At 43.7% G+C, this 143,540-nt stretch overlaps 5 protein-coding genes and 1 pseudogene across 9 annotated transcripts; 4 read left to right on the plus strand and 2 right to left on the minus strand.

Moving 5' to 3' along the window:
* The first annotated feature begins 35,879 nt into the window (after positions 1-35,879).
* LOC134385573 (tripartite motif-containing protein 60-like) lies at positions 35,880-37,708 on the plus strand. Its single transcript, XM_063107251.1, has 2 exons — positions 35,880-35,967; positions 36,289-37,708. Exon 2 carries the CDS (start codon positions 36,293-36,295, stop codon positions 37,706-37,708), a length of 1,416 nt encoding a protein of 471 aa, XP_062963321.1. The 5' UTR covers positions 35,880-35,967; positions 36,289-36,292.
* Positions 37,709-41,384: 3,676 nt separating this feature from the next.
* LOC134385813 (lysM and putative peptidoglycan-binding domain-containing protein 3-like) lies at positions 41,385-42,694 on the plus strand (annotated as a pseudogene).
* Positions 42,695-52,814: 10,120 nt separating this feature from the next.
* LOC134385871 (tripartite motif-containing protein 75-like) lies at positions 52,815-54,221 on the plus strand. Its single transcript, XM_063107544.1, has one exon. The coding sequence runs from the start codon at positions 52,815-52,817 to the stop codon at positions 54,219-54,221; it is 1,407 nt and encodes a 468-aa protein (XP_062963614.1).
* Positions 54,222-69,039: 14,818 nt separating this feature from the next.
* On the plus strand, positions 69,040-119,121 carry LOC134386038 (tripartite motif-containing protein 75-like). Of its 5 annotated transcripts, XM_063107953.1 has the most exons (11): positions 69,040-69,134; positions 72,862-73,050; positions 74,558-74,784; positions 75,654-75,894; positions 80,951-81,063; positions 90,880-91,031; positions 108,947-109,131; positions 112,084-112,208; positions 113,796-114,011; positions 116,585-118,392; positions 118,811-119,121. In XM_063107953.1, the coding sequence occupies exon 10, from the start codon at positions 116,939-116,941 to the stop codon at positions 118,349-118,351; it is 1,413 nt and encodes a 470-aa protein (XP_062964023.1). In that variant the 5' UTR covers positions 69,040-69,134; positions 72,862-73,050; positions 74,558-74,784; positions 75,654-75,894; positions 80,951-81,063; positions 90,880-91,031; positions 108,947-109,131; positions 112,084-112,208; positions 113,796-114,011; positions 116,585-116,938; the 3' UTR covers positions 118,352-118,392; positions 118,811-119,121. The 5 variants fall into 5 exon arrangements, with proteins under 5 accessions (XP_062964023.1, XP_062964022.1, XP_062964024.1 ...); XM_063107952.1 differs by lacking the exon at positions 118,811-119,121 and having other exon boundaries at positions 116,585-118,756; XM_063107954.1 differs by lacking the exons at positions 80,951-81,063; positions 118,811-119,121 and having other exon boundaries at positions 116,585-118,756.
* Positions 98,303-102,839, minus strand: LOC134386346 (liprin-alpha-1-like). The gene is given in 3 exon segments (XM_063108470.1): positions 98,303-98,405; positions 98,407-100,943; positions 101,889-102,839. Coding segments are annotated over 3 exon segments (3,591 nt in total).
* Positions 119,122-137,589: 18,468 nt separating the features above from the next.
* LOC134385814 (tripartite motif-containing protein 75-like) lies at positions 137,590-139,014 on the minus strand. Its single transcript, XM_063107496.1, has one exon. It carries the CDS (start codon positions 139,012-139,014, stop codon positions 137,590-137,592), a length of 1,425 nt encoding a protein of 474 aa, XP_062963566.1.
* Between the last annotated feature and the right edge of the window lie 4,526 nt (positions 139,015-143,540).

Raw genomic sequence — 143,540 nt, forward strand, 5'->3', positions numbered from 1 at the left:
AGGCCCCACCTCTCAATACTGTTGCAATGCTGAATGTTACATTTCAACATGAATTTGGTAGGGACATTCAAAACATAGCACATGGCAAAGTCCATGTAGGAAGAACCTGAGGCCTCCAGCCAACAGCCAGCAAGGAATTGAGACCCACGAACAACCATCTGAGTGAGCTGGGAAGCAACTCCCCTCTCTGTCAAGCGTTCAGACAAAAATGTATCCCCAGCCAACAGCTTGACTGCAACATCATGAGAGATCTTGAGGCAGAACCATCAGTCTAGCTAAGTCACTCCCGATTCCTGATGCACAGAAACTATTTGTTATTTGGAGTGGCTAAATTTTGGGATGATTTGTTATGCAGCAATTGCTAACTAATACATCTCAAGGATTTTCCCTTCCTGCTGTCTCATTCCTATAACCATACTTTCTTACAGCTGTGGAATTTTCCACTGAGGGGATGGTAAGACCACACATTACTTGCTCTTGGCAGAGAATCAATTCTCACCTTCACTTGCCCCGCTACAGGCACAATGTTTTGTGAATAAGTTCCCACCTCTGGGCCTTTGAGCTTCGCTGTTACCTCTGCCTGGAATGCTGTTCTCCCAGACATCCCCATGTTTTGGTCCCTTGTCACCTTCAGAGGTCTCTACTTGAAGGTCTGACCTGATGAGCCTGTTTAAAAGAGAGGCCCTATCATTCTTTATTCCTTGCTTCCCCTTTGTCTTCATAGAAGTTATCACTAAATATGTGTTTCCTAGTTGTGTCCCTACTTGCCTGTGAGCCCCACGAGGGCAGAGGACCCTGTCTGTTTTCTTCCGCACTGTGACTCTACTGGCCTGACCTAGTAGATGCTCAGTAACTGTTTGGGAAATGACTGCTCTGCTGTTCAAGTTTATTACATGGAGAAAATATAGTCACAAGAAATCTTACCAAAATTGTGTGTGTGTGTTTTTCTGGTTTTTTTTTTTTAAAGATGACTGGTAAGGGGATCTCAACCCTTGGCTTGGTGTTGTCATCACCACACTCAGTCACTGAGCTAACCGGCCATCCCTATATAGGATCCGAACCCGTGGCCTTGGTGTTAGGAGCACCGCACTCTCCCGAGTGAGCCACGGGCCGGCTCTTTTCTGGGGTATTTTAAAGCACATCTCAGATGTCCCATCACCCATAAATACTTCAGAATGCATCTATAACTGATAAAAACTTATTGTCAAACATAACTACCATGACTTTATTGCCCCTAACAAAATTAATAGCTCCTTTATATTATCTAATGCCCAGAAATATTCAAATTTCTCTGGTGGTTCAAAAATGCCTTTTTACGATTCCTGATCCCTTATTTGATGTGGCAAACTGCCCCAGCCTGATCTCTCCTATAACACCACTTTCCCTATTACAGATTTTATTTTTTTCTTTCAGTGAACATATCACACAGAACACAGATTTTATGTATTTATTGTAAAGTCTGTCTTCCTTCCCCACTTCTCTCCAAAAAATCGGCAGCTCCTTCCGTGAGGTCAGAGAATTTTGTCTGTTTTCTTCACTCCTGGTACAGAACAGACTCTCAATAAATACTAAAGTGATAAAACATTATACCATTTGACATTTAGTGAGGATTTCTAGTTGCAACATCATCCCTACACTCCTCCTAGGAGGCTGGTGCTATTCTTATCCCTATTTCGTAGATAGGAAACTGAAGATCAGGAAGGTTCAAGTTTGGGCTGTAACCTATTCTTCCTTAAATCCCTTCAAAATCCTCAGGATAACCTCAGATCTCCAAAATTTCAGCCCCTTGGGGGTCAGAACCCTCCACAATTCTTTCCCATCACCATCTTTCTCCTCTCCTCTGCCCTTCCCCCAGCCATGGGACTCTTTCATTTCCTAGAGAAAGCCCATGATATCTCACTTGCAGTCTCGGTGCAGAGTGTTTCTTGCCTGAAAGGCTCCCTGGAAGGCTCCCGTCCCTCCGTCTCTGCCCATGTCATTCCAACTCATGAGGTTTATTTTAGCTGTCACTTTGGGTGTCTCCTTTGCCGCCTGAACAGCCCAACACATATGCCACCATTAGCTTGTTTCTGTCTTGTCCGCCCAAGTGGGGTGCATCCTCTGCAACGCCTCCCACATAGGGTACGTGGGTGGGGGGCTACTGAGGTCCAAACCGGGCTGGGTGGTGGCGGCCTTGAATGCCCCCACATTGAATTGGGACTTTGTCACGTAAGCGCTGGGGATCCAGGGAAATATCCTGAGCAGGGAAAAGGACAGGGCCAGAGATTTCTCCATGAGGATCAGTCGGCTTGTCCCTGCCTGTCCTGTCACCCCTCTGAGAACGCGCGGAAGGTGCACGGCTTCCAGGGAGAAGCTTGCTCGTCGCTCTGGCAACAGAGTCCGGAAATGCCACAGAAACGCGACCCCAAAGTGCAGAACGGTGGCCCCGGGCCAGCGAAGCACGCAACGCTAGAGAGCCTCACGGGACTGACGTCACGTGGGCGACGGCGCGGAGGCGGGACTTCTGGGGGCGAGCTATTTTTTCCGGTTCGTTCCTCGCGGCTTCCCCCCGCCGGGCCAGCTGTGAACATGAAGAAATTCTTCCAGATCGTCAAGGCTGACATGGAGTTCAAGAGAGCGGGGCCCAGTCAGAAGCTCACAGACTCCGTGGGGTGCGTGACGAGCGCAGAGGCCCGAAGGCCTGGGGAGCGGGGACGGGGGGAGGGGCGGCCGAGATTCACGGGTTAGGGGAGAGACCTCGGGGTGCGGGGCAAGAAGGGGCGGAGGGTGGGAGTCGGGGGAGGGGGAGGCCTGGTGGGCGGGGCAGGAAGAGGGTTGGAGGGAGCTGGTAGGGGACGAGGGGGGCTGGGGCTGCAGGGAGTGGGGTTCAGCGGGGAGACCTTAGGGGAAATAAGGGGGTGGTGAGTCCTGAGGGAGGTGGTGAAAGAGAGGCCTGGGAGCGAAGAGAGCGTTTGGGGGAATCTGGGTGACCAGAGATGGGGGCTGAACCTAGAGGAGCAAGTACACATGGACCCTGGCGTGTCCTTGTGAATAGGGGTTCTAAGCCACGTGGGAGGGCGGGATGAGAGACTAGGAGAGTCCGGAAGGCCAGGGAGCCTGAGGCGGTTGTTGGGAGCGTTGTCAGTGAGTTGGGGTGCTGGGAGGGGCTGATGGTCTGGGAGAAATTGGAGGACAGGAAGATGGAGAACGGATCCCCTGTGGGTGTCGAGCAAGTCAGACTGGAGAGCGGGGAGGGTAGCAGCTTCCACCCTGCCCTTGGGGCTGCAGGCACCTGAAAAAGTCTGCCTTGAATGGCAGAGGCAGCTGAAGTTGAGCCTGGCAGTGTCTGTGCTGGGACCTTCTGGACCCAGCACTTAAGGATGCCCAGCTCGGAAACTGAGGGTTGGACTTGACTCACATTTGCTCCTTGGTTCCTCCTGTAACCCCTTAGGATGGGTGCTGTTGTGGTTCCCACCTTTCAGAAGAGAAAGCAGGTTCAGAGCAGCAAAGCCAGCTGTCCCCTAGCTTACACCTCACAACCAGCCAGGGTAGGACTGGAAGCACAGCCTGTGTGACTCCAAAGCCCACACCAAAGCCCTCTACTGGCTGCCTCGGGTGTTGGAGGGCTCCATGGAGACTGGTGTAGTCAAGGAGGACTTGCTGTAGGAGACAGGCCTCAAAGGAGAGCTCTGCCAGAAGGGTGTTCCAAGCACCTCGACCCACGAGGACTCACTGAGTTTTAGCATGGAAGAGACCCTAGAGATTGCCTAAAAATCGAGGCCCAGAGAGATACTGGGACTTGTCCAGGGCACCGTGCCTCCTGACCCCAGCAGAAAGCTCCTTCCTCACCAGGTAGGGAGGACAAATCTAGTAGGAGCCCAGGCTGCCATTACTGTGTATCAGAAGCTGCCATGTGCTTTCCATTCCTGCTGTCGTTTAATTCTGAGGTGGCCCCACAGGGACATTTTACAGACCAGAAAACCGGCTCGGGGCAGGGTTCGGTTACTTGACCAGGGTGTCTCCCATGGCTGACAAGCAGAGGGGACAGTATTGGAGCAGGGCTGTCTGGCTCTAAGGGCCATGCTCTCAGTATTGGCACTTGGTGGCTCGGAGGTAGCCTCTCTCCACAGTCCAGGCTGAGACACTGTCGCCCTCCCCTCCCCCTACAGGTAACTGAGGCCAAAGAGGAAGGCTTAACCCACCTGGCTGTACCTACTCTGAGGAAGGACCAATGGGATGCCTGCATCAGAGAGGCCATTCTCTTGGTGAGTGGTGGCCCTTTGTGTCCCCTCCCCACAACCAAAAGCTTCCAGTGCCGAGTCACCTACAGGAATCCCAAGTGGCACAGATGCCTCATGAAGTCTTGCAGCTGCTTTGATTGTATGTTTTTATTCGCTATAAAGGAGTAAATACTTACATGGGGGACAGAATTCAAAAGGTACAAAAGAGTTGATGATGAAAGGTTTGCCTCCCACTGTCTCCAGGCCACAGCTCCTCCTCTGAGGCCACTGTAAGCAGTTTAGATCCCTTTTCTGGGATCTCCCACCTGTGTACAAACTATTGTTATTGTCTCGCCTCACTTGTTGTGTTTATGTTTTACATAAAAGTTCATGTGCTGCTCACTCTGAACATGGAAACTTCAGGGCAACGTATCAGTACACAAAGAAGTTCTATAGCATTGTTTCTCCTTGTAACTCTTTGGAAATAACTTCCAACTTAAAAAAAATTGCAAGAATGACACGAAGAATACCTAAATACCCTGTACCTGGGGTATGAATTTCTGATGGCTTTTATGACAAATTATTATAAACTTGGTGGAATAAGACAGTCCACATTTATATGCTTACAGTTCTGGAGATGAGAAGTCCAACATGGCCTCACTGAGCTAAAGTCAAAGTGTGGACAGGGCTGGTCCCTCCTGGAACCTCCAGGGGAGTACCCATGTCCTCCTTTCACAGCTTCTAGAGGTGCCCACAGCCCTCAGCTCATGGCTTCTTCCTCCGACTTCAAAGTCAGCAATGCCAGGCCAAATCTTTCTCAAGTTGCTGTCTCTCTGGTTCACTCCCTTCCCTTTTTGAGGACCCTTGTGATCACAGTGGGCCCACCTGGATAATCCAAGGTAATCTCTCTATTTTAAGGTCATCTGATTAGCAGCCTTAATTCCATCTGCCACCTTAATTCCCCCTTGCCATGTTACTTAACATATTCACAGGTTTCAGGGATTAGGACATGAGTATCTTTGGAGGAGGGGCATTAGTCTGCCCGCCATACCTAAATTTACCATGTTAACATTTTTTACTGATTGGCTTTATCAGCTCTCTCTTTTTTTCTGAACCATTTGAAAGTTCTGCAGTCTCTTGAACTGCATAATGCTGTAACTTATTTGAGCAGCCCCTGTTGACGAGCATGTAAGATGTTTCCAACTTTTGCTAGTAAGAGTGGTTATGCAACAACTAAAACATGCCTGCACGTCACTTCATGCTGTAGGCTCAGTTCCAGAAGTGGAGTTGTTGGGACAAAGGACACTGTGTAGTGGTGGTTTGGTTGGTTGTAACCAAATGACCTCCATGGGGTCATCCCAATTCACACTTCCCCCAGCAGGGTGTGGGAAAGCACACTTTCCCCATCCCCTCACTGTCACTGTGGGTGCAGTTGGGATACCTGGGCCAGTGGGTGCAGTTAGGTGGGGGCTGGGCTTGTGCATACAGATGGGGTGGGTCTGGGTTCGTGGGTACACTTTCCGGGGGCCTAGACCCATGGGTCCACTTTCAGAGGTATGGGTCGGTGGGTACAGGTTGGTGGAAGCTGGGCCTGTGGGTGGAGTTGGGTGGGGGCTCGGCTTGTCTGTGCAGTTAGGTGGGGGCTGAGCTTATGGGTACAGATGGGGTGGGGCTGGGTTCGTGGGTACACATTGGGGGGCCTGGACCCATGGGTCCACTTTCGGAGGTATGTGTCCGTGGGTACAGTTTGGTGGGCACTGGGCCTGTGGGTGCGGTTGGGTGGGGGCTGGACCCATGGGTCCACTTTTTGGAGTGCTGGGCCTGTGGGTACAGTTGGCGTGGGCTGGGCTACTGGCTGCACTTCTGTGGGGGCTTGGCCCGTGGGTGCAGCTGGGTGGAGGGCGGGGACCGTGCGTGCACTTGGGTGGGGGTTGGGCATGTTCGTATGCTTTGGGAGGCACTGCCTCCTTGGATGCTGGTGGGTGGGGCAGGACCCATGGGTGAATTTGGGTACAGTCTGGGCCTGTGGGTATACTTTTGGGGGCCTGGGCTCCTGGGTGTACTTTTGGGGGGCTGGGCCTGTGAAGGTATCTTGGGCAGGACTCGGCCCATGTGGGTCCTTGAGTGGGTTTTAGGCACGATGGTGCTTTGGGAGAAGGCTGTGCCAGAGGGTTCTGTGCCCGTGGGTGTAGTTGGGAATGGCTGGCCTGTTGGTGCAGTTGGGTGGGAAATGGGCCCGTGGGTGCACTTTGGTAGGGGTGGGACCATGGGTGCAGTTGGGGGGTTGGGCTCAGGAGTGCAGCTGTGGGGGGCCTGGGCCCGTGTGTGCACTTGGGGGGGCACACAGCATGAGGATGTGGCCCCATGGGTGCCATTGGGTGGTTGCTGGGCCCAGTGGTGCAGTTGGGTGGGGACAGAGCCCATGGGTGTACTCTGAGGAGATTGTGTTCTTGGAAGTACTTTCAGGGAGGCTTGGCCTGCGGCAGTACCTTGGTGGAGACTGGGCCCATGGGTGAAGTTGGAGGTAGGCTGGGCCTGAAGATGCAGTTGGGTAGAGGCTGGTCCTATGGGTGAACTTTGGAGCGGGACTGTTCCCATGGGGGTACTTTGTTGGGGACAGGCTCCATGGGTGCAGTTTGGTGGGGTCTGGGCCCATGTATGCACTTTGGTGGGGGGCTGGGTTAAGACTAGAGATATAAGTTTGGGGGTCATTGGCATATAGGAGGTGTTTAAAGCTATGAGACTAAATGACACCAATGTTGGAGGTAGGATCCAAGCAGGGAACCCGATAGTCATCCTCAACCCACCCAGTCCTCTTGTCAGGTTTTTGACTCCACCACAGGAAAGAATTCAAGGGCAGAGTCCCGGAAGAAAGTGAGAACTAGTTTAATAGAACAGAGAAGAAATACAGGTTCCATAGAGAGAGTGCGGCCTAGCTCCAGAGGCTGAGCAGGGCCCACACCAAAAGTCTAACACAAAAGTAAGTTCAGTATAGACATCAAGTCTAACTCAAAAGTGAGAAATCCATAAGTTCAGTAGAGAGCGGAGGCTGGCTCGAGAGAGTGAGCAGCCACCTGCTGAAAGTAACTTGCATACCAAGTAAAGCAGACACCCCTCAGCCAGGGAAGTGCAGGCTGCCTCCAGGAGAGTAAGTAACAACCCTGCCATCAGCCGGGATACGGCTTCTATAGTTTGTTTACCTAATGAATATTCAGTTAAGGGGTGGCTCCCAGTTATGTAACATTAGTCTTACACATGCTGACTCTTTCTCTTCCTGGAGTGTGTTTGTTGGTCAGAGCCTGTCGCTTGCACCAGGCACATTCAATAATGTCCTGTGCTCTCTACTGAGCATACCCAGCCACTGGATTTGCATAAGCCTGCACCTTGTGGTCTCATTTTCCCCATGGTGGTGCTAAAAATAAGTCTAACTGGCAACAGTAACTTTCCTCCAGGGAAGAACCCAGAGGAGGGGGCCTGAGACCTCCAGGAGTGGCTGGAGAGCCAGAGGCATGTCCTGAAACCCAAACCCAGGGAAACGGAGCACCTCCTGTGTGTCATCATCGAATGGGGACTGTCAATGTAAAAGAGAAGTCCCAGGACAGAAGCCAGGTGAAAGAAGGTAAGTAGGGATGCCTACAGTGGGATGACACCTGAGTTGAATCTTCAAGATTGGGTAGAATTTGATCAGTCAGTGATGAAAGACGACGTGTTAGAAAAAAAAAAAAAAAGAACAAAGGTGTGAGTGCAGTTAGGTGGGGTCTGGGCCTGTGGGTGCAGTTGGGTGGGGGCTGGGCACTTGTGTGCATTTGTATTAGGGCTGGGCCCATTGGTGCACTTTTCTTGGGGCGGGGCCCATTTGTACACTTGGTGGGACCTGGGCCCGGGGGTGCAGTTGGGGTGGGGCTGGGCCCATGCATACACTATGGTGGGGGCTGGACCCATGGCTACAGTTGGTGGGGGCTGGATCTGTGCATGAAGTTGGGTGGGGGCTGGTCCCATGGGTGCAGTTGGGTGGTGCTAGACACTTCGGTGCAGTTGGTGGCCCTGGGCCAGTGGGTACAGTTTGGTGGGGCTAGGCCTGTGGGTACAGTTGGGTGGGGGCTGGGCACTTGTATGCATTTGTATTGGGGCTGGGCATGTTGGTGCACCTTTCTGGGGGCAGAGCCCTTGGGTACAGTTGGTGGGCCAGTGGTTACAGTTAGGTGGGGGCTGGGCCTGTGGGTGCAGTTGGGTGGGGGCTGGGCTGGTGATAGTGCTTTGATTGGGGCTGGGCCCATGGTAGAGCTTTGGGTGGGCGGGGCCCGTGTGTGTGCTTTGAGGGAGGCTGAACTTGTGGTACAGTTAGGCGGGAGCTGGATCCATGGGTGCCGTTGGATGGGGGCTGGGCCCTTGGGTGTAATTGGTGGGGCTTGGGCCCATGAGGGCAGTTAGATGTGGGATGGGCCTAAGGGTGTACTATGGTGGAGGTCGGCTGGTGGGTACAGTTGGTGGGCGCTGGGCCTGTGGGTGCAGTTGGGTGGTGGCTGTGCTGGTGGATGCATTTGTATTGGGCCTGGGTCAGTTGATGCACCTTTCTGGGGGGAGGGCCCTTGGGTGTAGTTCAGGGGATTTTGCCCCTTTACACACTTGGTGAGGCCTGGGCTGGTGGGTGCACTTTGGTGGTTCTGGGCCCATGGTTTATCTTAGGTGTGGCCTAGGCCCATGGGTACAGTCAGGAGCAAGCAGGGCACTCTTTGGGGTGCTGGGCCAGTGGGTGCAGTTGGTGGGGGCTAGGCCCGTGGCTGCACTTCTGTGGGGGCTTGGCCTGTGGGTGCAGTTGGGTGGGCGCTGGCCCATGGTTGCAGTTGGTGGGGGGCTGGGCGCTTGGGTGTACTTTGGGGGGGTGTAGTGGATTGAATTCTGTCCCCCTAAAATTCACTGAAGCTTAATTGTGTCCCCCAGGCTTTGTGTATTAAAAACTCATCCTCCACTGTGACTGTTAAGAGTGGGAAATCCTATTATGGTAATTGAAAGGTGGAGCTTTAAAGAAATGATTAAATTGCAGGACCATGCCATAGTGAATGGATTAAAAATAGTGGACAGAGGCTTGGTTCTGAGGACATTAAAAGAAGAGAGTCTGTCTTCTCTCTCTGTTCTCTCTGCTTCCACTGTCTTGCAGTGTGATACCCCTGGGTCACTGTTGCCACCACCAGATGGACTTTGGACTTCCCAGCCTCAGAAACTAAGCAATAAATTTCATTTTCTTTGTGTATCACCCAGTTCGGTGTACTTTGGTATAAGCAACAAAAATGGACTGATTCCGGGAGGTTGCGTCCTTGGGGGTACTTTGAGGGAGGCTGGGCCCGTGTGGGCAGTTAGGTGTGGGATGGGCCCATGGATACACTTTGGTGGGGGTGGGCCTGTGGAGGGCTGTTGGGTCGGGACTGGGCTGATGTGTGCACTCGGGGGCGGGCTGGGCCCATGGGTGTGCTTTGGTGAGAACTGGACCTATTGGTGCATTTGGTGGGGGCTGGACTGGTATGTGCAGGTGGGTGGGGGATGGGCCCATGGGTGCTGTTGGGTGGTGCTGGACCCTTGGTGCAGTTGGTGGCCCTGGGTCCGTGGGTGCAGTTAGGTGGGGGCTGAGCTTCTGAGTGCAGTTAGGGTGGGGCTGGGTTGGTAGATGCACATTTGGGGGGCCTGGACCCATAGGTGCACTTTGGGGGGTATGGGTCCATGGGTGCAGCTTGGTGGGGGCTGGGCCCATGGGTACACTTTTCTGGGGGCTGGGCCCATGGGTGCTCTTGGGGGCAGCTGGGCCAGTGGTAGTGCTTTGGGGCGGCCAGGGCCCATGTGTGTGTTTTGAGGGAGACTGGGCCCACGGGTGCACCTTTGTGGGGGCTGGCCAGGTGGGTGCAGTTGAGTGGGGGCTGGGCCCTTGGGTTCACTTTTATGGGGGCTGGGCCTATTGGTACAGTTGGGGGCACTGGGCCCATGGGTGCAGCTGGGGGGTTGGGCTCAATGCTACAGGTAGGGGGGACAGGCCTGTGGGTGTAGCTGGGTGGCACCTGGGCTCATGGATGCACTTTCAGGGGACCTGGCCCTGTGGGTACAGTTGGGTGGGGGCTGGGCCTGTGCATGCACTTGGGTGAGAGTTGGGCACGTGGGTGTGCTTTGGAGGGGGCTGCGTTGGACTATTGTGAATAATGCTGCTATGACCATTTGTATTCAAGGTTTTTTGTGGATGCATAGTTTTATTTCTCCTGGCATATACCTAGAAGTGGAATTTCTGGATCATTTGATGACTCTGTACTGAATCATTTGAGGAACATTCAGGCTGCTTCCAAAGTGGCTGCACCATTGTAGTTTCCCCAGCCGTGTGTGAGGGTTTAAATTTCTCCGTATTCTTACAACACTGTTTTTATGCATCTTTGTGATTATGTCCATGCATCTGTGTATATAGTAAGTTGAACATGAGTTCACACTGAGGCCTCTGACTCTAATCCAGTACCACGGGCTTTGGTTGAACACATTTTAAGTGATCCATAAACATTAAGTGAATCTGGTAGTAGCCCTCACTCAGAGATAAATGGGAGCATGAAAACACAAGAATCCCCACTTCTGAGGTATGGGGAGAGGATATAGGATTTTCCACAGGAAGGAATGAGGGTCCAAGCCTATCTTATTTCCATCTTCGGGGTCCACGTGACCCCTGCTGTCATCTAGGTTACAGAGATGATGTTTGATTTCCCTGTATTTTCACTTTTCACCTAGTTTTCTGCCATCATGATACCAATGGAGACAGACTCAAATGACACTTCCCCACAGAAAGGGGAAAAAAAGCCCCCTCGCTCCAGGGCCAGTTCTCGTAAGAGTAGGAAGATAATTTTGCCCTGGCGATTAAACCTTTGTCTTCTGGGGCATCCCACTCTCTGGTCTCTGGGCCCACTTTCTACCCCTTACCACGCCCTCCCAACCCTCCAAGAACTGGCACCTTATGCCAGAAGGGGTGTCCTTGCTCGGAAACCTCTGGGTGCCCTGGCTGGCTCGTTAGAGCCACGGAGCTCCCCTTTCCTGAGCGGGGGGTGCCCACAGAGACTGCCTTGGCTGCAGGATCTTGAGAGGCCTGGTCTTTGCTCCTGCAGGGAAAGGCCATTCTGTTCCTCCCCCTCACAGCCCAGCCCCCAGGAGATACTGTCTTCCTGGTCTCTGGTCTGAAGGTAGCCCAGACTTTTGTGTCACGGCCTGAGGACTGCCTTCTCCTTTGGGGCAGATGGCAGTGACCAGCCAACAGCCACCATGGCCTGTTCTAGGGGACTTTGTGGTGAGGATGGGAGTGGCTCCCCTCCAGCCTGCCCTCCTCTACACAGGGACAGAGGAGCTGACCGTCTGTGCTTCAGATCTCGCTCACTGTTCAAGTCGAGGACACAGAAGACACATCCGAGGCACACACAGGGCTCGTAGATTCTGGAACTGCTGGACTGAAGGGACAGGCCCCTCGGCTTGAGAGGTGCCCAGAGGATGAGTCACTAGGGCTCAGGGGCAGGCGGTGGTGCGGTGGAGAGAGGGTCATGGCTCTTCTTCCTGCTCAGACTTTCACCAGCGGGTGCTTCAGGCTGGCTTCATCCTGGTACCTGAGGCCGAGGCAGGTATGTCAAGGCAACAGGCTCTTATTGTGCACCCACTGTATACCTGGCACTCTGCTGGCCACTGGGGAAGACAGTAAGGAAAGGGGAGACACAGCTCCTGCCCCAAAGAGCTCCTGGTCTTAGGGGAAGGTAAGATGTGCGGGAAACCATGACAGAAGCACCCTGCATCTGATGTTACTGAGCCTTCGTGGCCACTCCCAGGTCTGTGTGACCCTGGGGAGTTCATTCTCCTCCTCCACTTCCTTGTCCATGAAATGAGAAAAGTATTTGCAAGAACACCATGAGGCGTAAGGTGGCTATGTCCTCACCGTCCTCAGCTGGGTGTGTGATGCTGGTGGCCATTCGGCGACGGGCAGCAGCCATTGTTATTTGAGAGGAAGCCATGTCCCAGGCCCCCACCCTGCGGCACTCATCCCCACGCTCTTCCACGAGGGGTGTGTGCGTGCCCAGGGGTGTGGTGTTGCCCAGGTCAGACACAAGCACGACCCTGTACCCTTCTGCTCTGGCCCCAAATTCCAGCAGGCTAGGCGAGTTAGGTTACAGCAGTGTGGTAGACAGAAATACTGCCCCAAAATAAGTCCACGCCCTAATTCCCAGCACCTGTGACATGTTATCTTGTGTGGCAAAAGGGTTTTTGCAAAGTGACTAAGGTGAAGAGTTCTGTGGATGGGGAAGTGCCCTGGATCATGCAGGTGGCCCCATGCGAAGTCAGAGGGGCATTGGCGGGAGGGGCCCAGTGCCAAGGAGTGTGGCAGCCTCAGAGGACGTGGATTCTCCCATGACACCCATTTGGGACGGCTGGCCTTCTGAAGGGTTAGATGCTGCAAGTGCATGTTTGAGTTCATGGTGATCTGCTGCAGCAGCAGTGGGAGAGGAGTGCAAGTGTCTTATGGAAAATTACCCTGTCCTGGCCTGATTTCCCTCTTCTTGGCCTGGACTGGACTTTGTACAAGGCAATTGAGAGCCTGCTGGAAACGGATGTGTTTTCCTTTGGGGTCCGAGTTACAGACATGTGACCCTGCGGTGACAGATGCTGAGGCTGCTGTGCACCTCCCTCCTCTGCGCCTGTGGCAGCCTGTTCCGCAGCAGGAGGAGTGGGCATGAGGGTTTGGTATTTGAAAGGTCCTTCCTGCCCTAGATTATTAAATACCAAGCTAACCAGTGCAAAGCACTCTCTTATGGAGCTTTCACAGAAGTTTTGAAGGAATCTACCCCTGTGCCAGGATGTTTGTAGCACAGGCTGGTGCCGAATCCTCTCCAGGGGTGGGAGGCATGGAGAGCCCTCCCCTTGCGTGGTGTGAGGAGCACAGGGTGGCCCCAAGGGGTGCAGGAGGCTGTCCCTGGTTGTGTGTCCCTGGCCCTGGGGTGATCAGGGCAAAGGGTAGTGGGCCAGAGAGTGAGAGCCTGTAGAGGAAGTGGGGATGGGCTCTGACCTGATGGTTTGCTTGCGAAAGGCAAGACGCTGGGCATTTCTAGGAATTGGCCAGCCCTGGGAGGGGCCATCCCTCCAGGGTCATAAAGACCCCAGATGTGAAAGCATCAGAAATACAGAAGGTGAAAGACTTGGCTAATACAGAGGCCTTCCTGAGAGCACCACACATCTTTCCTTCTCTCTTCTCCAGTCTTGTCTATTTCCTTCACTGGACACAAGCTCTGGGGAAGGGGCTGTGTCCGTCCTCACCAGTGCAAAGTAGATGCCCAATAAATAGTGAATTGATGAAATTCATGGGTGAAATTACGTTTGCTTTGGCAAACTCTTGTGATTTTACAGTCGCTTTTACCAAAGCCCTAGTTGTGTGTATGATTCTTTTTAAAGCTGATGTGCTGGTCCAGTTGCTGACAGTTCTGCAGTGGCCTGGTGGCCTGGTTTCTTTTCCCACTCTCGTCCCACCCTGCATGCTGTCCGACCTCCCACACATCCCAAACATCCTCACCTGCGACTCCAACAGTACACTGCTGCCTAGACAGAAAGCAGGCGAGGAGGTGGGCTGGTGCACCTGTAGCCCACACCCTCTTTCTTACCAACTCCTTCTTTTTATTGGCTTTGAAAGTGGAGCAGAGTGGGAAGGCTGCACTGCTACAGAAAGGCTGTATCAATGTGTCCTCTCCAGTCAAACTTTCTCTACAACAGGTCTCTGCTGGAAAATAACACGTGCTGATTCCTGTAGAGTTAACCACTGACCACAGATTTCTGCAAATCGTCCTCAGGTGCGGTTGGCATTTCCCCAAGCATGGATGGATACCTGTGGCTGTGGAGCACTTCCCGCACCAGAAGACAACACAGACTCGGGGTCGGTGGGCTGCCGCCCCCAGCTGCAGAGGAGGAAAAGAGACAAGTGAAAACGTGAAGTAAAGGGTGGGTGCCGTGGGGGCAGGACCTCCCCCGCCCCTCCCAGCACTGGATATTACTTTCTTTCCCAACCATTAGAAATGTGGTGGGTGGAAAAATTTCCTTTGTGTTTCTTTCTTTGCAAGTGAAGTTGACTTTCTCTTTATGGGGTGTGTGTGGAGTACACTCATTGCCACATTTCTCTCGTGTGACCTGCCTGTTTGCATCCTTCGTCCATCTTTCTCATCGGCTGGCATGGACTCTTTGCACCCTGACTTCTGTGCTGGGCTACGCATCCTGCGTGCCCTTTCCATGCTGTGTCTTGCAAGGTGGTGTATCTCTGAAAGTTTTGTGGGTATTTGCACACTGTTGGGTGCAGGTGCACGTTTCTATACTTGGAGTCTATTCTTGAATTAACGCTGGCAAGAAAAGATCTTGTTACCAAGGGGTGACGAGTCTGTCTCCCTTGGCATCTTCACTGGATGGGTTGGGAGTACCTGAGCTTTACCATCTCTCCCTTGCAGGTAGGTGAGCAGAGAGGAGCATTGGGCAGTTGAAAGCCCTGGATGACAGGGACGTGGTGATGAGGGCTTAGACTGGCTTGTACTGAGATCTCGGCAAGTGGTGGACGGTCTCTGGGCCTCCCCTAAAAAGCGAGGGGATAATGTCCAGGGGGTGACACTGGCAATATCCAGAAGGCACCTGGGGGGACAAGCAGGCTGGAGCAGAGGTGAAGGGACTTGTTGTCTTCCTGCGCTGTACTTCTCTGCCCACTTCAGCTTTTACCCTGCATGCATTTGTGGATTCCCCTTTATGTTATTATGAAAAATTTCAAGCACACAGAAATGCTGCGTGGCTCGGACATGAGCATCCTACACACACGCCTGCAGTCGACCTCTAACTCCTGGCCACGCGCTACCTGTCCACCTGCCTCCCCTCCCCCCACCCCTGAAGTTGAGAGGTACTTCAAGTTGCAGGTGCTTTCATAAAATGTGTCTGTAACTAGTGTTTCCCTCTGTTCTTAAAGAGAAGTGTTTACCTGAAGTGAGCCTCAAGGTCATGCCGAACTTCAGAGATGACAAATGGACATGCTTTTAGAAAAAAAATATCAGGCCCCCACTGAGGAATGTATTTTCCTTAATTTCTTTGATATAAGCAATTATTTTTGTCAAATGAGAAAATAGAGGTAAGAAGAAATATGGTGAAAATCACTCAGAGATCCAATTTCACTGTGTTTAGGTCTAGATCTTTTTCCCAGTGCAAATAGATACAGGTAATTAAACAGTATCGTGCATCTGTAACTGTATCAAAGAGAGGTGATGATATTGTGACTATTTCCACATTACTAGAGACCTACCACTCTATACCGCAACCTGTTGAGGTGAGGGCTGTTAACGTCCCCACGTTGTACATGAGGAGACCAAGGCTGAGAAGGTTAAGAAGCTTCTCCAATGTTACACAGCAAGGATGTGGCAGCTCTGGGACTTGAATTCATGTCTGGCTTAATACAGAGCATGTACACTTAACTATTACATTTATTTCCAACAAAAAAGAAATCAGCATTCCTATGCTTGCATTAAGAAATAGATAAATGGTTCTGGATTATGAAAATAGCTTTCAGCCATAAAATTAGTATTTGGAGGTTTTTGGCCACATGAAGAGATGGAGGTAGGTTAGAGATTTGGTTGCCGGTTCAGAGAGCAGCCCAGCCAGTGCAAGGAAAGCCAGGAGGACATCGTCGTGGGACGCAGAGACGCAGTGGCCTCGGGAGGGACCAGCCAAGGGCCTGGCCACCTCCCCGTGCATGCTGCCCTTCTCTTGGGACACCTGCTTTGCTCCTCCCTCAGGCAGATGGTTTTCACTGTCCCTCTGGCCCACCTTGGAAAACTGATACCCTTCTGCTCCAGATTTACACTTTCAGGCCCAGCCGTAGGTAAAGGCTCAGTTTGCACTCTGTTCTAATGGGTAATTCTAGGACTGAGAAAATCTGGCTGGAGTCAGTTTCTGTCCCTGGTCCAGTAAGCAATGTCTGGGAATGGGACCCCTAGTATTAACATGGTCAGTGAGACTTTACTCTCATAGATAGGAGGGCAAGAGGAAAGAAACTGTCCAAAGAAGAGGGTCACTGGCTTATGGGTGCGCAGGCACCCTAACAGATAACCCTCAGAAGAATCGGTGGGACAGAAAGACCAGCTCTCCCAAAGCCAAAGACTCCACATCCCACCCAACCCACCCCCTGCTGAAGACCTCCCACCCACAGTAGGATGGTGAGACCCATGAAGTCTCTCGCAGAGGCACAGACACTAAAACAAGATGGGCTTCCGAATGCTCAGGAAACACCAGTGTGTGTCATGAGATGAGAGTTTTAAAGTGCTGGAGTTGGGGCCTGTATTGGTTTGCTGGGGCTGTTGTAACAAAGCACCACAGCCTGGGGGCTTAGACTACAGAAGCTTCCTATCTCAGAGCTCTGGAGGCTGGACGTCTGAGATCCAGGCATGGCAGGGCTGGTTCTTCCTGAAGCCTCCTTGGCTTGCAGACAGTGTCTGTGTTTCCCTTGGTGATCTGCCTGTGTGCATGTCTGCCTCCAAGTTTCCCCTTTTTATGAGGATACAGGATATATTGGAAGAGGACCCCCATGCAACCTCATTTTAACTCAGTTACCTCTTCAAAGGCCCTGTCTCCAAATATGGTACCATTCTGAGGTCCTGGGTGTTGGGGCTCCGGCAGGTGAGCTTTGAGGGGATGCAGTTCAGCCCAAGGCAGTACCCTCCAAGTCTCCCTCTTAACTAAGTGGCAGCGTGAGGGCCAGCCAGCATGACAGGAGAGTAGCGTGCCCCTTAGCATCACCTGAGCGAGCCGAGGATCTGTTCTTTCATGTGCGTGTCAAGGACCCAAGGCCCACATGGTCTCTGTTCTGGAAGGCACAGAATAGATGTTCCGCAACTATTTGTTCAATCAATGAATAAAAATGGCAGGGGCATCTCAGAGGCTCCAGGTGATCAGGACAGGAGCCAGGTCAGAGTCAGGGCTTCTCGAAAGAACAGGCCCCAGCCCCACTTGGAAGGTCCCTTTCTCCTCTTGGAGGAGTGAGAAGACAGGCTAAGTACATGCTCTCCCAAGGCTCTGTGGGTATTCTCATGTGTGTGCATGTTCATGTGTGGGGGTGTGCATGTGTATGTGGGTGTGCACATGCATGCAGCTGTGTGTGTGTGTGTGCTTGTGTGTCCACGTGCATGTGTTTATGCACATGCATGTGCTTGTGGGTATGCCTGTGTATGCACGTGTGCACATGCGTGTGGGTGTACAAGTGTGTGCGTGTGCATGCCTGTGTGTGTGTGATCCTTTTGCTCTGAGTCTGTTGTGAGATTTCAGTACACTTGTTGCTCTGCTCAGAATGGCAGGTGCTTGTGAATGAGAGCCTCCAGTTTGGAAACTGTCTCAGGCATGGATTTTAAGACCCTGGCTTAGAAGTCAAAGCCAAGGCTGCCCTCTGCTCACCCCAAACTCAGCCTCTTTAATGTGGAGAGAGTCACTGGGAGGGGAGGAAGCACCAAGAGTAACAATGTTTCAGGACATTATTTTACTCATTAAGATCAGCAGGTGTAATGACTCTTGTCTCATAGGGCCTTCAGGGATAAAAAAGCCAACAGAGCCAGAATTCAGCAACCTTGGTGCGATTTAGTCTCTTATCTTCTTTAATGAGAAATGACAGGTGTCACCTTTATTGAAGCCACTTTTCCTTTCCGCTCCATGTATTTCCTGACCTGAGTACCCCTAGGAGTGATACTAATTTTGATCATGTCTCTGGAGGGCCCAAAATGATATTATAATGAGAGAAATGGGTGGAAATGTAAACACGTGATTCACCATGTGAGAACGGCTGCTCTGCTCAGCTGCTGTCCTCAATGATGTGCGCGCAGATCGCTTTCCACAGTTGGGGAGATAGAAATACTTTGTGCCTTCACGTAACACAAAAATAGTACAGCCACTCTGTCTAGTCTGGCCCCCCAATAACAAAATTTTGAGCATTTCCCATAAACCTGGACTCCCTAGCTGAAACAACCTCGCCTGTGATGTCTGAGAAGTCACACAGCATTGTGGGTGATAATTAAGCAAGGAGTTGGTGGTTTTCGACCATGAAGAGGAAGGTGCAAATATGGTAATCTTGTGGGGGGTTTAAAAATATTAAATACTGGGTTTTTGTGGGTATTTTGGGGGGGGTATTGGATAAGCTAGTCTTACTTAAATCTACTCCCTTGCCCCATTTTGCAAATCAATTTCTTTTCCTTTCGGAATACTTCTCATCTCTTAATGTTCCCTTGACAGATCCAACAAATGTTAAGTGCTGAATATTTGTGTCCCCCCAAATTTATATGCTGAAGCCTAAATCCCCAAGGTGATATTGTTAGGAGGTATGGCTTTGGAAGGTGATTAGGTCATGAGGGTGTAGTCCTCGTGAACAGGATTAGTGTCCTTACAGGAAACAAGAGCTTGCCTAGGAGTGAGGACACAGGAAGAGGGGCCTCACCAGACACTGCATCTTCCATGGCTTGATCTTGGACTTCCTGCCTCCAGAACTGTCAGAATTAAATACCTGTTTATAAGCCTCCTAGGCTAAGGTGCTTTGTTACAGTAGCCCGAACAGACTAAGACACCTGCCATTCCCATTTCTCCAGAGAGCTCTTTAAGTAAATCCTCCTCAGCCCCAAGACTAAATTCCAAGACAGAGTTATTTTAAATGAAGTGTGTAATATGTGCCTACTCTGGGCAGTACAACAGGAGGTCGCGTTTGTGTCTAGCTACAGTGCCTCTCGTGCAAGCTGCAATGTGGTTCTGCAGGGTCCATGACAGCTTCTTATAGAACTGCTGTGTGCTTTCACTCACAGTGTGCAAGTCCTGCAGGAGGCTGCGATGCTTTCTTTCTCTGTTTACTTATTTATACACTGTCTCATTCCAGAAAAGACCTAGGATAGTTCAAGCAAGATGATAAATGATAAAATAAAAACAAGTGAAGAAATTGGGATGCAGAGGTTTAGGAGGCTACATCTAGGAGTGAGATTAGTACAGAGGCAAGTGCAAAGGGAGCCTTGAGTCTGGTTCTGGGATTACTAAGGTTTATGCTAAGAGGAGATGCAAGCAGGTGTAGTATTATGCTAATCATGTCTTTTTATTCTGATGCTTGGTACACTGAGCCTGAAGAACTGCCTGTCCTAGGGCTAGCCAATCCCTACAGATAGGTAAGGACTAGGCTTTGAGCACAACCTGCCTGTGCAAACCAACCAGTCCAGAGCCGACCTGCCCCCACCATGGGCTCTCACACTCTGGGCCACCGCCCCCTGCGCCAATCACCCAGGTCCAGTATGGGCAACCAGGGGCAGCCCCGTAAACTATTCCAAGTAGACGAGCCTAAGCCTGCTTGCCCTGCCTCCCTCTTCCTTCTGGAGGAAACCACGCTAAAGGCTCTGCTCACCTTCCTCCCACATCTGCCTCCTGTGTGACCCTGGGGCTGTCCTGTGTGCCCTGCACAGTGACTCGGCCTCCTGTATTTAGGGATCTGTGAGTACAGACTTCCGTCATGATGGTCATTTCTGTGTCTGCATGTCTCACCCTACCTGATTAAAAACAAATGCCAAGTACAATGATTCATGGTGTCCAGTGAGAAAACCAGGCACAATTATTTGTAAAAGGGAGGCCAGACATCATGATCTCCCGTGAATCCTCTTAGAGGGGACACTATAACAGAGAAAGTCCTCAAAGCCAAATCCATAATGCAGCCCCTGAGAGTGAGTCAGGATGCTTTCAGCAGCAAGGAACAGGACACTGAGTAGAAGAGGTTTCAACACCAAAGTTCCAGGGTGGTGCTTCCATGGAACGTGCAGCTCCGGGGAGCCTGGCTTCTTCTGGAGTCTGCTGGTTTTCTCTTTTCTTCTGCTTCACCCCTGAGCATTTTCTGAGACTTAGTAGATCTGTTTAATCTTACTGTTGTAGGAAAATATTTTGAAATATTTATTATTTTTATTGTTCTTGGCTTTTCTTTCTACCATTAGAGGCCAAATTCAGAGACAGAAAACAAAGTCAAATCCTCTGTCTTGATCCTAAAATAGTCTCAGGAACACCACAGGAGAGATGATGTCTTGAAAACCAAGGACTTCAGTGGCCAGGGTTTGGTTTGGGGGAAGGAGGAATAAGGTATTTGACCATCAAAAAGCTAAGAAACGAGGACTAGGTGTGTGAAGTTTACCTGCAGGCAGCGGGTTGGAAGAACACTTAGCCCATTTGTTTTCATCATAGGCCGAGGGGAGGGAAGCCCTTTGTGGGCTGTGGGAAGAAGTGTTTCCCAAATTTGGGAAGGTGTAGCAGGGAAATTGATGCTGTGTCTCTCACAGAAGGGGAACCCTGTGTCCTGGTATGTGTGGGCTGATAGTGCTGGTGATGACCCTGCAGAAGTTGCCCTGTGTGAGTCCTCAGAAACCCAGGATTCTTCTGCCTTGCTGTGTGTGGTCTCGAGTCACACACTTGCCTCCTGGCCCAGTGTGGTTGCTCAGGCCCAGCCATCACATTTGAATCCCAGCCAGCAGGAGGGAGGACGTGCCCAGCTGTCTTTTATGGAATGCTCCTGGAAGCTGCCCGTGACACCACCATTTCCATCTTGCTGGTCAGAATTTGGTCAGATAGTGATATGTTACTTCAAGGGTGACTCGTTGTAGTGGATTGAATTATGTCCCCCTAAAACTCACTGAAGCTTGAATTGTATCCCTCATGTTTTATGTATTAGAAACTAAGCTCCCACTGTGACTGTAACAGGGTGGGAAATCCTATTATGGTAATTGAAACGTGGAGCCTTGAAGAGGTGGTTGGATCGTAGGACCATGCAGTGGTGAATGGATTAAAAATGGTGAAGGGCATGGTTCTGGGGGCTTTAAAAGAAGAGGAGCATCTGTCTGCCTTTCTCTGCTCTCTCTGCTTTCACCATCTTGCAATGTGAGACCTCTGGGTTGCTGTCACCATCACCAGATGGACTTTGACTTTGCAGCCTCAGAAACTGTAAGCAATAAATTTCATTTTTTAAAAATAAATCACCCAGTTTCAGGTATTTTGTTATAAGCAACATAAATGGGCTAATACACTCAGAAAAATAATTTTTACTCAGGTAGCCAGGTGCTCAGTGAAGAGTGGGGTTCTATAAAGACTGAACTAAGGGAGACTGGTTTTGCGATAACTAGCATCTCTAGTGAGCACAGTCCTTTACATATGATTTGTGTTTGTTGATTTAACTTCAAAGGTGCTCCCCGAGCATCTACTATGACCCAGGCACTGGCCAGCTGGGCACTGGAGCGGCCCCCTGGAGTTCTCCACTGCCGTGCCACCATCCCTCTGCTGAGGCAGCTGCTTCTGCGTCTCCTCTGATCTGGTTTGGGTTTGCAGAGACATTTCTTTAAAAAAAAGTTCTGCACTGGCCCTATTGCCTGACACAGAACACGGACAGTGAATGACTACATTCCACCGGCCTGCTACTTGGATCCTCAACGGGCAGTCGCTCCAGCCTGCAGTCACCCCAGGCCTGGGCATCGGTGGTCGACGCTGATGCTCTCAGACCCAGAATCGCAGAGTCTTGAAGCTGTGATGGTCTAAGGGGCACCTAGCCTGGCCCCTCATTTCACATTCCCTGGGAGGTACCAGGCAACCCCGCCAGCCCCTCTGCCTCCCGCCACCAGCCTCAGGGCCAGCATTAGAGCAGAGGCCAGCAGCTCCAGCCACATGGCACCGGGTAGTGCCTGGGGAGGCATTACCTGATGCCTGATCCTGTCCCCTAGTCCCCGGTGACCAGTCCCAATTCTGCAGACACAGCCCTGGGGGAGTGGTGCCTCAAGTGAGCCTGAAATGAGCAGGAGGCTTATAGGGAAGGAAGCTGAGCCAAGATAGAATGTTTTTCCCACTCAGGGATCTGTGAGCAGCTTAGTGTGGCTGGAGCCCAGGAGAAGTCTAGGCTAGAGGCAGCAAAGGGTAGAAAGGCCATGGAAGCCAGAGCAGAAGAGGCTCTCTCCGCCCTGCCAAGCCATTTGGCTTTTCCTCCATAGGAGCCCCTATGGTCTAGAAGGAGCATCAGTACAATGACTGCCTAGAAAGAAAGACCAGCCATGAATTGGGCCTGTGCCAGAACTAATGGAGAGAGATTTGGAAACACAGTGCCATCGTGGATCGGCTCTCCCTCTTCCTTCCCCTCACCCCATCTGAAGAGAGGTACTGGTGTCCTGGAGAGGTTTACTCAGGGAAAACCAGGGTCTGTCCGACCATGCTAGGCTCAAGGTGGAGGCGTTGGGACTGAGGGGCCCAGCCACCACATTCATTTTAAAACAATTGACAGGGAAAATATTTGCCACAACTTGACATATAGTCAATACATTACTATCTAAAGAAAGCAGGAAATTGACCTTAAAAAAAAGACCCAAATAGAAAAGAGGGCAAAGGACATGTACAAACAAATAATAAATAGTATATAGAAGCACAAGAAACACAAAATAAGAAATACACAAATCAGTGCACATGAAAAATGTTTAACACTATCAGTGATCAAGGTAAGAGTCACTTAAGCAATGAGAGGTGGCCCTTTCCACATATCGAATTGGCAGATACTTTAGAACCAAACACACAGCTCTGAGAAGCACTGAGAAAACTGTGGTGAGGCGGGCCCTGCCCCACACTGCTGGCACATGGAAATTGGAAACTTCTAGAAAGCCACTTGGGAAATTAAAACAAAAAACCATAAAATGTTCTTGTTCTGTGATTCTATTTTCAGGGATCTCTCTTACAGGATTAATAAGTGAGGCAGTGAAGATGTGTGTGCAATGCACAGTGTTATCTGTGCTTTTCCTAAACAGGAGGCAGTGAGTTCCCTCTTACCTGCCCCATCTGTGAGGTCACCAGCACATGGCATAAGGTGATCTCCTATGTGTTGTTCAGAGGATGCACTCAGAGGATTTGAAATGAGATGGGAAAACAACCACAATACTATAGGTTCAGTACAGACATCGAGTCTAACACAAAAGCAAGAAAAACATACTTAAAATTCAGTACAAAGTGCAGGCTGGCTCAAGAGATTGAGCAGCCGCTTGCTGAAAGTAAGTTTGATACAAAGTACAGTACACACCCCTCAGTCAGCAGAGTGCATGTTGCCTCCAGGAGAGTGAGCAACCACCCCCTTCAGCTGGGATTCGGCTTTTATAGTTTCTCTATCTAATGAATATTCAGTTAAAGGGATGGCTCCCAGTTATGTAACATTTAATCTTACACGTGCTCATTCAGTCTCTTCCTGGAGCGTGTTCATTGGTCAGATCCTATCATATGCACCAGGCACATTAGAGAATGTTCTGTGCTCTCTACTGAGCATGCCCAGCCACTGGATTTGCTGAAGCCAGTCCCCTTGTGGTCTCATTTTCCCCTTGTTGGTGCTGAAAATAGGTCTGACTGGCAACAGTAACTTTCTTCCAGGGGATAGCCCAGAGGAGGGTGACTGAGACCTCAGGGAGTGGCTGGAAACCAAGAGGCATGTCCTGAAATCCAGGTGGCCTCTCTGCTCTGCTGGGTGCCTCAAATTCTGTGACAACCACCATGAAGGGTCACACAGGAGCTGCATGGGCACCAAGCAAGAGCCCTGCCCACTTCCCCAAAGGGAGACCCCTCCCTGGGGTGGGCGGGGCCAGCAATCACAGCTTTCATTGTGACTTCACCCTTCCCTGTGTCCTGGCCATGCCCCCATTAGTTTCATCTTTCCCATCCACCAATGGGCTATGAGCATTGCGGCCATGCCCACTGCAGTGTTGCCTAGCACCACCCACTCCCACCAGCTCTAGCTCAGTTGCACATCTGCACTGTTAGCTGAAGGAAGCAATTCCCCAGTGCTTGGATGGTGATGAAGCGGCCCGCCTTTCCTTTTCCCTGAGCCAAGATGTCAGAGGAGACCTGACAGAGGAAATTGACTGTGGCCAAGAGAAAGGTATAGCATGTTGGGTCGCAGGCCCCAGACCCAGCCCAAGGCCCCTCTGATGGTGGGACAGGGGCAGGACTCGGTGTCACTTCTGAGGCACATGGGGCTTGCCCCTCTGTGCCTATTGACTCCCCTCACCAGTCTTTTCAGCCATCCCTGCCCCCTCAGCAGCCCAGCCCCTGCCCTTGCCTGCTGTCCTCTGTCATTACTACTTGTAGCCCAGCCTTTGAACAGATGACCCCTAAGTATTTTCACCCTCTTTCCAGTTCTCTAGTCATGGCACAAATTTCTATTTGGAAGGGCACTCAGAACTAGCGGAACCAGGGCTGAGAGTTTTCTGGCTTCTTACTCCCTTCACTTAGACATTTACCTGCTGAAAAGCCTACATTTCACCAGTAAGCTCAATATGTTGACAATATCTCTGGGTGACAATTGGGAGAATGAGTTTGGTTTGGTTTTCTCCCAGATTTCTACTCTCTAGAGACACTTTACATTTTATTTCTGAGTCTGTATCTCACATTAGAATTCCCTAGGATTCTGGGACCAGAGCGCCTTTCAGTCAGTGCTCTCTGGAGGGAGATGTGCTTATCTTCTGTGGAACAAATCCTGGGCAACTGAACTTCACAGCTTGAATCTTGCCCAGATCACCTCAATCTGGGGGTGCCACAGGACTCATGGGGGCATCTTTCTGAAGCATCAGATTTGCTTGATTCTTTTGAGAGAGAAAAAAATCTATTAATGAACTTAAGGGTGACATTCACCTAGATTTGTAAGATCATAATACACTTCTCTCTGAAATGATGCTTCGGTTGTCCTCTTTTTGTTAGGTCCCCAGATCCCTAGGGGTGTGCCCTCATGACTTCTGCCATTAGTATACATTGACATAAACATTAAAGAAGTACTGGTGTGCAGCTCTCATAGCTCTTTAAGAGAGGACCCCAATGTCTGATTTGTATTTTGCCCCCTGGCAGCTGCTGATTCATGACAAAGCCCCAGAAGACTGAAGTTAAAATTCCATTATTGCCTTTTTTTAGTCATGTTATCATTCCATTTCTTCAACCATTTAGTGATCACTACAACACCTTGTAGGGTTGTTGGTGGGATTAAATCAGATGGTATAAGTAAAAGTATTTTGTAAAATGGTAAAGTAGGATGCAAGTATAAGGACTTATAGGTCTCCTGAATATTACTGCTTTTCTTTTTCACAGTTGAGAGATTACCAATGTAGAAACAGCCCTGGTGGTCCTCCAGGAGCAAAGAACAAAATGAAAACTGGCAGTGATCCTCATTCAACCACATCTGGGGGGGGCCAGTTGCCTAAGGAGGTGAGTCTCAGCTGGTCAGACTCCCGGGAATGGGGCTCAAGAGACAGTAGAGGGTAATGGTAAGCATCATGGAAGAAGTGTCAGGGACTGGGTAAGAAGACTGGGTTTGAATCCTGCCTCTCTGCTAGGAATATGATTTAGGACTCTTTACTGAGTCTTCTCTCTTGAAGCTACACACAAAAGACGGACCATGAGCTTGGCTCTCTCACTGGATCCAGCTTCAGGAAGCACAGGATGATGTTGATAACACCAAGTTCCAGGGCTCAATCCCTGTACTGGCCACCACCAAAAAAAAAGTACAGGACAAGTGCTGCTCAGGAGTGGAGGGACAATAGGGGAGAGAGACGTTGAGAAGTGGGCACAAAGGGGCTACAGGAGGAGGGCCTGGTCCAGGTGAGGCAAGAAAGACACTTTTGCCAGCTGATGGGGAAGAAAGGACACCAGAGGGTTTAGCCATTGGGGGGACAGAGCGTCCCCACATGCGCTCTAATTTCTTCTAGCCCACATCATACATCAGGGGGGAGGCCTTTGTGGCATTAGTAGGGAGTCCTTTGTGACATCAGTGGGGAGGCCTTTGTGACATTAGTTTACATGAAGGAGCTGGAGGTAAGTGCCCCTGCAGGCCAGTCTCTTGACCACCTCCCATGGTGGGGGCTGGGTGCCCTGCTGCCAGCTAAGACAGCCCCCACCCCACCCCTAATGATTGCTCTCTCTACCTCTCCCCCTAGACCTCCTCCAACTCCTCCTGTCTGCACACTCCTCAGAGCCCGTACCTAGATCTGGCAGTAGCCCGGTGCTCCAGTTAGGTTGAAAACAAACGTCAAAGGAACATGATCCAGGAATTAGTAAGAGTCCAGTGGGGCCCCCTGATTCCATGCTGCCAATCCTGGGCTCCAATTTCCCCTTGGGACTCTGAAGAAAAGGGCTGGGGGCCCCTGATGACAAAGGAGAATGGGGTGCTGGGGTCCTAGGTCTCAGTGGGAGGGACCCCAAACCACACAGCATGGCTTTCTGTTGCTGCCCTGTCTGCCTATTCTCTCTTCTCCAGACACCCCTGCTTGAGTCCTCACCACACATGCCCTGGGCTGTCACCCTGCTGGAAACACTAGGCTGACTGTTGTCAGAAGCCCTGTGTACCCACCCTGACTTAGTTCCTGCTTTGCTTTGTCTTTGGTTTTGGACAGGCCACCTCTCCTGCCTGGGCTTGAGTGTCCTGAGATAGAATTTGTGGGTGTTGAAGGTCCCTTTCGGCTCTAAGAATGAAAGATTTCTAGGCACACTTGAAACATCAGGGAGACAGGGATCTTGCCTGTCCTTTCCATTCCTGGATCCCTGCTATTAAGAACAGTCCCAGTCCCATAGTGTGTGGTTCGTGGTGAATACATGCACCTTTGTGAATCATAAGCTGGGAGAAGAGTAGTCTTTCCTTTCTCAGCCTTCATTTCTAGAGGTTTCTGTGGCTGTCTTTTAAAGAGAATCCAGATTCAGATGTTCAGCTCTGTAGCTGTGAGTGAAAACCAACAAAGACCCAAATTCTCTTTCCTTGGGAGTTTGAGGAGAGTTTGTCAATTTCCATCCCCATAGGGTATGTGAGCTTTTCCTTGAAAATCCATTCCTGTCCGCTGCCCACCACTCTGATCTGGGGAATGGAGCTGAGGGGGACAACCTCGCTCACTTTCCTGTGATTCTCCACACAGAATAAACAGCACCAGGAAACTCTGGATGAACTGGAAAGAGGAACATGATTTCTTTGTTCACTCATTCTGTGTCTGGAGGGTTTGGGGAAAGACTCAGGTGGAGAGGCCACAGGCTTGTCTTGCCCACTCCCAACCTGGAGAAGGCTAACCCCTGCACCCCACCCGCAGCCCCACAAGATCCCTGAGAATCTGGTCTCACTGGTGGGCCTGTCCTGGACCATTGGTGGCATTCCTGGGGCCTGTCCCTTGCTGTTGCATCTCTGCCTCCCCAGTAAGAGATGTTTCTTTCCTCTTCCTATAGCAGGAGAGTAAGTGTCAGCAGGTGAACTCCTCACAGGAACAACTGCAGGAGAGTGGACTGTATGGCTTCCCTCATGTCCCCTAGAGAACCTTCCTTTCCCTCTCAGCACCCATTTGGCTTTTCTCCCAAAGGCTCAGGTTCAGATCACTGATGTCTTAAGAGCCCAGGCCGGCGCTCACCGTGTGGTCTGGCAGAAAGCAGGTGTGAATCTGGGCACTCTTCCTCCCTCAACCTAGTGGCTTGGCAGGCCTTCGAGGGAGTCCTTTGGGCTCCATCTTGACCTCTGTCATTCTAGGGGAGTGTGAACATCTGGCGAGCTGCCTGTGCTCAGGGGAGTGCAGATGAAAGAGCTGCAGTGGAGTCTGACCACTGTCTCTGCACAACAGAAGGAGGCGGAGAGGGTGAGCCCAGCCACCTGCCCTCATGCTTGCACCTCCACCCCTGGGGGAAAAATGGCCTGAGAATTAGATAGACCTGGATGTTCACATCTGATCTGTAAGTGTTGTTAGCACTTAACCTCTAATACTTTGTATTTCATCTACAAAATGCAGATAATAATAGTAACTCCCTCCTATGGTGATTGTGAGGATTCAATAGATTGTTAGCATGGTGCCTGGTGACGTGCTCAGTACAGAGTCAAACAATGGTGATGACAGTCATAACAATGGCAACATGACCTGATATCCCTGGGCCCCTGTCACCAGCTGTAAATCAGATCTCTTTCCCTGCCTCTTCCACCTTTACTGAGTTCTTAGTAAAACTAACTGAGTACATGGGATTGGAAATGCCTTGAAAAAGATGTCAAGTGTGATTCAGGGGGAGGAAATGTTACTGCTGAATAGTTGCTGTAGGTGTCAGTGTTAGCATGCCCTGACTCCATCTTCTCCCTGCTGAATCCTGACTTCACCTTTCTGTATTTGCAGTCCTACCGTGACTTGAAGTAAGAGTGAGATGCTCTCCACCTGCACTTGGAAGACAACAGGTAGGAGGGGGACGGTGGAGGGCAGGTCTGGGGAGCTTCCACACAGGTGATGACCTGGTGGGAGGTGGGAGGATACAGGTGAGCACGACAAGGTGAACACACAGGTTTCAACATGTGCAGAGCCAAGCTCTGGCCCCAGCTGTGCCAGTGTCTCGCTGTGTGGCCTCAGGCAATTCATGTCCACTCTCTGGACTGTCACTTGTGACTCTTGGTTCCTGGGATCCCCTTCCCATGCCATGGTCCTCTGGTTATGTGGCAAAATCAGTGCATTGGTCACCAAAGTGGTCTTTTCTGTTCTTCATTCTTTCTATTCTCCACCACCTCTGGCCACAGGAACAATGATGAGGACCACAAGTGTCGCCAGTCCCAACTGAAGAGGAAGTGTCAGGTACCTGTGATAGAGAAAGCAGCCTTGAAGCTCCAGATGAAGAAGCTTGAGACATCCAGGTTCCTGCCACAACAAGTAAGCGGCTGCAGCACAGGGTTTTGGTTTTATGGGGGCGGGGGTAGAGAGGGAGGTGGCAGCCTGTCCTGTGGCCGCTTCCTCCATGGCCCATGCCCCTGTGCTCTGGGCAGGTGCACGCTTTGAGGGAGGAACAGGACCTGCATCAGGTCCAGGAGCCAGAAACCTGCTTGGCCGATGTAAGCAGGCAGAAAGGTAAGCTGGGGCTGGTGTGGCCTAGGAACAGGTGGGGGGAAGAGAAAGGTGTGCACCAGCAGATGGCAAGTCTGCTCATCTGAGCCTGAGTGTCCCCATCTGCAGAGAGGTGTGGGGTGCCTATTGTCAGCCACCCACAGTTGCCTTGAGCACAAGAATGAGAAGAACTCTATTTGAAAATGGTTTGAATGATTGACCATCATCTGGGCATGAGGAATGACTAGACATTAAGCCATTATCTGGGGTGAGGCTGAATTAGGAGCTGTGGGTCAAGAAGAGGGTTTTGTGCAACTCCAGAAAACAGAATCCCTTATCATCTGATTCCTTTCTCAGCTGAGCCTCCACCCACAGAGCCTCCAGCAGGGCCCAGTGAGGAAGAACAGCAGCTGCAGGTGGAGGCTGAGCAGTGGCAGAAGCAGCTGGAGAGCCTGGTGGGTCAGCTCTTGGCTCAGGTAGAGGACAATGAGGGTCTGAGCCACCTGAACTGGGAGCAGGAGGAGTGGCTGCTGGAGCTATGGTGGGCTGCTGGGCTCTGAGGCAAGCAGCACAGGCAGCTGCCAGAGGGCACACAGCACCACCATGCCACCACCAGCTGTGTGCTGTCCTAGGCCCGTGAGCTCCAGGAGCAGCTAGCTAAGCTCTAGACTGGCTTCATCAGGCTGGTGCACCACCTGACCTGCCAGCCTGCCCTCCACACTCGACCCCTGGGCCTTTGTTTCCCCACCTGTAAACTGGGGTGGTGGAGACCTCATATAAAATGGTACCTGGGGAGGTACCTTGTGAGCCAGTGCCCTGTGCCCCCTTCCCTGTGCCATGGGTGTCCAGCTGCATCAGGTGGCCACTGATTGCTTCTCTCCATCCAGACCAGTTGGAACATGGAGGTCACCAGTGTGCTGCAGTCAGGGCAGCATGTGAAGACAGAGCTGGCTGAGAAGTTGTGCCAGAAAAGAAAAGAACCAAAAGAAAAAAGGGAAAAAAAGAAGAATTAAACACCGAGAAGGAGAAAACACCCAAAAGTAGAAAAAACCCCAAAGAACAAAACACCCATAAAAGGAAGAAGACACCCAGAAGAAGAAGGAGACACCCAAAGGAAAAAGAAAACAGCCTAAAAAAGAAAACCCCAAGCAGAAGAAAACACACCAAATAAGAAAACACCCCAAAGAGGAAACCACCCAAAAGAGGAAAACACCTCAAAAATGAAGAAAACACCCCAAAGTAGAAAACACCCACAAGAAGAAGAAAACACCCAAAACAGAAAAACCCCAACAAAAAGAAGAGAACCACAACATAAAGAAGAAACCCCCACAAAAGAAGACAACCCCTACAGAAAGAATGCCAAGAGAAGGAAGAAAGATCCCCCCAATACAAGAAAACACCAACAAAAAGAACAACCCCCCCCTCAAAGAAAACCCTAACAAAAAGAAAACCTCCATAAAAAAAGAAAAAAAGAAAAAAAAATAGAACATAAGCCCAATTAAAAGAAAACTCCAGGGCTGGCCCATGACTCACTTGGGAGAGTGTGGTGCTGATAACACCAAGGCCATGGGTTTAGGTCCCTATATAGGAATGACCGGTTACCTCACTCGGGAGAGCATGATGCTGACAACACCAAGTCAAGGGTTAAGATCCCCTTACTGGTCATCTTTTAAAAAAAGAAAAAACTCCAACAGAAAGAACAAACCCCCCCATGAAAAGAAGAAAAGCCCCCCCAAAAGAAAATTATACCAACATGAAAGCAATAAAAATCCTCAAAAAGCCCCAAAAGAAGAAAACCTCCACAAAACAAAACCCCAACAAAAAGAAGAAAACCAAGAGTGCCAAAAAAAGGAGAAAACAAAAAAAAAAAGAGGACAGAAAAATACAAATCAAAAAATGCAAAAAAAAAAAAAACCCCAGAAAAAATACAACAAAGAAAAAAAGAAAAAACAAAACGAAACAAAAAACAAGCAAACAAACAAAAACCAGAGAGAAAAGCAAACAAGAAAAAAGAAAAAAAAATCATAAAAGAGAAACCTAAATAAATAAATAAATAAAACAAGAAAAAACAAACAAAAAAAGGGCTGGCCTGTGGCTCACTTGGGAGAACGTGGTGCTGACAACACCAGGTCAAGGGTTAAGATCCCCTTACTGGTCATCTTTAAAGAAAAAGCAACAACAAAAAAAGAAAGTAGCAGGGTGCTGTTACCAGTAGTCCAGTCTCAGGGGCCCATAGAGGAAGACCAGTACAATTGGTCCCTTGGGCAGGCTAGGCCAGGGGGCCCTAGGGTCATTTCAGGCCAGGGGTGCCCTTAGTGCCAGGGCCTTAGAGGCAGTCAGTCCAGGCCAGGGGGGCCCTTAGCATGAACGCAGGACAAGGGGGCCATGGACAGACCAGTCAAGGGCACTTAGGGGTCCCCTTAGTGGAAGGGTAGTCCCTATGGCAGTGGTCTGCTAGGGGCAGGCCAGGCCAGTGGATCCTTAGGCATGACAGGCCAGGCTGGCTCTTAGCAGTAGGAGGCCCTTGGCAGCCTAGGAGGCAGGGCTGCCCTTATTGGCAGGCAAGGGCACAGGGGCCCTAGGGGCAGGACAGCCATGGGAGCACTTAGTGAAAGGCAAGCCCAGGCAGGACAGAGGTGGCCCATAGTGTCAGGACAGGCAAGCAGGGCCCTGGCGACAGGCCAGGACAGGCCAGGGGGGTCCTTGGCTGTGGACCAGGCTGTGCCAGGTGGGCCCATAGTGCCAGGCCAGGCCAGTCCTGCAGGATCCTAAGGATAGGTCAGGTCAGGCCAGGGTGGCTGTGAAGCATTGGGTCTCTGGTGCATGCCTAGCCAGGCCCACCCTTAGTGGCAGTGGGGCCATTAAAAGAAGGCCTGGCCAGGGAAGCCCTTAGTGGCAGGCCAGGAAACGCCAGAGGTGCCTTTAGTGGCAGGACAGGTGAGGCCAGGGGCTCTCTTAGAGGAAGGCCAGGCCAAGGGGGCCCTAGGGGACTCTTTCTTTCTTTCTCTCTCCCTCTTTTTCTTTCTTCCTTCCTCCCTCCCTCCCTCCTCCCTTCACTAACCTTCCCTAACCTTCCCTTAACTTTCCCTAAGCTTCTCTTAACCTTCCCTTAACCTTCCCTCCCCTTCCCTCCCCTCCTCTTTCCTTTCTTCTTTCCTTCTTTATTTAGGGGCTCTTTCTTTCTCTGCTTCCTTCCTTTCTTTGCTTCCTTCCTTCCTTTCCTTCCTTCCTTCCTTGTTTCTTTTTCTTTCCTTCCTTTTTCTTTCTTTCCTTGCTTCATTCTTTTTCTGTCCTTCTTTCCTTACATTCTTCTTTTTCTTTCCTTCCTTCCTTCTTTCTATCTTTCTCTCTTTCTTGAGAGTGCAGGGGGACATCAGGCCAGGGGACCCCTTACTGGAAGTCCAGGCCAGGCCAGAACAGGGGGCTACTTAGAGGCAGGTCAGTCCAGGCCAGGGGGGCCTAGGGGGGCTCTTTTCTTTCTTCCTTCCCTCCTTCCTTCCTTTGTTCCCTGCCTTCCTTCCTTCCCTTCCTGCCATCCCTTCCTCCCTTCCTTCCTGTCTTTCCTCCCTTCCATTTCTGCCTTTTCTTCCCTTCCCATCTTACCTTCCTGCCTCTCCTTCCCTTCCTCCTTCCTTTCCTCCCTTCCTTCCATTCCTGCCTTTTCTTTCCTTCCTTCTTTCTTTTTTTCTTTGGGGGCTCTTTCTTTCCTTCATTCCTTCCTTCCATCCTTCTTTCTTTTTTTCTTTGGGGGCTCTTCTTTCCTTCCTTCTTTCTTTGGGGTCTTTCTCTCTCTCTCTCTCTCTCTCTCTCTCTCTCTCTCTCCTTCCTTTCCTTCTTTCTATGTTTCCTTCTTTCTTCTAGCCTACCTATGTCCCTTCTGGCCTGCCCTGCCACTAACAGGCAGGAGGCCCTGGACTGACCTCCCCTTGGGCCCCCAAGAAAGAAAGAAAGACCCCCCATGGCACCCCCAGCCTGGCCTGCCTCTAAGAGACCCCTGGGTTTACCTGGTCTGTCCTGCCACTAACAGTGCCCCTTGAATTTCCTGGCCTGCCACTAATGGTCCCTGGCCAGGCCTGCTAAGGGGCCCACTGCCACTATGGATGAGCCTGACCAGGAGTACAGAAGAGACCCATTGGTTGGACCTGCCTCAGGTCTGCCATGGCCTGCCTCTAAGAGACACCCAGGGCAGGGCAGGCCAGTCCAGGGGGTCTCTTACAGGCAGACAAGGCCAGGGTGGCCATAGCACTAAGCAGGCCAAGGGGGCCATGAGCCTGGCCATTCAAAGAGGGTCCTTAGTGGCAGGGAAATCCAGGCCAGATGATCCCTTAGAGGCAGGCCAAGGAGGCTCTTAGCACCAACACAGGCCAAGGGGGCCCAGGGACAGGCCAGTCAAGGGGGGCACTTAGTGGCAGGTGGCCTTATGGCTGTAGTCTGCTAGGTGTAGGCTAATAAAGGGGTCATCTTTTAAAAAATAAAAAAATAAAAAAAGTTTCAAACGTCATGTCACTTCTCTCTTAAAAAGACAAGGCTGTATCTCTTAAGACCTTGGACATTGTACTTTTTTGTTATAAATATTGCACACACTTTTCACTAATACACTATAATTATATGATACAAGTCCATGTTTAAATATTCCCAGTTGTATCCACAGCATCCTTGATAACTATTTTGTTTTTATAATCCAGAGGAATTCAGATATCCCACATTGCATATGGTTTTCTGTTCTCTTTAATCTTTTTTTTTTTTTCTTTAAAGATGACCGGTAAGGGGATCTTAACCCTTGATTTGGTGTTGTCAGCACCACGCTCACCCAATGAGCCAACCGGCCATCCCTATATGGAATCCGAACCCACGGCCTTGGTGTTATCAGCACCGCACTCTCCTGAGTGAGCCACGGGCCGGCCCTCTCTTTAATCTCTTAATTTTGAACAGTCTCCCCACCTAAATTTTGTCTTTTACACACATTTATTCTATTTGTATTCTTTTATTGAGATTTTATTCATTTTGTATTCATTTATTTGTTATTTACTTTTAAAGTCCTTCTTGATTTTTCTACTACCTCCCAATGAATAGAGTAGACTGAGTACCTGCTTCTAGTCTGTCTCATTCACGAATGAAAGCCAGAAGAGAAACAAACCAAGACACAAATGAAGAAGACAAGTTTAGATTATGATTGAGTTCTGTGAAAGAAAGCAGAGGGATATGATAGTGAGATGGTGGATGTGAGTGGGAGGCTGTCACACTGGTGAGTAGAGACAGTTTCCTCAGGACTTGTGAGTTGACCTGAAGGAAAAGACAGACAGGGGTGTTTGAAGATTCTGGGAGAGGGTTCTCACATCCACAGCAGAATTATCTTGGCTTATTCAACACAAACAAGTTAATTGTAGCTGCAGTGTAGCAAAGAAGAAGAGTCTAACTCAGTGACAAGAAGGTACCTGTTTATACAGGGCTACAGACCTTGGTGGGGTGTTTGGGTTTTCGTTTTTGCAGTCAGACCATGGAGGGTAGTAAGGACTGGAATGAAAGGGCATTCCAAAGTTGTGTATTCAAAAGAAGTTTTGACTGCTGGCTGAATGCAGAATGGATGTAAGGGAGCAAGAGTAGAAGCAAGCTGATCGGTTAGGAGGAGGACAAAATAATCCAGCTGAGAGCTCATGGTGCCTCGGTCCAGGTTAGGCTTCCATACTGGGTCCATGTACTGTACAAAGTGGTCATATACCCTTCTAATTCATGGTAAAATCAATGAATAGTAGACACAAAGGGTATACATGATTTGTTGAGTATCCCAGGGCTTTATGCAATGAACTATACCACTTCCTGTTGAGTTAAACCTTAGGATTTACTGTCATGAAGGTGATTCTTTTGGCTTTGTATTATGAAGTAATTATAGATTCATAGGCATTTTGAAGGATACAGAGAGATCTCATGTACCCTTTATCTAGTTTCTCATGTTATTTAAGAATACAATATCAAGACAAAGAAATTGGCATTGATAGAATGAGTGTGTATAGTTCAGTGTCATTTATCCTGTGTAGATTCACATCACCACCACCACAATCAAATTTCAGAACTATTCCTTTACAGGCTGGCCGGTTAGCTCAGTTGGTTAGAATGCAGCCTTATAACACCAAGGTCACAGGTTCAGATCCCTGTACTGGCCAGCCACCAAAAAAAAAAGAACTATTCCATCACCACAGAGATCTCCCTTGTGCTGTACCTTTATAGCCACATCCATGTCACTCTCATCATCCCTGAACCCTAGGAACCACATATCCTTTTATTTTTTATAGCACTTCAGAGCAGGTTGCAAAGAACATGAACCTTTCACCAGTAAATACTTCAGCATGTATTTCCTAAGAATAAGGACATTTTTATTTATTTATTTATTTTTAAAGATGACCGGTAAGGGGATCTTAACCCTTAATTTGGTTTTGTCAGCTCCACACTCTCCCAAGTGAGCTAACCGGCCATCCCTATATAGGGATCCGAACCCGTGGCCTTGGTGTTATCAGCACCACACTCTCCCAAGTGAGCCACGGGCCGGCCCTAGAATAAGGACATTTTTAATGTAGCTATGGTACAATTATGAAATTCAGGAAGTTTAACTCTGATGTACCTGGGTTCATTACTATTTCAAAACACTAGCACATAAATTTTTCACATTATCCCATATCATCCATTTTATTGCAACTTTTTTTCCCAGTCTGGAGTCTAAGCTAGGATAAATAATTACTCTTTTTTCTATAGTCTCCTTTAATGTAGAACAAATTTATTTTTATTCTTTGCCAGCGTTCTTCATAGATGACAATGCTTTCTTCCCTTTGCAGTTCATCATTTTTTCCCATCATTGATTAAAGTAGGATTCACTAGATCTCCACATTGTAAAGGTATTTCTTTTTTCTCTCTGTAATTAAAATATAATTCCTAGGGTGATATTTGAGACTGTGAGTATTTTTTCCCCCATAAAGTATCACCCAACAGTGTTAACAATTATTAATGATTATTGCCTGAATCATTGTCCTCCAAGCTATGGAGCAGTGGACTAAACAAGACTTCAGTCGCTTCCATCAGCTTGCCTGGCCAGTGAAACCTAAAGCTAGTCAGTCTGGAAGGGCTGGGAGGGATATCCACTTCTAACTGGGTCTTGAGCTCTAGGGAGGCAGGCCTTGCCGAAGGGAGCTTACCTTATCCACCACCTTTGTTCACAGCACAATGGAGTTTGCGACAGCCCTGGCAGACCTCCAAGAGGAGTCTAGCTGCCCCATCTGTCTGGACTACTTGAAAGACCCAGTGACCATCAACTGTGGGCACAACTTCTGTCACTCCTGCCTCAGTATATCCTGGAAGGATCTAGATGATACTTTCCCCTGTCCTGTCTGCCATTTTTGCTGTCCACACAGGAATTTCAGGAGAAACCCCCAGCTCTGTAATTTGACTGAAATTGCTAAGCTACTCCAGGTCAGAAGAAGCAAGAGGAAGAGGCATGAAGAGAGTGCTGTGTGTGAGAAGCACAATAAGTTTCTGACCCTTTTCTGTGTGAAGGACCTCGAGGTTTTATGTACACAGTGCAGTTTAGCCACTAAACACCAGAATCACTACATTTGCGCCATTAAGAAAGCTGCCTGTTATCACAGAAAAATTCTAGAACATAGCATTGAGCCCTTGAAGCATAATATGGAACGAGTTGAAAAAGTGATAACTCTACAGGGCAGCAAATTAGTAGAGCTGAAAAAGAAAGTAGAATATAGGAGAGAAGAAATAAATTCTGAATTTGAGCAAACCAGACTCTTTTTACAGAATGAGCAAAAGGCTATTCTTAGGCAGATACAAGAAGAAGAGCTGGACATTTTAGCAAAAATAAATGAAAACCTTGTAACATTCTCAGATGATGTTTCCACATTAAAACATCTCCTAAGGGAGATAGAGGGCAAATGTGTGAAGTCAGACCTGGAATTACTCCGGCATGTTAAGCGTATCCACCACAGGTATCAAAATCTAAAATACCCTGAACTCTCTTCATTCAGGTTAACAAAATATGGTTTCAGTCTTCCACCACAATATTCTGGCTTGGACAAAATTATCAAGCCATTTCAAGTAGATGTGATTCTAGATCTTGACACAGCACATCCTCAACTTATGGTTTCTGAAGATAGAAAAACTGTGCGATATGGAAGAACGAAACAAACCATGTGTTATAACAGAAGGAGATTTTATGTCTGCCCTGCTATCTTGGGTTCTCAGAGATTTACTTCTGGCAGACATTACTGGGAGGTAGAAGTGGGAAACAAGCCTAAGTGGATATTGGGCGTGTGTCAAGACTGTCTTCCTAGGAACTGGCAGAATCAGCCATCAGTTCTCGGTGGATTCTGGGCAATCGGGAAATACATTGAAAGTGGTTATGTTGCATCAGGTCCTAAGAGAACCCAGCTTCTGCCAGGAGTGAGACCCAGCAAGATTGGCATTTTTCTGGACTATGAATTGGGTGAGGTTTCCTTCTATAATATGAATGATAGATCTGTTCTCTATACTTTTCATGATCCTTTTACAGATGCCATTTGGCCTTATTTCTATATTGGAACAGATTCTGAACCTCTTAAAATCTGTTCAGTATCAGATTATGAAAGATAAAGAACCTGGTAAATGATTCTGCTTTAGTTATTAGGGGAAACTTAAGCCAGTAAACTGAATCTCATTATTTCTGGAATCTTTTTAAGTTTTACCACTGAAAACCTGAGTAGATTATTCTCTGTCCTTTTCAGCAACTATGAAAATGTGACAGTAATACCAGTTTCATACATGTTATGAATACTAATTGTCAGGTGCTTTGAATTCTAAGATAAGATGTTTGAGAATTCTAGGGCTGGCCCATGGCTCACTCAGGAGAGTGTGGTGCTGATAACACCAAGGCCATGGGTTCGGATCCCATATAGGGATGGCCAGTTAGCTCGGTGGGTGAACATGGTGCTGGCAACACCAAGTCAAGGGATAAGATCCCCTCACTGGTCGTCTTTAAAAAAAAAAAAAAAGTTTGAGAATTCTGTTAACATGTCCAATAAAACAAGTCAGACATGTAAAGTTGTATGAATTGTTATTTAAATATCATGCTTACCACATACCTGCCTTTCTTTTTAGTGGATTCTTCTGTATATCTGCATATTTCTCATCAAAGTTTTCTGCTTTTTATTTTATTAACTTATTTCTGTAGATAAGGAGGGTTTAACTTTTAAGAAACCTTTTATAATTGCATAACACATAAATTAGCTGGAAATGAATCTAGCTATTAATATGCAAGAATTTCATGCAGAAAATTATGAACATTTAGTGAAAGGTGTTGAAGAAGACCTTTATAAATGTCAGAGTTTACCATATCCATGGATTGGAAGACTCAGTATAATAAAGGTGTTGATTCTCTCCAGTTTGTATTATAGCTGTTCAGACTTGAGACTCACAGCATAGACTGACTTTTACCTGCTTCAGGTGCTATTAGTCATCATCATATCAGAAAACTTGTATATAGCACTTTCTGTATTCTCAGTGCTTTAGCTCTCTCCTCTCAACTGTTCTATGAGATCAGCTCTACCATTTTGTGGTGGAAAAAAATTGAGGTCCAGGGGGCTTATATTCTGGGAGCCATGCTCTCAGGCTTACAAGTTAGGCAGAGCCAAGGTTCAAACCCAGTGTGTTGTTGCAGAGTTCACTCATAATAGCCACATGGTATGGTCAACTTGGGCAGCTTAAGGGCAACAAGAGTTTTGCAGCCTGAGGTTTAGCAAGAGCAGTTTAGTGAGGTTTTACCACATGCGGGGTCTGGTCACACAGAAATTCAGTAATTGACCAGGAATCTGGACTCAATTTTGTCTTGTTGCACACTGAAGCCAGTCCTTTCTACCATGGTTTCCAGTTGCTGGTGCAAGAAGTGACTTTATCACAATCACCAGAATGCTTGTCAAAAATACAGATTCTCAAATAAGAAACATATTTTTAAAAAAGAAAAAGAAAATACAGATTCTCTGACCTCACCTATGGAGACAAAAGAAGCACTTTATTTTTTCTAAATAAACTTTTTTTTTTTTTCAAATGAGTCAGTTTAGTTCCAGGTGATATTTGGGGTGTAACAAAGACTGAAGAGCAGTATAGGATTCAGGCCTAGGTTTACTCTGATCTTACAGCCTCCAGGTTCAGATTGTGTGTGAGAAGAAGCTGCCTCAGTGTGGATTGACATGGGGTCCCGGGGTTCCTCCCCATCAAGCCACCTAGATGCTGAGCAGGATGGAGTCTGGCCAGATCCAAGTGAGCCCCTCATTGGGAACTTTTATGTATTTTTTATTGGAACACAGTTGATTGTACATATCTGTAGGGTACAGCATTGAATATCAATACTTGTGTGCAGTATGTGATGTTCAAATCAGTATAATTAGTATGTTCAACATTATACAATGTAATGGATTTTCCATGGCCCTTTACCAATTCCCCCCTTTCCCCCCTCCCCCACCCCTTTCTCACCTCTAGTAATTTCAGTTCTGATTTCTACTTTTGAAAGTTCAATATATTAATTGATTGTCGTATATTTGTTTCTTTTTATTTGTTCATTTTGGGGGAGCTTTTATTGGCCTGGAGCAGGACTTTATCTGAGGACTCAGAGTGAGAAAGTCCTCATTCCATTGCGTAGATCCTAGGGAGGAGGGAACCTGGGGCCATGGCAGCCTGTGATGGAGGAAGCAACCCAACCAGGGGGATCTGAAAGTCTTCATGAGCAAGTGGGGTGTTTTAGGAGATAAATGCATTAGATTCTTGTTATAAAAAGCCACCCAGTCAAGCGTGCCCCATTAGCATTCTCAGCACTGAACTGAAAACTCCATCTTGATGAAACCATTGCTGCTGGTACAGAGGCACTGACCACCAACACATCATTGGGGACTTCCCCAAATATTGGAAGGGGGTTTAGAACATGGAAAGTCGGGGACAGCCTGTGGCTCACTCGGGAGAGTGCGGTGCTGATAACACCAAGGCCACGGATTTGGATCCCATGTAGGGATTGCTGGTTTGCTCACTGGGTGAGCGTGGTGCTGACAACATCAAGTCAAGGGTTAAGATCCCCTTACCGGTCATCTTTAAAAAACAACAAAAAAAAATTTTAAAAGGACAAGGTTTTTTTTTTCTTAACATGCATCTCTCTGAATTCCCTCTTTTCCCATGGTTATTTGATATTTTGAACCTTTGCTATGGGGCAAGATGACATTATTTACATGCATGTAAAGTTGTTTTCCAGTCATCCTGAAGCTACAGACTTGCACCTGCTACCCAGACCCCGAGATAACAGGCAAGCCAAGGCTGGGAGCAGAAACCAGGCAGAATCTTGGTGAGACTGCACCTGGCCCCTTGCATGTCCCTCTCCCTCTTGCTTTTAATTTCCCATATTCCACTCCCTCATCCCCTCAGTAAACCTGAGTCTTTGACATGGCTTTAGCCTGGCCATTCTCCTTCAGGTTTACTAGAGAGATGGCCTAGCCTAACCTCCTCAGGTCACTGGTATTCCTGAAAAAAAGCTGACGTCCATTTTCACCAACATTTGACTTTCGAGTGGTTTGCTTTTGTCTGGGGGAAGGTGGCTCGATCTGTCTGTTTGTTACAATTTTCTGGAGCCTCAGCCGGGACCGCCTGCCCCAGCACTCCCAGCTGCTGCTTCAGCCACGCCTGGTCACCTGTGGCAGCCTGGCCCTGAGGTCCGCGATGAGCTGCCCATGGCTCTTTCTCTTCCTCCGCCAGCTGCTGCTCCGGCAGTGACTCCTGACGCCGGTCCAAGCAGGATGCGCGCCTGAGCCTACCTTGAAACTTTGTATAAATCCAAAATCATCTCGCGTGATATTTCTTTTAAATAAAAAGTTTTTCGAGTAAAAAGAGGCATGATGTATTTTCTCTATCTTTTTAGCTAACTGGTTATTTCTGAAGTGGGAGGAGTCAGAGGATTTGAATTTCTATATGCACAATCTATCTTATTTTACATATATGTCTTTAAACTAATACATTGTTTTTATAACATTAAGATAACCACATTTCATAAAGATAAAGATTGCATGATGGAAAAGAATGTTATTTGCACATTATTAGAGGAGAACTATGTTCAATTATAATATTCAATTATTCTAAGTACGGGGTTACCACTGTCGGAGATAAGGGCAGACATTAGTGAACGCGCCGGAAACATTTTATTCAGAATCTACTAGCAGAAGAAGAAAGCGCTAAGCTCCGTTCCAATTTGCACAGAGGGCGTTTTAGAGGGACAAAGACCGAGTTGGGAGCGGGAATGAGCCAGGAGCCGGCACAGTCAGGGGAGGGCTGCCAGTTGCCCAGCTGGTGGGACCGCAGCGCCGGCAGCACCAAGGTCCAGGGTTCAGCCCTGCACCTGCCAGCCGCCCAAAACAGATCTAGTCGGGAAAGTGGAAAACTTCCAAGAGTTGTTAGTGTAAAAGCAATGAGGCTGGCTACGTCTGCTAGCTGGCCATTACGGAAGTTCAGACTGTTCCCTCCCACAAAGACTGGGAGACAGGCCCTGTCCTTCCATATGATTATTGTCAAGGGCACGGCTTTCAGGTTCTTGAAAAAGACACTCCTATAGGATAAACGTATGTATCTCAAAGGGACAGAAGAAGGATTTACGGAGAAGACGGAGACGTGGGGCGGCGGTGGGCACGGGCAGCCAAAGTGCAGGCTGTGCCGTGAACTTGCCGGGACAGCAGCGGCAGCGGTGGGCTCGGTAGCTGCGCCCTCGCTACGTGCCACCTGCTAGCGGGACGGACTTTAACATTACGGCAGGGAGGCGTCAGAATCGTAGCTTTCCCCTTCCAGGAGCTCGGTCAGTGGTCAAGGACATGCATTTGGAAATTGGACAGACAGTGATACGTGGGAGAAGGATGCTGAAGGGTATGAGCTTCGATCCAGAGAAAAGAGAAAGTCCGAAGAAGTACATCGAGAGGGAGGCCTGATGGCACTACAGCATGAACAAAAGATATGCAGGAAGGAGACACTGTAAATGCAACAGCCCTTCAGTATCGCTGTACATCCTCCAACAGGAAGGCAGGCTTCACGTCCTTGTCTGTTCAGCATGCTCCACAGCAACAGGAAATCCTACCAGCCAGGCATTCTCTGTCTTCCAGGGAGTCGCTGGGAGCTTTTTAAAAGAAGTAGACCAAGGCATAGGACAAATAGTAAAGTGTAGAGACACCAAGAGAGAACCTCAATGAGGCAGTGTCTGCCTTCACAACACAACAAATACGTCTGGACTCTGACAGCAAGAACATTCAACCTGTAAGGATCCCTATTATGGAGCAGACTGGGGAACAGGGTGGGGGACAGCTGTAGTGATAATGTTGATAGTAGGCATAATAACACCTGTGTTTTGGTTGCTGTATTATGAAATTTTAGCCAAAGTGGATGTTAGTCACCATTCAACAGTGGACTCTTCACATTTGCATCCAGGGAATCACACCCCCATCACAGCAGAGAGAAATGGAAAATGGAATTGCTGCAACTAAAGGAACACACTTTGGCCAACAAGATGATCATAAACTATATAGTCAAGATTCTCGGTCACCTGCTGCTCCGCATAAAACATAGCAGTTAGCTCATAATCACAAAGTTAGTGATCACTTGTGCATCTGGAATGTGGTGGATAATATTCAGGAACCCACTTTGAAGGCAGAATTTAGGAAGACTGGAGATGCTTTTATTTATTTTTTTTACCTTAAAAAAATTTTTTGAGCCATGTACAAGTGGATTGTGTATAAAAGCTCTACAGTTGTTAGTTGATGTTGAGAGCAGTCAATCCATTCATCTATTGTACCCATGCTTAAAGCAGAAATGAATTTAATTGTATGTTTAGGAAGTTCTTTACTTGGAAGGTATATCTTTGTTACTCAAAACTGGTAATGTTTAAATTTGATTTTTTAAATTATTTTTTGGTTTAAGGTTATTCATGTTAATTTTATGAAGCAAAATAATGATCTCATCAGATGTCTGCAACTGAAGAAAATTTACTACTGAAAACCACCAAAATACTTAGTTGCAAAAAAGTTTGGTTCTAGAATTATGATAGCATATGCTCAATACTCCGTTTTGAAACTTTTTAAAAACATGTTTAGCATGTGTGCTGTGAAAGCATAAGTTGTAACAGAAATGGGAACATAATGTATAGTTTGTGTAATAGAGGCTAAGAAATAAAAAAATATTTTTAAGCCCCCAAAGTAATGTGAATGGTTGGGGAGGTGCCATTTGGCCACTAGAACTCTGGAATAATAGGTCAAGACCTAAAAGGAATTTTTGTCTCTTAAAGAGTGCTTTCTTTAAGACAGACCCTTTAACCTCACCTCTGGTTCTGTTTTTACAATTATTTGAAAACACTTTTGTGGTTCTTTGTTGAAAATTGTTATACATGTACAGAATAGCATTATTTAGCAAATTATTCCTTACATACTGTGATAAATCGTTGCTGTGTTACATATAGTAACATGCCTTAACTACATTTAATACCTTATAATACTTTATGAAAGTTAGTATAAGTTTTAGAGTTAAACATTATTTCAGATGGTCCAATCTGATTCATTACGTAGGCTATATAAATTGGTCTCCAACATCACTGTCTTTTTTTTTTTTTTTTAAAGATGACCGGTAACGGGATCTCAACCCTTGACTTGGTGTTGTCAGCACCATGCTCAGCCAGTGAGCGAACCGGCCACCCATATATGCGATCTGAACCCGGGGCCTTGGTGTTATCAGCACCGCACTCTCCCAAGTGAGCCACGGGCCTGCCGGCCCCTCCAACATCACTATCAAACACAAGTTAATGGACTCAAAACTTTGCTTCTGAGGTCTGTTGCAGAAAATGCTTCACTAAATAAAAACAATGTTAGAGTTAGCAATTGCTTATTTATTGATCCCTTAATCTCTGTTTTTCAAAGAGAAAACATCCAACTTAGACTTTTTTTTCCTCTGAGCTATAGCATCAAATTGGAGGTCAAAGTTGTATGGATTGGTTGCAAGGGCTTGATAGTGCTACTTTTAAGATCTGCCATGGATTTAGCCACGGTCTGGCTAAATAAGCATTTGCATACTGATTCCATTGTTTAATTTTTTGAAGTATGTGTTTTTAAAATGTAACCAAAATGATTCAATAGAAATGAGATTTGGTGGAGTCTGGATTGCCTGTTTCATGTATAATAAAGCATATTTCTTAAGATATATTTAAAAAAAAGGAGAAGGATTTACAATTGTAAACTTCTTAAGTAAATGCTCTAAGACGAAGGGCATGAAGGGCCTATGACAAACAATAAATTCTTTCAACAGTCTTGAGCTTTTTCAGACAAAAACTCAGAGTGTCTGGGTGGTCCCAGGGACAAGGTCTTAGGCTGCTAGAAGTCTTGTTAAAGTTTGGTCAGGTCTCAGTGCAGGGGTTTGGACGGAGTGTTCCTGAAGAGAGGTTTTCTAGTTCTTAACAAACACAGAAAAATGTCAGAATATACATACTGCAGAATATTAGAGCCGTCCCTCAGTATCCACAAATACCAAAATCCTCGGATGCTCAAGTCTCTTACAGTTGGTCCATCCATCTCCGCGGGTTCTGCCTCTTGGTTGGTTGAATTCCTGATGCGGAACTTACAGATCCACAGGGATGACTGTATTTCTGGGTGACGGAATTATGATATTGTTTTGTGTATGAGGTATTTTTATGTCCGGGGCCAAAGAGCCCGGTCATAGCCTGTCCAGGGTCATGAAGCCCTGCCAATAGCCCTCTGACACTAAAGATATAAATGCTGTGACCTTTCCTCCTTTTTCCCCTTCTTACTGCTTGCACAGCCCTAGGCGTAGATCATCGCTGCTTTGCTTTATATTGTTGAAGTGAGCGGGACTGAAGAGGCCACATTGGGTCCTAAAACCACCTGGGCTGTGGGGGTGGGGGTGGGAATTTTAAAAGGACATTTTTTTCCTCTCCACTCTTTCTTACCACTCCCTGACTTTATCTCACTTGCTAAATAGGAAAACAGTGCTGAGAAGCTAATCAGTAGTTTGCAAAGCTAACAGTTCTTTCTTTGAGAGTTGTAGAATTTTAAGAAGTGATCAAAGCCAAATGACTGGAAGTTGACCTTGGGCACCAGCCAAGTCAGCCAGAGCTTTGGAAGTGAAACTATGCAAAAGACTTTGCAGAAAGGTTGATTCTACTCTGGAGCAAATCAAAATCTTGCAAGGTACTGAGATAACAGCAAAGATGAGAGCAGAAATCAGACGAGACCTTGGCAAGAACTTGTACCTGACTCAAGACAAGGACGGGACACCTTGTAGCTGTACCAGTCCCTCCTACTTTTCATTTCTCACATTCCATTCCTTTGTCTCCCCCTCCCCCACCCTCCCCACCCCTGCCTTAAAAAACTCCTCAGGTAAATCTAAGGCTTTGAGATGGGATAGCTTACCATCCCCTTCAGCTGAATACATCTGCTTTTCTAAACACCAATCATTTAACTTGTGAGTCTTTTTTTCTTTTCTTCTTGAAGGGGCGGGCAGCCGGACCTGAGTTTGGTAACACTTAGACTATTTTGAAGCTAATCATATCATTTGAAGTCATCACATTATTTGGTCCAAAGCTACGTCAAATATACCTCTAAAAGATATAGTCTTATTAAAAATAATAGCGCCGGCCCGTGGCTCACTCGGGAGAGTGTTGTACTGATAATACCAAGGCCACAGGTTCGGATCCCATATAGGGATGGCCGGTTAGCTCACTGGGTGAGCATGGTGCTGACAACACCAAATCAAGGATTAAGATCCCCTTACCAGTCATCTTTTTAAAAAAATATAATAATAATAATGGTAATACAGTTTTGCTGGTTAGCCCAGTTGGTTAAAGTGCAGCCTTGTAACACCAAGGTCAAGAGTTCGGATCCCCATACCCGCTGGCCGCCAAAAATAAATAACAGTAATACCATAATTACCCTTAAGAAATTAAACATAATTTGAATATCACCAAATATCCCTTTTGTTTTCAAATTTCCCAGGCTGTCTCATAGCTTTTATTTTTTAGAGTCAGTTTGTTTAATTCAGGATCCAAACAAGATCTACATACTCATTTATTTTTTGGCTGGCTGGCCAGTATGGGGATCTGAACGTTGACCTTGGTGTTAGCAGCACCACGCTCCTCTAAGTGAGCTTATCAGCCAGCCCATGTATTCTTTTCTGAATACTCATAAATTATTCTAGGAGTATGTGATCAAGTATTTGTACATATTCTCATATTATAGAGAAAAACAAGACTCACGGAGGTTGTAAGTAACTTGCCCAGGGTTGACGAGCCAATAAAAGAGCATGACTAAAATCACTTAGAATCAGAAAAAATATATATTAATAATCCATTAGATATAGGTTTGAGAATCTTCAACAGATAGAACATAATGTAAACCCCTGGGTGGGTGAGAACATACAGTGGAGTGTGTGATTGTGAAGAGACAACCAAAACACAGCCCTCTGCAGCTCTCTGATGGTCAGTGCTTGCCACTCGCCTCCATTTACTTGATCTTTTCCAAGAAAATATTACAACTTTATAATATACAGTACTGTATAAGGTTTAATAGTTCAAAGAATCGAAAACATTCAGATTCACTCTTAAGACAGGAAACCTCACCCTGTCTGGATTAAAACCCCTTCAGGAAAAAATTCCAGTAACTCTGATCATTTCTTTTATCCATAGGGTGCAGGCTAAAAGTAAATGGAATTAGCCAATAGGTGGGAGGGGGCAGAATTGAAGAAAGATTACTTACCCTCAGAGATGCAAATTAACCCCCAAAATCCATTCTTCCCCTTGATTTCATGCTCTCGGCTAATTACTTTGAAAAATTATCATTAGTATTTCTCTTTCATAACTCCCATCAGAGCCATGCTGACTTTGACCCTTACTCCACTGAAATTGCTCCCACTAATTCATCACTGCCTTTCCCATTGTCTTGATCCCTCTGGAAGGTGACCCTGCTGACCAGCCTCTGCCAGCCATCTCTCAGTCTCTTTGGCAGATGGCTCTTTCTCTCGTGCTCCTTAGAACTCACTGCTTCCTAAGGATCTGCCCTTGGCTGGGGTTCTCCATGTGTTTTCTGCCTGCACAGGACCCATATGAAGCCAAACACACTCCCCAAAGTAACATTCCACATACAACACTGTGATTCGGAAGTTGGGGGGATGTGTGAGGATGGGCCAGAGTCAGGTATCCCAGGCCAGGAGTTCCAGGTGTCCCCAGGAGAGTGCCTCAGAACCCAAAGTCACAGTGTGGAGGAAGGATGACAGGCCTCCTAGTAGGTTGGGTAGGGCGTAAAGGACTGAGAAAAATCAGAGATGCCTCCTAGGTTTTTGCCTTAGATATTAGGAGAATGGAGGTTCCATTGATTGAGATGGAGAAGACTCCGGGAGGGGCAGATTCCTGGCAGTGAAAGTTGGGGAGAAATCAAGATTCCTCTTTCTGGTTCATGAATCTGGAGATGCCAACTAGAATTCCAGGTGGAAACCACCAATAGACAGTTGCAAACAGAAGGCTGGTGGCCAGGGCAAAGCCAGGCTGGAGAACAACTCTGAACCATCATTCTAAAGTTGTGTTAATGCTTAAAAGCAATGGTACTGTCTAGGGAGGAAAAAAGGGTCCTCCAGACAATTCACAACAGGAATACAAATTAACAAATGAACAGATAATTTAACTCACTCATAATCCGGGACAGGAGAATTAAATTAATATACAAGTATGTCTACCCCACTGGGTTCACAAAAATTAAAAAGACCCTTAATAACCATTTGGCAAGGTTTGTGACATATACTATCAGTGGAAATATTAATGGGTACAGACCTGCATTTATACTTAAAAATAGGACAAAATGAACTTAAATGTTTGATTTTTTTTAACCAGCATATTTCAGTTTTATAAATAAATTCAAGTAAATCATTTTGTCTGCATGTTTTGTTGCTTCTGAGAGAGAATATTATTCAAATTTGTGGTCTCTCTCTGAGAGCCTTGATTTAATCCTGTCCTCAGTTCAGTCTGTGTTACCGTCGTTTCATGAAGACCATTCCCTTTAAAATCCTTCCCTCATTCTTGATTCCCACTCCCGTTCTTCTCCCCCCCCTTGAATGGATTTGATTTGTCTTTAAATACGGATGTATTTTTATAAAATATAAATTATTGCTCTGTGTGTGTATATCTGCTTGATTTACTGATAGGTTTCTTTTATGTGTATGTGCCGCATAGAAATTCATTTAAATTTATTTTATGTTGAGCTCTGCTTTTACTTAGTTGTATTCACTTAAATACAGTATTTGCATTTACTTTTACAATAGCATATGAATGGTATCAATACTTTGTCAATAACTATATATTTTTGCCTGCTATCTGCCAGTATTCACAGATAACTATATATTTCACTTTAGCGTCTTATCTTTTATCAGGGTAATTGAAGAATACCACGTATCTACAGGTCATTTACTACAGGATTCCATCATACAGTACATGGGATTCACATGAACAGAGTAATATGTTTTCGCCTACAAACACATTTTGTTTCTCAGCTAAATCCTTTCTAAATGTTATAAAAATTTAAAAACATACATTTCAGAGGGATAAGAGGTAAAAGAAAAAAAGGAAAAAAGAAAAAAAACGTACACAAAGTAGACGGAATGAATCTCCATGTAACCATCAGGCTTGTTATCAATATTCCAATTGATAACTAAATGGAATTAGCCAATATTCCAACTTAAAAATCACTTTAGAATTACTTTCTATATATAGCAGACCAAAATGAATTACGTTATTTTCCACACATTATCTTATAAAACCAGGTGCACATGTGGGGAATGCCTGTTGTACAAGGGCACCCCCAGTCTTAATCTTATGTAAGGAAAATCTTTCAGCAGGTAGCCCACCTGCAGAATCCAGGCTGAAATCTTCTCTCGTTTTTCTCGACCTCTCAATTTCTCAGTTTCCTCTTCTCCAAAAAATGCAAATAACTACAGAACCTGCCCTACTCGGTTATCACAAGGAAGACTCCAAAGCTCTTAGATCAAGGACGAAGACGCTCAAGTATTTACAGCTGAAAACCTCCCCCGCCTTCTCTCGCCCCTGCCCCTCCCGCTTCCAGGAGGAATCGAGGGTCTTTGCTGGGAGCAGTCCTCACAGCCGCACTTTCCACGTAAGACACCTGTGTGTTTAGGGTCCAGTGTCCGGCTCTTTGCACGGGTGAAGGACAGCTGCACAGCGCCTGCTCCAGGTAAGCGGACAGATGACACCGTGTGGGCTCGCGGGCTGCAGCGCAGGGGCCGGCTGAGCGCCGGCTCGGTGCCAGGCGGGAGGTCGTGCCTCGCTTTATTTGAAAACCTGTGCTTTTTATTATGGCTCCCGGTTCGTCTATGAGCCCTGTCCTGAGTCACCTAAATGCTTGCTACAAATACGTAAACTCCTAAAGAGTCAGAAAGGGAAGTGACTAATGTCTGTGTCTGGAGCGGCACGGAAAGGTGCTGGTCTGATGGCGAGTGTGGGGTCGTCTTCCCGGCTGTCGACGTGCGGAATGGTTTGCAGGGGGAGGTGGGGGGTAGAGAGATCAGGACCCTGATATGGGTGCCTGATATCCCCTGTACTCAGGCGCTTTATGGATTTATCTTCCTTAATCTAACTGTCCTGCTTGCTTGCTTACAAAGGGCACACTAAGGCCGGAGAGGTTAAGTAGCTTACCCAAGGTCACACGGTTGATAAAGGAGCACCAGAAACCTAAGTCAACAAAATTTTAATGAGTGCCCATAGGTGCCAGGCCCTGAGCTGGGTGCTTAAGGATACAAGAGTGAGAAAGAAGGACTCAGTCCTACTGTTTTGGTAGTTAATGAGGAAGACAGCCATGGACCTCAAAGATAATTACAAAGGAAAGGTGTCTGATAGTGAACGTGGAAATTGGACCGTGGGGTGAGGGGAGCAGTGCGAGATCGCAAGGAAGAGGAGGAGCTGAGGGAGGAAGCCCTTGGCGGTGGCAGAGCTTTGCTGGACTCCGGGTCAGCAGGATGCAGACGCCCTGGGGCCGAGGAAGACTCACTGCTGTGCTCCACAGATGTGACTATGTTTCATTAGGAACTGTCTCCCCAGACCCTCCTGGAGAGCTTCACATGATAGACCATCTATGTACCACATTCATTTTCTAAACTGCAAAATTCTGAGTGCTGTGACCTTGTGGTCCAGGGGGAAGAGATAGTAGCTGGGCCTGGAGTGAAGAATGGGTGGTAAGCCTGCTGTCTTCATCCTACCGTATATCGTGTGCGTCTTTCTCTATCACTACATTTGGTGCGACCATCTTTCTTTAAAATCTGTCTGGTAGTCCCATGCACAGAATATATGTAGTTTATTCAAGCCAGTACTGACGATAACAGACATTTCCAATGTTGCCACCCTTTTGAAGGTCAAATCAGTGCTCTAACCAGCCAGTTGGTGAAAGCCTGGTGATGACAACACTAAGGTACAGGGTTTGATCCCAGTCCCTGACAAAAAAACAAAAACAAAAAAAATCAGTGCTGATAAGAACATCTTTGTACACATATTTGTTTTTGATTTTTGGTGGTTGGTGGGTATTGAGGTCCGAACCCTTGATGATGGTGTTATAAGACTGAGAGCTCTCACCAACTGAGCTAAGCCACCAGCCCAGCCTTATCTTTGAGTATTTAAGTTATATGTGTTTTTATAAGATTAGTATTGTGGAATTACACAAGCAAAGACTTCAATTTTTTTTTTTTTTAAATAAAGATGACCGGTAAGGGGATCTTAACCCTTAACTTGGTGGTGTCAGCACCCCGCTCTCCGAATGAGCTAACCGGTCATCCCTATATAGGGATCTGAACCCGTGGCCCTAGTATTATCAGCACCGCACTCTCCCAAGTGAGCCACGGGCCGGCCCTAAAGACTTCAATTTTTGATGGATATTTCTTTAAAAAAGTTTTCTACTTTGCCTGTCTACAGCGTTGAAATATCTACCTCCTTAACCCCATAACAGGGAATTACCAATTTTTTTCAATCTTACTAATACAATATTTTCAGTATTTACTATTAATATGGCATTATCTATTGTAAACAAAGAATACGTACGAGATGAGAAAGGCTGGCCACTTTGGTTTGTTGGCTAGAGGGCCAACTTGTAACACCGAGGCCAAGGGTTCAGATCCCCCCGTCAGCTACCAAAAACAAAAAAGACAAAACAAGTTATGGAAAGATGTAGAACTTTACTAATGATCTAAGAATTACAAATTTAAAAAATAAATTGTTTTTAGAGATAATGACATTTTAATAATAAATACTGAAAATATTTTTCTGAGTTTTTGGTTTTTTCTGAGTTTTATTTATATTCAATTTGTATGTTTTAAATGTTTTCTTTTTTTTTGGTTTTATATGTTTTTTTTTTTTAAAAAAAGATGACCGGTAAGGGGATCTTAACCCTTGACTTGGTGTTGTCAACACCACGCTCACCCAGTGAGCGAACCGGCCATCCCTATATGGGATCCGAACCCGTGGCCTTAGTGTTATCAGCACCGCACTCACCCGAGTGAGCCACGGCCCGGCCCCATGTTTTATATGTTTTTAATATTATCTCCTGGGCTTCATTTCACAAAGTAGGCTTTCTGCAATCTATTCAGCTGTAGAGAAACAAAGATCTAAAAAAAAAAAAGCAAACCAAATTTGGTAAATGTGAATTTTCAGAGATGAAAAATACCTTATTATAACTAAAAAAAAAAAAAAAAAAAAAAAAAGAAAGAAAGAAAAGAAAGAAACATATTTTAAGCCCTAAAAGTGATGCGGGCTTTCCTTAAACTCTCTTCTATATTTTAACAAGACAAAAGTTTATGGTGAGATCATTATATTTTACCTAATTCCAAAAGTTTGGGATGTACAGTAAATTTTTCGAAGTTACAAAGATAACTAACAAAGATTGTATTTTTTTTTTTTTTGAAAGCCTACAGCACCAGTATTGCCAGGGGGTCTCCCCTGGAGAGTACTAACCAGGCCTGACCCTGCTTACCTTTCAAAGTCAGACATTCAGATGCGTTCAGGGTGATATGGTGGTAGACCGAGGCTGTACTCCAATTTGGGTGTGGTCTGTCTGCTTCAGAGCCCCAGTTAGGGTGACTGGTAAGTGGATGAAATGTGGGGATTGTGGTGCCGAGTTGGTGGAGTCGCTAGGGCACAATAGTAAAGGCACGGGAATGAAAGACTGGGGATGGGGCGGAAAATCTGTGTTTGACTAGTATAAGGCAGTAGGTAGGACCACCTGAAATAAACTCAAGATGGTTTTTTGGTTTGGGTTTTTGGTTTTTTTAAGAACGTGATATCTTCTCACCCACAGCAATTAATGATCTGAGGCAATGGCTGTTTTCCTGAGAACTACTTAGCTTGGCTTCTTTTTCTCTGAGCTGCCAAAGGCTGGAAGAGTAGTTGACTGGCTAAGCTGTGACTGGCTGCAGGCCATGAGTGGGACTCCTTTTAGCAGCTGGAAATAAAGGGTCTGAAGACTCCAAGGACTTCAAGTCCTGCCTCAAATGTGAGAAACCAGTGGGACTGTAGTGAGACCATCAGCTGTCTCCAGAAAGGACTGTGAGAGCTGAGGGTGCACCTGCTTCTCACCAGAGAGTACCTGCAGAGCCAACCTCCTGAAGAAAGCCCACTTCTGTCCAGACCTTCATTCACAGCCTGATGGCGGTGGCAGCAGCCCTGTCAGGACTCCAGGCAGAAGCCAAGTGCCCCATCTGTCTCGATTACCTAAGAGACCCCGTCACCATCGATTGTGGGCACAACTTCTGTCGCTCCTGCATCAAACAGTCCTGGGAAAATCTAGAGGACAGATTCCCTTGCCCTGTCTGTCGTCACCAATGCCAAGAGGGGACCTTCAGGAGCAACACCCAGCTGGGAAGGATGATTGACATTGCCAGGCTACTCCACATCACCCGGAGCAAGAGGAAGAGGAAGGAAGAGATGTCCTTGTGCGAGAAGCACAACCAGGTCCTGACCCTTTTCTGTGAGAAGGACCTAGAGGTGTTGTGTCCCCTGTGCACTCAGCCCCCTGACCACCAGGGCCACCACGTGAGACCCGTAGAGGAGGCCGCCTCTCATCACAGGATGAAGCTCAATGGCTACATCGAGCCTCTGAAGAAGCAAGTGGCAGACGTTCAAAAATTAATAAGCATTCAAAGCACAAAACCCTTGGACCTGAGAGAGGAGGTGGAAAACCATAGGCGGGAATTGTCCTCTGAATTTGAGCACCTGAACCAGTTTCTAGAACGTGAGCAACAGGCTGTTCTCTCAAGGTTAGCTGAGGAAGAGAAGGACATTCAACAGAAACTCAGTGAAAACATAACAGCATTTTCAAACTACGTTTCTACACTCAGTAGTCTGTTAAGTAAGGTAATGGAGGTCAGCATGCAGTCTGAAGTGGAATTGCTATCACACATTAAAACTTTCTACAGCTCTGACAATGGGATTAGCCCATCAGTCTTTTCAATTCATTTAAGGAGAGAAAGCTGCAGTTTTCCTCCCCAGTATTCTGCTCTGCAGAGAATTATAAAGAAATTTAAAGTAGATATAATTCTAGACCCTGAAACAGCACACCCTAACCTGGTTGTCTCTGAGGATAAAAAATGTGTGAGATTTACAAAGAGAAAGCAAAACGTTCCTGATTTTCCTAAAAGATTTACAGTCAACCCAGTTGTCCTCGGTTTTCCATATTTTCATTCCGGCAGGCATTTCTGGGAAGTAGAGGTGGGAGACAAGTCTGAGTGGGCTATTGGCGTTTGCAAAGATTCTCTTCCTGCAAAGGCGAGGAGACCACCATCAGCCCAGCAGGGATGCTGGAGGCTTCAGCTGCAGGATGATGGCTATGATGCACCAGGAGCTGTTCCAAACCCTCCACTGTTGGAAGTGAAAGCCAGAGGCGTCGGCATTTTCCTGGACTGTGAGTTGGGTGAGATCTCATTCTATGACATGACTGATAAATCTCTCATCTGTACTTTCTCTCTCACCGTTACTGGACCTCTTCGGCCTTATTTCCATATCGGACCTAATTCACAACCTCTCCGAATCTGTACAGGAACCGACTGTGAATGAAATCCCCTTGATAGACGAAACCGTTTTACTTTTTTTTTTTAATGGAAAGTGTGTAGGCTATAGTATTAATACACCTTTGAATCTAATTCCTAACTTTTTCTTTCATAGTTTCACCTCTTCCAAGAAGAAACTTTCATTTTGTTTCAGCAACTATAGAAAACAGTGCTAGTAATGTCTTTTCCGCAGGGATTACGTGGATGGACCTTGGCACATTACTAGATATGAGGGTGATTGTTTCAGTTTGTCAGAAAGTGCAGATAGAGTTTCCAAAACAGAACTGGGCTGGCCGGTTGGTCAGCTGGTTAGAGCATGGTGCTGATAACATCAAGGTCCAGGGTTCTTTCCCTGTACTGGCCAGCCGGCAAAAAAAAAAAAAAAAAAAACCAAAAAATGGAACTGGGTAACTTTGTCTCATCTCTATAGAGGTTGAATTGTGCTGTCCCTAACATGACATGTACAAAATTGTCTACTAGGCATGGAGCAGGTTGTAACCCTTAGTTATTATATATACCACAGGGCACAATTGAAAGTGGAGGGGGCACTATAATGAAAGGATAAGCATTTTTAGCTTTTAATGTATCAGGCATTGACAATTTTTTTCTGTTATGCCCAGAAGCCACCTACTGGCAGCACAGTTATTTTTTGGCATGGTAAACTTGTTATGACATTGAAGAGAACTGGAAAGTCTTAATAGACATCACAGATACCATGTCAGAGAATAAAAGATAAATCACTAGGCAGTAAAAATTGTATGGGCATGATGGTGTTTTTATTCAGAATTTTCTTTTCTTTCTTTTTTTTTGGGGGGGGCGTGGTGGCTGGCCTGTATGGGGATCCAAACCCTTGACTTTGGTGTATCAACACCACATTCTACCAAGTGAGCTAACTGGCCAGCCCCAGAATTTTCTTAACAAATATAGCTAACATTTATTGAGCCCTACGTAGATCCCTATGTGGTAGGAGTTGCAGTTTTCATAACAACTATGAGATGTAGATAGTAGGCCATTAAAAAAATTGAATGTAAAATTAAGAAAATAATTTTAGGCAAAGTACCTTTGTTGACATGACAGCAAGTAGACTAACTAGAGGACAGGGGATGCCTTCAATTACTGATAAACCAGCACTATTAAATGGTTTGTCAATGTAATGCTTTATATGTAAATGAGAAGTAATGAGGTGTTATTTTTCCCTCTGATTAAAAAAAGGAGACAACCACACAGGTACATGTTTAAACTCTGGGATGCTTCACTAAATTAACCAGAAGGATCTGGGTTTATACCTAGGTTATGCTAATTTCTGGTGGTGATCTTCAACTCACTTGCAAAATGGAGATAATACTTATTTTGCAAGAAAGTTACAAAGATGAAATCATATTTGTATGTGTGTATACACTAAAGTTAACTTTTGCATCTGTTCCTACTTTAAACAAAACTATGTACCTTTGCCTTTTTTCTGTCTTGTTTATGTTGACATGTTGACAATATTTTCCCTTGTTTTTCTTCCCCAACCTCCAATTTTTCTTTTTTGGTGGCTTGCTAGTGTGGGGATCTGAACCCTTGACCTTGCTGTTAGCACCACAATCTCCCAAGTGAGCTAACCAACCTGCCAGCCTGTCTTTATATTTTTGAAGAAAAGTCTTTTTTGGGTGCCTTATCTGAACGACTTAGAAAAACATTTCTGACTCAGTAAGGGAAATGTAAATATGGCAGGGTATTAGGTGCTATCAGGGAACTGTTAATTCTGTCACATGTGATAATTATGACTCAGGAAATGCTTTATTATTTTTTTTTCTTATACTGAGATGGATACAGCAAATTATTCTTAGAGATTCATAGTAAAATACAAAGGGGTAAAATTGTATTTCTATTAACTGTCCATTAGCATTGTGTGCAAATTGGATCTCAATTGAGCATCTATCAAGTGGGCTCTGTATTAGCTCTATATACACACGCAGTGTAGCTCTATATACACACACAGTGTACTTCATGGAAAGATTAGTATTGTCTTTTACTTCCATTTTCCACCAACTTTTTGAAGTACCCACATTTGTGTATGTGTGTCTAGTACAAGTAAAAATGTGCCTCTTGTGTAATGCCTACTTTTTAATATATGAATTATGTTATCAATTTTTCAGAATTACATTTAGCTTTCCTTCTGTTTACAATAGGACAACTGTTCAGTGGTTATACTAGTAATACAACATACTTACTAAAAATCAAATAATAGCTGTATAAAAAAATTATTAGTGTAACCCTCTCCTGTACTCACCCCATCCATACACACATACACACACATTTCTTCATTTTTTTGTTTTTATTTATTCTTTATTTCATAGTGGTTTCTTGGCATGCATAAAGTAGACACTTACAGTGCTTTTAATATGAACTAATCTGTGATAAGAGCAATTTAGAAATATAGGAAGAAAACATCATAAAAAACATGAAAGCCGGGCCGGCCTGTGGCTCACTTGGGAGAGTGCGGTGCTGATAACACCAAGGCCACGGGTTCGGATCCCATATACGGATGGCCAGTTCGCTCACTGGCTGAGTGTGGTGCTCAGAACACCAAGTCAAGGGTTAAGATCCCCTTACCGGTCATCTTTAAAAAAAAAAAAAAAAACCATGAAAGCCCATTAAGGATCTGGGACCTTAAAAAGAATAGGAAGCCTGAGGGTCTTGAAGCAGGGAGCTCTGTCTCATCGGCTGCATCCCTCAAATTCAGATTAGTGGTCTGAGCTGGAGATATAAATTTAGAAGTCACCAGTAAATACATAGAAATTGAAGCACTGGGAGAAGATAAAACCTACAGAAAGAAAATGAGTGAGAACCGCACTAGTCAGGATTGGCTGAGACGCCTCGGAAAAGACTAAGCAGTGACTGGCCAGGTGGGAGGAAAGCCCATCCGGTGTGGTGGTGAAGCCAGAGTGTTTTTAAACAGACTAGGGTCTGCTCCACCTCAAACTGCTGAGAAGTCCACTGAGGCAAAGTGGAGCTGTGTCCCTTAAATTTAGGGGACGTGCAAGTCTGGGGTGGCTTTTGAAAGAGCAGATCTGGCTAAGGGTCCACAGGGAGTGTAGAAATCTCTTAAGAAGTTTGGCTTTAAAGTGCAGGAGAAAGGGCAGAAGTTGTACAGTCAAGTTTTTATGATTCTTAAACAACTGGTAGATGGTAATCGGAAGGATACAGTAGAGAGAAGAGGGGTTAACCTGTACCCTAAGACAGCAGTTCTCAAAGTGGTCTGAGGACTCAGGAAATCACTGAAGTCAAAACTACTTTCATGATAACAGTGAGACATTACTTGCAAGTTAATACGTAATGGCTTATTATTTTTTAAGTGACATAGAATTTTTATCAGTTTTAATTCCTTTTTAAAAAATTTTTTTAGCAGCTCGCTAGTACATGGATCTGCACCCTTGACCTTGGTGTTATCAGCACTGTGCTCTAACCAACCAAACTAACCAGCCAGCCCTCAGTTTTAGTTTCTAATAGCAACTATCAATAAAGATTACCCCCATAAACAAAAGCTTTTGGGGTCCTCAGTAATTTTTAACGGTGTGAAGAGGTCCTGACATTAAAAAGTGAGAACCACTGTGGTAAAGTTCCAGAAGGAAAGTGATGGAATACAGACTACAAGAGGAATGTTTGGCTTTCACCTGCAGAGAGGTAATTCTTGGAACAGATCTTATCAATTCATTGTAGGAGGCTGAGGGATTTCCCATCTGATGACCTCTATTTCTTTTTTTTTATTGTAATACATATTCAGCTGAAATGTTTATTTCTTGGCAAAAGTTACTACAAAACATTAAAAATTTTGTAGGTTCTGGTTTCTTTTGGGGGGCAGTGCTGGCCAATATGGTGATCTGAACCTTTGACTCTGGTGTTACAAGGCTGCACTCTGGTTTCAAGTCCCGTTTAGAAAGTCATTTCCTATACGAAGATTGTAAAAATGGTTCCCAATATTATCTTTGCACTTTTTTGAAATAAAACTATATAATGAATACATGCTCCTAAAATAAAAAATCAAAACTCATAGCAATATATAATTTAGAATATGAAAGACTTCCTCCAAAAGAAATCATTCAGTCTGCCTAACAATTTGGTATGTATCATTCACCAACTTTTTTTTTTTTGGCACATGTACCGGCCAGCTGCCAAAAAAAAAAAAAAAAAGTAATAATAATACATAGTTACTGTAAAAACTTTAAATAATATAGAAATAGAATAAAGTCAAAAATTCTTTAATTTTATTTTCTTCTTGTCCAGTCCCTCCCCATCTGATTCTCTTACTCCATAGCCACATATCCTTTCCAGTGTGAATTACTAAGTTTGTAGTGTATTCTTCTTGACCTACATCTATCCATTTACACACACACACACCACTTTTAACCTAAGTGAGATGTCATGATATTAAACACATATTCAACAACCTGCTTTTTTCACTTAACAATATATTAGAGGCATTATTTCATGTTGGTATATAAGAGGGGTCTTCAAAAAAGTTCACGGATAGGTTTGTATTACCTTTCAATTTCCACAAACTTTTTGAAGGACCCTCATATATATCTACATTATTTTTTTAAATGCTGCAGAGCATTTCATGCCAGGAGTCCATCATATCTTTAAGATTTATTCACCTATTGAATCTATATGGTATTTCATATGCTCAATATTAAACTAATGGAGTAAACCTTCACTCACATAACTTTTTCACATACGAATGTAGGAAGGATTGTTGGAGTCAGAGTTATTTGGTGTATTTACCACTAAATATGTGGTTCCCAAGTGCCCATGATTGCCATATCCAAGTGTCTATTTGTACACTCCTGCCAAAATTGGATACAACCAATCTTATCACTCTTGCCGCTGATTTGCAAAAATACCCTGTTTAACTTGAATTTCCCTCATGAATAACGAGGTGGCACATCTTTTCACATAGTTTTGGCCACTGTGTTTCTACGAACTGCATGTATTTATCCTCTTCTTACTTTTCTTTGCTTCCCTTTTTAAATCTGAAATTCAATTAATATTTGAATAGGCATAAAAATCAAGTTTCAAAACTCCAAAGGGGCTGGTTGTTTAGCTCACTCGGTTAGAACATGGTGCTGATAGGGCCCAGCCTGTGGCTCACTTGGGAGAGTGTGGTGCTGATAACACCAAGGCCGTGGGTTCGGATCCCTATCTAGAGAGGGCCGGTTAGCTCACTTGGGAGAGAATTGTGCTGACAACACCAAGGTCAGGGGTTCAGATCCCCAGGCCAGCTTCCCAAAACAAACAAACAAAAAAACCCATAAAGCAGAAAGATATATAGTTAAGTCATTCCCAGCCCTGTCTCCTCGCCACCAGGTTCCCCAAACTAGAGGAAACCAAAATTTCTAGTTTTTATAGTTTTAGAGACAGTTAATGTGTATATTGTATAAGTATCTTTTCTTTTTTTACCCAAATAGTAACACTATCCAGTTAGTACCCTCCTCTTTTTTTTTGGCACTGGCAGGTTTGGTGATCTGAACCCTTGACCTTGCTGTTATGATACTAGGCTCTAACCAACTGAGCTAACCGGCCAGCCCTGCCTTGTACTTTCTGATGGTGTTATTTAACCAATCCTCTATGGATGGACATTTAATTTGTATTCTTATTCTGGCTATTACAAATTCAAGGGTACTTGAAAAAGTTCATGAAAAGATTCATAATATTTTTTAATTCTATTTCTATATGAACATTTTGAAGTACCCTCATAATCATACAATTAATACTTTAGGACAGGTGGGAGTATATTCCTAGGATAAATTCCTGGAAGTGTAATTATAGGTCAAAGAACATAATGCATTTGTGATTTTAACATATACTGTATTTCCAAATTTGCCCTCCAGAGAGGTCACCAATTTATACATCCCAGTAGGACACAGGACAGTGCTTCTTTCCCACAGAGTATTAACATTTTTCATCTATCTGGTTTGCTATCTTGTTATATAGGTCAATTAGCATTTTTCTTACCATAATTGAGATTTATCATCTTCTCATAGGCTCACAAACCATTTCTGTTTCCTTTTCTGTGAACTGTTTATATGCTTACATACTTGGCCTTTTTGGAGGCAATTGTTCTTTCTTTTCTTGTTTTTGGTGGCTGGCCAGTACAGGGAAAGAACCCTGGACCTTGGACATCTTGATCTTGGACTTCCCAGCCTCCAGAATTCTGAGAAATAAATTTTGCGTTGTTTATGAGAAAAAAAAAAAGTTTATGGAAAAATTGAATTAAAAGATAATACAATTCCTTCCAGGAACTTTTTGAAGACTCTTCATATAGCTCCTAGGTTTTTTGTCTTTTTAAAGAAAGTCTCTCCTAGATTAATGCTTTTATTATTTTAATTGATTGTTTTAAATTTTTATAGTCTTGAAGTGCTGATTATCAAGCTGTGATCTCTCAGCTTCAAGCCCATCCTTATATATTCTGCTTTGTGATGCTGGGCCTGGGATTCTGCAAACTACTTTTCTACTTTGCCAGCTGGCTCCCTGCTGGGCTCTGCCAGTGGGAGGCAGGAGAGGAATACTGGAAGGGTAAAGGAGGAAGAAGGGACTTGATCTTTTCTGTTTGTTTCTTGTTCCTTTCATCACTGTAGTCAACATCACTGTAATAATGGGTCTTCAACCAGTTGCAACTTTGTTCTGAAGCAGCAATTGTTTCCATTTTGCAGTTTTCCCAACTCTTGCAGAAGCAGTCCCATTGACCCATTTTGGAGATGCCAGCCAGTTAGCACCCAACCTGTCTGCCCCTCCAGAGGTTGGACCTCCAGCTCAGTGGCGTCATCTCCAACCTTCTATATTTTAATAATCCCCACTCCTTGCCTTTGTTTCCCCAGACCTATGGGTAGTAACTGGTAGTATCTGACTCTTGCAGTTATTCCCGTGTGATATATCAGTATCCCCTTTCTGCCCTTTTATTATTGAGTACCCAATTAACAATTCTTTATATTAAATTCTCTCTGTTAATATATCTGGCATGGTTTCTGTTTCCTGCCTTGACCTTGAGTGTTACTGTTGAATTCGCCAATCTTTTCCTTAGAATTTAAGCAAGTTGTGACATACTTTTATGTTGGAATTTCACAGAGGCCAGTTTCCCCCTCTTTAAATGGCTAATCACCCTAACAGCATTTAATATCTAATCATCTTTTCCCTACTGATTTTGTTTAAAAGACCTTTTGATACATGAAACTTTAAAATTTTTGTGTAGGCAAACTTATCAATTCATCTTTCATGATTTTTTTTCCCTTTGCTCTTACACTTTGAAAAGTCCTTTCTACCCAGAGGTTAGACATATAATCATGTCTATTTTCTTTTGGTGCTCTTGTGCTGTACCATACTGCCTCATTTAGGACAGTGGTTTTCAAACTTTTAAAAATTTGAACCTATTGTTAAGATGTATTTTGCTTTGTCAATGAGCATACATTTACATGTTTCTATAAAATTGAAACAAAAATTTCACAAAACAATATTTCTGGCAAAGATTTTAACTACTTACAGAAGATCCCTCAAATTTCCCAGCTCCTTTACAGTTCTGGCCAGAAAGATAAGCAGAAATGCTGTCTGAGACTTTCAAGAAGTCTCCTTAAATGGAATGGCCATGCCCTTCTCCTTCCTTTTCTTTTACTTGCTGACTGAGATGTGGGTGTGATGACTGGAGCTAGAACAGCTATGGTGAAGAATGAGGTGACCTTAAGAATGGAACAACAAGGCAGAAGCAGCCTGAGGATTTGAGGAATTTCTGAAGCAGAGCCACTGATGTCATTTCTCGACTTTAATGTGAGAAATTAAGTTGTTATTTTGTGTTTTGCTGTTACTCCCAGACAGACTTAATTCTTACAAATACATATTTTGTAGGGTTTATGTCAATTTATACTTCCACCAACTATATGTGAGAGTGCTGTTTCTCCACAGCCTCACCAACAGATATATTGTCAAACTTCTGAATTTCGATAATCTTAAAAATGGGAAAAAATAGTTTACTTTTAATTTCCCTTTCTCTTGTTATGAATCAGATTGAACATCTTTTAGTATATAGAAGTGTCATTTGTATTTCTTTTTCTGTAAACTGACAGGAAGCAAATATTTTTGTTGATCATTTTTTTGTTTGTTTCTAGTAGTTCTTTATATATTAGGAAAATTAATTCTTTATGTTATATGAGCTGCCAATTTTTTTTCCAAGTTTGTCATTTTTCTTTCGACTTCACTTTTTTTTGGTCATGCAGAAAATATTTAAAAGTTTTGGCAAAAGCCTATAACCAAATTTTTGAAACAGTTTCCCCCTGGCATTTATATTTAAATCCTAGTAGAAGTCCAGAGTCATGCAATAATCCACCCAATTTGTTGTCTGGGACTTTTATGGATTTGTTTTTTAAATATACATCTTTGAATTTAATATGTGAAGTATAGATCCAACTTTACCTTTTTCCAAATGGCTCCCTATTTGTTTAAACCATTTAGCATTGTGCCACTGATATGAGATGTTGCCTTTATAATGTACAAAGTTCTTGTATTTATTTAGGTTTATTTCTGGACTTTGTATTTTGTTTTGTATTGATTTTTCTATTCATATGCCAAAACCACATTTAAATTGTTGAGGGTTTATAATGTTTCCTTATCTAATAGTGCTGGTCCTCACTCATTCCTTTTCTTTTTTTCTTTTTAAAAGTTTTCTTGGCTATTCTTTTCTTTTCTTTCTTTCTTTCTTTCTTTTTCTTTTTCTTTTTTTTTTTGGTGGCTGGGCAGTACAGGGATTGATCCCTGGACCTTGCTGTTACCAGCACCATTCTCTAACCAACTGATTCTTGGCTATTCTTGTTTGTTTAATTTTTTATGCACAATTTGACCCCATGTCTTGAAAAAAGCCCTGTTGATATATTTATTGGTATCCCAATCAATTTACCAATTAATTTAGAGAGAATTGACAGCTTTAGGAAGTTGAATATTCTAATCCAGTCATAGGAATCTTATCTGTTTTGATTGCTACTTTAAATGGGACCTTCTTTTCCATCCTATCTTCCAAATGGTTGTTTGCGTAAAATGAAGACTATTGATTTCTGAATGTTAATTTTATACCTCCTTGACCTTTCTGAATTCTACTATTGTTTGTAATAATTTCTTAGTTGATTTTTTTTGAGATATACAATCATATCTGCAAATAAAAATAATTTTGCTTCCTCATTTCGAGTTCTTATTTCTTAAACTGATATTGTGACATAACGGTGGTGGTACTCCTGGCCTGGCTGGTCTCTCTTCTTCCTGTCTTTTTTCCAAGCCTGAACTGGCAGCCTTCCTGGCCATTCTGAGTGTTACCCAATACCCTTTCAATAAATTCCTTTTCACTTAAAGTCAGAACTGGTTTATTGTTACTTTGAGAAGCCTGACAAAAAGTTCATTTTGCACAAACAAGGCCCACTACATTCTCAATACTGATATCTGTTGCCGTTTATTGAAGGTCTACTGTGTACCAGGCAGTGTGCCAAGTAATTTGCATATGTCATATCAATTCCCAGGGAATGTACTCTCAGTTTTTGTACTGGTTATAGTACCAAACTTGAACTCATCCTTTTCACCTTTCTTTAAGGACACTTTTGGCTTTTTGTGTTAGCAGTAGCTTTACAATGTAAGGTAAGAGCCAGTTTAATATGCTTATCTTTTTATTGTTTGCCTTGACATTATAAAATCAATTTTATTTGGTTAACAGAGTTTCAGGTTTTTTTTTAGCAGTGGTACCTTATTCCCAAAGCAAATGTTAAGTGGAAGCCCATATAAAAAACATTTTAAAGAGCAGCTGCAAAGGTTAGTTGTATTGTGTAGGAGTAAGTTACTTAATCTAGAATCTTGTGATGCTTCTGAGCATAGACAAAAAGAAGTTGTTCAGATGAAATATAGACATTTCTGGACACAGATCTTGGTGGCTATTATGCATTGAATTGTGTCCCCCCCAAAACAAATGTTGAAGTTATAACCCCTAGTACCTCAGAAGGTGACCTTATTTGGATATAAGGTCTTTACAGAGGTAGTTAAGTTTAAATGAGTTCATTAAGGCAGCCTTAATCCAATATGACTGGTGTCCATATAAAAAGAGGATATTTAAGGCTGGCCAATTAGCTCAGTTGGTTAGAATGTGGTGCTGACAACACCAAGGTCCAGGGTTCGATCTGTGTAGCAGCCAGCAAACACAACAAACAAAATTAAGAAGAGGAAATTTGGACACAGATATAGACACACACAGAGGGAAAACAATGTGAAGACACAGTGAGAACACCATCTACAAGCCAAGGAATGTCAAAGGCCACTAGACGCTAGAAGACAGGCATGGAACAGATTCTCCCTCAGAGCCCTTAGAAGAAACCAATTTCTATATTTCCACAACTGGGAGCCAATAAATGTTTGTTATTGAGGCCACTCAGTTTGTGGTACTTTGTTATGGTAACCCCAGAAAACTAATACAGTGGATTATGTGGCCAATTGACAGAGTTTTGGAAGTGGAATGTCCTACACATTCCACAATGTGTTTTCACTGTAAATAATGTTTTTCTGGCATGGGTCAGGACCCTGATTAGTTACATGCTTGCTATTTATCAAACGTCTCTTCTGTCTCAGCTAAGCAGACAATCCTTCTAATTGTTAAGTTCATCACATAGAGTTGAAAAAGCCTGTCTTTTTAAAAAAAATTTTTATCAAATCATAATTGAGCATACATATTTTGGGGGTTCAACATGGACATATGCTGATCAAATCAATATTACTAGCATATATATTGTTACAAATCGTACTTATTCTTTACGCCCCTTGTCCAATCTCTCTCCATCCCCTTCTCTCTCCCCCCTCCCCCCTCTAATTACCCTAGATTTCTTCTCTCCTTCTGAAAGTGTAGTGGTTACTCTGTTGATTTGTTGTCTAGATGATCTGTCTAATGCTGAGAGGTGTGTTCAGGTCCCCCAATATTACTGTAGAGCAGATGCTTCTTCTGTCACTCTGGAATGAGCTTTGTGGAGAGAGACATCCTCTTCTTTCCTTTATCTCTGCTGGTGACTCTCCTTGTGTCAATGCACTCCAGTGGCTGGCAGACCATCTACACGGTGGTTGTGGCGTCTAGTGGTAGCTGTGGTTATTGTGGTGGCTGTGGTAGGCATGCTCCTTACCTAGTTGTTGGTGGTGATCATGGTGTGCTTGGTTGTGGGAGGGGTTCCATTCCCCGGATCCCAACCTCAGGACCCTGGGTGGGCCCCATGGTGCTGGTGGTGTGCCTGGTTGTCCCCCCTTTCTGGATTGGTAGACCAGGGGACCTCTGGTCCTTCTAAATGTTATAGGTGTTCTTTGGTGAGATGAGACCATTACTAGTTAATATCAAACTTTGTCTCTGATTGTGGGTACTCTGTTTTTTCTTTCAGTTCTCTGTCTGATTATTTGCTGTTCTCACCACTTAAACTCTGAACTGGAACTCATTTGTTGTCCTTTGCTTACTTCAAAAGTGGGGGAACTTCCTGTGGAGACCAGTACTTGAGCTCTGTGGATGAGCTAAATTGCTGCTTTGCTGTTTATTCCCTGGGGAAGGCTTTTTGTGCAGGTCAGGTTTTAATGGTTGACTTCATAGGACTTCTGGATTTAGTGAAATCCAATGCACCTGGGTTGTGTAGACACACTGGTATGGGCCTGAGTCTTTTCATCAAACTGCAACCCATGCAATTCTATATTCCTGACCAGTCTCCTCTGAGTGGTCCTATACTGACTGGGGGTCAGATCAGCTGTCCTTGCTGTGCCCCAGTGTTCTCCCAGAGGTCCCCTCTCCCCCACCGCCTGTGCTGCAAACACTGACCATGGGACGGGCTGTACACCGGTCCCTTGAGATGACTCACGGGCCTCTGAATGGCTCCTTTTTTTCAGTTGTTGGGGTTCCTCGCTCCTATGTGTGTCCACTGGAACCCTATTACTGGTCTTGCTGGCCAGAGGGCCATCGACACCCTCTTCTCCCTTGCTGCCTCCAAGCAACTTCATCTGAAGGGCACAGCAGCAGCTTTTGCCAGCTCCTGCTCTGTGTATTTAGCAGCTCCAGCCTGGAAGTGGCCAGGATTCGAAATGGTCCAAGAGGTTTTTCTTTTCTCTCATCGTGGCTTTTCTGGCCTTCATGCACTCTATAGGTCTCTCCTCCTCTTCCCCTGAGCTCTAGCAGGTCAGCTTGGCTGTCATTGCTTTTTAATAGTCATAAATTAGTTGATTTGTGGGAGAGGGTGACTCTGAGGGCCGTCTATTCCGCCATCTTGATCAGAAGTCAGCAAAAGCCTATCTTTATGTACACACTTTTCATGTCTTAAACCAGAGGCTGTAAACTGGCAACCTGTTCATAAGAGTTTTTTGTGGCCGCAGTTTTTAAAAAGGGGGAAAAAATGTACATGCTCATTTATTTAATGTACTCATTGTATTTATTTATTTATTTTATTTTGGCGGCTGGCCAGTATGGGATCTGAACCCTTGACCTTGGTATTATAACACTGCTGTAACCAACTGAGCTAACTGGCCAACCCCAAATGTACTTGCTGTATTTAAAGATCAGATTTCTTATAAACATTTCTGGATTTCTGGGTTTGCTTGCAAATGAGAAGATGTGCATTCCTCGTGGCAACAGTTGGCCATTGCTGAGACCTGCCAGCCACAAGTACATCCCTCAGCTCCATAGCCACCAGACCACTTTCTCGGCTGAGTCTGTAATCCATGTCCTACATTTCCTACAGCAAAGAAGGGCTGCTGTTTGCAAGCACCACTATGTAGCAGGTGTTTCCTTGACATCCATTCAACAAATATTTATTGAGGACCTACTGTATGACAGGCACTGCTCTAGGTACTTGAAATATACCAGGAAACAAAACAGACAAAGATCTCATGTGGAGCTTACATATTAGTGGTGGATAGAGGACAGAATCAAATAATAAATATGATACATAAGAAAATCATGTGGTATATAAGAAGGTTATAAGTTCTAAAAATAATATAAATGTAGAGCAAAGAAGGAATTACAAGTTCTGGGAGAAGGTAGGTTGTGATATTAAATGAAGTGGTCAGGGAAGTCCTCCTCGAAAAGATATTTGAGCACACTCAAGGGAGCGGAGGGAGTTAGCTACGTGAATTTATTTGGGAAGAGTGTTTGAGGCAGACAGAAAAGCTAAAGCAAAGGTCCGAAGGCAAGAGCATGTCCCATGTGTTTGAGAAAGGCAAAGAAGCAAGGGCGGCTGCAACAGTGAAAATGGGAAGAGTGCAAGGAGGAGTGCTCAGAGGTCAAGGGGAGCCATGGAAGGGTTTTGAAAAGAGTGACCTGATCTGATGTAGATTTTAAAATAATCACGATGCTGCTCTGCTGATACTAGATTCTAGCAGGAAAAGGAGATGGCAAAAGCAGGGAGACCTGTTCAGAGTGATCGGAAAGTGGCTTAGACCAGGATGGCAGCACAGGAGGTGATGTTAAGTGGTGGAAGTCAGGATGTGTTTGAAGGTAGACTCAACAGAATCTCCTCATGGATTAGATGTGAGATGCGAAAGAAAGAAGCAAGGCCAAAACCCAAAAGTTCTGCCTCGAGTAACTGGAAGGATGGAGTTGCTATTTGAAGGAGCTGCAGGAAGAATAAATTTCAGAGGGTAAATTGGGATTTTGGCTTTGAGTATGTTGACCTTAACATGTATACCTGATATCAAAAGGAAAAGTTGAATGACCTGTTAGATATAAATCAGGAGTTCAGGGGACAAATCTGGCTGGCAATAAACCTTTCTTCTTCTGATTCAATCTCATAGCTTTATATGTAATGCCATAAAATGCCAATGACTCCTAAAAATTTATGGTTATGGGGGATTCGAGGCAAATTGTGGCGGTGTGGCTGTGTTGACAGTGAAGAGCGGGGTTTCTGGTGCTGCCTCATTAATCTCTGATTATGGAGTAGGCATGGTTTTAGTTCCAGAGTTTGGGTCTCCCAGATTCAGACATCATTGCTTTGAACTCCTACCCTCTATATTGAGGCTCAATATCTTTGCCAGCTTTATTAAGTCTCATATCTGGTAAGCTGTAGAGACAAATTTGAATCAAGATCTAAACTCCATACTTGGGGCTCTTTCTTCCGTGTCACCATGCCAGTCTATGCCAAGACTATCTCCCAAAGGCTCATTCTCCTTGCTTTTTTTACCTTCTTTCTAGGCATTTTAATTTCTTAATTTCAGAAATTAATTTAAATTAATTTAATTTTCCACTTAATTTCAGTAGCAGGAATATTAGTCCTGAGAAACTGAAATATTAGGGAAATCCTAGATTGAGACTTCCAGGCATCAGCTACGAGGTGTATTTTGCTTTTAAGTAATTCTTATCGGCTCCATCGTAGCCCAGGTTAATGTCCCCAGGAATTCCACCCTCCTTGCATTCTCAAACTTTTCCCTTTCTTAGTTCAGTTCAATTTAAACTATTCTCTGAATGCAGCTCCGTGTCTGAAGAAACGTGGTGTACAAGAAGGAGTAAAAGCTAGCTGTGACCAGGGAGACACCCCGAGAGGCAGGCCTGCGAAGTTGTGGGCTGGACCTAAGGGCCAGGCTTCGTCCTCCAATCAGGCGCTCTCCTCCCCGCGGGCGGGAATCTTCCGGCGCGACCCCTTCTCCCGGGGGCGGGGCCTGCCGCTCCGGCTCCCGCCTCCCCGGCTGCGCGCGGCGGCGGGTCGTGGTCACGAGAGCGCGGCGCGGCGGGGGAGGGGCCCTGATTTCCGGGCGGCGGAAGGAGACGCGGTCGCGTGAGAGGACGAGGCGATTTGAAGACACGCTCCGGGAGCGACAGGCTGCGGCCGGCGGCGCACGCTGTCGCTCGTTCGGCTTCTGCTCGCACGCTCTTCCCCTCGGCCTCCGCGCCCGGCCGCGGCAGGGCCTTCAGGTGAGAGGCCACTTCCCGTCGGGCAGGGCCCTACCGGGGCTAGGGACGGCGCGCGGGGCCGTCGCTCTCCGGTCCGCGGCCCAGGCGGACAGGGCCGGTTGTGGCCGCTGTGCGCCCCTCCCGGCCCCGGGCCGTGGCGCGCCGTTGGAGCTCGGCCTGGCTGCGGAGCGGGGCCGTGCGGGGGCGGGGCGCCTCGCGCGGGCATTTGAAGCGTTTCAAGTGACTGGGCGGGTTCGCGGGTTCCGAGTCTGAGAGTTTTAGGTCTGTGTGTGGGGATCGGCCCCCCTTACTCGACTGCGGCCCTGACCGGCGTTCACAGGAGTAGAAGGAGGGATAGTTGCCTAAAACCCACGGGGTCTTCACTTCTGGCACTCAAGACCGAGAACGTGGGGTGGGGCTGAACGGTCGCCTCCTTATTCGCCCTCCCGCCGCCCGGGTGTGCAGTTAAGCGACCTGTGCCGAGCAGAACCGGAGCACCAGTTGTGTGGAGTCCCCTCTGCCTGGGGCATTTGCTTCGGGGAAGTCGGGTGCCTCCGACTGGCCTCTCGGTGGAGTTTGGGTCGGGGTTGGAGAGGAGATTGTCAAAGGCCCAGTGCAGTGTGCTTGCGCTCTCCTTGACTTTTTTGGGAAAAGAAGTTAGAAATGAGGAAGGGTAGTGAGGTGTCAGGCAAACTAGGTGGAATTCGGTGCCGTTGAATTTTAATAGCCATGAACTGCCTTTAGTTGAAATTAACAGAAAAGGCCTGCAGTAGGAATATATGGAATTAAAGCCCGATAGTTTAAAAACTATTGGGGCTCACATATCTAAGAGACCCAGTGATATGAGTTCAGTCCTTGAGGTCAGAGTTCCTACTTTATACTCAAAACCAGCTACTCTGAAAGCGGCTTAGTAGAACTGTTTGACTTCTGTGCTATGAAATTCTTTCTTTTAGGTGAAAATAACAGAAACTTGTAGTAGAACTTTCAAAGTTCCTAATGTAAAAATGTGATCTACATAGAAATAATCTTGCCAGTTTTAAAAGTCAAGGAAGGGCAATGAGCCCTCCTAATTGTCCTATCGAAGGCAGAACATTTGTGTGACTAATACAAAATGACGGATAACATGGCATGAACTTGACAGTAATCTCTGTGTTAGAGATCAGTCAGGTAGTTAATGGCTAAAGAGAGCCAAGAGGATTGGTGTGGGTGGGGGTAAGAGGGTTAATTTTTCAGAATGTCCTGTACCATTTATTTTCATCCCTGGTACCAGCTAGTAATTATAGGAAAAGCTCAAAGATTGTGCTTGCTTAATAAGTGAAAACCGGTTTTGTATTAAAAGAGGCCAGGTGAGTATCCAGGCCATCCTTTTTTTTCTTCTTCTTCTTTTTTTTGTCTTTTTGTGACCGGCTGCACCGTGCTCAGCCAGTGAGCGCACCGGCCATCCTCCGAACCCGCGGCGCGAGCGCTGCTGCACTCCCAGCGCTGCACTCTCTCGAGCGCGCCATGGGGTCGGCCCGGGCCATCTCTTTAGTCTTCCTTTCCTTACCCATTGTTTTTTTCAGACTGAAGTAACTAGAGATGTGGGTGGGATGAAAACTTGGGATTGGGATAAATGAAATAAGGCAAACCATTTTGATTCCAGTGTGTATAACATACAGTAGGTTTTGCAGAGCTCAGTCCTGTGAGTGAATTCCTCTTCAACTCTATTTTTTTTTATGTTTTAAAAGATGATCAGTAAGGGGATCTTAACCCTTGACTTGGTGTTGTCAGCACCACACTGTCCCAAGTGAGCCACCGGCCCAGCCCCTCTTCAACTCTCTAGTGAAGGATTGACTTAAAAACCTTTCTGAGCCACATCTTTCAAATGGGTTTAGTACCAGTTTCTTCACATGGTATTGTGGGATTGAGTGGTAATGTATGTAATGCATCTGATATTGTGCTTGGTATGCACTGGTCCAGAGACTTCAAGAACACATACGTGTTTGTGCTTATTGCATATATAATTAGCAATGTGTCAGGCACAGTTTTGAGTGTTTTACAAGCATGAATTCATTTACTCCTTATTTGACCTACCTCATAACAACTATGTGAGGTAGATATTGTTGTTATCCCTATTTTATAGGTAGAAACTAGGGCACTGTGGATAAGTACAGCTAGGAAGGGGCAAAGTCTGGATCAGAACCTAATCAGTATGGTTCTAGAATTGGCTCTTGATCTGTGTAGCCACATCCTAGCTCATGGGGATTTTATAATGTAGTAAAACCCTGCAGTGAAGTGAATTTGGATATAATTCAGATTATATCCTTGAACTCGAGGCTGGAACTTGAGCTGCGCAGTCTTGCACCAGACATTTTATTAATCTTGCAGTAATGCAGGCTTTCGTTTTAACTCATTTTTTTTTTTTTGTACCAACAGGTATAGCATTGTGACTTTTTATAGTTAGGCACAGGATAATTCTGATAGACCAGGAGAAGTTTCATTTGTTCCAAAGGTAGTTACTTACTCAACTGTAGTGGAAGTCAGAATTCATTATTTTTGTGGCATGTGGAAAGGCTTCAAGAAGAGTTGAACTGGTACCAGGTGGGAGAGACTGTTTTTTAGATAGAGATTAGCTTGTGGGAAGGTAAAGCTGGAGAGGATGAATGGGGCCACATTTGGAAGGACCTAATATATTCTGCTAAGGAGTTTTTACTATGTGAGAGGAGTAAGAACAACTGAAAGCTCCTGAGCCTTGGTTAGATCTTTGTTTAGAAAGAGCTCTGTGGTGACTGTGGCCAGTAGTCTAGAGAGTAGACACTAGAGACGAGGCAAGAATACCAGTGGGGAAACTATTGAATAGTCTAGGGTAGATATAAAGGACTTCTTTAAAGTAGTGGTCTGGGAATGGACCGTCTTTACGCAGATCAAAGATGCCCTGTGTAAGGAAGATTTGGATTTAAGTTGAAGTAATGTGGTGAGAGGGAGGGGTGCAAGGTGACATGGTGATGCCTGCATTATTTCTTATGATAGTGGCCTACCTGGTCTTTGTTCCTTATTCCTCTGTTACATTGTATTTCCTTTCAAGCTGCTTTTTATCCTAGTTTTATTCTTTTTTCTTTTGGGTACTGTTTCCTGTTTATATCTAGTCTAGCTTTTCCTGGTATTCAGAATGCTGGATCTTCACTTTGCCTATACCAAGCCCATGCCCTACTCTTGACTTTCCTTGCTCATGAAATGCCTAGTACTCTCCTTGCTGCATATTTGAATCTTCCTCATTGTTTAGGCATTTACATTCATGAAACTTTTCCTGTTATAAGCTACATTTATTAATAACATTGATTTTCAAATTTTGCTTTCTTTTGCTAGAGGTTCCGCAGGGGACTGTAGGAACTACAAGCTTCCCAGCAGATACAGGGTATATCTGTAGCAAGTGTGCCAAAGAAAAAAAAATCATTTCGGAAGGTCTACACTTAGCATGTTGCTTGACAGAGGGTTCCATGGCTCAGAAAATCTTGCAAAACCCGTGGCAAGACTGTTGCCTATTGTTAATGACTCCCCTCAGTATTTCTTGACTCAGCTTACTTTTTGCATTTCTTAACAGTGTTTTCTATTGAATATTTTGATCCTTTGACATAATCACTGTAGGCCTTGATTCTTGAGTATGTTTGAAATAAGTGTTAGAGTAATGTAAGTGTAGGAAAATAGCTTTTTTATTATCGTTTATTCTTGTCTTTATCCATTGTTTTTAAATTAATTTTTTTCGTTATAGCATTCAAGAATGACCAAAAAAAGAAAACGCCAAGATGATTTCCAAAAAGTAAAACTAAAAGTTGGTAAAAAGAAGCCCAAGATAGAAAATGCTATTGCAACAAACTTTAAAACAAAGACGATACATCTGCCTGAGCAACTCAAAGAGGATGGAACACTTCCAACAAACAATAGAAAACTTAACATAAAGGTAAGTCATGAATTGTGTTTTGGTAAAGTGAGATTTTTTTGAAATCATGTAGAATGTTATGTTTTTGTGAAAAGTTGTTTTAACTCTTAGAGCAAATGGCTTGCCTAGAGTCATAGGGTTTAGTGATGGATAATGTTTAGAGTTCATCTGTTACCTATATCTGATCTTATACCTGCATCTTTCCCACCTCCTCCAGAAAGATTTGCTAAACTAAACCCATAATGATTTTTCCCTAGAATACTTATGTGATGATATATCATCTGGAAATAATTCTTATGTTTAACTTTTTAATGTGTCAAGCTTTTGATAAACATTTTACCAGCTGTTTTTATAGCTAATTAAGATAAGATCCTGTTTTACTCATTTTTGAACCCATACATAGCACATAGCTTATTATAGGTTCCTGTTGAATGCTTGAAGTCAGTTGAAGTTTGACCAGTAGTTTTGCTTAAAAAATTTTTAACAGCTTTATGGAGATATAATTTACACGTAATAAAATTCACTCTTTTTAAAGAATATAGTTCAATGGTTTTTAGTGCATTTACAGAGTTATGTTATTATCACCATAATCAATTTTAGAACATTTTAGTTACTGTAGAAAGAAACGCTGTATCCATTGGAAGTCACTCCATTCCATTCTCCTAGCGTTAGGTGACGCAAATCGACTTTCTATCTCTACAGATTTGCTTATTCTGGACATTGCATGTAAATGCAATCATATATAATACATGGTGTTTTGTTACTGATCTTTCACTTAGCATAATGTTTTTGAGGTTCATCCATGTTGAGGCATGTATCAGAACAGTATTTCATTCCTTTGTATTGTCATACAGTATCCCATTGTGTGGTTATGTCACATTTTGTTGATCACCCATCAGTTGATGGACGTATGGCTTCCACTTTTTGGCTCTTATATAATACTGTTATGAACATTTGTGTATAGTACAAGTCTTTGTAAAGATATGCATTTTCTAGTTTTGGTTTTTAAGCTCTGAGGGTTAAATAATACCAGAAAGGTATTTGAAGTTATGTTTTTTTTTTTTTGAAAGTTATGTACATTATGCCAGAAATAAAATTGTTAAGTAGTGTGCTTTGAATAAAACACACACCTTCCGAAAGACAATTTAAAATAGGCAGAAAGGGCCTGTTAAATTAAAAGTATGTAAATGAACATACTGTAATGTTTACCGTTTGGTTTATAGTTGGTCTTCAGTAAATGGTGCTGATTGCTGTCACTTTAAATCATAGAGTGCCTAAGTCTGCGTTCAGGTTAATGTAAAAACGAGAAAATTCTAACTGAAAATTATGTAACATTATTAAGATAAAAATATTTTAAAGATAAAACTGTGATCTGATCTTAATAAAAGCTAAATAATGTTTAAAATACTTATTGAGGTAGTTTTTCCATGGAGTGTTAGTGTATTAGCATAATTTTAGTTAGCATCTTTATTTGAAAATAATAGAATGTGTATGTGTATGTACCTAAAATGTGTATTTTTATTTATAGGATTTGCTGTCATAGATGCATCACTACAATGCTGGGGTTAAACAAAGTGCTCTTCTTGGACTTAAAGACCTTTTGTCTCAGTACCCATTTATAATTGATGCACACCTTTCAAACTGACTGCTGTGTTTACAGATAAAGATGCTAATGTACGATTAACAGCAGTTCAGCTTCTTCAGTTCCTGGCCCCCAAAATACGAGCTGAACAAATTTCTCCATTTTTTCCTTTGGTAAGTGCCCATCTCTCTAGTGCCATGACTCACATTACTGAAGGTATTCAGGAGGACTCTTTAAAACTTTTGGACATTCTGCTGGAACAGTACCCAGCTCTAATTACTGACCATAGCAGTATATTGCTTAAGAATTTTGTAGAACTTATTTCTCATCAGCAGCTGTCCAAAGGACTGGTAAATAGAGACAGATTCCAGTCCTGGATACTTTCTGTAAATCCTAATCGGAGACTCACTTCTCAGCAATGGAGGCTGAAAGTCTTAGTGAGACTCAGTCAATTCCTTCAGGCCTTGGCAGATGGATCCAGTAGTTTGAGAGAAAGTGAAGGACTTCAGGAACAAAAAGAAAATCCCCATGCCACTAGCAACTCCATTTTTATCAACTGGAAGGAACATGCCAACGACCAGCAACACATCCAGGTTTATGAAAATGGGGGTTCACAGCCAAATGTCAGTTCACAGTTCAGGCTACGGTAAGAAGGATTTCAGTTATGTCCACACTCAGTTTTCCTATTTTGAATTATAACTGCTGACCATTGATGGCTAATGATGGGAAGATATGCAGTTGTATTTCGTAGTTTTCATATAGTTACTCATGATTTGATTTGGTTTACTGATGGGAGGAGTCATTTGAAAGCATATTAATTTATTCATTTCTAGCAGAGCCTAATGAGAAATAAAACTTGATGATCTCTGTTGGCTTTGTCATCTTAGAATTTCATTTTTCTTTCTAGTCTTGATTAATGTAATTATTAGTTTATGGAACTTCATTTTAGTGGTATTTTGTATTTAAGATTTAAATTAAGCAAGGGATAATAAATATTTTTTAAGCATTAATCTTTTTCTTCATTCTTTCCCTTCCTTATTAGGTACCTGGTTGGAGGAGGCAGTGTGGATGAAGGCCTGTCATCTACAGAAAACCTGAAAGGATTTATTGAGATAATAATTCCATTGTTAATTGAGTGCTGGATTGAAGCTGTGCCTCCACAACTATCTGCTTCTGTTGGAAATGGTATAGAACGAGAACCTCTACAGGTTATGCAGCAAGTTCTTAACATTATTTCCCTTCTGTGGAAACTCTCTAAACAACATGATGAAACCCATAAATTGGTGAGAACTAATGGGTTCTTTATTTTCTTAGTAATGCCTTTTATCATAAATGGGAAGATTAGAAATCAGCTTATTACTACTAATTGGTTATGCATTTTCCAAAAAATACCCAGAGTTGAACTATAAACTTGTTTCTTTTGCACAAAACTACAAGTTAGTTTTTAGAGACAAATTAGTGAGAGATTATTATCTGAATATATTTAATGAATTTTTTTTTAAGTGAAATGGATAACTGAATATACCTGATTTCATTTGTTTTTATTAGGTGTAATTCACAGTAGAGTTGCAGTGTATTGCTTATGGCAGGTTGATTATGTCAAGGTATTCTAGTTTCTGAAAGTCTGTTGTATTATTAAAACAGTTGCTTATTAAGTAGTCTCTTCCACTTTGTACCCCATTGCCATATTTAGCAGAAATGGAGCAAACTAAATGGGTAGTTAGCCCTGAATTGTTTTAAGTATGCTGTAGTGAATGTAGTACTTGCCATGCTTTTGCTGTGCAACTAAGGAAGAACAAACTGTAAGATTAAAGTGTTGCTAAATTAATATGGTAGCACACTTTAAAAGATCAGCTGCTGGAGCAAGACTTCAAAGATTGAAGCATCTGGTTTATAGAAGAATTCTGCATGGACTTTTGACTAGGCAAGTGTGAATTCTTGAGGTGGCCTTTGTACAGATAAAACTGAGAATGCGGTGTTTTTTTTTTTTTTTTTTTTAATTCTTTTTATTTCATGCTGAAGTTTAGAATGAGTCAGAAGGCTGCATAAACTGACTAGGGATAAATTAAATAGTATTTGATAATCTCGCAAAGCTTTATGGAATTGTATTAAGGTGAGTGTTTCTTTTAAGAGCTTTCTCTGTTGCTAATAATCCATGACCCATCATCTGTAAGGACGTTTTTTGAGTTGTTTTTCCAAACAGGGTAGCATTTTGTTTAATAGTTTTGAGCCTTTCTGTCTTTTGATTCATTGCACAAACTGGCAAAAAAAAATTAGTCATGATTAGGGGTATAGTATGTGATTTGGAGAAAGTAAAGCTTGATTTTCATATGGCAGTTGGTTTGTGATTAGGCTAGTAATAATCTGTACAGCTTCTTAGAAAAGTATATGTTAATCTGCAATCTTGAATTGGTCTATTTTCATCTGAAAGGCTAAGATAGAAAATAAAAGTAATGATATTCAACATGGACTTTGAGTACCAGCCTTTTCTTTGTTTTTAGAGAGCCAAGAAATAAAAATTCCAAGCCTCTTTGGTGTTTGGTGACATATGAGCACGAGTAAACTTTTCGTACTGCTTTGGTAGTTGTATTTGTATTTAGATAGGATAGTAGGACCAAAATAACAAATCTGCAAATTTATTAATTGTACTAGTTTTGGATTATCTATTACTATTTTGATAACACTGACAAAGGATCTGCTTTAATTTTACGGATATTTAAAATAGTATGCTTTAGATCTATTTTGTGTTCTTATAACATGGCTACATTTTTTTAGCAGTTCCTTAACATAGGCTACTAAGTTTAAAGACTGTATAGACTGTTGAAGACCAGAATACTGCATTGAGATACGGTTTAAAACTGAAATGACTGGAGTGGGAAGGTGGTTAATTCAGATAGGAATAATATTTGAAAGCATCTGCTGGTAGAATTCTCTAGTTTACCTTAGCAGATTTGTTATGCTGAACTGTAATAACTTGATAAAATAAGAACCATTATCTTAGAGACAAAGTATAAAAATGTATGTTAGCCATACATAATGCCGTTAAAGTGCATGTTAATTAATTTATTTTTTACCACTTGCACTGTTAGTTTCTCTCTCATTCACCTTTATTTGTAGATTGTTAGTTAAGATATTGGGTGACCTATAACAGCTTAATCTTTTTTTAATTTCCAGTATTGTTTCCTTCCTTCCCTCCTCTCTCCCTCCCTCCCTCCCTTCCTTCCCTCCTCCCTCCCTCCCTTCATTCCTTCCTTCCTAAGTTTTTGATATTTATTAGAAAGCATTTTTTTTAATTGACACAATAATTGAACATGTGTATGGGATACTGTGTGATATTTCAATACATGTGTACAATATGTAATGATCTTAATTCAGTCAGTCAACATATCCATTACCTCAAACATTTATCATTTCCTTGTATTGGGAACATTCAAAATCTTCTTTTGTAGCTCATTGAAAGTATATACAATAAATTGTTACTTACAGTTACCCTACAGTGCTATACAGAGCACTAGATCTTATCCATCCTTTCTAGCTATCATTTTGCATCTGTTAGTCAACCTCTTCCTAGTCTCTCTCCTCACTCCCCTTTTCTGCGTCTGGTAATCACTATTCTACTTTCTGTGTATAAGCAATCAACTTTCTTATCTTCCACATAGAGCAAGAACATGCTGTATTTCTCTTTCTGTTCCTGGCTTATTTCACTTAAAATAATGTTCTCCAAGCTCATCTGTGTTGCAACGGTTTAATCTTTAGGAGGAACAGAATGGCATTTCTTGGCCTTAAAAGTGAATCACACACCACAGGCTGGATTGTAACTTTTTCCTCAAAACCTATAGGTTTTTCTGTTGATAAATTGGCATCCGGGTTAGGTACACAGTTCTAAAACCACTAATTACTTTTAAGTGTTGGTGCTGTTTAATGCATTTAGTTTACTAGTATTTGCAACATATCTGAGAAATTTCATTTGTATTCAACTAGTTTTTTTTTTAAACCTTTGTAGTAATTTCAAACTTTGATCCTTGGTTTGAAAAAAAATCTCAAGGTATATTGAATGTTATTTGCAGTGGTTGAATACCCGGATCCTTACTGAGATTGCTTATTTCTGATATACTGTGTGTATACTTAATGTGTAGCTAGTTTCTAAAATGAAAATACAATTTAACATTAACTTTTTAATTCGCTTTGGCTTTCGGGGTCCTGGGTGTCAGGGTCACAATTGTAGTTATGCACTCTAAAATTTTTGTTTTGCCTTAACTTTGTATTTTAATGCTGGGCTTACTTGCTACTTTTTTGCTGTATGTCTCATTGCTGTTATCCTTTTCCCATGAGGATTAGAATTTGCAACTAAACACAGACAGATGCATTCATGCTTCTTGAGGCATTTATTCTAAGATTTGTTGGGCATCTATAAATGTGGCTACTTAATTACAATTTAAAATGCAATTCCTCAGTCACAAGTGTTCGATAGCTACATGTGGGCAGAGGCGACTGTATTGGACAGCACAGATAGAAAACAGTTTCATCATTTCAAAAAGGCCTTTTGAATAGTGTTGTTCTAGGCTCTGGATGTAGAGATAAACAGATTGATAGATGCTTGCTCTCATGTTTACCTTCTAGTGGGACTGATAGACAGTAAGCAAATGTATACTGTTGGTACTAGGAAGAAAGATGAAAGTAAAGCAGGGTGTAAAGACAGCGTGTGTCGGAACAGAGTGAGAGGGAGTTTAGATAGTTTGTTATGAAACGCACTCTGAGGGGTAAGACATTTGAATGTCACCGAATGAAGTGAAAGAGCGAGTCTTGCGAAGGTTTGTGGGAAGAACATCCTAGGCATAGGGAACAGCAAGTATAAAGGCCCTGAGGTGAGAACAAGTTTGGCATATTTGAGGAAAGGCAGGAAAGCCTGTGCAAATGAGGTGCTAGGAGAATGGTAGAAAGTGAAGGAGAAAAAGAGTAGTGACAGTATGGCCAGATCATGTGGTTCTCTGTGGTCTCTGGTAAGGAGGTTGGATTTTAACTTGAGTGCGGTGGACATTGGAGGGTTTTGAGCAGAAGAGTGGCATGATCTGCATTATGTTTATTGAACTTTAATATGTTGAGTTTACAAAAGTAGAACACTCATTGACTCCCTTGTGCTTACTGTCCAGCTCTAGTAACCATCATTTCATGGATGACCAGTTTGCCCTACATATATGTACACCTATTCTCTTTTCCCCTTTCTGTATCATTTTGAAGCATGATTTATGTTTTAAAATATCACTGTGGCTGCTGTGTGGAGAACTGACTTTTGGGGGATAAGAAGAGAAGCAGGGAGATAAGTTAGGAGGCTATTGCAGTAATCCAGGTAAGAGATGGTAGCTTGGAGTAGAATGGTAGCTAGTGGTTGAAGTGATGAGAAGTAACTGGATCCAGGTAAAGCCAACAGCACTGCTGGTGTGCATAGTGAAGGAAAAAGGAGTTAAGGACAATGCATGTGTTAAGGTCCAGATGGCAAGGTGACTGTTGATAGGGAGAGTTTGGTTTTATTCATGTTAAGTTTTAAAATGCCTGTTCGACGTTCAAGAGGAGATATCAGGGTACAAGATACAAATGTACATAGAATCTGGAGTCAGGCAGAAATGGTACAAGGATTGATATCTGGGTAAATCCAAACATTTAGAAGTCAGGGAGAATAGAAGAATCTTGTAAAGGTTACTAAGAAGGAAAAACAATTGAACTTTAGGGTGACCAGCTGTTTTAGCATCTCAAGTTCCACCTCCTAAGAAACCACTCAGTCTCTTGCAAAATGGGATAGTTGATGACCCTGGATAGAAGGGAATAAGAGTGTTATGATCTGGAATTAGAAAGACAGTGTTCAAGTAGGAGGGAATGATAAAATTACTAATATTTCTGAAGCATTTTGGGAAGTGTATTGCTTTGTGAAAGTGTTAAATATCTTTAATGTGAAATAATGGATTTGCTGAGGAATAGAGTTAGGGTATAAATAGACCACCAGGTATAAGACTTTCTTAAGTATTTTATAAACATTGCATCAATGGTCCAAATTCAGAATTTTCTTAAATCTCATGTACTCTCCCTTTTTTTCCTCTTAAACAGCAGATAAAATTCAAGTAAAAGTAATTATTAAGCACCAAAAGGATCTGCAGATGAAAATTATGTGCAGTAATAGTTCATTTTAATTTTAACATTTATTTACAGATCACTGGCAAAAGATGTATTGTAATGAAACATGTATAGTTGAATAGCAATAAGTTTTCAAATTTCTGCTTAAACTTTCGTTGGTTATTTCACATTATTTTTTCTTGTAGATTTTATAATCTTTGCTTATTTTAATAGGAATCATGGCTTTGAAAGAATTACCTCAGTGATTTTGAACACCATTTTATGAGCCATTTTCCATATGCCTTAAAAGAAATAACCAAGCACAGAAGGAAAGAGACAAATGAAAGGTATTGTGATTCTTTTCCACTGTATAGGTTTGAAAAGCTTTTTAAACAAATTATCAGTAAGTAATTAGTCTTAATATGGAACTTTCTAAACTGTGAGGCATTTATATCTAGATTTTGTGAAAATACAAGTAGCAGTAGTATGGCTGATCTTGAACAAGTCACTTTAAGCCTTGGGACTAACAGGTTTTTGATTTTTTTAAAAAAAATTAAACAGTGTTTTGTGCTACAAGAATGTATCAAATTACATAAATATTAATTTAGTAAACGTTGCTGAGGTGGGGGGATTTATTTGGGTGAGACACTATGTAATTATTGCATCTCTAAGTGAGATAGTATTTTGAAGGTCATCTAATTCTGCTCTCATTTATACATGAGGAAATTGGTATGACATTAATATCAGTATCCTGAAAGAAGAGGGATAATTGGAGAATAATCAGAAAGAGATGGGTGATAGATTAAAATATGGAGTTAAAAGAAAAAGTAAGCCTGAAAATTATTTAAAATGTCCACCTCAAGTGAGAGCAGATAAATGTGAGAACAAATGATGTGATAAAGTATGACAAACAGGTACAAGCTAGAACACTTAAAACTGTAGTTCGCCCAAGTGAACAAACACTTGCAAGGGATCTTACAGTCTGTCAAAACGTTCTTAAATATACCAAAGAATCATTAAGCTCTTTGAGCAGGTTTCAAAGGATATGCTTAGAAGTGATAAGGCTGTTATAGGCATATGGTTTTTTCATTCATTCACTAAATATTTATTTTGGTTGCTTTCTATGAACAAAGTATCATGGTAGAGGTAATCAGATGTCTCAAGGTATACTCGCTCTCCTAAGCAGTTTCGTTCTGAATTGTAAGAAAGTGTGTCAGGAGGCAGAAAACACACCAGTGACTTTTTTAACAGAGAATTTAATATAAAGAATTGTGAACTGAAAAACCAAAATGACAGAAGGGAACAGTAAGATATTTTGGAGGTAGCAACTGAGGAGGCAGCTACTATCTCTAGAACTGGGGGAACAAAGAGAGGAATGGCAGAAGCTTGGAGAAGGGAGACAAAACTCTGACCTCTGAGGAGTGGGTGCTGCTCGGTTGGTGCTCGTGTCTTGAGCTCAGAAGTGGGGCCCAATGGGACTGAGGCCCAGAACGCTGCAGAGGGGGCTCTGGCTAGCTGGTGCTGGTGTTTCTTAGGGGATGGTTCTGTTTCTGTGTCAGAAAAACTGCAAATTGGAGTAAACTGTGGCTACTAGAATGTGCTGCTAATGGCCTAAAGAAGATCTGCCGGTCGATACTGGCAGCAATAGGAAGCAAAAAAATAGGATGGGAGAGTGTCTCATCTTCCTACAGCTTTGTAGTCTCTTTTTACCATTATTGGCAGATCCCAATGAGAAGCAGCTGCAAAGGAAAAAAATGTGGCTCACAGAGTCCGAGCACCAGGATGACAAAGCCAAGCGTAAAGTGTGGGTTTGAAGCTGAGAAACAATAGCTCAGTAACTGACAGGAGAAGTGAATTTACATATTTGAAACAAGGCAGTATATAAGTATCATTAGAACTGTATAATTAAGTGCTATAGGAATTCATAGGAAGAGACAGATCCCTTGTTAGGATAAACAGACAAAGCTATATTGAAGAGTAGTATTTGACTGGATGTAGTGGATATGATTTCAGCAGGCAGGAATGCAAGGGATGAGAGACTATACTAACTGGAGTAGACAGCATACAGGAGAGCTGTAGGATTAGGTAAGGATGGAGAGCATGGACCTGGGTCAAAGCTGGTTTCTGCTTGTCACTGGCCTTAATGCTCAAAGTAATTTCTTATTTCTGGAGTTTATTTATCTTTTAGCCTTGATCCTTTTGGCATTGAAGAATTTTGGTTGGGTTAGAATTGTTGTTTTAGGAAGAGTAATTTAGGGAATTTCTGGAGTTGAGGTGACAGAGTCAAACAGAGAGATAAAATCCTGACATCTTGCTCAAGAAAATTTTCCCCCACGTACAATTTTCTTATTAGAGCAAAAGTTTTTATCCATGGGTAAGCTTCAGAAAGTCCTTGAACTCTTGAAATAATGATATAGAATTGTATATTTGTGTATTTTTTCTGGTAAGGGGTTTTATATATAATTTTTATCAAAATGAGATTAAATAATGGGTAGAATATTTGGAATTTAGTAGACCATTAAATTATCCAAGAGTATGTTGTTGTACCATTATTTAACACATGTATTAGACATTTAATATGTACAAGGCACTTTCTGTACTAGGTGGTGAGCATTTATTCATTTATTTTTACATTTTAAAAATCAGCTTTATTGAAGTATAACTTATGTACAATTAAATGCACCCATTGTAAGTGAGCAGTTTGGCAAGCATATATACTCCAATTACTATGCCAAGATATAGACCTTTTCCTTATCCTAAATTACCACATGCTTATCTTTAGTCAATCTTCCACATCTCTTGCTACCCCAGGCATCCGCAATCTGATTTCTAACACTATAGGTTAGTATTTAGTTTTAGAACTTCATATAAATTTTTTTTTAAAAGCATACTGTGTATAATATTTTGTCCCTGGCTTCTTTCAGTAGTCTTTCTGAGATTCATTCACATTCTTGCATGTAACAGTAGTTTGTTCTTTTATATTGCTGTATAGGATTCCATTGTATAAATCTACTACAATGGTCTTATCCATTGTCCATCAAATTCATTTTTGTTTTTTTTGTAAAGAAAACAAAATTTATTGCTTACAGTTTCAGAAACTAGTAAGTCCAAAGTGCAAGAAACACATCTGGTGAGGGTCTTGTCCTGGTGGGGACTACAGCAACTCAGGGAATCACATTGTGAAATGGTGGAGCAGAGAGAGTAACTGCCTTGTGCTGTGCTTTTTGTTTCCCTTTTGACTCAGTTTTTATTTATTTATTTTTTGTATATATGATTTTATTTATTTTTTTATTGGTTATGAATATTCATAGAGTACAAAGCAAATTGTCACCACTCGTGCCTAAGATGTGATGGCCAGGTCCATACTGGCAGCTTGCCTATTACCACAAATTGTGATTATACCCTGCGTCCCCCACCCAGTTATCCCCCCAATTATCCCTAACCTCCCTCCCCATCCCCCTTTGTATCCTTAGGTAATGTTCTCTCCCTCTGCAAGTCCAACACACCACTGTGGTCTTTCTTTCCTTCCTTCTTTCTCTCTTAGCTCCCACATATGAGTGAGTACATATGGTATTTATCCCTCTGTGCTTTGCTTATTTCACTCAACGTAAGTTTCTCCAAGCTCATCCATGTTGTTGCAAATGGGAGAATTTTGTTCTTGTTTTATGGCAGAGTAAGTATTCTATGGTGTATATATAAGGTGGTGAGCATTTAGTGGTAAAGGAAATAGGCAGGGTGCCAGTTCTCATGGAGTATAGTTTAATGAGGGAGACATACTTATTTCTCTGATTCTTTAATCAGTGACTGACTGATAAATATAATGAAGGAAGAGTTTACGGTATATACATAAGGAGGCGGTCCTGATCTTTCAAGGGGGAGGAGGGTCCTAGGGAAGGCTACTGTGATGAAGTGACATTTGTCTCAAGATATAAAAGGTAAAAAAAGGAGTTAACTTGAGGAGGTTGAGATGGAGAATTGTAGGCTTTTTAGCAAACATGGATTGCTGGTATAATTAACTTATTCTTCATCGGGTTCCTCCAGTGGTTATTTTTTGGCACTATAGGCTGCTCTTGTTAGTGCATTGAATACTTAGTACATACCAATACAGATCATAGTTAGGGAAGCCAACAATAGTCTAGGCCAGTGGCCTTCACACTCATATTCATGTTCCCCCAGTATATTTTTAACTTCATGTCTAAATTTTTTCATCTCAGGTTGAAATAGAGAGTTGCAAATGATATAATTTATTTTGTTGTGGTAAAATATATATAACATTAACCATTTTAACTGCTTTTTTCCCCAGTATGCATAAGTATCATTCTTTTATTTATTTATTGAATTTTTTTTTTTAGCTTCTCAGTGTACATTGATTTTCGTGACCCTTTTACCCACTCATGAATTTGCCTATTCGTCATACCTCATGTTAAGTGGAATCTTATAGTATTTATCCTTTTGTGTATGAAATAATGTCTCTACAACAATGTTGTAACATGTATTGGAATTTCATTTTTTTTTTAACAGACTTTATTCTTTAGAGCAGTTCTAGGTTCACAGCAAAACTGAGCAGAAAGTACAGAGTTCCCATGTACTCTCTGTCCTGATCCATGCATAGCCTTTTTCACTATTAACACTGTGTAGCAGAGTAGTACGTTTGTTGCAGTCTGTGAACCTACATTGATACGTCATTATCACCAAAGTGATAATTTACATTAGAGTTACTCTTGGTGTTACACATTCTGTGAGTTTTGACAAGTGTATCCATCATTATAGTATCATACAGAATAGTTTCAGTGTTCTAAAAATCCCCTGTGCTATGCCTAGCTTTTTCATCCCTCCATCTCCTAACTCCTGGTAACCACTGATCTTTTTACTATCTCCATAAGTTTTGCCTTTAACAGAATGTCATATAGTTGGAATCATACAGTATGTAGCCTTTTCAGATTGGTTTCTTTCACTTAGTAATATTCATTTAAGGTTCTTCCATGTCACTTGTTGGCTTGATTATTTCTTTTTAGCGCTGAATAGTATTCCATTTTATATGTATGTATACCACATTTTGTTTATCCATTTGTCTACCAGTGGACATTTGGGTTGTTTCCACCTATTGACTATTGTGAGTAATGCAGCTATGAACATTGGTTTCCAAATATGTGTTCAAGTTTTTGCTTTTAATTTTTTTGTGTATATCAAAGGATGTAATTTTGGCATTACTGAAAATACCGACATCTAAAAAATTCAGGGTAGTTGAGTTGTCTTTAAGAACACTGCCTTTTTGGGCTCATAATTTATTGATTTAGATGATTATTCTGAGTTAATGCCGGTAAGTACAACTAGCATGAAAAGGTTTGTGAATAGATGCAGCTAAGTCTTGCCTTTGGCCTACAGATCAGTTTGTGAAAACAGTTAATTCACTGCTGACTAGAGAAGTCCATTAATTGGAAAGATTATTTTGTTTGCTGGGGAAATTTTAGTTTATTTTTTCAGAGGAATAGAGAGATTTGATTAATTTAGCAAGTTGAGGTTGATTGAATGGTGGTTGGGTTGTGAATTTATTGCAAAGTATGTTAGAAAGGCCAGATTTCCATTTATGGTAGTGATAGTTTCTTTTAAAAATATTTGTTTTTAAAATGTGAGCTGTATCAAATAATAAGTAAATAGAAGTTCAGACAGTATGCGAATGATTACGTTTTGGCAAATGTACTAACAAACAGATTTCTTTTGGGGGACCAGAGAACAGAATAAGCTGCAGAGAAAGATAGCCCAGTAGGGATTGAGTACTTCAGGAAGCAAAAATCAAAAAGGAAATTGATTTGCAGTTTCATCCACAGAAAAAAATCAGGACTTCCTGTCATTAAATCGAAGAGAAATATCTGTAAAGGCTAAAATGAAAGATCATCTAGAATAGCATTAAAAGGTTACATGGTAAAAAGAGGTTTGTTGGATGTATTGTATATAGAAAGTTTTCATAACTAGTTTAAATAAGGACTCCTTTGAAGATCTAGAATTGTTAAATCCATAAGGATTGTTATTACTTAGGGAGAACCTTATGATAAAGGAACAGAACAAATTAGGCTGGAGGTGGGAGGAAAACTCCCTGAGATTTTGTGTAAGCAGAAGACTTTTTTTTTTTAATGTGTATTTTATAAGCATTGTTGGTATTGTGAGACAGTTGATTACATTTAGCTAGTTTACTCTTATGACATTTATCTAAGGCAGTAGTTCTCAAAGTGTGGTCCTTGACCCCTGTGGACCACAAGGTAAGAACTACTTTCATAATTATATTAAGACGTTATTTGCCTTTTTGTTTTGTTTTGTTTTGACATTTGCACTGACAGTGCAAAAGCAATGGTGGGTAAAACTTGGTATGATAGCATGAATATAAGCAGCAGCACCAAACTGTACTAGTAGACACATTCTTCATTGCCATATACTCACAGTGTAAAAAAACAAGCCAGCTTCACTTAAAAATGTCCTTAACGAAGCAGTGAAAATTCTGATTTTATTAAGTTATGACCCTTGAAAACATGCATTTTTAATATTCTGTTTGATGGATGAATGGGAAGTGTACGTAAAGCGTTACTGCTGTATATCAAAGAACTACAGTTATCTCAAGAAAATAGCTTTGTGTGATTGTTCTACTTGTAAGTATTTTTTTGGAATGGACTCAATTTTAACCTAAAAATGACTGAGACAAACTCAGACTTGAGTGTTTTGGCAGACATTTTTTTCACAAAAATGAACAAAGTGGACCTCTCAATTCCAGGAAAACAACTGGTATTTGTTGCCAATGATAAAATTTGAGCTTTCAAGCAAAAATTGATATTTTGGAGAACTTCTTTCTACCACTATGAATTGTATCCTTACTTTTTCTCCCTTTCTGCTCTTCATTTTTTTTCATGTATCTCTGTCCATCGGGGATCATTAAGAATCTTCTGGAGCTTTTTTTTTTTGCATAAAAATATTTTTTTCTTTTGTATTTCTAAAGAATGTTTTAGTAGAGTATAATATTCTTGGTTTGGCAGTTATTTTCTTTGAGCACGCTTAAAATAACATTTTACTGTCTCCTGGTTTTCACTGCTGTTTAAGAAGTCAGTGACGAGCCTAACTGTTGATGCTTTTTAAAGTTACATGTTAGTTTTTTCCTCCTAAAATTTTTCTCCTTGTCCTTCGTTTTCTGCAGTTTCAGAATGATGTATCCTGGTGTGGTTTTCTTTCCTTTTTATTTATTCTCCTTACAATTCAGTAGACTTACTGAATCTAAGATCTTGAATCTTCAACAACATGTCTTTACTCAGTTCTGAAAAATTCTCATTATCTTTTAAAAAATTACTGCAGTACCATTTTCACTTTTAATGCTAATTTAGTATAGAAGAACACTTCAAAAAGTTTGTGTACTCTAATTTTAGGGATATTTACTGAATCCTCTCCTATTTTTCTTGTCTTTTCTTTATCTCTTATCTTCCAGTTTTTAATTCTTTAGTTGTGTCCAGTTGTAGGCAAACATAAATCCATTGAATTTTTTTCCTAATTTTTATTTTAGTTCTAGAATTTCTGTCCACTTGTTCCGTCATCATTTATTGAAAAGATGATCCCTTATCCATTGAATTGCCTGTGCTTCTTTGTCAAAGTTCAGTTGACTATATTTTTGTGGGTTTATTTTGGGACTCTCTGTTCCGTTAACTTATGAGTGTCTCTTCTTTCACCAATACCATGCTGTCTTGATTACTGTAGCTTTATAGTAAGCCTTGAAATGGAATAATGAGAGTCCTCCTGCTTTGTTCTGCTTCAGTCTTGTGTTGGGTATTCTGGATCTTTGACTGTATCATATAGACTTTACAATCAATTTGTCAATAACTACGAAACAGTTTGATGGAATTTTGATTAGTATCATGTTGAATCTATGGATCAAGTTGGAAAGAACTATTCCTTAAGCGACTAGGATGTTGTAGAACTGGAATTCGGTTTTATCTGAGCTGTTTATTTTATCCTGGGAGAGAAATCTTTAAGGATCCAGCTTAAAGTAGCGATAATATATCTTTGGCTGGCCTCGGGGCTTAGACTTTTGCCTTCCTTTCTCTGTGGAGCCACTGAAAGGTTACCTTAGTTTTGCAGCTTTTTCTTTGGAATTGGCAGTTGCCCACAAGACTAAATCTTGAGTGCCTGGAACTTGCTTTTTCCTCGGTTTGGGGGCCCAGTAAATGAATGTTCATTTTCTTGTTAGCTCTTTTGAGAGTGCTTTTGAGATTTTAAAAAAAAAACATGATTTCATCCAGCTTTTAGAGTTATTTTCAAAAGGAGGATTGGTTCTAACTACCTACACTACCAATACTGGAAATTGAAGTTTCACCAGAGACCTGCCTCCCTTATGGAATTAATGGTTGGTATATTTATTCTTTAAAATTTTTGTATAAATTCTTGGAGGATCAGAATGAACTCTCACACGTTTGAAGATGTCCATTGAGACCTTTCAGATAGTAATAGATTATGCTGTTCAAGATAAAGTTACGGTAGATCATGTAGAGCTCTTCCTGTGGGGAAGAAATGTTGCAAGTCTGTCCCAGTTTTTATTCTCTTTTCTTGATGAAAGAATTCCCAATTTTTAGCTGCATATATGGCTACACAAAGCAAAATCTATACTTCCCAGCTTCCTTTGTAGTTAGGAGCAGTTATGTGGGTAGTTTCTTTTAGATAGTTCAGACTTCTCCCATTATCAGACTTGTACATTGAGTTGTGTATGGGTCACCTCTGGCTGGATTTATGACACTTTAGCTCACATACCCAAGGTAGCATTTATTTCTAGATTGCTGTTTCTTTTTCATCATCATCGTTATCAACTTAGTCACCAGTGCTAGATCCCTTGACTCCTTCCTTTTCCATCATCCCCAAACTCACTCTTATATGTGTACATTTAAGCACATTTCAGGTCCAGGTAATTTTTATTCTTCCTAAATGCCCCACTTCTCCCAGTTCATACCAACAAAGACCCTGGTTCTTGCACCTGTCATCTCTTGCCTGGATTGCTAAAATAGCTGCACAACTGCTTCTTTGTTTATGGTCTCTAACTTGCATTTTTCCTTTTGCATCCACGGAATCATTCATCCGAAAGAAGTTCACAACCCTGTTACTCCCTTCCCTACAGAATTCATTTTAGTGTCTTTAGCCTTTGACTCTTTGTCATTTGGTCCCATTTTACCTTTCCAGGCCCATTTGTCATTTCTAGTCTTGCATTTGATGAAATGCAATTGACAGCGCCAACTTGACTTATCTTTTATTTTCCTTCTCATGTATTTGTGGTTTCTCTCTACTGTGTCCTGGCTTAAGCCTAATCTAGGATTCATCTTTTCCTTTAAATGGTTAGTTTGAGATATTTATGATTTTAGATAACTTTACATTTTTCAAAACATGACAGAAATAGGCTCTGTTGTTGAATATATCATAGTCTGAAATGAATATGTTCTAAGTTGCAAATTGTGTCTTTATAAGAATATTCTATTTGAGGTGTTTTGAAATTTCTTTCAAGCTTTGAAAGGCATGTTTTTTATTTGACTAGAATTAAAAAAACTGATTTTAATATGGAATTAAAAAATTAAGTTATTTCAGACCAGTGCTTACCTAGATAAGTCTCCTTCACACATGAGGAAATTGCGGCCAGGAGAAATTAGTGATTCTTTTAAGTCAAATGATTACTTAAAAGCAGAGCCAAGATCTACTGTGGTGTTCATCCAAATATAAGTATCTTCTATTTAAAAAGTCTCTAAGTGTGTTAGGGGTTTCAAGTCTTTTTATCTTTCAAATCTTCTGAGATTCTCGGGCATTTACCTTTTGTGTGAATAGCACTTCGTAGTGAACTGAGCAGTATACACTGTAATTCATGTCTTAACAACCTTCATTCCCTAATGGATGGTTTATTTCTAGAACTGTGGCCTAAACCTGGCCTATGCACCTGTCTTTGTGGCAATTTATCAATTCTAGAAGGAAATGTGTTTTATCCATTGATTGATTATTTTAAGTATTCTAAATGAAGCAGACACAGTTGATGTAACACTTTATAGATGTGTGTTTGTCTTTGTTTTTAGCACGAAGCATTGCACGATTGTCTCCAATAACATAGATCATCTCTTACTGAACTTAACACTGTCTGATATCATTTTCTCCCTGGCCAGTGCCTCAGCTTTGACGAAGGATTCCAGTTGGATAGAAACGATAAGGAAATTTGTGACAGAGACCCTTGAAGATGGTTTTAGGCTCAATAGTAAGCAGCTGAACAGATTGCTTGGTGTATCATGGAGGTTAATGCAGATACAACCAAACAGAGGTAGGTAATGCTGATTTGCCCTTATTTAAGAGAGGAGCTCTTATGCATGCCATTTAGGTTCTAGCTTTGAAATGATGACTTTCAAACATTCATGTAGTCAGGTTAATTACATTGAAGCCTTAAAAGGTAGCACTATCTGCTTGAACTCTGAAATTGTCTATGGCTTAGTAATTCTGTTTTCAGTGGTTGGTCCACTCTGAAGCAAATTGCTTAAGAGTTCTGCCTGTTGTTTTGCCCCCCATAGATTTGTTACCCCACTTCCCCTGGGTGATGGAGCCACAAAGGATTACTTAAAGCCTTTTTTTTTTTGAGCAGTGAGAAGCCCCAAAGTGGTTAACTTTCCCGGAATTTTTAAGCGAGAGGCATTCCTTTTTTGGGAAATTAACCCCATTTGGGTTTTTTTGCATTTATTTTCCAGACCAGGAAGAGAACATAGGTAGGGTTATAGTTTTACAATATAGACTGGTAACTTTTAGTCATCAGCACCGCACTCTACCGAGTGAGCCACGGGCCGGCCCTAGACTGGTAACTTTTAGTGAAACAAGGCAGATGACATTTTAGTAAGGCAATTAAGTGATTTATTAACAAACATTTTTTACAGCAATTTTTTTGGTATTTTTATAATTTAATTAGTAATCTATTTGTTTTTGAGCCAGCAACCTTGCTGTGCCACAAATTTTTATTTTACAGCAGAGACTTTATAGCTTGAGGAAAATTTTCTGTTTTTTGCAAGGTTAATATTTGAAACTGTAAGGCTTTGGAAAACCAGGCCCTGTGAAGTACATATGCTTTATAGTATATTCCACATCTCCCCCCATTTTATTTATTTTAAAAGAAAAAGCAAAAGTTACAGATTAGGTTGGCACAGTTAAGACAAAAGCATTTAAAGCAAAGTTGGTATTATTTAGCATAGCAAGTTTTTTTTAATTTACTCTAGGTGAGGACTGAGATGTTATTGTTTTTTAGGGCAGCTGCAGCAGCATTATTTTAGGTGCTGCGAATTGGGTGTAATTACCAATTGTTGAAACTCCGGAAAGGGATTTTGCTCCATATAATAGTTGATTCTGAGTTTAGAAAGTTTGTTAAACTGTTTAGGACATTACTGTTTTTAAAGCATTTAGTTTTTTGTAAAATTTTTGATTAATTACAAGTTTTTGTTTAAGAACAGGATGTTTTATTTAAGTTACAAACACCCTCTTTAAGGCCAGGAAAATTTAGAGAACTGCTTTTGTAGAGAAGACATTTTTCCCTTTTTGATTAAGGCATTTTTTATAAAAGCATTAATGATTAATATCTTGATTGAAAAGGTTTTACTTTTCTTTGTATAAATTTTTTGGTGTTGGGAAGGCTTTTTCCCAGGTGGGGATTGAAAGGAAAATTTTGGCTTACTTTTTTATAGTGATTTGTTTTACATTGGGGGGAAGATGAACAGCAGGATGAAGCAGCAGTTAGGCCAAATGTAGGCAACATGAAAGGGGTCAGAACTTGGAAGTGAGACCTGCTATTTTATATTTAAAGTTTTAAATTATATTTTGTTATAAGGAGAGAGTTAATTTTTATTAAACTTATAAAAATAGCCACATTGTTATAGTTAATGAGGGTATTTAAAGTTATTAAATTTGGGGGGATTAATAGGGAGAAAACAAATGCTTTCACTTTTGTTTTAAATGACATTTTACCAAACTGTTGTTAGTTATAGATAGCTTGAGAGAGAGACAGAGAGAGAGAGAGAGAGAGAGAGAGAGTTTTTTACATTTGAAAACATTAAGAGAACCAGCAGTGTTTTAAAATAAGGAAATTGTAGGGGCCGGCCCGTGGCTCTCCCAACTGGATAGCCCAGCTCTCCTAACTCCATGAGGAGATGCTTTGTTCCTTCTAAACACAGTTCCTCGTCGGCCGCTGCCAGGAGTAGGTCATCCACATACTGCAACAAAGTTACCTGTGGGTTAGCGGCCCGGAACATAGCCAAATCTTGGTGGAGGGCCTCATCAAAGATGGTGGGCGAGTTTTTGAACCCTTGGGGCAGGCGGGTCCAAGTGAGTTGCCCTGCTAGGCCAGTCTCTGCATCTCTCCACTCGAAAGTGAAGTACTCTTGACTTTTTGCAGTCAGTGGCAAACAGAAGTATGCATCTTTGAGATCCAGTACTGAGTACCAGGTCCTGTCTAGAGGTAAAGAACTTAAAAGATTATAGGGATTAGGGACGGTGGCCTGGAGATTGGCCACGCGTTTGTTTACCTCTTGGAGATCTTGGACCGGTCGGTAGTCATTAGTCCCAGGCTTTCGGACCGGCAGCAAGGGCGTGTTCCAGGCTGATTGACACTTCCGTAGGACTCCCAGCTGGAGCAAACGAGCAATGTGGGGTCTGCTGGCTTTGCGTGCGTCTCGGGACATTGGGTATTGTCGGACAGCTATAGGACTGGCTTGAGCCTTCAGCTCTACGTGGACGGGGGGCCTGTTTTTAGCCTTCCCTATCCCTGCTGTTTCTGCCCACGCCTGGGGGTAGTTTTCTAACCACCAATCCATCTGTCCAGTCTCCTGCCCTTGCATTTCAAACAATTGGTATTCATCTTCTAACCTGAGGGTTAGTATCTGCAGAGGCTTTCCTTGCCGATTTAGCCCCCGAGGTCCCTTGGGGTCAAAATAAATTTGAGCACCCATTTTGGTGAGCGGATCTCTTCCCAGCAGTGGGTAGGGGCACTCGGGAATGACTATGAACAAGTGGGATACCCGGCCCACGCCTAGGTCTACTAGTCCATGGGTACTGCTTGTACCCTGTAGCCCCTTGTACCCATGACTTTTTCCCGAGAAGAGGTCCGTTTGCTTGTAGCAATACTGAATTTTCGGCTCCAGGGTCTACTACGAACTGAGTAGGCTTCCCCTCCACTTTGAGAGTTACCCTGGGTTCGGGAAGGGGACCCAAACCCTGTCCCCCCTAATCACTGTCTTCCTGCAAGGCCAAGACTTTGGAGGCTTGAGGCTCTTTCTTTTTCCTGGGGCAGTTTCGAACCCAGTGTCCTCTCTCCTTACAGTACACACATTGATCCTTCGCCAGGGGTTCCTTTTTATTGCCTGGCACCATTTTATTGGGCTCCCTAGTCTCCCTAACTACAGTGGCCAGAAGTTTGTGACAATTTTTTTCTTGGCGCTTTTCTCTTTATTTCCTTTGCTTCTTCTGATTCTGGTATGATGAACCTTTTCAGCCACCTGCACTAATTCTCTTAATGACTTATCTTGCAACCCTTCCAGTCTCTGCAGTTTCTTCCTGATGTCCCTACTAGACTGGTCAATAAAAGCGACCGTCCCTGTAGCCTTATGCTCTTCACTACCAGGATCATACGGGGTGAACCGACGGAATGCCTCCATGAGTCTCTCCAGGAATGCTATTGGAGACTCATCGGGCCCCTGGGTTATCTCTCTTACATTAGTCAAATGGGTGGGGTGTTTTGCTGCCCCTCTGAGGCCTGCCATTAGAGCCTGGCAGTAGACCTTCAGGTGCTCCCTATCTTCCACCGAGTTGAAGTCCCAGTTTGGTCTGATTAACGGGAACCGTGCATCTATAACATCATGGAGGAGGGTAGGTCGCCCATCTTCTCCTGGCACATTCTTTCTTTTCTTTTTTTTTACCGTTCCAGCTTTATTAAAGAAAGATATCTGCTGGGCTGTGCTCAGCGTCACAAGGCCCAGGGCTGCCCTGGAAATGGGGGACAGCCAAGAAATATTGTGGGGTTTTTTTTGTCTTGTCTTTTTCGTGACCGGCACTCAGCCAGTGAATGCACCGGCCATTCCTATATAGGATCCGAACCCGTGGTGGGAGTGTCGCCGCACTCCCAGCGCCGCACTCTCCCTAGTGCGTCATGGGCTCGGCCCTCCTGGCACATTCTTTCGAGCTTCCAGGAGGATTTGTTGTCTCTCCTCGGTAGTGAACAGGACCTGTAGAAGCTGCTGGCAATCATCCCAGGTGGGCTGATGAGTAAATAGGAGAGATTCTACAAGGTTAGTGAGACCCTGGGGGTTTTCAGAGAAAGGGGGATTCTGAGATTTCCAATTGTAAAGATCGGAGGAAGAGAAAGGCCAGTACTGTAAGGGCTGGTTGCCCTCTTCATCAGCGGGGCCGTAAGCCCGCAGGGAGAAAATAGGAAGAGCATCTGGAGGGGCCGCTCGTTTACTGCGTGTCCCCTGAGCAGGCCCTCCCTCGGATTCATTTTCTGGTGGTGCGGACGGCCGGGCTGCCTGTGATCGGAAAGAAGGGGGAGGGGGATCAGAAAGAAGCCAGTCTGGGTCGGTGGACGGCAGGACCTCGGTTTCTTTTTTACTTCTTGGAGAGCAAACACAGCCATTGGACCTGTTAAGGGAACAAAGGGACTGACCCACGGAGGAGGATCCGTGACTAAATCTTCCCAGACAATGATATAAGATGTCTGGTCTAGGAGATTTTCAGAATTGAAAATTTTTCTTTTTACCACTGTAATCAACGGCACAGAGAAGGAAGCTTCAGCAGGCCATCCGGGTTGGAAAGCTGGCCACTCCGAAGAACAAAGTGTTACCCATTTATTCTTTCTAACCAGCACAGACAAATCATTTGCTCTTTCCTTCACGTCATTCCAGTTTTTCAGAGTCAGGCTCAAAGGGGTTGAGACAGTCTGCCCCATGGCGCCCCAGAAAATCGTCAGTCCCCACACACACACACACACACAACCAGACAGACAAAAAACAAAACACAGATGCGCCCCTGCCACGAGCGCCACAACCAGATTATCAGAGAACTCGGGAGGGGTCTCTTTACTAGTCCTAGAGATCTCCCGTGGAGCCGAACCTGTTCGTCTCCTGCGGAGGAATCTGGAGCGTCCTCCAGGACTCCTGTGGCTGCGGCGTGCCGGCACGTCTGCCCCGCCGCTTGTCCGCTTCAGATGGCTCCGCTTTGGAGCCTCAGAAAATCTAAAATCAGACCGGTGATTCCGTCCTGGAGCCACCAAAACCAGATTATAACAGACAGCTTACAGCTGACAACCAAAGAAACAGACACAGTCATACCGACAATGGCGGTACCTGCTCGAGCGATCCTCCGTTCTCTAGTCTTTGGTCCCAGGGAGAGCGAGCCAATCCCGGACGAGCCCCCAAAAATGTAAGACCCGTGCACCAAGAACAAATCCTACAGAAAGGAGCGGCTCGCCTCACAAAGACCACAAGACCAGGACCGTTGCAATCAGCAAGAGGGATTTTATTTTTCCAGCATGCTGGGGCGCTTTGCCTTTCGGAAAAGCCCCCCCAGTTTACAACACAAGCATTTTTTATACAGTTTTTCTTGAACAGATCTTTATGACAGGATGAGTTGTCGGTTATCAGTGGCGCCCTTGGATTTGTGGGCAGACTCTAGCAGGCTAGTACCCCGGTAGATCTGTGGCGCCTTTAGATTTACAGGTGGGCTTTAGTAGGCTGGTACCCCCGATAATGGCGCTTCTTTCAATCCTATATCTTCCTTGGCACCTGGCAAGGAGTCTTTTAGATAAGGAACCAGCCCGTGCCTGGGACCTGGTGGGGGCCATGCCCTTCTTGGAATGTTTAGTGTACCTGGGCCCCCTGCTGCTTAATAGCCCCTTAGAAGCTGCTTTACATTTCAACAGCCCCTTAGAAGCTGCTTTAGATAAAATGCCTTTAGATATGTTCCCCCGTTTTAGCAAGTGTTTGCAGAAGCGAATTGCGCAGGTTAAAGCTATACTAGCAAATTGTGCAGGTTAGAGCTATATCTTTCTGTTACTAAAATCCCACAATATCTTCTACCAGTGTTAAGTGTGATTCTCGTTGGCTGGGAAATCAACGAGTATAGCAGATCCCATTGTGCTCCTTTCCTACCCTGTCTTTCTGTTCTTCAGTTACACAGTTCTTCAAGTCTCTTAAAAATTCGTGTTTGGCTCTCTGCCGCCTCAGGACCTTTGCCTCCGCTGTCGCCCCAGAGTCTTCCCCCTGCTGACTCCTCCTAACCCTTATGATCCCAGCTTTAGCTTTATTTCCTCTGGGGAGTGCTCCCTGAAGCCTTGGCCAGGCTAGCTCCCTCTGAAGTTAAATGCTTCTGTGGGGCTCAACTTCCCTATTATGACAGTCATCACATAAATAATTAGTTTTTTGTAAATGTAAATAAAGGGTACTCAATAAATATCAGTTTAATTAGTGAATTAATTCTCCCCAGGAGTCTGTTTTCTTAGAACGAAAAACCTTAGAAGCTGTGTTAGGGGCCGGCCCGTGGCTCACTCGGGAGAGTGCGGTGCTGATAACACCAAGGCCCCGGGTTCGGATCCCATATACGGATGGCTGGTTCACTCACTGGCTGAGCGTGGTGCTGACAACACCAAGTTAAGGGTTAAGATCCCCTTACCAGTCATCTTTTTTAAAAAAAAAGAAGCTGTGTTAGTAGGTTGCACATGTTGCCATCTGAGCATGTCTTCCTTCCTCTGTGGGCCACTGCAGTGGGTTGGAAAAGGCTCATGCACTGTGATTCTGCATATTGCCAAGGGTGCCTGAGGTGGACAACACAGTTCTAGTTGTCCCCTCGACTGTCTGGTTTGGGCTTCTGCCCCTGGCCACATACTCCCTGTGCTTAGAAGATTTACACCTCCCCTTGAGACAGAAGTTTTGCTCAATAACCCACCAAAGATGAATGTAAGAGGAGGTCATTCATGTCCTGGCTTTTCTCCTTCCTGAGTTTAGATTGTGTCACAATCTTAATCTTTCCATTTGGTTTCTGAAATTACTTTTTTAGTCTTCACATTCAAGAATCATCTCTTGGAGTTAATACTGTTTTAAAAATTATTTTTATTATTTTAATTTTTTTTCTTCTCTGTAATGGTTTATCATTAAAAAATTAAACAATAATAATTACAATAAATGTATAATTTACAAAAGCCCTATATTTGTCCATAGGATTTATACATATAAGCATTAAAGTACATTCATTTGAAAAACTAAAATTAGGTATAAGAACATGAATTGATTTGAAAGGATATTTATAGCCTGGATATACATGAAAAAGTAAGTAACTATATAAATGAAGAGTCATAAGTTTACATAAATATAAGAAACATTAAATTCTAAAATATTTTCTCTATGGTATTCTTGAAATTTTCACTAATTAAAAACTGTACTAAAATATCTTAGGGTCCATATAACAAGTATTAACAGATTAAAGATTCCATTGCATTCTAAAATGTAATCTTTGTTGGATTCAAAATGCTGCATAGTCATCTGTAGAAGTAGTGTGGGTAAAGAGCAAGAGGCTTTAGCAGGAGGAGTAAGTCCTGACTGTGGCAGAATCCAACCTCTGTATTCCTGACACACTGCCGTCCATCTGCATCTTCTTTGGCTGCATGGAGGGTGAAGACAGAAGAAGTAGCCCAGAAGTTTGCGGGAAGAGTCTCTGTTGATCCAGCAGCTAAGCCACGAATATCCCTTGGTCTAAATTTTTTTCTCCCTGATGGTGCTCTCATAAAGCTTTTATCGTCTTCATCAAACCTTCTGTCAGTCCCCATGACCGAAAGGTTGTTAAATTCTCTTTCTAAGACAGCACGAGCCTGTGTGTTCTGCGTTGGGATCTGTAACAATAGCGCCAGTGCGTTGAAGTCAAAGGTTTCATTGAAGGCCAGAAGGGCACCGTGAGCGCCAGTCTCTAAAAGATTGTTTGCATATTCTTTAAGGCCAATTGACAGGATCCAGCGAATCACTCGATCATTGCTCCAAACAAGCACATCTTTTACTTCATTCTGACTTTCTTCTCTTTTTCTTTCCCGTTCTTTTTGGTCATAATTTAATCTTCTCAGGCTCATAATTCCACGCTGGAAACTGTTTGTGTGGAAACTGTCGACCATTTTCAGCTGCCCGTGGAGGTCCTTCTTGGTCAGGTGGTCCAGCATCCTGGTGTCCACCAGGCACTCCATGAAGTAGCTGCGGTACTGAGGGAGGCCCATGCTGGGCAGCCACTTGTTCCCAATCCACTCGTGGTTCATGTCCCCATATACGAGTGTCGTTCGCGACATGGGAGGGGCAGACGGGCTGGTAAGAGGCATGATCTCTTGGATGGCCAGCCTCAGCTTCAGCCTATGCAGGGGGTTGCTGATGCCTATCTCACGCTTCATCTCGGTGTCCAACAGGGCCGACATGATGGCCCCGCTCTTCACGTTGGCTCGGCAGGCAGCCACATACCAGGCGGGCATCCCCACCCAGAGCTCCAACCACACAACTACGGTCGGCCCATCCCACTGGGCAAAAGGCAAACCTTGTCTACAGGCTTCATCAAGCAATTCATGCTTTTTTTGAAGTTTACGATTATTTTCAGCCTGTCCTCCCAGTTTGCTCAGTGCCAAGGCATCTTGAGATGCATTGTCTGTCTCTGAAACACCAGCGTGTCCTAATGATTTTTTGCCAGCTTGTGCACGTCGGCCCTTTTCTTTCTTGCCAAACAAGCGGCCGATAGAGGACTTGATGCCCTTCTTCTTTGGGACTTTGTGGAGCAAGTCCTGGCTGCTGTTACTACTGCTGGGATTGCTCACGGGACTGTCCTGGGAGCCTGTCGAGTTTCTCACGTCCCTGACGTCCTCATGGCTGACTGTGTGCAATGCCCCCTTATGCAGCCTGTCTCCCTGGAGGGCCGGAGGGGAGCTTTCACATTTTATCATTGTTGTGTCGTCTCGTGCCTCCTCTCTGGATGCTGGCAACAGAGTCATGATGCCCAGTCTGTCTACTTCCCTGGCTGGGCTGTGAGGAATCCTCCTTGGGATGGAACAGCCGCTGCCTGGAGGGGAGGAGCTGGCAAGGGAGGAAGCAGGGTGGGGCGGAATGGAGCTCATTGATCCCAAACGACCAAGATTGTCTAAGCCTCCACTACCAACTCTACTTTCAATCTCCTCTGCTCGCTGCTCTGTGTTTTCCTTTTCTTCTTGTATGAACCCGATCTCTTTGTTGATGGCATCCAGCTGCTCTTGAAGCGTCATGGCTAATGTCTGTGCATCAGCCTGTCCACTGGGTGACAACAGATCAACTGAGCTGAGTAGAGTGTCCCCGTCATCTTTGCCATCAGACACATCGACATGGCTCTCAAAAGCTTGTGCTACATTTGATAAGACACTAGCCTGTTGGGCATGTTCCCAATCCTGTTCATTAAGAGTTTGTACCTTGGAAGGCTCATCCCATAGAGCAGCTAGGCGGCCTTTCTGGGGGCGCCACAACACTGCACTGGTGCTGTAGGAATCTGTGTGACTGTCTGCCACAGGGAACATGAAATCCAGGACACTGCCCAAGTGGGGTCGGCCATGATGAAGTGAAGCACCTCTTAGTCTCATTTGGTCTAGTTCAGCACTCAATGCTTCAGTGTTTAAGATGAGCTGATCCTTATCATGTGTATCTTCCAATTGCTTTTTTGCATTTTCAACTTCTCCTAACAGAGAATTCTTATCTTCTAGAGCAGCCATTCTCTCTTCCAGATGAAGCTAGAGCCTCTCATTAGATTCTGAAAGTAGCTTGTCAACAGTGTCTGATAAACGTTTATTATGCTCTTCATTCATTTTTTCTCTCTGCCTTGCCCGCTGCAGTTCTTGGTTCTTTTCCTCCAGCTGCACCTCCATCTGTCTTAACTTTTCTTCAATGTTGCGGTGTCTCTCTTCAGCCTTCGAGAGCGCTGCCACCCTCTGGGCCAGCTCCGCCTCCACCTCCGGGAGTGTCTCGGCTTTCCTCATGGTCTGCTGCAGCTTTTGCTCCGCTAATTCCAGCCGTTCCTGTAACTGGCGGTTTTTATCCTCAGTCTGTCGATGCATAGAGTCTTTGTTTGCAATTTCATTTTCAAGTTTATCATTGAGGTCATGCACAGACGTGGCTTCACGCTGTGCAGCGAGGTAGTGTTTTTCAAGAGTAGTGATTCTCTCTTCCATGTCTTTGTTTTGGGCCATGGCTTCGCAGATGTCCCGTTGCAATTTCGTGTTCCTCTCCTCAGAATTGATCAAGTCTTCCCTGGCCATGTAGAGATCTTCCTCCAGCTCTGCCACGTGACTGATTCTCTCTTCCATGTCTTCTTTTTGGGCCATGGCTTCACGGATGTCCCATTGCAATTTCGTGTTCATCTCCTCAGATTTGATCAAGTCTTCCCTAGCCATGTAGAGATCTTCCTCCAGCTCTGCCACGTGACTGATTCTCTCTTCCATGTCTTCCTGTTGGGCCATGGCTTTGCAGATGTCCCGTTGCAATTTCGTGTTCCTCTCCTCAGATTTGATCAAGTCTTCCCTGGCCGTGTAGAGATCTTCCTCCAGCTCTGCCACGTGACTGATTCTCTCTTCCATGTCTTCCTGTTGGGCCATGGCTTCACGGATGTCCCGTTGCAATTTCGTGTTCATCTCCTCAGATTTGATCAAGTCTTCCCTGGCTGTGTAGAGATCTTCCTCCAGCTCTGCCACGTGACTGATTCTCTCTTCCATGTCTTCCTGTTGGGCCATGGCTTCACGGATGTCCCGTTGCAATTTCGTGTTCATCTCCTCAGATTTGATCAAGTCTTCTCTGACCGTGTAGAGATCTTCCTCCAGCTCTGCCACGTGACTGATTCTCTCTTCCATGTCTTTGTTTTGGGCCATGGCTTCACGGATGTCCCGTTGCAATTTCGTGTTCATCTCCTCAGATTTGATCAAGTCTTCTCTGGCCGTGTAGAGATCTTCCTCCAGCTCTGCCACGTGACTGATTCTCTCTTCCATGTCTTCTTTTTGGGCCATGGCTTCACGGATGTCCCGTTGCAGTTTCGTGTTCATCTCCTCAGATTTGATCAAGTCTTCCCTAGCCATGTAGAGATCTTCCTCCAGCCTTGCCATGTGACTGATTCTCTCTTCCATGTCTTCTTTTTGGGCCATGGCTTTGCAGATGTCCCGTTGCAATTTCGTGTTCATCTCCTCAGAATTGATCAAGTCTTCCCTGGCCGTGTAGAGATCTTCCTCCAGCTCCACCACGTGACTGGAGAGGGCGGCCAGGCGCTCTTTCATTTGGCTCTGCTCCCTCAGTTGCTTGTCTATGACTGCCTGGAGCTCTGTTACTTTAGCAAGGTCCTCCTCGTGGCTTAACGAACCATCAGAAGATCTCTTTCCATTCGTGCTCGGGGTATTTTCTTGTTCATGGCTCATGTGAAGTGCTCCATCTGTTAGTGTTTTTTTCTGATCATTTTGTTCTTTAAGAATCATTAGCTCTTTGTGTGTGGCACCTAATTCTTCTTCTAATGAACTACACCTTTCAAGTGCTACTCGTAATCTCTCTCTCACCTTTTCATCCAGAGCTTTGTGGTGCTCAAACAACGACTTCAGTGCTCTGAGCACTTCGACTTCGCTGGACACACGTGTTGGGGACCGTGCCTGTCTCTTCACCACGGTCATCCTGAGAGACCTCTCGTGCCTAGAGACAAGGCATTCCAAATGTTCTAAAAGCAGCCTGGTGTTGTTCCTTTCTGCTTTCAGTTCAGCAATTTCTTCTTCCCTTTCAAGAAGCTGTTTGCTGCATGCATTCAGTTCCTTCGTACATGCAGCAAACTCCTGTGGAAGTGCAGTATTGAGCTGTCTCTGCAAGGAATCTCTTTCGTGGCCAACTTCGTGTAATTTCTCCTGGGTTAATGCCAGCGTTTCTTGAGTCTCTCTAAGAGTGTCAAGAAGTCGGTCCCTTTCTTCTAGCATGGAGACCATCAACTGTTCAAAATGTGAATCTGTGTCTGCCTGTGAAGGGGAGCCGGATGCATGGCTCCCACTTCCTCCTGGGGAGCCTTTGGCTTCACTGATGGTTGGCATCACCTCACGCATCATCTGCAAATGAAAGACCGAGACTAGAATCATTAAGAGCAGAATACAGGTTCCCATAAATCTGCAATTTCATAAGTATCTGCAGCTAATAAATGAAAGGTTCACAGCCTCTTTATTCTCAGATCTGTTACACTTTGTATGCAAATAAGTTGGGAAAGCATACACAGGGAAATACTAAGTGCAGGAACACACACCATGAAGATACTCACAGGGACAATAATCCCGTGAAGGGGTCAAGACCAGAGGACTGCCCCTCACATAAAGAGGAAACCCAGCAGTATTTTGTTCGCCAAGCTATACTTTTTAGTTGTTGAGAACAAGTGTGCTTCAGGTACCTATTTTTCCAATTTCCCGGTTGGGAGAGAGCAAGTCAAACACACACGCCACCCAATCACTTTTCAGGAAAAGCATAGAAGGAGCACAGAGGCAGCAAAACTGACAAGTACAAAACCCATCAGGCATCTTATAGGAATGTGTGCAGTCAGCTCCTGGGACGGACTGACGGCTCCCTGAATTCTTGGGCAGGATTTGGTGAGCACTAAAGGAACGGGACTCGTGAAGGGTTGGGAGAGGTGTTCTCCGATGGCTGGTCAGTCAACCTAACTTACGTAAGTTTACAGCCCAAAATAAAATTCCACAACGGAAATAGAGCCAGCAGGTCCGGACAGCAGGCGACGGCTAGGAGGGAAGGAAAAGTTATAGGTGAGTCGATGAGAGGCGATTAAGTGTCGCCAACACACAGACGGGGCGAGGGGAAGGGGGCCACTCCCGAGGGTCCGGGCCGCATTCCAGGCACGGCAGAGCCCCTGCGCCCCTCGCAGGGAGGCTGACCCCCGGCCAAGCCACGGCCCGCTCTCTCCGTCTGTATCAGGTGCTGCAGAAGCCGTGGCCACCACGGCACTGACGAGGCACTGATGACCGTTTCCAAGGAGCCCACGCCGGCTGGGGTTCTAGAAGCCACAGGTCATTGGCCTCCCGGCTCGTGGGGCCGGGGGAAGGGCGGCGCACCTTCGGCCCTGGCCCCCGCCGCCCCCCGGGGTTACATTCAGCCGGCCACGCAGCTGCCCCGGGCCCGAGGGCCATGCCAACGCCCGGGCGCCCTGAGTCGCTCCGCCTAAGCCTGCCTCACTCTCCCACTCCCTTACTTTGCTTGCCGGCAGGAACGGGTGAGGAGGCTGCATGGCAGCTGGCGGGTGGCTGCTTGCTCCGGGTGAGCTTGGGGGTCGACGAAGGCAGCCCGAGGCCGGCGTCCGTCCGTCCGCCCGCCCGCCCTCCTGCCCCACGTCGCGGCCCCGGGGCCCCGGCACCCCAGTCACTAAGGCTGGCCCGCGGCCAGACACTGGAAGACTCTCTTGGAGTTAATACTATAATTTGATGTCTTTGCATTGGTCTGTCCCAGGGAGGATGCCTCGGTGGGTGTGCATATGTGCCCCATGCGTGTATGATCTGTGCACGCGTATGCATGTGTGTGCCCACACGTGTGCATTTGTGCGTGTGTGTGCGCCATACATGTGCACTCAACATTTGTTCATGTCGATTATCATCTTCCAGCGGCTCTGGAGCCGTATGCGTTGCACACAGTTTGTATTCTATGTCATTTTTCCTTTGATAGGTAGCAAATTCTTTGAGTTGACTTCCATGAGTGCTGATTGATTTTCACCAAACCATTTTACCTCTTTCAGTCTCTTCCTTTTGTGAGTTTTGGCAAGTAGTTGCAGACTTAACAATTGTCTCTCTCTCCAGGTGCCTCAAAATGTCCTTATTGTCATTGTGTCATTTGAAATCACAATTAATCAGTCAGGTGGATGAAGGCAGGTATTTTTATGTCTCTTCTCCAGATAGGGGTCAGTGGCGTTAGCGGACCTGTCCCGGTTCCCTTAGTTCACAGGTGGCACAGCTAGGATGAGAAGTCAGGTTTTCCTCCTGCAAGCCTCCTTTCCTGTTTTGTGCACAGAGCCAAGCGGCTTCTCTAGTCTGACAGTCACTCCTTTCATGTAAATTTGTGAGTTCAAACCAGCATTTCCCTTCAGTAGTAGGGTTCTTTACATATTCCCACTCAGTTCTGGTTAGTGTATAAGCTAGATCTCAGGAGTGGAGCCAGGCAGGGGAAGACAGAAAAGCTGTTGGCCAGTAATCCTGTTTTCTGTCATGATTTTGCGATGTTGCTTTCCTTTTTGAAATCTTAAGTTTCTCATTTCTATCCGCTTCTTAGTCTATCAAGAATGGTAAGTTTCTCCCCAGGGCTGGCAAACGTAAAGCTACTGTGAGCTTTGGGCCTTTGCAGAAAGCCTCTCTCTCTGGCGTACTGATGAACATTCCGCTGATTAGGAAGGAGGGCAGGGGTCTGCCTCATGCTTTACTGTGCTGTTTGTGTGTGTCTTTCCCTTCTTTTCTTCTTCCTCCTCCCCCTTTATTCCTTTTGTGTGTGTGTGTGTGAAATGCTTTTTCTGGCTAATTCAGTGCCTAGGTTTGGGGTGAACTTTCAAAGCCTTCTTAAACTAAGCTGCGGGAAGGTCATTGTCGCAAAAGGTAAAATGAATAGATTACCAGAGCTAGTTAAAAACATCATATTGAGGAGGACAAAATGTGCACCTAGGGGCAAGTCTGATCTGGACTAAGGTCCTTCTTTAGAGCTCCCCAGTCCTTCTGAGGCTGCGGCTTTCTATGGAAGTAAGTTCTGCATAATGTGTCCTAGAGAAATACTCACAAGTATGCAGAGACGTAAACAGGGGTACACATTTTACAATTGTTTGTAATGTGAGAACCTAAAAATAACTTAACTCTCTGCCTACCAGTAGAAGAATTCTTGAATTAATTATGGTGCTTTCATGCAGTGGAACACTATGTAATTGTGAGAAACAGTAAGGGAGATCTGGAGGTAATGAATGGAGAGGTGTCTATAACATACCGTTCAGTGAAAAACGCATGCTGATTTGTATATACATGGTATGTGTATTTAAATATGTATACACATCCACAGAAAGGTCTAGAAGAATATACTCCAAACTGTTGAAAAAAGGTGATTGGAATGGGATTAGAATGAAGGGGGAGTAGATATTTTGCTTTTTTAGTTTATATTCTTTTGTAAGACTTACTTTTTTTGCAATAAATAATGAGTTTTATCATTTTAAAATGAATAATTATGAGCAGTTAAGGAGTAAATGGTGTATTAATATCATTGGTTTCTGTCTATAATTTTGTGTTTCTATCTGGGTGTTCTTTTAAGCTAGGAAACACTGAGGGGTCATTAGGTTGTTTGTCTCATTGTTAGGCTGACGTTCTTATTGACTGTCATTGTGTCATGTGAATGATCACTTCTCCATGTCTGTTTTTCCACTAGTGTCATCGAGAGAGTATCTTCTCACTGAAATATTAAGAAATGTTAAGCGAGCAGTAATATTAATTAGATTAATTCATTCCTATTTTGAGAAGTGCAAAACTTTTTACAGAAGTCCTGGAAGAGTCAACCTGCTAGGGGCTGGCTGGGTATCTCAGTTGTTAGAGCACAGTATTATAACACCAAAGTCAAGGGTTCCGATCCCATACGGATCAGCTGCTTCAAAAAAAAAGAGTCAAAGAGTCAACTTGCCATATGCAAATGTCAGGCTTTCCTGTGTTCTAGGCTGTCACGCCACCTGTGTGCACCACTGATCTGGGCTCAACGTTTGTGAGGAAGGAAGGGAACGTATTCACAGAAAAATATATATATATTTTTTTTTTCCTTTTTTTTTTTTTTGTCGTTTTTTTCCTGACCGGCACTCAGCCAGTGAGTGCACCGGCCATTCCTATATAGGATCCGAACCCGCGGCAGGAGCGTCGTCGCGCTCCCAGCGCCGCACTCTACCGAGTGCGCCACGGGCTCGGCCCCAAAAATATATTTTTTATAAAAATGAAATATTTAATTACCACTTCATCATTTTCTTCTTTAATTCATGATATTTGGTTTTGTAAAAGAAAGAAGAAACGATGATTGCTTATGTGTGTCCATTGATTTCATTTTTACTTACGTTTTCAATTAACCCCAGAATCCAGATTAATTTCTTCTAGCTTTCTGGAAGGGAATGTAATTTTTGTTTATAATTTTATGTAATCTGGACTAAAGATTTGGAGAGTATTGAGTTATTTCTATGATTTTAATGGTTTTGTGTCATCTACTTTACTTTTATTTATTTATTTATTTATTTTTAAAGATGACCAGTAAGGGGATCTTAACCCTTGACTTGGTGTCGTCAGCACCGCGCTCTCCCAAGTGAGCCATGGGCAGGCCCTGTGTCATCTACTTTAGGTGTAGATAATTGAATATTACAGTTCCAAATGCCTTAATGTCTACATTAGTGAAACAGTGATGTACACAGTAGTGAAAACAGTTATTAACACATTTATTTTCTTTCTGTTTGTACTTCAATTCCAAAAGTTCAGCATTAAGTTGGCTTTAGTTGTATTTATGCCTCGATCACAGTTCTGCTCCTTGGTATGAGACCGAGACAGGAAAGTTAGACACACCTGTGAAAGCCTAGCCTAAGTCTCACATAGAGGGATAAGAACTTTTAGTTTAGTCATAGTTTTTAAATTAAATAAACAATTTGTTTGAAGTATAATTAGATAATGATTTTTTTTTTTTTGTCTTTTTCGTGACCGGCACTCAGCCAGTGAGTGCACCAGCCATTCCTATATAGGATCTGAACCCGCAGCGGGAGCGCTCCCCGTGCTGCACTCTCCCGAGTGCGCCACGGGATCGGCCCTTAGATAATGATAATTTTAAAATTTGCTAAAAGATTTTTCTAGCTGAAAGATTTTTGGTCAGTTAGGTCTTTAGCTATGACGAGGTGTTGTATTTCTGTCAATAGAACATGCATGGGTTAATTCATGGTCCCTGTCATCTTTTCCAGCCATCATCAGCGAATGTGCCTGGGCTGTGGGGGAGGGTGGTTGCTGATGAGGCAGCTATTCTTCTCCACAGGACACAGCCCAGCATGTGCCTGGTTCAGGAGTGTCCGTAGAGTCTTCTTTGAATATAAAGCATAGAATAATCATCGCACTCCAAATATTTTATCCTCTTTACCTTTCAGCTGATTGTCTCTTCCCTTGAGTGAGGCACTGCCCCTAACCTAAAGACAACATGCTTGTGTTATCAGTAACATGTCTAGAGGGAGCAGTACACACACAATGACTCTTGTCTCTTTCACCCTGGGACCCGGGCCCTTTTTTCACCCAAAGTGAACTCTGCAGGTGACCTGTAGAGACATCAGAGGAAATCACCTTCTCAGTGGTCTTCCTTATCAAGTTTTTTTCCTTTATTTTTCAGAGATGTAACTTTTCTACCCTACTATTTCTGTCTCTTCAAACATTCTCCTCATTGTAATTTGAGAAACAAAAGGATTTTTTTTATATTCAATGTTCTTTTCTCTTTATTTTTTATTTGCTTTATTGAAACTTAATTGATTATACATATTTGTGGAGGACAGAGTTGACTATCAGTATTTGTGTATAATACATGATGGCCAAATCAGGACAATTAGCTTATTCATCATTAGAATACATAAACAAAAGGATAATTTTAAGGGGATATTTTGGTACTCATGTTGAAACCCTGGAGATCTTTGTAAAATTAAATTTATGCATTTATCTTTTCCAAACCCAGGCACTTCCTTTCATCAGATGGATTTCCAGCCTAATGGCAGGCAGTTATTTCCTAAACTGTTAGTATGGTAGATCTTGTGGTCTCTGATTTGAGCAAATCCAGAACTGGAAACCACATATCCCACTGTGTACAGATTGCTTTGAAGTTATTTCAGGATTCACGAAAGCTTCTTCTACAGGTCTTTTTCCGCCCCGTATGGGTTTTTCCGAAGGTTAGGTTTCTTCTTCTTTTTTTTGAACCTTATCAGTCTCCCCCCACCACTCAATCACCACTTAATAAGTGTGGTCAGCTTGTTTTAAGGTGCTTAAAATTCATTGATGTTTCCAGGAACTTTTGGATAAATTGATCACCTGTTGGCCACCTGCTCAAGTTTTCCCAGGGTCTACCCGGGACAGGCTTCTGTGCCCAGGGCTTATTTTGAGTCCCCACAGCCAGTTGGGTGCAGTGATTATCCATTTCTCATTCTCAGTGCAATCGTTTCAATCCTGAGGGCCTGGCTTGACCAACGCGTGGAGGACTTCCGAGAACCCCCTCACTTCCCGTGCTTAGAGAAGCTGCTGGATTATCTCAAACGGATGATGCCAGGCTCTGACCCAGAGCGAAGAGCACAAAACCTTCTTGAGCAGTTTCAGAAGCAAGAAGTGGAAACTGACAGTGAGTACTGCGTTTGCTCACAGGGAAAAGCTAGATTCTGATTTCCAGCCTCCACGTTGGAGGAAAGCTCTCCCTATGCCGGTTGAATAGGAAAGCTTGGTGCCCTCAGAAGACAAGCTGCTGGAGGATTGACATGGGCATAAAATTCTCAAGGTTACTGAAGTGCTAATTACAGAGCCTTACAGCTTTAGAGCAAAGAGGGTGTTTTTCAAGACCACCTAGTTTGCTCCCTATTTTATAGATGAGAAAACAGTGGAAACTGTGGCTGAGAGAAGTTAAGTAATTTCCTAGGGTTTCTTCTGTTACCAAGAAGAAGAGGGTCTCCTGGATGAGATTTTTATATTCCACCATCAACATGTACCATGCTGAACTTGCTTTTCACTGTTTGCCTGATAACTCCTCCTTCTATCAAATGTAAACAAGCACCCCCATCCAGCAGACAAGAAATTAAATCTGATTCTGCTCCTGCCCTCACAAGAGCTCAGAAAAGGTGTTTCTCCTTCAGGGTAGAAAGCATCACTGTAATGTGTCCCCTGCCAGAGCAGATTACCATCATTTAGCATCTCTAATGGCCTCAGCAAAGGAAGTTTCTGTGGCTGTTTTTTCCTATTTGAGGAATTGACCCACCATTTTCAAGGACAAAGGAGGGGCTGCCATTCTAGGTCATGGGGTGTTTATAACTATCAGGCTTTGAAGAAAGTCAGAAAGAGGTTAGGACAAGCTTCCAGCATGACGTTTTATCTTCTCCCTGGGGTGCTGGTGACGGTTGCCATGGTGGCTGACCCACTTGGAGCTTGTGACAGGCATTTCTCTGAAGTGATGGCTGATTTCCTCAGGGAAAGGAAGCGATTCCTTGGCGCACTGATCAGGGAAGCTGCATCAGCTCCAAAGAAAATAACCTCAAATTCTTAACAGTACCTGGTGCATTTTTTTATATTTGGGGGAGCGGAGAGGGTGAAATGCAGTTGCATCATTACAAGCAGACTGCCAGATACTGTGTATCTCAGGTGACTTCATCTGCCGGGAATGTTTGAATAGCAGGGGCACACCTCCAGCTGCAAGCCTCAGCTCCCTTCGGGGCCTGCACACCTGGCTTTGCGCTGGAGTGGAAAACGCTGTGTTGGAGCCCAGCTCTCCCCATTGGGGCTGCTCCTGGCTCTGTGCCTAATTGGGGAACCGGTGAGACCAGTCGCTCATTGTTTCCAACCCAGGGACTGGAAGGCAGAGCTCATTTGGCAGGCCGAGGCAGGGGAGAAGGAGATTGCCTTGGTTCCCATGTGTTTATTTTACCCAGTCTTAACGCCAGCAAAAGCAACAGGCTCTCCTGTATGTTTCAAAAGTAAAATCGTGCTTGAAGTTTTTACTTACTTCTGGAAGAGAACGAAAAGCAGAAACAATGAAGGCATGAACTAGGCCCCAGAGAGAAAGGACCGTGTACTCTTCATGCACAGCAACATTCTAGACATATGAACATATGCGGCTGCCATGAGTGTTTGTTGAATGAATGAATAAGATCATGCCTTAGCACAGACCTTTCTTGGCTGAAGTGGGTCAGCCTCTGCATTGCAAGGTGGTTGATACATATCTATACAGTAGCTGGCAAGAGGGATCAGAGGCCCATTCTGAACCACTAGACCCCCAATTTCTCATTCCTTCACTGAATGAGAGTACCTGAGTTGTGTGGAGGGAAAGTGATGAAATCAGACTGTTTAACATCCCCCATATCATGGAGTGTTTTAGCTTCCTTTAGCTGGCACTTGTTTGTGTCCCAGACTTTGGGGCCAGGCAGTAATCCCCTCCTCCCTCTTCCAGTCCCCATTTGCATGAGGACCTTCAACTCTGGGGTAATGGGGCAATCTTTAGGTTACATACCTGCCACCAGAGTAGACAGGTACCCACATGCTGCCCTGGTAGGGGAATTGTTGTAGGGCCCACACTTAGCATTCCCTTTCCCCTACAAAACTAAGAAAAAGCTACCCTCACTTGATCCAAGATGCCTAAAAGTCATTCATTCTACAAAGAAAGAGAGAAAAGCTTTAAAATATAAATGTTCTTCTGGGGGAGTAGTAACTGATTTAAATTTCTGCTGAGATATGACTGAATGCAACTAGATCTTTTTTTTGAAGGGGGATGAGGTGAGAAACAGCCCAGGAATTGGGGTAAACCTCCAGGGAAGGGAAGCTGAGGATTCAAGTCAAATTTCATCCAATTCTAGTTTTTTCCAGATGGAGACTGGAGGTCCTGTTTTAGGTGCTCGGCCCTTCAGCTTTTTATTTGGCGTCCTGGGTAATGATTTTTTTCTTACTTCTTCAGGCTATGCCCTATGTAATTTGCTAATTGATGGGCTTGTCTATAATAAGGCTCAGATGAATTTAGTTTAAGGCTATATTCTGCTGCTTCATGCATACTTAACTCTAGGTGGAAGCTGAAAGGGACTCTGAACATTTAGAGAATTCTGAGGACTTTGTCAGTATTTCTGATACCACAATGGCCCATTCTACCCCCAAAGCCTGGCCTGTCTTCATGCCCAGTCCTTCTAGGCTTCTGGTTAGAAGTGGCCCAGAAATTAAGAATTACATGGTCGGGGTTCAGGAATGACTTGGTTTAGTCCTGGAGCTGATCGGAGAGTTTGAGGGTGCCCACAATGAGGGTGACCCCAAATGTGGGCCCCACTTTGCTTCTCCAGATTTTGCCTAACCTGGCTCTGTCCTTGGCGTAGGAACCCGTGGTTTGTCAAAGTGACAACATGAGGCCCCTGAAGGTAGTAAAGAATCTAAGAACAAGCAGAGTTGGGGAAGACCTCCATTTTGCTCAGATTTATGGTCTGCTGTTATTTCCCTATGGGTTTTCTGAAGGTCTAGCCCTCTTCTTCCTAAAGAGGTCCCATTTGACTCTGTAAACAAGGTCTTATACACGGGCACCAAATTACTGATTTTTTTCGGATGTGAACAGGTGGGCTTCCCAACACCATCTCCTTCAGCCTGGAAGAGGAGGAGGAGCTGGAGGGCAGAGGGTCAGCAGAATTCACGTGCTTCTCAGAGGACCTCGTGGCCGAGGAGCTGACCTACATGGACGCGGTACATCTTCTCTTTGTGTCTCAGATGTGATTCCACTTAAACATGGGGGAGTGACAGTATTGGTGGGGCAGTATGATTTAAGTCTTTTTGAATCCTTGAGAGACGCTGTGCCTATAAATGCAGAGTTAAGATGTGACTTGAATCAATCATCTGAATAATTCAGGCCTAAGCTCTTCTTGCAAATCTGGAAGAAGGTGCTTTTTACTTGGAGCTCAAGACACAGAGGGAAGTAAGAATTCTAATCCTAGTGAAACAAAATCTACCCTGTTCCACAGTGTTTCTCCCTTCAGACTCATAAATATTTCAAGTTCTTTTTTTTTTTTTTTTTTTTTTTATAGCATTTATTTTTTTTATTTTTTTATTTTTTTGTCGTTTTTTCGTGACCAGCACTCAGCCAGTGAGTGCACCAGTCAGTCCTATATAGGATCCGAACCCGCGGCGGGAGCGTCGCCGCGCTCCCAGCGCAGCACTCTACCAAGTGCGCCACGGGCTCGGCCCATATTTCAAGTTCTGAACTGTTTATTTGGAGGATCGTAAAGGGTCAAAGGATAAGTTAGGATAAAATGAATTCACCGAATCCACATGTGACCCTATCTGGCAGCCCATTTCCATGTGTGCTTCCTGTACTTTTGAAGTTTGAATATTTTTGTTAGCTGTACATATTTGATTGTCAGTGACATTTCTTAGCTCAGTGTTAGCTAGTAAGTACCAGTTTCTTTCTTTTTTTTTTTTTAAAGGAGACTTTTAGGAATTATCACAATGGTTTTAGCTCTTCTGCACTTAACGAGTTTTGAGAAAGCAGGAGAGTTTCCATCTAATGAGGATGCAAGTAAGGTATCAGAAGTAAATCAGATAGTCTGTATGAAGTAAATCCTGGTGTTTTTCTTTTATACAAATCCCTACACAAATTATACTGAATTGTTGTATAAATGAGAATCTGACTTGTTAAAAAACATTTTGGTTCCACAATGATAGCATAAGAGAAAGATGGAAAACTTTGTTGGTTATTATTTTTAGGAAAAGACCTGGAAATCAGGATTTAAATCCCTCTTTCTTCCTTCTACCGTGTGATATGGAATAGTTTTTCCTATTGTATGTTTTTTACTTTCTTCATTTTAAAGAATGTGGAATAGTGACATGGATGGGGGGGCATGTGCTGTCCATCTGTGAGTCACTTTCAGGCAGTCAGTGAGCATCTAGTTGCATTATAGGCAGTTCATGATCATGAGTGCCCACAATGCACCTTGGGTATGATATTGAAGTTAAAATAACCTTAACCACATTTATCTACCCTGGCTTTTCTTGCAAGACAGAAAATTAAAAATGTCTTTAGTCATTTAAATTTTCTTTTGGTCATTGTGTTCTATTTGCTCTGTTGAGCTGATTTTAAAAGATCACGTAGGCTTTTCTGATGCATTAATGTCTTAATTATTTACTTTTGTCTATTGAAATGGACACCATGAGGCAAAGCAAGTTGAAAAGGATTATTTGTCTTCACAAAATACCATCGTACAGATGCCCCAGATGATGTGCTTTGCCGTATAAAATGTCTCTGTTGTCTTAAAGTCAATTCCTCATTTGTTCTAGCAACTGTTCAAGAAAGTAGTGCCTCATCACTGCCTGGGCTGCATTTGGTCTCGAAGGGATAAGAAGGAAAACAAACATTTGGCTCCTACGATCCGTGCTACCATCTCTCAGTTTAATACCCTCACCAAATGTGTTGTCAGCACCATCCTGGGGGGCAAAGAACTCAAAACTCAGCAGAGAGCCAGAATCATCGAGAAGTGGATTGACATTGCTCATGTAATTGTCTTTTCAAAATTATTCTTTGTGTTTAGTAAATATTAGAGCCTACTCCCATTACTTTGTTTAAAATGGTTTAGCCATTTGGTTGGAAAGGCTGTCAAAAGACTATGTTGAGGGCCCAATTGGTGGTGGTGGTTGTTTTTGTTGTTCCTAAAGTAAGGAAAAAAGTTGCCTTTCTTAACTTGGGAACTTGTTTATTTTTCCTCTTAAAAAAAAAAAATAGTTCCCCCACTAGCTTCTTTCTGCTCGTGGGCCCCCACACTGCTGCTTTTCCAGGGAGAGACATTCTGTCTGCTTTTTCCTTTGTGTTCACCATGGGCTGTCAGTCTCTGCCCCACTTTCAGTGAATATAACCAAGGGTCTGAATGTGAAACAGACTGCTTTTCAACCCAAAATGATTACCCATGCCCCCTTCCAGTACCTGGAAGCATTACATCTTCTGGAGATTTGAAGAGCTGGTACCTTCTCAGAATCCTGAATCTCTTCTCTAAAGAACTGAAACACTTAGGCAGATCTCACATCCACCTGAGGCCTTTCTGGGGGCCTCAGACCTGAATTTGGAGGGAGGAATCTGTTCCTAGGCCTGAATTACATTCTGCTGTTCAGTGGCTAGTCTCTCGGTTCAGTTTTTTACATGCTATATGGCTTTCATTTATCAGCATCTTATGTCATGTCTGAGGAAATGTCAAAAGTATTCAGTCAATGGTTACCATATATTTTGTGAGCTCCTGATGTATGTAAGCTACAATATTATGTACTTTATGGACATAGCAGGATAGAACACTCTCCGCCTGGGCAGTAGAGGAGTAGGGCTGTGTGAGATGAGTACTGTGAAAGTGGATGAGGGAGAAATTACTGATTGGGGTGATCAAGGATGGCTTCATGGATGAGGTGACATTTGAATTTAGCTTTAAATAATAGTTAGGATTTTGGGTATTTGAAGATTCGAGAAGGCATTTTTTTGTCTAGGCAGAAGAAATTACCTCAGCAAAATAATGATTTTGCAAAAGAATTACTATGTAAATATCCTATTAGTTTTTGTTCTGGGCTACATGGGTCAACCCTCAACCAAAACACATTTTGCTTTATATCCCAGTAGATGTGTTTTTCATTAATCCCCTATCTGTAGGTCATATTGCCTAAGCCTTTCTTTTGGTGGCTGGCCTGTTACAGGGATCGAACCCTGGACCTTGGTGTCATCAGCACCACACTCCAACCCACTGAGTAACTGGCCAGCCCATCCCTAAGCCTTTCATATTCTCTTTCATTGTTTTTGATTAAAGAGCAAGGACATAATTGTGCCAGAGAATTTGCCTTGTTTTCCTTGTTTTGAGTCTTTAGGTAGTCTGTCACTACAGGATTTTTAGTATATGAAAAAAAAATGAACAAGAAACATAAGAGTATAAGTTGCATTAGTAACTTACATTTCTCCTATTCTCAACAAGTAAAAGTTACAAAAGAAGTTCTGATATAGTGTTATATAGCATGGAATTTCTCCATCTTCGAATAAGAAAGTATTTGTGCCATAAATGCCACAGCATTTACAATCTTTTACATGTCTCAAAAGCAACTTTTATAAGCACCACACTAACCAACTGAACTAACTGGCCAGCTCTCTCCTCTTCTCCGCTCTCCTGTGTCTGTGTTATTACCAGTCATCTGCTTTGTTTTCATAATTGTCCATTTGTTTTTATGATTTGAATTTACTCAAATCGATAGACTTTCACGTAGCCTAGCTTTGATTTCAACTTCTATTGTGTAGCACTTCACAGATCCCAATTTTAACCTTGGGGTGTTTGCCAGGATGTATCCCCTGTAGGGTGCTCTGAACTCCCAAGTTTGTTCCCTCAACCCTGAGATTCAGCTGAAAGCTCTACTTAGCTTCTCAGCTTCTGTTTCAGAATCAGTAACTGCATCTTAAGGAAAGTTCCAGTCTCCTCTTCTCAGAATCTAATCCCCACAAATCCTTACTAGTTGGTAGTTCACCATTAACTTCAAAGAGTAATTGTGTATGTGTTTCTCAGTTTTGTTACACATTGAAACCCTGACTTCTAATTTCTTTCTGTGCATCATGTGAAGATAAGCTTTCCAAGTTGGCAGAATTTTCAGAGTAAGTCTATCTAGTCCAACTCCCATGCATTTATGTACACAGCTTGATATATCTATCAGTTGAGAAAGTTAGATGAAAACCAAGTAAACGTTGGCATATTATGAATACAGTGCTATCAGAAATATTTGTGATTTAAGCCAAGAAGTACCAGAATTGTGTTTTAGGTTTTCACCAGATTGCAATGATTGACGTTGGGATTTTTGTCCTTGTATACCTGATTCTCCTAGAGTTGAGTAAATTAAGTCCTTTTCCCATGTCCTCAGTAGGTACCCAGGGAGAGGGGATCTAATCCCAAAGCCCATACACTTTCTGCAGTCTCATGCAGCCCAGTGCTGTTGACTTGGGCATAGATCGATTCCTGGGGGTAGAGAGAAGAATCAGTGGTTGCCTCAAATATGGTAGTGTCCAGGGCCAAAAGATGAATGGTAGCATTTCTAAAATAATCTTTTCTCATTCCCAGGAACTAATAGGGACTCTGAGAACTGCTGAGCTTGGATTCCTGTTCTCTGCCCTTGGCAGCTACTTGCCCGACAAATCTGTGACTGGCTGCAAGTGGCAGTGGAACTCCTTTGGGCACCTGCCTCTGCAACTGAGGCCAGTGGCCTCAGAACATCAAGAGCTGCCCTTAATTGACAAGGAGGCATTCAACACAGGAAGGACAGTGAGATCGCAGGGTGCATCTGCTTTTCCCTGGAGAGTGCCTGCTGAGCCAACCTCCTGAAGAAAGCCCACCTCCTGAAGAAAGCCCACCTCCTGAAGAAAGCCCACATCCTGAAGAAAGCCCACCTCCGTCCAGACCTTCATTCACAGCCCAATGGAGGTGGCAACAGTCCTGTCAGGATTCCAGGTAGAGGCCAAGTGCCCTGTTTGTCTGGATGACCTGAGAGACCCCATCACCAGTGAATATGGGCACAACTTCAGTCTCTCCTGCATCAAACAGTCCTGGGAGAATCTACAGGACAGTTTCCCTTGCCCTGTCTGTCGTCACCAATGCCAAGAGGGGGCCTTCAGGAGCAACACCCAGCTGGGAAGGATGATTGACATTGCCAGGCTACTCCACATCACCCGGAGCCAGAAGAAGAGGCAGAAAGATTTGTCCTTGTGTGAGAAGCACAACCAGGTCCTGACCCTTTTCTGTGAGGAGGACCTAGAGGTGTTGTTTCCCCTGTGCACTCAGCCCCCTGACCACCAGGGCCACCACGTGAGACCCGTAGAGGAGGCCGCCTCTCATCACAGGAAAAGGCTCCGCAGCTACATCGAGCCCCTGAAGAAGCAAGTGGCGGACGTTCAGAAGCTACTGGCCGCCCAAGACAGAGAACTATTAGAACTGAGAGAGAAGGTGGAAAACCAGGCACAGAAATTGTCCTGTGAATTTGAGCACCTGACTCAGTTTCTAGAACATAATCAACGGGCAGTTTTCTCAAGGTTAGCTGAGGAAGAGAAGGACATTCAACAGAAACTCAGTGCAAACAGAACAGCATTTTCAGACCACATTGCCACTGTCAAAGGTCTGCTAACGGAGGTGGCCGAGAAGAGTGTGATGTCGGAAGTGGAGCTGCTGAGGGACATCAGGAGCATCCTGGGCAGGTGTGAAGGCCTGAAACCTCCCGCGCTCTATTCCTTCCAGTTAAAGAGGGAAGCGTGCTGTCTGCCTCCACAGAACGTGGCTCTTCGAAAGATTATACAGAGGTTTAGAGAAGAGGTGACTCTAGATCCCGAGACAGCACACCCTAATCTGCTTGTCTCCAAGGATAAGAAATGTGTGACATTCGTGAAGAAAAAGCAAAGAGTTCATCGGAATCTGAGGAGATTTACGGTGTCTCCAGTCGTCCTGGGTTCTGAGGGATTCGATTCCGGCCGGCATTACTGGGAGGTCCAAGTGGATGAGAAGCCTAAATGGACCATGGGGGTCTGTAAAGACTCCCTTTCCAGGAAGGGAAAGTGGCCCCCATCGGGACAGAACAGACGCTGTACGGTTCAGCTGCGGAATGGTGACTATGTGGCTCAAGGTGCGGTTCCAGTCACTCTGCTGCTGATGGAAAAGCCCAGAGGGATTGGTGTTTATCTGGACTATGAGCTGGGCGAGATTTCCTTCTACAATTTGAATGACAGGTCTCACATCCATCCTTTCACCGACACATTTTCTGAAGCTCTGAAGCCTTATTTCCGTGTGGGACGTGATTCAAAACCTCTTACCATCTGTGCAGTAACAGGCTGTGAAGGATGAACTGTGACATTGCTTCGTTTTCTTCCTGTAATTTATGGACAGTAGGTAGAATATTATACAACTATCAGTCCATTTAGCACAACAAAAAACTTTTAAATCTACTTCTATAGCTGGCCAGATAGCTCTGTTGGTTAGAGTTTAGCTTTATAACACCAGGGTCAAGGGTTTGGATCTCCATATGGCCAGCTGTCAAAAAAATAAAAAATAAAAATAATTTTTAAATATACATACTTCTATAACTTAAACCAATGAGGAAATTTTACTCTTTTTTTTTTTTCCATTTTGTTTCAAAAACAGCATATGTGGATACTAAATACAGGGATTAGCTATAAAGTGTTTCTGGAGTTCTAAGTCGAGAGCATAAAATTGTACTTTCACAGCTCCAATAAATTTTGTGTTTATTTACATATTTTCTACACCTGTGCATTTACCCATTTCAAATTTGTATCTTAATTCTAGGTGGCAGAGAAGACATCATTGTGGGAGACAATTTTCTGAGGGTCTCCTGTTTCTGAACTTATTGGGAACAAGACACTGATTGCTCAAGACTAGTTTCAAGGATGTTTTTATGGGGAACAGCCTTGGAAGTGAGAGATGGTACCTCCATCCAGAATAGAGTTCAGGTTTGTTTACTGTTTAGTATAATAAAGATAATGTCTCCCTCCAAGGCACAGAAGTTCAGGCAGATTTACTGCTGATTATAAAGGATTTGAGTTGTTATTTACCAGTGGTGTGTTCTAAACTATCACCTGAAATATAGAGGTTATATCTATCATGCCAAATAATTATGAAGATCAAGTGAGATGATGCACACACACACACACACACACACACACACACACACACACACACACACACACACATCTGGGACATAATTGATGTAGAAAAAGATCAGTTTTTTCTTAAGTCTGTTATAAAGTTTCCTTGGTTTGACATTTTGGGGGCCTAGTAAAATTTTATATTTTTGATTTGGAACAGTGAAGCCAATAGATTGTTTCTGTTTCCCTCCCACCGTTGGAGAGATTTCTTCATGTCACCACAGACTTCAAAGATGCTGCCACTTTTCTCTCTAGTTCTAGCATTAAGTATGTTTCTGTTCTATTCCTGGTTTACATGGATGTCTATTTCGATTGAGTGTGGCTCAGATATTATTCTTTATATTATGAAAAGAAGCACACAAGAGGGGATTGACACACATAGGCACAATTTAAAGAAGAATAAAATTCCTATGTATAAAACACAAATTAAGAAATAAAACATCACAGTCTGTGGAAAACCTCACTGTATATCACCCTCATTTCTCTCACCCTTGAGACAACTACCTTGATTTGACATTACTAATTTTCTTGAGAGTACTCAACTTGAAATGAAATGATTCTAAATAGCAAAACCAGACCATGAGAAAGTCTGAAACTCAGTAAAGGTAAATAGACAAAAAATTTTATGTTACTATAAAGATGGTGAATAAATCACTTTTAAGTGTGCTATAAAAGTTAAACGACAAAAGTATTTTAAAAAATTATAACTATGTAGTCAATAATACTTTGCATATTTCAAAATAGCAGAAAGAAAGCATTTTGAATGTTCTCACTACAAAGAAATGATAAATGTCTCAGACGATGGAGATGCCAATTACTCTAATTTTATTATTACATTTTATATACTGTATTGAAATATTACACTGTACCCCATACATATGTACCATTATTATGTATCAATTAAAAATATATAAGTCATTTTTTAAAAGAAAGCTGTACCTAAATTATGCTAGTGGATACATTATACAAATAGATGCAAATTTTGACATCAATGGCATAAAATATGTGGATAGGAGAGAGAAAGTGGAGAGTTCTTGTATGCAAGGGAAGCTAAGTTTTTATTAGCTTAAAATAGACTTTTATTTTATGTTCTTTTTCCACCACTGACACCAAAAAAAAAAAAAAGATATTTTATGTTAAAGCCCTTGGTAACCACAAAGAAAATACCTATGTAAGTTACACAGAAGACAGAAGAACAAAAATCTATCACTACCAAAAAAAAAAAAAAAAAAAAAACCCAACAAAAACAGAGAAAAAGAAGGACAAGAGAACTACAATACAAACAGAAAACAGTTAACAAAATGGCAATAGTAAATCTTTCCCAATAAATAATTAAGTTTAGCATAAATGACTGAACTCCCCAATAAAAATATATAGATTGGCTAAATGAATAAACACACACACACACACACACACACACACACAGATTCAACTTTATGCTGTCCACAAGTAACTCACTTTAGATTCAAGGATACACATAGGCTGAATATTAAGGGATGCAAAAAAATATTCCAGGCAAATGGTAACCAAAGACAAACATAAGTGGCTATATAATGATATCAGACAAAGTAGACTTTAAGTCAAAAAATGTCTCTAGAGACAAAAAGTCATTACAGGGGTGCCCAGTTAGCTCAGTTGGTTAGAACACAGTGCTGATATTTGGAGAAATATTTGCAAAACAAATATCTGGTAACAAAATTGATATTTAAAATGTATAAGAAACTCATACAACTCAACAGCAAATAATAATAAACTGATTTATAGTCTGAATGGACAAAGGACCTAACTGACTTTTTTCCAGAGAAGACATACAGTGGTCAACAGGTACATGAAAAGGTGCTCAGCATCACTAGTCATCAGGGAAATACAAATCAAAACCACAATGAGATGGTTATTATCAAAAAGACAGGGGATAAGTATTGGTGAGAGTGGGGAGAAAACCCTCGTACACTGTTGGTGGAAATGTAAATTGGTACATCCCTTATGGAAAAGAATATGGGAGGTCCTTAAAAAATTGAAAATAGACCTACCATCTGATCCATCAGTCTCTCTTCTGAGTATACACCCAAAGGAAAGGAAGTCAGTATCTCAGAGAGTTATCTAGGTTTGGATTCCCATACCAGCCAGCTGCCAAAAAAAATCAAAACAGTATCTGCACTCATGTTCATTTGCAGCATTATTCACTATAGTCAGGATTTGGAAGAAACCGAGGCTTCTGTCAACAGACGGATGAAAAAGGAAATTGTGATATGTACATATGTATATGTAAATTGAGATATTATTCAGCCTTGAAAAAGAAGGAGATTCTGGGGCCGGCCCATGACTCACTTGGGGGAGCGTGGTGCTGACAACACCAAGTCAAGTGTTAAGATCCCTTTACCGATCATCTTTAAAAAAAAAAAGAAGAAGAAGAAGAAGGAGATTCTGTCATTTGCAACAACATGGATGAAACAGGATGACATTACGGTAGGTGAAATAAGTGAGACAACACCAGCTATTGGAGTGAGTTGACATCAGCAGAGATAAAAAAAAGGAGGAGGACATCTGTCTCCACAGAGCCCATTCCATAGTGATGGAAGAGACATCTGCTGTGTGATAGTATTGGGGGACCTGATCACGCCTCTCAGCGTTGGACAGATCATTTGGGCAGCAAATCAACAAAGTAACCATTATTCTTTCAGAGGGAGAGAAGAAATCTAGGGTGATTTGAGGGGGGAGGGGGAGAGGAAGGGGGGATGAGGAGGGATTGGACAAGGGGCATAAAGAATAATTACAATTTGTAACAATATATATGCTAATAATATTGATTCGATCAACATATCTCAATGTTGAAACCCCAAAATATGTATAATCAAAAAAAAAAAAAGCGAGACAAAAAAATATTGCATGATCTCCCTTATGTGTGGAATGTAAAAAGGTCAAATACACAGAAGCAGAGAGTAGAATGGTGGTCACCAGGGGTAGAGTGGGGGAGTGAGGAAATGTTGGTCAAAGAGCCCAGAATTGCAGTTAAGTAGGCTGCGTAAATCAAAGATCTAATGTGAAGCAACGAATACTCATGTGTGACTGGAGTAATCACTTTACTATGTACATGTATATCAAAACATCATGTTCTATACCTTAAATATATACAATTTTCACTTAAAAATTAATAAAATAAATAAAAAGTAAAGTGATACATATTTAATTATTAAAGTTCTATGTCTGATAACCAAGGTCAAAGGTTCAGATCCCTGTACTGGCTAACACTCAAAAAAAAAAAGAAAGAAAAAAAGAGGGTAAAGTTCTAATGTAATACACACACACACACACACACACACACACACACAAGTTCCTTTGATTTCTTGATAGGTTTACCACGTGTAGTGGATTGAATTATGTCTCCCCAAAACTCCCTGAAGCTTGAATTGTGTCCCCCAACTTTTATGTATTAGAAACTTGGTTCCTACTGTGACTGTTAAGAGGGTGGGAAATCCTATTATGGTAATTGAAGGGTGGAGCCTTGAAGAGGTAATTAGATTGTAGGACCCTGCGGTAGTGAATAAGTTAAAAATGGTGGTCAGGGGCATGGTTCTGAGTGCTGTAAAAGAAGAGAGAAGAGAGTCAGTCTCTCTCTCTGCTTCCACCATCTTGCAATGTGAGACTCCTGGGTCATTGTTGCCACGACCAGATGGACTTTGGACTTGCCAGCCTCAGAAACTGTAAGCAATAAATTTCATTTTTTTAATAAATCACCCAGTTTTGGGTATTGTGTTTATAAGCAACAGAAACAGACTAATACACCATGTATGCATATATTCACAAACAACATGCTGTATATTATTAAAAACCTGAGGCCAGTAACGGATCTTAACCTTTGACTTGGTGTTGTCACTCAGTGAGCAACCGGCAATCCCTATATGGGATCTGAACCCGTGGCCTTGGTGTTATCAGCACCACACTGTCCCGAGTGAGCCACGGGCCGGCCCTATCATCTAGTTTTTATATTTTTTATTTTTCTTCTTTGTTGTTTTCTTTTCTCTATTTTTTGTTTGTTTGTTTGTTTCATTTATTTGTTTTTCTATTTTCTAGTTTTAATTCAGTCAAACTGCATCCCCACCAACCCCCCACCACCAATTTATATGTTGAAGCCCTAACTCCCTGTGTGATTATATTTGGAGTTATGGACTTTAAGGAGGTAATTAAAGTTAAATGAGGTCATATGTATTGGGCCCTCAACTAATAGGACTGGTGTCTTCATAAGAAGAGAAAGAGGCACCAGAAATGTACATGTACAGAGGAAAGGCCATGTGAGAACACAGGGAGAAGGCAGCTGTCTACAGCCAAGGAGACAGGCCTCAGGAGAAACCAAACCTGCCAACACCTTGAACTTGAACTTCCAATCTCCAGAGCTGTGAGAAAATAAATTTCTGTTGTTTAAGCCACCCAGTCTGTAGAATTTTGTTATGGCAGCCTTAGCAGACTAATCCATCCAGCTATGTATCACCTGGAAAAAGGTTAAGAATATATTTTTTCAAAAAATATACTAACTATGGGCTGGCCATTTAGTTCAGTTTGTTAAAGTGCACAGCCTTATAATGTCAAGGTCAGGGTTCGGATGCCTAGACCGGCCAACCAAAAAAAAAAAAAAAAAACCATTAACTACAATACAGTATCCTATTGGATCCTGGAACATAAAAACAACCTTACTGAAAAATTGTGAAACCCAAATAAAACCTGTAATTAATAGTTTTATACAAGTGTTAATTTCTTCATGTTGATAAACATATCATGACTATGTAAGATTTTAACATGAGGGGAATCTAGTTAAAGGATACACAGAATTCTCTGTACTAGGGCCAGCCCGTGGCTCACTTGGGAGAGTGCAGTACTGATAACACCAAGGCCACGGGTTCGGATCCCTATATAGGGATGGCCAGTTGGCTCACTTGGGAGAGCATGGTGCTGACAACACCGTCAAGGGTTAAGATTCCCTTACCTGTCATAAAAAAAAAAAATTCTCTGTACTATTCTGCAATGTTTTGTTGTTGGTTTTTTAAAGGAAGCAGGCTATATTGGAAAAGGACAAAGCTCAGGAGCTGGGTCCTGAGCCAGAGCTGCACCCATTGCATCAGCCGGGGCCTCCTTCTTGTCTTTGGTTCTCCTCCTTGAGGTGCTTGCCTCTCTAGGTCCTGTAGCAGCTCCTGGAAGTGTTGGACTGAAGCAATGTTGGGACCTAAACCTGCATGGGCTCTAAAAGATTTTAAAAGGGGCCAGCCCGTGGCTCACTCAGGAGAGTGCGGTGCTGATAATACCAAGGCCACGGGTTCGGATCCCATATAAGGATGGCCGGTTAGCTCACTGGGTGAGCGTGGTGCTGAAAACACCAAGTCAAGGGTTAAGATCCCCTTAACGGTCATCTTTAAGAAAAAAAAGAAAGAAAGAAATTTTAAAGGACAAGGTTTTTTTTTTTCTTAGCATGCATCTCTCTGAGTTCCCTGTTTTCCCATGGTTATTTGATATTTTGAACCTTTGCTATGGGGCAAGATGACATTATTTACATGCATGTAAAGTTGTTTTCCAGTCATCCTGAAGCTACAGACTTGCACCTGCTACCCAGACCCCGAGATAACAGGCAAGCCAAGGCTGGGAGCAGAAACCAGGCAGAATCTTGGTGAGACTGCACCTGGCCCCTTACATGTCCCTCTCCCTCTTGCTTTTAATTTCCCATATTCCACTCCCTCATCCCCTCAGTAAACCTGAGTCTTTGACATGGCTTTAGCCTGGCCATTCTCCTTCAGGTTTACTAGAGAGATGGCCTAGCCTAACCTCCTCAGGTCACTGGTATTCCTGAAAAAAAGCTGACGTCCATTTTCACCAACATTTGACTTTCGAGTGGTTTGCTTTTGTCTGGGGGCAGGTGGATCGATCAGTCAGTTTGTTACAATTTTCTGGAGCCTCAGCCGGGACCGCCTGCCCCAGCACTCCCAGCTGCTGCTTCAGCCACGCCTGGTCACCTGTGGCAGCTTGGCCCTGCGGTCCGCGATGAGCTGCCCATGGCTCTTTCTCTTCCTCCGCCAGCTGCAGCTCCGGCAGTGACTCCTGCGTGACCTCCGGGTACCATTCGCGCTCCTCGGCCTCCAGCTTCCGCAGCTGCTGCTGCGGTATCGTGCGAACTGCTTGGTCGCATCGCGCAGCCCCAGCTGGTCCTGCCGCTCTGGCCACCAGGGCCCAGGACAGCGGTGCGCACGTGGCGGCGCACGGTAGCCGGGGATCCCGGGCCTGGGGTGACGCCGGTCCAAGCAGGATGCGCGCCTGAGCCTACCTTGAAACTTTGTATAAATCCAAAATCATCTCGCGTGATATTTCTTTTAAATAAAAAGTTTTACGAGTAAAAAGAGGCATGATGTATTTTCTCTATCTTTTTAGCTAACTGGTTATTTCTGAAGTGGGAGGAGTCAGAGGATTTGAATTTCTATATGCACAATCTATCTTATTTTACATATATGTTTTTAAACTAATACATTGTTTTTATAACATTAAGATAACCACATTTCATAAAGATAAAGATTGCATGATGGAAAAGAATGTTATTTGCACATTATTAGAGGAGAACTATGTTCAATTATAATATTCAATTATTCTAAGTACGGGGTTACCACTGTCAGAGATAAGGGCAGACGTTAGTGAACGCGCCGGAAACATTTTATTCAGAATCTACTAGCAGAAGAAGAAAGCGCTAAGCTCCGTTCCAATTTGCACAGAGGGCGTTTTAGAGGGACAAAGACCGAGTTGGGAGCGGGAATGAGCCAGGAGCCGGCACAGTCAGGGGAGGGCTGCCAGTTGCCCAGCTGGTGGGACCGCAGCGCCGGCAGCACCAAGGTCCAGGGTTCAGCCCTGCACCTGCCAGCCGCCCAGAACAGATCTAGTCGGGAAAGTGGAAAACTTTCAAGAGCTGTTAGTGTAAAAGCAATGAGGCTGGCTACGTCTGCTAGCTGGCCATTACGGAAGTTCAGACTGTTCCCTCCCACAAAGACTGGGAGACAGGCCCTGTCCTTCCATATGATTACTTGTCAAGGGCACGGCTTTCAGGTTCGTGAAAAAGACACTCCTGTAGGATAAACGTATGTATCTCAAAGGGACAGAAGAAGGATTTACGGAGAAGACGGAGACGTGGGGCGGTGGTGGGCACGGGCAGCCCAAGTGCAGGCTGTGCCGTGAACTTGCCGGGACAGCAGCGGCAGCAGTGGGCTCGGTAGCTGCGCCCTCGCTACGTGCCACCTGCTAGCGGGACGGACTTTAACTTTACGGCAGGGAGGCGTCAGAATCGTAGCTTTCCCCTTCCAGGAGCTCGGTCAGTGGTCAAGGACATGCATTTGGAAATTGGACAGACAGTGATACGTGGGAGGAGGATGCTGAAGGGTATGAGCTTCGATCCAGAGAAAAGAGAAAGTCCGAAGAAGTACATCGAGAGGGAGGCCTGATGGCACTACAGCATGAACAAAAGATATGCAGGAAGGAGACACTGTAAATGCAACAGCCCTTCAGTATCGCTGTACATCCTCCAACAGGAAGGCAGGCATCACGTCCTTGTCTGTTCAGCATGCTGTCTGTGCTTCCACTGTCTTACAATGTAAGACCTCTGGGTCACTTTCACCACAATCAGATGGACTTTGGACTTCCCAGCCTCAGAAACTGTAAGCAATAAATTGCGTTTTCTTTATAATAAATCACCCAGTTGCAGGTATTTTGTTATAGGCAACAAAAACGGACTAATGCAACTGCTTACAGGATAATTGAGCTCAGGCCTAGCTATAAGATGGCTATGATATGAATGTTGTGAAGATTAGTGAGTTAATAGACATTGAGTACATATAAGAGTGTCTGCGACTTAGTAGGAACAAGATGATGTTATTCATTTCTACCACTGCTCTGAAACTTCTCAAAATTTTATCAGTGATGTCCAAGTACATTAAAATAGATTGTGTCTGAATTTTAGTTTTGTTGATTTTTTAGAAACTTAATCTTACTGATCAGTCTCATACTGCTTCTTCCCAGTCTGTTTAACAGATTACTTTCCCTCTCAGTACCCGCAAATGTAGGTGATTTCCAGGTTTCTTCTCTGACTTTCTGTAAGTTGACAACACTTTATTTTTATTCCAAGGCTCCCAGGCAAAATAGGCTCTACCACACAGCTATGCTCTCCACAACACTCACTGATATCCAATGGGGTGGGAATAGATCCAGGCTTCCAATGAGCTTAATAGCAAAACCTTAGGGTAGGGACAGCCTGGGAACTGACATGGTATACCCATTTTTCCTGGTAACCCTCATCACACAGAGACTAAAAACAGTTACATCTGCATTTCTAATGCAGGCTTACTTCCTGATCTCATGAATCTCAGGCAGTCATCTCATTTACCTATTTACCCAGCAGACTTACTGAGTTTTCACTAGATGTGAGGCACTGAACTAGAAGGCTGGTGTGCAAAATCCCATCTACAGTCCCCATCATCCGAGAAGTGACAGTCCAGAGAGCAGAAAGAGAAATAAACCATATGATTTGAGGACTTGCTCCACATGAATGGTTGTCCACTCAAGGAATAAGATAAAGGTTTTTATTTAAGCAGCAAAACTAAAACGTGGAATCTACCAATTTTCCAGTAAGCATCAAATAGATTTATTTGTTGTAAAACTTGCTTTTGAAAATTGAAAAATATAGGTAAATTTAGTAAAAATTCACTTGTTAAGTAGGATGCACTGGAAAGAAAATTGCTCTCTCACCTCAGTTCACCAGGTGTCCTGGCTCCTCTTTCTCCTCCAGCATTATGATGTTTAAGTTTCTTCTGGAGCCTTTTAGAAACATATCTCTCTATCTCTACACACGCATATACTCACACATACAATCGTAGAAACTTTTTTGGTTTTTTTTTTACCATATGAGCATGCTATGTTCAGTTTCTTCACATTGCTTTTTACATTTAAACAGATTTAGAGGGTTCTTTTGTTTATATTCACCTACATAGATCTATTTCATCTATTCATTTAAGCATTCACTGCCTTTTCAGTGTGAAGCCAAATGAGATAGATTACATTTATAGTAGATCGTTTTAAAATAATTATCAGTGTATTCTCTTATTTTTTATACAGGTTTTAATTTTACAGTTGGACTGAATTTATTATAGATACCCATAACTGCCCCTTGAGAAATGAGGAATGACAAATACAGTGTTATAAGTTGCTATGGACAGAATTGTTCTCCACCCCGCCCATAATTCATACATTGAAGCCCTAACTCCCAATGTGACTGTATTTCGAGATAGGGCCTTTATAAGATAATTAAAGTTAAATCAGGTCATAAGGATGGGGTCTGAATCCAATAGGATTAGTATTGTTAAAAGAAGAGACACTAGGTAGCTCTCTCTTTCTTTCTCTGTACCGTGTGAGGGCACATGGAGAGGAAGGCTATCTGCAAGCCAGGAAGAGAGCCAGAAACTGACACTGTCAGACTGTGATCTGAGACTTCTAGCTTTGGAAACTGTCAGAAAATAAAGTCCTATTGTTTAAGCCACCCAATTAATGATATTTTGTTATAGCAGCCCAAGCTGACTAATACATCAGCAATTATGGAAAATGAGGGGCAGAAGCTGACTGTCATATGGTATTTGAAAAACGAAAAACAATACACCATGCTATGTTGCATTTATGTGTGCCTCCTTTGCACCATGGTATGTTGCAAAGGACTGAGGATAAGGAAGGCCATGCCCTACTGCAGGTGGGATATACCAGAGGGCCCAAGTTTGGCTCTATTCTGTAGCAAGGAGGCCAGAGTAACTGTACTGAGCTAGCAGGGCACTGCTTCCATAACCCAAAGCATAATGAGCAGCTGGGTATGGAAGGTTACAGACTCAGGGCCTGTGAGAGCCTTTATTATTCCTGGACACAGTAGTATGTGGCTAGAAATGGCATATAGCACAGAGATAAGTGGGTCAGTGTCTTACATTAGGAACCCAGGGGAAACTTATGGTCCAGAGTCTCCAGGAAGAATGAGAGGAAGTTGCTAAAGTCTCTACAGTGAAGATGTCTCTACAGGCACTGTGAGAATGCCTGATGTATTGCAATTAGGCAGATTCTAGAGGGTTTTTTTAGAGGGGGCCCCATTAAAGATGGGCTGATTTGTACGTAACAGCATAAATAGCCCTAAACAACATTTATAAATATATTGCCTTCAAGTCCCAAAAAGGCCTAGAAGAGGTTACACTTGTTTTAACTTGTAGGAGTTAAGAGAGTCAATAACTGTTTCTCGGCAGTGTTAGGGATAGAGGTGCCCTTGGTTTACCAAATAATTTTTAGGAATTTAACCAAATAAAAGAGCCTTGCACTGTGTGTGGTGTAATGACCCATTCCCATTGTGAAAATTCCTTTGTTACTATTTCTATGTCTCGAATGAGTGTCTGAAATGAATCTCTGTGGAGGAGGATGTCATCCATGTAAATCATACCTGTGCTCCTGAAGAAAGCTGGATGCAGTTAAGATCTTGTCTGCAAAGAATGTGCCAATGCAAGACTATTGATTGCCAAATAGAAGCATATGGAATCCCTTTGGAGAAAAAGGCAAGTTATGGCTGGGAAACTGCTGAAATAAATCCTCAACAGAACATACTAGCCAAATCTATATAAATCCAAAAATTTACCAGTTGCTTATTGGATGGAGTCGTTAATGTCAATATCATTGGGTGGGATTAAAGCATTAGGATTGTCATAAATCACTGGGAGATACCATTCATTATTTTCAAGCATAAGAACAGGCCAAATTGCAGTTAAACAGAGAAGCAGTTGGGATAATCACCCCTACTCTAAATAAGGTTTCATAATGGATTTCAATTCTTGAATGTCCTGTTTTAATTAACATTTAGTCATGTTATCTATTTTAACAGGAGACAAGAGTATCCGTGGGGTCCCATTTTGTGAAACCAATTTGTAAGTGCCAAAGACTTCATTTAATTTTAATATATTACTATAAAGTCAGAGCATCCATGCTTTCTCTTGGGTATTTCACAGCAATGTGTTCTATGAGCATGGGGAATTTAGGCAAAGCAACTCTTCTGATGGTTAAGATAAGCCCAACTCTTTGACCTCTATTTTATGTTCAGTAACATCATCAACATTGTAGAGGCTATTGTGTTTAAATTTAGTGGGATCCCACTAAATCAGCATCTAGGTTCTAGAGGTGGAAAAGCCACTCAGTGCTGTTTTATCTTTTTTGTTGTATACATTATTTTAGTAAATTTTGCATTGTCAATTGGGTCAAATTATTGACTTCTGTTCCAATTTTTGTTTCCTTCCAGGTCTTTCTCTCTTACTCTTCCCTCCACCCCCTCCTCCTTCCTTCCTTCCTTGGGTTTTGGTGTTGTTATTGTTTTGTTTTGTTTCTTTTCTTTGTGGATACTTGACATACAAGGGTACTTCAAACATTTCACTAAAAGATACATATTATCTTTTAATTCTACTTTTCTATGAACATTTTGAAGTATCCTCATACATCACAAGGTGTTCCTCTTTACCCTGCTCATATTTATAAGTTTCTTAGTCCAGAGAATCTCATGTCAGTATCATCAGAGTTAAGGGTCTCCCCCATTGCCCCTGTTTGTTTAGAGTTTAAGGAGCCAGCTGGAGTCTAGCTGGTTGAAATTAACCCCTTCACTGGGTCAAGGAGTGCCTTGTGTGTTTTTCCCTAAAACCCTGAGGCTCAGGATCTTTGTTATGACACAGGCTTAGCAGCAGTAGAAGCTGCAGACATTTCATAGGTTCCTAGTGAGCCATCTGCGTTTAGAAGTATGGCCAATAATTCTTCAAATAATGATGACTCTTGAAATAGTGACTGTTCTTGCTCTACAAGTGACAACCCAGTGGACCCATATATGGCACAAGGTATATTCTTTCCCCTGAGTGCTCTACAGAACAGGGACCAATAGCTGGTTGAAGCGCACAGCCAATCAGTCACAGTTTAGAGTCTTCCCCTTCAACCTGTGTGTAAGTCACAGCTTATGCTGGAATCTAGACACAGATTCATTCTAAGACATAGATATAGGTCTGGACTGAGACACATGATCCAGAGCCACATTAAGAAGGACCTGAATCTATACTGTTATCCCTAAATACCAATAATTATCAAACTTCTAACATAAGTCAGATAAGCCTCTAGCAGAGTCACAGCAGAAACATAGCACAAAGCAGCAGAGCTGAAAGTGCAGGCTTGCCATGGGGCAGCAGAGCCAGTCAGCAAACCAAAGCAAGAGGAGAAACCCCTGATGCAGTTGTCAACTTCTCATAACCATGCTCACGATGCCCATTGTTGGGGTCAATGTACAGAAACAGGGTGGACCCACACCCATAATTTGGTTCAGTGTTGATGACTCTGATGATACCACACAGACACCCAGGGATAAAATGGTTTATTATTCACACAGTGAGGTTTATGGGAAAGCAGGGTGGCTACTGAGTAGGTCCAAAACTGATTTAGAGCAGAAACAAGAGACTAGGTTGGGGTTGCTATGCTGGTTATGGTGTGGGCCAGGTGTGAGGGTTCCTTCACTACCAGAGGCTTGCAACTAAGCTAAAGAGGGGAGCACTTTTTTTTTTTTAAAGATGACCGGTAAGGGGATCTTAACCCTTAACTTGGTGTTGTCAGCACCACGCTCAGCCAGTGAGCGAACCGGCCATCCGTATATGGGATCCGAACCCGAGGCCTTGGTGTTCTGAGCACCGCACTCTCCCGAGTGAGCCACGGGCCGGCCCGAGAGGGGAGCACTTAATGTGGGGCAGAACAGGAACACTGAAGGGAGAGTCCTCCAAAACTTCAGCAGTCAGAAACCAAAAATAGAATCAGATTCTTTATTACCAGTACCCCCCAAGAACACAGAAGAAAGTATAACCACATACAAAATGGTTCTCCAAGTAGATCATCTTTCGTCTATGCTGATATTTATTCATTGTAAGAGATTTTGAAGGTCTAATAGAGAAATAAACATCAGTGAAATTATACAAATGTGATCTGTTATTCAAATTATAAAATGAAACTTCTTCTAACTCAAAGTTTAGAAAAATGCCAATCTGCATGACTTGTCTGGTATCCCATGTAGCATGTGTACTTGTGATCTGAATTTGCCGGCAGCCATTGATTGGCAATGGTGATATAAGGACATTTCTAGGAAAGACTCTTGACACACACCTAAGGATCATTCAACTGTGCCCTTTAGTTCTACCTGCCAAAATATCTCCCAGCATCAAATCCCTCACAAGTCTGGACAGCTAGGTAAATGATGTCTTGACACACACCTCTTGACACACACCTGAGGATTATGAAGACAGTTTGGTTGCATCATTCGAAATATCACACTTTTTCTATCTTCTGAAATAATAAGATTGGGGTGGGCAGATTCAGGATCTAGTGTCAAATCTACCTGCAATGTGTTGAGCATTTTTGCATACAAAATAATGTGGAGGGAGACTGGAACTTTCTTTAATTCGTAAGAAAAAATGGGTGGGGTTTTTTTTATGTGCTCATACCTGTTGTTAGTATATTTAATATCTCATGGTTAATCCAGGTCTGCTTGTGAATACTTTTCTGTAATTTCATTTAGCAGATTTTCTAGTGTAGAAATATAGTCTGAAATTTGGCTTTTGTTTTCAGTTAGGTTTTCTTCAACATCCTTCTCTTCAGCAAGTAGCCTGGCATGAATTCCAATTTGCTCCTTTTGTAAGAAACATGTAAGTTCTTCAAATTCAGAGTGTAATTCCATCGTCCAATTTTCTGTCTTCCACCTCACTTTAAAAGATTTTGAATCTTTAATTTCACACAACATTTTGGCAGCTTCCACTTGCTGCCTTGGGGAGTTAATGCAGCTTTTGAACTTCTCCCTTGGACTCACTGCAGCTTGCTCAATGGGAATCAGGAGGTGATCCCGGTGGTCGGAGGAGACCCTGCACTGAGGACACAAGAGCTCCAGGTCCTTCTCACAGAACAGGTCCAGCACCTGACTGTGCTGCTCACACAGGGCTTTCTCTTCCTGCCGCCTCCTCTTGCTCCTCGTGGTGGGAAGCTGCTTAACAATGTCAGTCATGTGGCACAGCTGGGGGTTCCTCTTGAGGCTGTTGTCAGGGCAATAGTGGAGGCAGAAAGGACAGGGGAAGATGTGCTGCAGGTCTTCCCAGCACTGGGGGATGCAGGACCCACAGAAGTTGTGCCCGCAGTCAGTGGTCACAGGGTCCCTCAGGTAATCCAGGCAGATGGGGCAGCTGGCCTCTGCTTGGAGCTCCAGAGGCCATTGTGCCATGAAAGTTTCTGTCTGAAGAGACTCCATTCAGCGAGTCTACTTCTCCAGGAACTAGGAAAAGTGAGAAGCTGTGTCTCCTCAGTGTTCTCTCTCCTGAAGGCAGCCTGAAGCCTTCCCAAGGTCCCAGGAATCTATTGCCCCCCCAAGCCCGTGTCTGCTTCGTTCCTTCAGCTCTAAATATATGGTCCGACAGCACCTACTGATCCCCTGGCACTGGATCCACCTTTACTCAAATGCATGCTTGGGTGTTTTGTCCTCTTTGTCAGGAAAGAGTCACAACTTCAAGAAGCAATAGAAATTAGCAGCCGAGCGGGTAATTCCAGACTGTTGGACACTTGATAGGCCAATTGACCAGGTTTCTTAAACATAAAGTAACAAGGAAAAAAATTACAATATATATTGACAACATATATTAAAGCATTGAAAAGCATATACATCTATGCATGAATGTTTATTTAACTTTTTTTCTGATTTAAACACACACCTGTAAAAAAATTATTGTATATCAATTGGGATAGTGGAAATCTCATGATAAAAGACCATTAATTATTATGTCTGGCTATGATATGATCTTGTTATTTAGAAGTGTCTCTATACTTTAGACATTCATCATGCAGTATTTACACATTAACATTATATGTGGTGGAGGTTTTGCTTCAAAAAATGTAGATATAGAGAGACTGGGGACATTTTGTTGATGGGGACATGGAGTTTATTGTACTAATTTCTCTATTTTCTATGCCTAAAATGTTCTCTAATAAAAGCCATTTTCTTAAAAGGCTCACCATAATTGTCAGCACGCTGCTGTTTTATTCCAGCCAAGCCAGCTTCTCTCTCACTCTCTTCTGTGTGCCTCATCTTCTGTTTTCCTTCCATTGCAAAGCTCCAGATCCCTCACGTCTCCTTCTCTTTTCCTCATCACAGTTGCCCCAACTCAGCCCACATTCTGCTTTCACTTCAGCCTAGTGTCCCTGCTTATCTCCCCTCATCTAATCCCACAATATCTCCTAAATTGAGATAAGTTAGGTTTGTGTCAAGAGCAAGGTAGGGCATTAGGTTCCATCTGCTTATGCTATATGGCAGAACTCCTGGCCTGATCTCAGACTCCCTGTGTCATGGGGCTGGTTAGCCTTATTCCCCACTCTTTCAGGGACACAGGGAACAAGAACAACTGCCCTCACTTTCCCTTTTAATTTGGTGTGAGCATAAACACAAATGTAGATAAACCTCCTGGAACGTGTCAGTTCTGAACATAGACGTTTAGCATGGCAGAGACTTCAAGAATTTTTTCAAATGTTTGCATTTCTCTTGTTTTAGTTAAATTTTTAATTTGCTGGTTATTCTTTTTTGCTTTGTTTTTTCTGGCAGCTGGCTGGCATGGGGATTTGAACCCTTGACCTTAGTGTTACCAGCACTACACTCTAATCAACTGAGCTAGTCAGCTAGCCCTGCTGACTATCCTTATTACTCTTAACATGGTACATAAAATTTGGTTAAAGTTGGACAAAATCACTGTAAAGACCCCTGGAAAATTTAAAATCCATTGATTGTCATCTGATAGTCTGGATATGTTGTCCCCCCCTGCAAAGCTCATGTCAAAATCTGATCCACAAATATGGCAATATTGGGAGCAGTTTGGGTCATGGAGGGCGGATTTCTCATTAATAGATTAATAATCTCTCTGAAGTGGGGGATAGTGAGTGAGTTCTCGCTCTATTAGTTCCCATAAGATATGGTTGTTTAAAAGACGCTGGCACCTCCCCCCCCTTGCTTCCTCTTGCCATGTGATCTTGCACCCACTGGCTGCCTGGTGCCTTCCACCATGAGAAGCAGCCTGAGGTCCATACCAGATGCAGCTGTCCTAGAATTATGAGCCAAATAAACCTCTGTTCTTTATAAATTACCCAGTCTCGGTTATTCTGTTATAGCAACACAAAACTGGACTAATACATCATTAAAACAAATCCACATAAATGATTGCAAGCTAAAAAGGGAACTACACATACTTGTACACATGAAAAGATTAGCATATACTTAATCTCCAATAATGAAATAATTACACGTACACATATGTACAACCTAAACCACCGAATTTATTATTAAGAAAGAAATGGTACAGAAATAAGCAGTATCCTGGTACATGGCAGGAGCTCACTCAGGAGCAGCCTGTACCTGCCCACACCTCCCTCATGTCTAGTCCATGGGAGCAGCAGACACACACCGAGATCTTGGAGTCACTGTCCATATCCACAGCTGGGTGTTCCACCTCTCACCAGGTAATGCACATCTTCCTTCGAGTGCACCTACATATCCACTCACGGCCAGGTCTCTTCAAAATGAATCTAAGGAGCATTTCCTCAGAGTGGCCTCCCATACCACCCTGGTTAGTGCAGTTTCCCTGTTCTTGTCCTTATGGACTGTGGTGAGGCACCCTCACAGGATCTCCGCACATCCTTCCTGAACCTGTGATGCCATCCTCCCCCCCATCACAGTCCTATCCAAGATTCCCTCCCCTTCCCTGAGTCCCCACTCACACACTGGTGTGGTTCAAGGTGGGCTCACCTATGCCAATGCTGTATTGGGGTCCTTGCTCTGCCAGGAGTGGGGAGCTGCTCTTATAACCCATGGTCTGGGTGGTGGTACCCTCAGCACCCGTACTAACAGCTCCTCCTGTCCTTGCACATCCGTCCTGCCATCTTTGATCCAGATCAGAACAGGGAACACAGCACAACCTCTCTTTTCACCTTGGGTTCTTAAGGCCCTTAAAGCCTTATAAGCCTGTGCAGTGTTTCCTTTCCTTTGTTCCACTGGACAGACTCCAGATGCAATCAGCTTTAGGGAAATGACAGCCTTCCATTGACATTTCCTGTCTTCCTTTCTGATTGCATCTTCCTCCCTGATTGCATCTTCCTCTCTGATTGCATCTTCCTCTCTGATTGCATCTTCCTCTCTGATTGCATTTTCCTCTTTGATTGCATCTTCTGCACCGGAGGTGGGGCAGGCAGAGGGTGAGGTGAGGCTACGTGGAAGATTAGATTTACTGGCCTTTGTTCTTTTCTTCTATTGTTTCTCCACTGAAACTCCTTTAATTTAATCAGTGATCTGGCTTCTGCGTTAATGGAATATTTGAAAAGTTCTCATCTTGTTTTATCAGGCAGGCAGATGCAGGATTTGCTCACTAGTCTTCTCAGGCAGTTTTAGTTCTTTCTGCCCCTTAAAGGAAGTGTTTTCAGGGTCAGTCCTTGTCTCTGGTTTCTGGATTTCCAAACTTATTCCAGTAATTCTCAACCTCCACAGGCTCACAAGGAGCAGACAAGCTCCTGATAGAACATCTCTCCTTTTTCCCTGATCATTCTGGAGCTGGGGACTTTCTAGAGTTGTTTGAGAAGGCTGGACGCTAGGCCTGGGCCATGCCCAGACAGTTGTAGGAGCCAGACAGGTGATACGTACCCACCATTATAGTATCACACAGAATAGTTTCTCTGCCCTAAATTTACCCTATGCTCTGCCAAGTCATCCCTTCCTTCTCTATTCCCTAACAACCACTGATCCTTTCAATGCCTTCATAGTTTTCCCTTTTACAGTATGTCATATAGTTGGAAACATACAATATGTAGTTTTTTCATACCGTATTCCCATTAAAAAGTCCTTGAAAATATAGTCTGCAGCAACCAGTGCCTTGCTCTCAACATGCAAAAATGGGAGAGACCGTCAAAGAATTCTCTTACAGTGATGTCTTCTCTTCTGCCTGGAATTTGTAATGTACTAATAAAACAGGTAAATGTACATGTGTAAAAATCCATATGTGTACACAAAACTTATTAGACCTGTGAAATTACAATTTCACACGCTCTAATTTGACAATTCCAGGAACACCTTAAAGTTAATTCCACACTTCTGTCAGCTACCACAAAATCTCTTGCTATTGAAACAAAATTATTTTTTAAAAGAAGAGGAAACAAAATAGGAAAAGTTCCTACGTTGAAGTCATATAGGTAAAATATTTAAAAAAAAATTCTTGGTGGTGAATTGACCAGCTGTATAGTTGTACAATATTCTACCTACTGTCCATAAATTACAGGAAGAAAACGAAGCAATGTCACAGTTCATCCTTCACAGCCTGTTACTGCACAGATGGTAAGAGGTTTTGAATCACGTCCCACACGGAAATAAGGCTTCAGAACTTCAGAAAATGTGTCGGTGAAAGAATGGATGTGAGACCTGTCGTTCAAATTGTAGAAGGAAATCTCGCCCAGCTCATAGTCCAGATAAACACCAATCCCTCTGGGCTTTTCCATCAGTAGCAGAGTGACTGGAACCGCACCTTGAGCCACATAGTCACCATTCCGCAGCTGAACTGTCCAGCGTCTGTTCTGTCCCGATGGGGGCCGCTTTCCCTTCCTGGAAAGGGAGTCTTTACAGACCCCCACGGTCCATTTAGGCTTCTCATCCACTTGGACCTCCCAGTAATGCCGGCCGGAATCGAATCCCTCAGAACCCAGGACGACTGGAGACACTGTAAATCTCCTCGGATTCTGATGAACTCTTTGCTTTTTCTTCACGAATGTCACACATTTCTTATCCTCGGAGACAAGCAGATTAGGGTGTGCTGTCTCGGGATCTAGAGTCACCTCTTCTCTAAACCTCTGTATAATCTTTCGAAGAGCCACATTCAGTGGAGGCAGACAGCACGCTTCTCTCTTTAACTGGAAGGAATAGAGCGCGGGAGGTTTCAGGCCTTCACACCTGCCCAGGATGCTCCTGATGTCCCTCAGCAGCTCCACTTCCGACATCACACTCTTCTCGGCCACCTCCGTTAGCAGACCTTTGACAGTGGCAATGTGGTCTGAAAATGCTGTTCTGTTTGCACTGAGTTTCTGTTGAATGTCCTTCTCTTCCTCAGCTAACCTTGAGAAAACTGCCCGTTGATTATGTTCTAGAAACTGAGTCAGGTGCTCAAATTCACAGGACACTTTCTGTGCCTGGTTTTCCACCTTCTCTCTCAGTTCTAATAGTTCTCTGTCTTGGGCGGCCAGTAGCTTCTGAACGTCCGCCACTTGCTTCTTCAGGGGCTCGATGTAGCTGCGGAGCCTTTTCCTGTGATGAGAGGCGGCCTCCTCTACGGGTCTCACGTGGTGGCCCTGGTGGTCAGGGGGCTGAGTGCACTGGGGACACAACACCGCTAGGTCCTCCTCACAGAAAAGGGTCAGGACCTGGTTGTGCTTCTCGCACAAGGACATTTCTTCCTTCCTCTTCCTCTTGCTCCGGGTGATGTGGAGTAGCCTGGCAATGTCAATCATCCTTCCCAGCTGGGTGTTGCTCCTGAAGGTCCCCTCTTGGCATTGGTGACGACAGACAGGGCAAGGGAAACTGTCCTGTAGATTCTCCCAGGACTGTTTGATGCAGGAGTGACAGAAGTTGTGCCCACATTCGATGGTGACAGGATCTCTCTGGTAATCCAGACAGATGGGGCACTTGGCCTCTGCCTCAAGTCCTGACAGCACTGTCGACAGGGCTGCCATCACTGCCATCAAGTGTGAATAAAAATCTGGACTGAGGTGGGCTTTCTTCAGGAGGTTGGCTCTGCAGTTACTCTCCAATGAGAAGCAGATGCTCCCTGGGATCTCTTCCTGTCCTAAATGCCCCCGTGTCACTTAAGGGCAGCCCTTGATGTCCTGAGTTACTGGCCTCAGTTGCAGAAGCAGTTGTCCAGAGGCGCTTTATTGCCACCTGAAGCTGGTCACAGAATAGTCACGAGTAGCTGCCAAGGGCAGAGAACAAGAATCCAAGCTCAGCAGTTCTCTTGGTCAGAAAGCAGACACCACTGTAGACTGCCTGGAAATGAGGAAAAAATTCCTTTATTTTAAAAAGGCCACACCATTCGTCTTTTGGTCCTGCTCGCTACCACGTTTGAGGCACCCACCGATTCTTCTCTACACCCCAGGAATCTACCTATATACAAGTCAACAGCACTGGACTGCATGGGACCTCAGAAAGCCCGTAGGCTTCGGAACTAGATCCCCTGTGCCTGGGTTGGATCCCAGCCTTAGTACCTACTATACCTTATGACCTGGGTATATGTATTTTTAACTAGCATTTAGCTGTGTGTTTAAATAACAGGATCTGGTGTTAGAATTCCCTTGCGGGATGTGATCTCCCACCTGGCACAGAGCAGGCGCTCAGGGAGCCATGGGTCTTACTACGCTCCAGCCTCCCGAACCCACATCATCCCATCTCCCTGCTTACCTGGAGCAGGAGACTCTGCGAGGGTCTTGGAAAGAGCCTGTGAAAGGGGTCTCCGTAGCCAATCTTGCAGAAGACTGTGGTCGGTGCTGTGGTATATATGTACCTCTAGGAGGGTGGAGCTATTAGGTCCCCGCCTACCAAAGACCGGCGGCTCCACCTTGCAGGAGGGCGGGCAGGGCAGTGGGTGGGAATGTCGGAGGTCTTGTGGGTGGGGAGAGAATCTCCTGTGATTGCATCAGGCCGGGAGGGCCGGGCAGTGTGTTAATATACATGATCTAATTTACACCTTTGTGATCCTACCTTAATCTTCTCAAAACACTTTATCCCATCTTTGCTGATGAGGAAACTGAAAATCTGAAAGGTTAAGTAGTTCTCTTCCTATGCTGGCCCAGGAATGTGTGACTCTGCAACCCACAGTTTAACCCTCTTTCCAGTGTGAGGCTTCCAGCACTGTTGTGCAGAACAAGGAGGGTCGACTTTGCCCTTCAGTGGCAGAGGTCTGGCTTGAGTCCATCACTTGCTTTCTGCTCCCTCCTAACGAGCTGTGACTTATTGCAGTGACTGCAGACACCCCCCCATCAGCAGGGGGTGGTTTATGGAGACCAGCTGTGGTGGGGCCTACAGCACAGGAGGAGAATGTGTGAAAAGTCCTGTGATGGTTAATTCTAGGTGTCAACTTGATTAAATTAAGAAGCGCCAAGAAATCTGGTAAAGCTCTCTTTTTAGGTGGATTATGAGGGTGTTTCCAGCAGAGATTAGCATCAGAGCCTTAGTGGACTTGGTGGGAAAGATACGCCCTCAAAATGTTCAGAAAACCTCCAATCTGCTGGGGGCCCAGAGAGAACAAAAGATGGGGGGAAAAGGCAAATCTTTCTATCTGCTGGAACTGGGATACACTCTTCTCTCCCATCCATGGACATCAGAGCTTGAGACTCCAGCTTTTGGCTTCCAGGACTTACACCAAGGACACCATCGCCTTCCCTGGTTCTGAGGCCTTTGACTTGGGCTCAGCCACACTACTGGCATCCAGTTTATAGAGAGCCTATCGTGGGACTTCTCTTCACAATTGCATGAGCTAATTCTCCTAATAAATTCCCTCCTGTGTATTTATAACATATCCTATTGGTTCTGGCTCTCGGGAGAAGCCAAGGAGACAGTTGTGCAGCTGTCAATGGTTCATGGTCCCTGAATCACTGTCTCCAGGAAGTGAAAGATCTGGACATAAGCAACCCATGGGAGGAAAAGAGCCTCAGTACACCCCAGGGTGAAGCAGGAATAACAACAACCGGAAAAATACCCAGAGCAGTGCACAGTTGTGTATGGTGCTTCCGTAAGTGTCTTTGGCACGTGTGAGTGCGTAACTCGTCCACAGCAATCACAGCAACCTCAGTGACAGGAACACTTTGATTGATAATACTGTGTGCCAGGCCCCATGCACAGTGCTCTTAAGTTTATAACTTATTTCATAAAGATAGCAATAACTGTACTAATACCAACCACAAAGAAGTAACACTTAAAAAATCACACTTGCTATGTGCACATACTGTTCAAAATATTTCAAAATATATTGATGCATTTGGGCCAAGTGCTGTATGGGAGTCATATTTCCGCTGCTTAAAACTCAATAAAAATGTTCCAAAATTAAAGCCCGAGTCCTCCCTGCGGCCCACAGGGCCCTGCACGACCTGCCCTGTGCCCTCCTTGCCCTCCCTCCTCCTTCTATCCCCCTCCACACTCTGTTCCAGCCACACAGGCCTCTTCGCTGTTCCTCCCACACACCAGGCTCAGTCCTGCCCCAGGGCCATTGCATGGGCTGTGTCCTCTGCCTGGAACACACTTCCTCCTCATGGTGCATGGCCTTTTCCTTCAATCCCCCATCACTTTCTCTGTCCACTTTTTGTAAATTTGTTCAGCCACCATTACCTTCTTTCTCAGCCTTCCTTTTTCCTCCATAGCGTGTATACCCATTTTAAATTCTATTTCATTTTAATGGTATGTATTTACTTGATATTGATAAACCACATAACTCTTTTTATGTGCCAGGCTCTGTGCTAAGTAGCTCATTTAATCTACCCAGCAAACCCCAGATGTGGATACATGTAAATAAATGAGACTTTTAGGCTATGGAAAATGTGACAAAGGAAATAGAGCTACATGGGTGGGGAAATAGCTTTAGGGTGCAACTTCAGGGAGGGCTCCTCAGAGGGAATGACCTTCGTATTAGGATGTGACTGGAGCAGCCTGTGCAAAGGCCCTGGGGAAGGACACAGCCTGACTAGTTGGAGGACAAGAGTGGAGGCCAGTGGCTACAGCAGAGTGTGGTTGGGGGACAGGAATCCATGATGTGCTGGAGGGGATGGCTGCAGGGGCTCTACCCCATGCACTGAATGGAGCAACTTACATGAAATATTCAAGTCACTGTCAGGACCCGAACTTGGGTGAGGCATGGAAGGTGTTCACTAAAAATTCAAGGGGGAGGGACCGAAAAACTTAGACATCAAGATAAATAATATTTCACTGTATGGATAGACAACAGTTTATTTGTGGCCCATCCATGCAATGGAATATCACTTCGCCATGAAAAGGAACGAGGCTCTGACACACTCAACCATGTGGATGAACCTTGAACACATCACACTCAGTGACAAACGCCAGACACAAAAGGCCACATAGTATGTGACTCCATGTATATGAAATATGCAGAACAGGTCAATCCACAGGGACAGAAAGTGGACTCACAGTTGACAGGGGCAGGGGGAGACAGGGGAAACAGGGAGTGTTTTGGGAGGGTGATGGGAATGCTCTGGAATTAGATAGTGCTTAGTCAGACAACTTTGTGGGTATACTAAAAGACACTAAATTGTAAAAGAACTTAAAAAAATTTAGTGCGAAGTCTTCAGAAATCAAAAGGAATGAGAAAATATTTATAATGAACAAAATATCAAAATTTTAAATAAAGATGGGATCAATATTACTGAGTTTTCCTTTTGGCTTGGCACTGCACTGTGACTGATGTCATTTTCATTTTAAATTATTCTTTATAATCTTTACTTTTATTTTAAATTTATTTATTAACTTTTTTGGCACTGGCAGGTAAAGGGATCCGAACCCTGGGACCTTGGTTCATTTCATTTCTATGTCATTTGGTATTTTTCATCCCTTCTTTCCAGGTGGAGAAACTGAGGCAGAAGTGTAGCAGCAGGGGTGGAACCAAGGAGAGTCTGACACCATTTGCCCCAGAGTTTCTCCTGACCGAAGTCATGATAGGGACACGTTCATCTGTTGTGGGTCTGCTCAGCACCAGGGGAAATGCCAGGCAGGATTCCACCATCCATCTGTGAGCCAGCTTTATCAGCCTCACAGGGGACTGGTCAGAAATGCAGAATCTCAGCCTCCTCAAGATCGGAGGCATCGGAATCTGCATAGGGTTCCAGTGTGCATTACAGTTTCAGAAGCACCTCTCTGAAGTGTGATTGGACTCTGAAGGTTCTGGGTTCAAATCCTGCCTTTGCAAAGTGTGGGGATCTGGACAAGTCTGTCCGGAATGCTGCAACCTTTCCTGCAAACTGGGGAGAGACTTCAGCACTTATTTCCTAGGATTGTTTGCCCTAGGGGTTGTTTTCATTTCCTATGGCTGCTGTGACAAATTGCCATAAACTTGGTGGCTTAAAACAACGCAAATTTATTCTTCCCATTCCGGAGGTAAGAAGTCCCAAATGGGTCTCACAGGGCTAAAATCAAGGTGTGGGCAGGGCTGGTTCCTTCTGGAGGCTCCAGGGGAGGACCCATGTCCTCCTTCCCCAGCTTCTAG

The sequence above is a fragment of the Cynocephalus volans genome, chromosome 9, assembly GCF_027409185.1.
Source record: "Cynocephalus volans isolate mCynVol1 chromosome 9, mCynVol1.pri, whole genome shotgun sequence".
Classification (NCBI taxonomy): Eukaryota; Metazoa; Chordata; class Mammalia; order Dermoptera; family Cynocephalidae; genus Cynocephalus; species Cynocephalus volans.

Coding starts and splice junctions, on each gene's coding strand:
- LOC134385573 (XM_063107251.1), top strand. CDS start 36,293: ATGGAGTTTGCGACAGCCCTGGCAGACCTCCAAGAGGAGTCTAGCTGC.
- LOC134385871 (XM_063107544.1), top strand. CDS start 52,815: ATGGCGGTGGCAGCAGCCCTGTCAGGACTCCAGGCAGAAGCCAAGTGC.
- LOC134386038 (XM_063107953.1), top strand. CDS start 116,939: ATGGAGGTGGCAACAGTCCTGTCAGGATTCCAGGTAGAGGCCAAGTGC.
- LOC134385814 (XM_063107496.1), bottom strand. CDS start 139,014: ATGGCAGTGATGGCAGCCCTGTCGACAGTGCTGTCAGGACTTGAGGCA.